At 39.8% G+C, this 144,179-nt stretch overlaps 4 protein-coding genes across 13 annotated transcripts; 1 reads left to right on the top strand and 3 right to left on the bottom strand.

The window, feature by feature from the left end:
• Window positions 1-7,687: 7,687 nt before the first annotated feature.
• Window positions 7,688-13,031, bottom strand: LITAF (lipopolysaccharide induced TNF factor). The gene is made up of 4 exons (XM_082292046.1): window positions 12,932-13,031; window positions 8,772-8,957; window positions 8,219-8,375; window positions 7,688-7,917 (listed from the first exon to the last, which is right to left on the bottom strand). Exons 2-4 carry the CDS (start codon window positions 8,950-8,952, stop codon window positions 7,809-7,811), a joined length of 447 nt encoding a protein of 148 aa, XP_082148172.1. The 5' UTR covers window positions 8,953-8,957; window positions 12,932-13,031; the 3' UTR covers window positions 7,688-7,808.
• A 49,134-nt stretch (window positions 13,032-62,165) lies between these two features.
• On the top strand, window positions 62,166-71,591 carry SNN (stannin). Of its 5 annotated transcripts, none has more exons than XM_082292226.1 (3): window positions 62,166-62,536; window positions 63,954-64,074; window positions 68,885-71,591. In XM_082292226.1, the coding sequence occupies exon 3, from the start codon at window positions 68,963-68,965 to the stop codon at window positions 69,224-69,226; it is 264 nt and encodes an 87-aa protein (XP_082148352.1). In that variant the 5' UTR covers window positions 62,166-62,536; window positions 63,954-64,074; window positions 68,885-68,962; the 3' UTR covers window positions 69,227-71,591. The 5 variants fall into 5 exon arrangements, with proteins under 5 accessions (XP_082148352.1, XP_082148350.1, XP_082148349.1 ...); XM_082292224.1 differs by lacking the exon at window positions 62,166-62,536 and adding an exon at window positions 63,022-63,048; XM_082292223.1 differs by lacking the exon at window positions 62,166-62,536 and adding an exon at window positions 63,034-63,052.
• TXNDC11 (thioredoxin domain containing 11) lies at window positions 70,919-98,019 on the bottom strand. Of its 4 annotated transcripts, XM_082292218.1 has the most exons (14): window positions 97,863-98,019; window positions 94,065-94,139; window positions 93,559-93,775; window positions 92,729-92,826; window positions 90,730-90,859; window positions 84,043-84,136; window positions 82,942-83,054; window positions 81,792-81,992; window positions 79,776-80,559; window positions 77,178-77,323; window positions 76,372-76,481; window positions 74,846-74,926; window positions 71,588-72,248; window positions 70,919-71,000 (listed from the first exon to the last, which is right to left on the bottom strand). In XM_082292218.1, exons 1-13 carry the CDS (start codon window positions 98,006-98,008, stop codon window positions 71,621-71,623), a joined length of 2,823 nt encoding a protein of 940 aa, XP_082148344.1. In that variant the 5' UTR covers window positions 98,009-98,019; the 3' UTR covers window positions 70,919-71,000; window positions 71,588-71,620. The 4 variants fall into 4 exon arrangements, with proteins under 4 accessions (XP_082148344.1, XP_082148346.1, XP_082148345.1 ...); XM_082292220.1 differs by lacking the exons at window positions 70,919-71,000; window positions 74,846-74,926 and having other exon boundaries at window positions 71,620-72,248; XM_082292219.1 differs by lacking the exons at window positions 70,919-71,000; window positions 94,065-94,139 and having other exon boundaries at window positions 71,620-72,248.
• Window positions 98,020-98,445: 426 nt separating this feature from the next.
• ZC3H7A (zinc finger CCCH-type containing 7A) lies at window positions 98,446-126,210 on the bottom strand. Of its 3 annotated transcripts, XM_082292534.1 has the most exons (24): window positions 125,379-125,459; window positions 125,068-125,103; window positions 119,772-119,875; window positions 118,546-118,585; window positions 117,592-117,789; window positions 116,903-117,061; window positions 115,244-115,324; window positions 115,119-115,157; window positions 114,293-114,320; window positions 113,499-113,779; window positions 111,597-111,804; window positions 110,576-110,640; window positions 109,653-109,845; window positions 107,882-108,043; window positions 107,060-107,256; window positions 106,726-106,823; window positions 105,555-105,736; window positions 104,942-105,018; window positions 104,157-104,290; window positions 103,666-103,771; window positions 103,094-103,202; window positions 102,121-102,254; window positions 101,641-101,804; window positions 98,446-100,379 (listed from the first exon to the last, which is right to left on the bottom strand). In XM_082292534.1, the coding sequence occupies exons 3-24, from the start codon at window positions 119,837-119,839 to the stop codon at window positions 100,190-100,192; spliced, it is 2,913 nt and encodes a 970-aa protein (XP_082148660.1). In that variant the 5' UTR covers window positions 119,840-119,875; window positions 125,068-125,103; window positions 125,379-125,459; the 3' UTR covers window positions 98,446-100,189. The 3 variants fall into 3 exon arrangements, with proteins under 3 accessions (XP_082148660.1, XP_082148659.1, XP_082148658.1); XM_082292533.1 differs by lacking the exons at window positions 125,068-125,103; window positions 125,379-125,459 and adding an exon at window positions 126,086-126,210; XM_082292532.1 differs by lacking the exons at window positions 125,068-125,103; window positions 125,379-125,459 and having other exon boundaries at window positions 119,772-119,951.
• Window positions 126,211-144,179: the final 17,969 nt, after the last annotated feature.

The following is a 144,179-nucleotide window of genomic DNA, read 5'->3' as shown; positions in this document are numbered from 1 at the left end:
TTAACCTATTAGAAATCCCACAAAACTGCAAGGATAAGAAATTAGGCATATGGCACCACAAGAGAGGAAGTGCTCAGAACAATCTCATGAAGTGAGTTTAAAACAAATAAATAAATGTACAAGTCACCCTAGTGATCATTCCTTGATGATTAATCAACCAAAAAGCACATAGGATGAAAGCCAAAGCTTTGGGACTAAAGGGAAGGTGTTTCCATTGGGAGCAAGCAAGTTCACAGGAGGCAGCTCATCGCACCAAGTCCCAAATCTCAAATGAGTGAAATTGTGTGTGAATAAGACACTAAAACCACTAAACCACCATCCTTCTGGTACCAACCAGGTTTGTACAACACATCAGACACAGGCCTTCCAGGATTCACCAGACTTACAGACCCCTCATGCAGGCAGGCCCAGGACTCTTCCCACACTTCCCATGCAGACTGAGCCCATGTTTAGAGTCCACATGTAGCAGAATGAATGGATGGTCACTCACAGCACAGAGCCATGGCCACAACTCAGTTGTTCCTGTGTGCCAACACCTCCCAAGGGAAGCTGCGTGGGCAGGCAAATATTTCTTTACTCCCACTGCAAGCCCCCTGGTCTAGCCTGAGCTACTGTTTTCTCAAAACAAGAGTCACAAGTAGAAATTTAGATAACAATCCCAGTCACTGGTACTACTCTCCCCCACTAGGTTTGTGCTGCTCCAGCCTCTTTCCTGAACTTACTTCCTCCATCACATAACATTTGCTCACTAAATGCTTACAAATACTAAAGGGAAAGCAACTTCTCATGTGTGCTTTGCAAACATCAATTACTAAAGAAGATGAGAGAGAGCAATTCCAATCTAAAGAGTTAATAAAATACTCCACGATGTAAACGGACCCCCTCTATCAAAATCCCTGACCTACCAAATGCCCAACTCGGAGTCAGCCCAGGTTTGAAACTGCATTAAAAAAAACCCCCAAAGCCTACATATTTCATACAGCAACTCAAATTTCCTAGAACCAACCCAAAGCAGTAACTGAGAAAGCCTTCTTCTGCCTTCACAGTGATTTTTCATAATATTCTAATTTTGAAACTACTTCAGAGATTTCTTCGTGGAAAATTACTTGCTGAATTTGCCATTTTTACTCTGCTGAGCTACTCAGTCTGGTACTCATTCTAATTTTTCATTTAAGAGTACAGCTCATATGGGCATAGTATGTACTCTATGTAAGAAGTCACTTAGCTCTTGATCTACTATCATCAATATGAATAGAAGCAGGAAAGTCAACAGCTGGGCAGGAACATAAAAACATGATGAATTTACCAGAAAATTAATATATTGTCACAATTCTTTCAATTATTTTCTTCAATCACTACTATTGCCCACACCAGTCTGACTTTTAACTGTTTATATAATAAGATTTTTCAATATATTTCACACAGCTATTGAAAAAAAAACTTAAAGCATAAAATTTACACCAAAGTCAGTAGGAACATGAACTCTGAAATTAGAGAGAATTTCTGCTTTGTCAAGATACTGGTTCAAGTGGACCCGCGTGTAACTTAGACTTCCTAAAAAAATCAAATTTGCATTTTAATCTCAAGTTTTAGCTTTGTGGCTTCCCATTTCTTAGGGAAGAAACTATACTAATAAAAAAAGAGAAAAATATCTTATGGCAGAAATATGAGCATGCTCAAGAATTTATAAATCTGAGCTTGTTTGAATCTTGACAATGTCATAGACCCAAGAACAAAGAAGTTCATGAACAAAACTCTAGGGCTTTTTTCACTAAAAATATTTCAAACAGCTGTTTTCAGTATAGCACAGATGTGGGGCAGTTTTTATTGAAACTTCTAAATATGGAATTAAATGCCTGAATAGCACTTAGGTCTTAAATGCACACTGAAGCCAAACCTTTAAGAGAAAATATGACATAAAGTGTCCTCTGCACTTGACTCATGTGACTTCCCTCATGTAGTGGTTGGCAAGTGCAGGATGGAGCCCAAGACTCAACATATTGTAAGCATTTTTTCCTACCTCACATCAGATGATCTTTTTCTAAAAAATCAAAACACCACTTCCAAAAGAGGGAGAAGAAGAACCTCCTGAAGAGAAATTTCCAGCACATTGCTGTCCTAGATAATCTTAAAATACTGAAGAAAATCTGGCACATGTGTTGCAAACACACTGGTTTAATGACACACAAGAGACCCACACTGCCTGTAAGTCTCAGAAAAGTATTCATCCATTTTAATGGATACTGTACTCAAGTTTGGAAAATGAATTTAATAAAAATGACCATCTGTCACACAACAGGGTAAGCCTGTCCGTGGATACCTGAGAACTGGTCTCCAGTATTGCCAAGAAAGCATGAGCTTTTACAAACTGTTAAAGTCTGCTTTTTATAGGCCCCACAAATAATAAAATTAATATTATCGCGACACTGACGTCTCGCCCTAACAGCCGAAGGCAGGCGGGAAGTGCCCTTGGCCAAGGTTCCACACCCACTTGTGTGCTCGCAGCCATCCCGCATCCGGAGCTCCGCCCGGTCACGGGCCCGAATCGAGCCCGGGGGCCCCTCACAGCACCGAGCATCTCCCACAGCCCGCGGCCGGGGGGCCCCTCACAGCACCGAGCACCTCCCGGAGCGCCCCTCAGAGCACCGGGCACCGCCCGGGGCAGCATTCCGGGCACAGCGGCCCGAACCCGCCGCATCTCTGAGGAAAACGCCGTGAGAGCGCTGCGAGACACCGACGCTTTCCAGGCCTTCTTCCCAGCGGGAATTAAGCTATGGAAGGGCCATCTGTCCGCCTCAGGGCTGTGGCGGCGGCCGCTCCCCGGCGGACCAGCCCCAAACTCGGCCTCCGGGCGCCAAGGGGCAGCCGGGGAACCTGCGGCACGGCCGGGGCGAGGGCGGGTAGAGAGAAAGGGTCAACGATGGCTGCGGTGAAACGGGGTGATGGGGTCTCACCTCCAATCCGGTCTCTAGTCTTGGGCGCCTCGCGACGAGAAGGATATTAACCTGCAGCAGCGTGAGCACAGACATGCAATAGAGCTCCTCATCAAGCCTGATGAGCAACAGCTGAGGGAGCTGGGGGGCCTCAGCCTGGAGAAAAGGACTCTCAGAGGGCCCTTCCCTCTCAACTGCCCGAAAGAGTGGTCAGGCATTGGAACAGGCTGTCCGGGGAAGCGGTGGGATCACCATCCCTGGAAGCATTCAGAAAACACCTACACGTGGTGCTTAGGGACATGGTTGAAAGGTGAACCTAGCAGGTTGAGGGCAATGATCTCAGAGGTCTTTTCCAACCTTAGTGATTCTATGATTCTGTTATCGTAGAGTAAAAAAATATCTTCAGTGCTACTTTGTGAATAATAAAAGCTTTGTACGAGGCATAGGCCTGAGGTAACTTTTTTACTAGTTACCAAGACACAGAGCACTCAGAGTAGCACCAGGAGAAGGTTCTTCAAAGGCTGTGGGGATTAAGAAATGGAAATTGCTTTGGGATTGTCTTCCCCCCCCCCCCCCCCCCCCAATACTTTTGTGAGCTCCTTGCTGTCACATTCAGGTGCACCATGGCTTTAAGTCCTACAGCAGTGTCATACACCCTGTTAATGCAATGGCCTCCTGGAACTCACTGAAGCTGCTTTTTGGGGGTATTTTTTTTGTTACAAAGAAAGAGCTGTAGCATGAAGCAAAACAGCCAACCACAAAAGGACTTTCAAAAAGCTGCCTACTCTCTCTTGGTTTATTCTCAACTTGGGAACAACTACTTTCAGCACCTCCAGACCACAACACCTCCTCTCCAGACATTAAATTTTCAAGTTCTTACAGACAAAAATATTCAATTTTAAGTGGTAATAAGGAGCACTTCCTTTGAAGTCAGTAGGTTTCACATGCACCTTTTGTGTCTTGGTTTGAAAAGTACTAAGATGCTCATGGCAAATTTATTTCTGTACCGGATTCCCATCCAGCATATCATACCTGAGGGTATTCATCTCACAAAAATACATTAGAAGTCATCCTAAAGATAATAAACTTGTATCACATTGCAGGATCTTATGAAGCAAATGGAACACAAAAGTTAATTTGCTATAAAATAAAATCACCTGAACTACAAAAACACACCTTTGTCACAGGACTTATATTTAGCTTTTACTCCTAGGATGACATTATTGTATACTTCATTACTGACCTCCTGCTGCTTAGTTATGAATAATAATTAACTAGGTTTGAATAAACGAATCATTTCTTCAAATAACCCCTTGTGGTTAAACTGACAGAAGTGCTTTCACAAACACTGCAGTAAATAGCAGCTTTTCAAAACCACTCTGAACTTGCTCAACAACTCCCTCTTGTAAGGCTATCAGCTGCCTTTTACCTGTTTTAACAACTTTTATTTTGGATCCTCTTTGCATGACAAAACAAATTTTATTTCCTTCTGGCTCAAGCCTCACCAGAATTTGAAATTGTGCAAGTTCTGTCTATTAAAAACAGAAGCCTAATGAAAATAACACTGTCAGAATGTGACGGAAGGTAAAGTCATCCTGGAAAGCTCATGAAGGTGGAGGTAGGGAAGGTTTTACCTGAACTTGTAATGTGAGGCTGGAGGATTTCAGATGGCCTATGCTCCTTCCTTAGGTGAAAATAGCTTGAGCCCATAAAGTCAGCATTGTTCCTTCTGTACCTACTACCAAGGAAAAACTATTCATACAACACTCACTTACTACCAAAATAACCCTAAGGTGCTTAATAAAAATAATAAATATCAGTGCATTAGAACAAACTTGTTTGAGGTACTAACCTTGCCTTCCTGTTCTTTCTGCACCTCAAAAAACCCAACCATACAAAAATTTAGACATTAAAAGAAAGTAGGGTATTCTCATATGATTAATAGGGATCCTTTCCCACTGAATACAGCGATATTTGATAGCTATTTTCTCTAGTGGTTCCTGGTATGTGAACATGGAGCTATATTTATGTGTTTGTTTAGTTGCATTGCAAGTGAAAGTTTTACCCAACAGTTTTAACTGAAGAAATATTTGTAGCACCCGAGTTGCAGGAAAACAACACATTTTCAGTGTGGCTCTCTGTTTGACAGATGGTCTGCCAGGCAGACAATCCCATTTATCAGACTTGGCCCAGGTGAGACTCTGAAAAATTTCTCCCTGTAATTACTTTTCTTCACTCAACATTTCAGCCATCCATGTATTTGGAAACATTCCAAATGCTATGATTTTCCAATTACAAGCACTAGATAGGAAAGACAAAGTTATTATTTTAAAACTTTTTTTGTCAGTTTTAAAAACAAACAGTAATTTCAACACAATCAAACACAAAGCACTTTCACACAAATCAAGTTATATCCTGCATTTGTTTGTCCAAGGTAGGTTTAACAAAGCAGTTTACTTTGGCAGTCTGTAGATCATTCCATACACAAGAGAACAAGCACAGGCTTTGCGTTTAAGAAAATACAACTATAGAAGAGGCAGCAGAAAGCTTTGCAGAATGGTGAATTAGAAGGAAGAGCTGCCAACATTGTGTGTCCTATTCTTAATCCATACATGGAACTTAAAGAGAATCAATGGACTATGCACATAAATAAAAACAAACACTTTTTTTTTTAGTCACTGTTTTGCATTTTGGTGCCACCACCTCAGATTTTCCAACCATCACTTTGGGGAGAAAAGGGGAGCTAAAGGAATAACAACTGGAAGACTCAGCAAATGAATATATGGCAGGACTATTCAGACCAGACTGACAGGGTACTAAAAGAATTAAAAATCCTCCCCACCATGCAAGCAAATCCCAAGCTTGGAAATGCTGCGAGCTTCATTGCTTCTTTCTGTTTTGCTCTGACAATAAACTGATAAGAAGCACATTTTCTGTGACACTCAGTGGGGGAATTCTGCTTCCCAGTAAGGCACAGGACTTGCTTGTGTCACCAGAACAGAAAACACTGCAGCATCACCCAGGCCCTTGAAGAATAAAGAGAGCACTATGGTGGTGCACCAGCAGACAAAAGCACATGCTGGTACCACGTCATCAGTGTGGAAAGCTATAAAACTACCAGCTTTTTATCTCCATCATTCTCTTGCTAGTTAGTAGCTGCTCATGTAAATTCTTATGGCATGAGAAGACCAGAAACCTTTTCCAAACGCACAAGGAAGCTCTTAAATCACTTGCAGGCTGACTCACAAGCAGCAGCAGTTTACAAAACCTAATCAAGACCAGGCCTAGAGGTTGTACGTGATCTACAAAATTACTGGATTTCAAACATAAAGTGTTGAAAGACTTGAAAAACTAACTTACACCAAATACTTACAGAAGGCACATTTGGTGAGAACAGGAAATGCAGTATTTTTTATTTGTATTTATTTTAGCTTTTTACTTTTACAGACATTAATACAGTGTTACCAACATAGCCCGGCTTAAACACCTGTCTGCCTTTTCTGGACAGGTATCATTTAGGTTGGATATTAGGAAGAAGATTTTTACAGAAAGGGTGATTAGACATTGGAATGGGCTGCCCAGGGAGACGGTGGAGTCACCGCCCCTGGAGGTATTTAAGAAAAGATTGGGTGTGGCACTCAGCGCCATGGTCTGGTTGATAAGGTGGCACTGGGACACAGGTTGGACATGATGATCTCAAAGGTCTTTTCCAACCCAGCTGGTTCTGTGATTCTGATTCTGGGATATGCATCAAGGTGTTGTTTGACCAAGTTGCTTATGACACAGAAATTACTTAAACCTTCAGAGCCTCATTCCCTAATTTTTTGTGATTATCATCCTAAATAAGCATATCCATCTTAAGTTTCTAAAAGCAAAACTCATCTTTCATTTAATTTAGAAAAATCAGAGAAACTCCTTAACAAACATTTTACCTTCTTAGTAAAGAAACAATAATTAACAAGCAGATCAACAACTAAAAGACCAGGTATTTTATTTATGTGTTTCAGGTGGAATTCAAGCTTTAAGATAAGGCTGAGGTTTGTTTATGATCAATCAGATGACTTACGTAAATGTACAACAAAGTTTTCCGATGTTCTAACCAAGGCTCTCTGGGCATTTCCACTGGGGTGAAGAGAACACTTCACAGACTTTCAATCAGCAGTAAGAAAACTCCCAGCAAAACAAAAAACACTAAACAAGTATCTTCTGTATGAACATACTTCAGATTAGAGATATGACTAGACTTGAAACTGTCAGTAAAATTCAGATACTAGATTCAATCAGTATTTTTACACAATAACCTGAGTTGTCCATTTGGAAAAGCTACCTCCAAGAAGGAAGAACCCTTTAGGTTTGGTTATCTTCCAACTAAGAAAGTTTTAAAGTGAATTCTAGTGCTCATAAAAAGATGCCAACAAACCGTTTCTTTTTTCAAAGACGAGCACCTGTCTCTGAGGCAACTCCCTGCCAGTTTGTAAAGAGTGCTGCTGCCAAAGCACGAGCCTAAATAGTTCTCCATACAAATCCTCCTCTTATTCTGTGCTGAGATCTCACAGTCTGAATGCAAGCACAGTGTGCAACATGATTGAGACAAGATTAATTGAAGAACATCACCAAACTGTTATGTATAAAGCAAAAAGGGAAACAGTCCATTGCCCTCCACTGGTGCTGGACTGAGTGGCCCATATGGATTAGGTATGATTTTTACAGACCTAAGTGAAACTCCTCTCAAGCAAATGCATATTCAAACCATCTAGCAATAAACATTACTTTTTATTGGTTTCCAGTGATAGGATGCACAGAAAAAACAGGAAGTCTCCAGAGAGGGCTTGTAGAGGTGCTAACCAACTTCATCCGTCAGTGTTTAAACACTGCCTATAAACGTTTGTAAGAACCAAGAAGAGCATTGCATTTCGGACAGGTGTGATCCACATCCTTTAGGGCATCAATGCAAAAGGGAATTAAGCAGCAGCCTGCTATACACCTGCAAAGGCAAAAAAAGAGAAAAACACTGCTTTACACTTTTTATATACACAAGAAGGTAAAATGTATTTCATCCAAAAGCCATCAGTAAAACTGGTGCCATAAGCTTTAGGATGAACACACATGACTATGGAGTCCATTACTGTATGTTCCAGAACTGCTTTAAGGTCCTGTAGGATCAGATGTAGGCTGATTGAACCACTAAGGCTCAGGTCCCAGACAGAGAAAGCAAAGCTGAGAGCTCCATTACATGTTAGAGCTGTAAAAGGTCAAGGTAAGAGTGCAAACTGGAGTTGACCTACCCCAGCAGGCAGAGGCCACCACATGACAGCCAGGTCAAAGCTCCTGCGTCGTAGGAGAGACGTGTCACTATCACCTGGTTACAGGAAGGGCAGGACATCTGAACCGGGCGGTCATAAAACAGCACTGGCTGCTGCACATACACCGTCTGAACAGTAACTGAGCAGAGAAATAGGCTGTTTACTCAATGAGTACAGAAGGAAAAAAGAGTAGTGGTCAGCTTCCTCTGAACCAGGTATAACTTTGAAATATTCAGGGCTCAGAGGAACAAAATACACGACAACAGAGAGAAATCACCATGGTATTTCCTAATACAGAAATACACTGTCTTAAAAATAAAGCTGCACTAAAAACTGCAGAAAGCCAAATGATGTTATTGACATCAGTACACACTTAGTGATTCACAAGAATTGATTCACCTTGTTCTCTTCAAAAGTATTTTTTGGCAGGTGGTGAACACCTGTGAACCACGATTTTTCATCTTCTGACAGCACCTATTACACAGCCACTTGACACCACCTTAAGGTGAGGTACAGAAGAGTTTTGGAGGCTTACTGGGGTTATTTGCTGGTGGAGGCTGTCCCATGCATGGGGGAGGGTTCATTCCCTTCCCATCTGGCTTCTTCTGTCCAGGGCCAGGGATGGGATAGGGGTGAGGATAGTTCACATTGATTCCTACGGTTTCCTCATAAGAAGGTGGTGCAGATGGGACAGAGTTGCCACTTGGAGCAGACATTATATCTAAAACATAAAAGAGAGAAAATCTTAACAAAAGGCTATATTTATTAAAGGCAAGTGACAAATAATTAGGCTCAATTCAGCAGCAAGAAGATAACTAGATTAAAATGGACTTTTACCAGCATAAAATTAATTCACTAGTATTTGTTTCTGATAGTATGAAATGTTCATCTTGATTTCACTGTTGTTGTTGCGTGCTTCCCACTTCCTTTTCACAGGGTAGCTCTTACAGTTTGTCCCAACACCAATTCTTCCTTTATAAATTAAATATACTAAAGCAGGGAGGTGGGGCATCTTTATTAGTATACTAAAATATCTGGCAGTCTCCTAATTCTCCAAGAACACCATTTCTAATCCCTCTTGTTCACCTGAAAAATTGAACAGTATGATAGGCCACATGGTAGTTGCTAACCAACATGAGCCTGGTTTGTGGTGAAGCTCAAATATTTAAAAAATACTATTTACCTCTGCTGTAATTTGAAATAAGTATTTATATTGAAGGAAAAAGAAACCCAACAATTAAGCATGTCCAACTCAATTCAAAACTTTTACAACTCTCAAATATGTCTAAGGTTGCCGTTTTTGCTTCTTAGAAAAGTTTTAATGAGTTTGTAGTACAACTTTTCCTCCGCCAATTGTTATTTTGTTGCAGAGGATAGGAATGCCGACGACTGCCTTTTCCCAAAGAGGAAAGAAACGACTGCGGTTTCAATGCAGACTTCCTTTCCTCCTCCCCACCTACCCGCTTCAGACTCTACCCTCCATTTTCTTTGTGGAACAAGCTCTCGTGGCATCAGCGCTAACCAAGCATCTCCCTTTTCCCCCTCCTCCTAAGAACCATCAGACAGCTCTCCAAGAGCCACACTCCATTCTGCTGTTGCACATACAATCCCTCTATACATATGCAAGTCTTTTCACACAGTACTATCTGCAAAAGGCAAGCTGTACTTGGAACATTAATTCTATGATGCTATGATAGTTGTATAGGACTACTATGAATAAAAGAGGAGAAATTGCACCGATGCAATTTGCAGGTACAAAAGACAACGCACAAAGTAAAAGAATTTCAGACATAAGTATCTGTTTAGGGCTGGCATCACTCCACTCACACAAAGCTCGGGTGAGACCAGCATACAACTTTCCCAACAATGACACAAGCCTTTCCACTCTCCCAGAGCATGGAAAAGTCCTTGGAATACTGCTGATTATCTTCCTCACGCAACACAGCTTTCATCAAGATTTCAGTGAAGTCTATAAACACTTCCATGAAGAACTTGTCACAAGTCTGTTAACTCTTCCAGGTTACACAGGACTAATCTGCTGCACTGGAGGCATGGGAGATAAACCAGCAAACACCAGTGTTTATACATTCAGGAATCTTCCCAGCTGATTTAGCAGAAATGCAGAAAGGTGTGTTACAAAGGGAACTGTGTACTCAGTCAAGTGTGGGTTTTACAGTAGCCCCATGGCCAGGACAAACACAGGAGCTGGTACAGAAGAACAGACATGGCTACAGGTGCAGGAGCAGTGACTGTGGTAACCCTGGAACAGACATTGCTCCTTCCCACCATTCTCATACTCACACTGCAGCTTTGGCAGAATGAAGAGGGAACAAGACAGCAGTCGAAGATGTTGAAACTCAGTAAGTTTTTGTAGTATCAAGTATTTCACAACTATACTTTAAAAAACCACTGATGTCCTGTTTTCTTTAGAAAATAGAAGTTTTCTCCCTGTGACTAAACTACAAAGCTGAATCACAATCTACTGCTCCCAGTCAGTGTGCTGGTCTTGGCTGGGGGTGCACAAGAAGCCAGGAGGGGGCACTGCCAGAACAGCTGACCCCAGCTGACCAAAGGGGTATTCCAGACCATAAAGCATCATCCTCAGCCATAAAACCAGTAAGAAGGTTGTTGGGAGGGAAATGCTGCTCAGGGACTGGCTGGGCATCGGTTGGTTGGTAGTGAGCAATTAGTCTCATTTGCTTCACTTGCTGGACTGTATTCTCCTCTGTTACTTTCCTTTTCATTACAACTATTTAATTATTGTTTTATTTCAATTATGAAACAGTTCTTATCTCAAGTCATAAGTTTTCTCATGCCCTTCTAGTTTCTTCAGGGGTGCAGTGAGTGAGCAGCTCTGTAGTGTTCAGTTGCCAGGTGGGGTTAAACACACAGCTCCTTCTGCTACTCAGCTCTGCTTCACTGATGAGCAAGTTCTAAGAAATCAACACCCTTTCAGAGATTTCAAAATGATCATAACTTCCAGCATGAACGCTTCTAGTCTTGATATTTACTTATTTTTAAATTATGTTGCTGTTCATTTCTTACCACCAAGTGGTTTTGAACAACCATTTCAATTTAAACATTATCACTACCCTTTTTCTGCACTTTCACTTTTTTTTTCGTTTTCCTGTAGACAAATGCAAACAGGTCTCAAGTCTTTACAGCACTTTGTGACATCCCTTTTCATCTTCTAAAGTTTCAAAACTGTAGCACAAATAACATGTACAAAGTACTACAGTGAATGGTGTAAAACTAAAACTGTGTATGAATTCCTTTAAGTTATCTATCAAAACAAAAATTCCTAATAAACATCAAGATGAGATCAAGACTACAAAAAAGCCTCTTCAAAATCTGAGTATTGTGGATGTAACCACAACTTCAGCTTTTCAATTTCATTTTTCTAATGTCTCTCCTGCTTTAAATGCCAACTTTGAAGAGATATTTGAACCATCACTTCATACAGCCAGTGCGAATGTGTTTCACACTCCAGGTCTGGAATATTAGGCTGGGGACAAGGGAAATACCAGTCTCTGCTTGGTATGTAAAAAACCAAGCAACCAAAAACCCATCCAGTAAAGAACTGCTTACAATTACAGCTATCCTAACCTGGTCTGGCCAAACAAATGTTTTTGCCCTTCCCTTAATCTCTTGCTAAAATTTGACACAACTTAACCCTCAAATTAAACAATTCCTATGCAGTCCTCTTCACTAGAAATCCCAAGTCGCCCTCCAACAACACAGGTGGTTTAGAACGGCTACCTTCACAGCAGAGTCTAAGACAGCTACTGATCAGCAACATCTGGAATGAAACACAGGTTGAAGACTAATTTTTTTTTAACAACCTGTCAGGATATACAGGTTTATCAGAGCACTCAGTGCACAGCAAGCCCTAACACAGCAGCCTCTTGGACCACCAGCTTCATCTGAACTCTGGACAACAACTTTCTTGTTTACCAACCTGCTGAGGAATATTATCTCAAAGTTGTTTAAATTTCTCAGGCGTTTGTGAGAGAATAAAATCCAGTAATCACAACAAAAAAAAGACTTTGACATATTATTATTTCATTAAGAACCAATGGCATTGAGGTCACACTGAATTCTATACTGGCGAAGAATATTACCACGCGGTGTGTTCTGCCGGGCAGGAGACATTTCAGAGGTTACTGTGTTACTTTTACCAAGTAATCAATAGTCTGGGAATAATCCTGAGTGGCCTCCTCTGAGTTACCCACTCCCCGGGGCAGGGCAGGGCCGGTCCGAGGGGAGCTGCTGCCGCGCGGCTCCCGAGCGCATTCCCTAAGGAAAGGGCCACCTTCCGCCTGCCACGCTCGGGGAGGCGAAACTCCGGCCTCGCTCGGCCCCCAGCCGGCATCGCCGAGGGCAGGAGCCGCCGCCCACGGTCTCTCCCGGACCGTCCCGGAACCAGGACTGGGACCGCGCCACTCGGGATACCGCTGGCCCGCCAAGCCCCGACCTGCCCCCGGTGCCCCGCGGGCTCCTGCGGAGAGGGATCGGCCCCCGAGCCGAGGCTGCTCCCCCGCCCCGCAGCCGGGCCGGAGCACCGGGAGCGGCCCAGGGAGGGCAGCGCTCGGGGCCGGGAGCGGACCCGGCGGAGGAACACAGCCTGCCCCCGCCGCCCCACTCTGCTCTGCCCGCGGCACCGCCAGGCTCCGGGCGGCGCGGCACAGCCCTTACCGACTCTCCTCTCCTCTCTGCTCCGCTCCGTTCGCCCGGGCGCAACCACGGTCAGCACGGCTTGTCCCGTCCCGTCCCCACCCGCGTTTCCTCTTGCCCTTCCCCCTAGAACCGTGAGCAAGCGCCGCGGGCGCAGCTCGGGAGGGCGCTCCGCTGGCCTCGGACGGGCCGTGCCCTGGGAGCCGCCTCGGCCGCTCCCCCGGACCCACCGGCTCCCGGCAGCGGCGCGTCTGGGCGGGACGGGAAGGGAAAGGAAGGGGGGAAAGCCTGTGGAAGTACAGGCACTCCTGACGCATTTCGCAGTCCCGGTGATCGGGAACTCCTCGGCTTTCGCCAAGAGCTCACAGCGATTAAACCAGTAATCTTCAACTTTCCCGTCAGCAGCACAGCCAAGCACCGTGTTCTGTAACACTACAGGAAAATTACTTTCCTAATTCTACGATACCCCTTACGTTACCAGATCAGGTATTTCAGACAACATATAAGAACACATAAAATGATCAACAAAACTTTCAAGTTCAAGATTCAGTGATTTTACGTAGTGTCTTTACAAGCAATTGAACTGGATTCAGTCTTTAGAAAACACAAGAGTACATCACTCCTTCCTCTATCCAGCTCCAAGATAACACAAAATGTGAATTATGGCCAGATCCCTAAAAGGGCTTCAAGAGGGACTGCTTCACACGTTGGTTTGTGTGAATCTACCTTGGACTGAAGGGACTTGATAACCCCTGGGGGCTCAGCAGGGACAGTTCATAAGGCCTTTTGGCTGAAAGCATCTAAAATCTGTTAAAGTCCAATTTTTGTATTTAAATCTTTTCTTTTCTTGAACCTTGCCGTAAGGAACACACAAAAAGCCTCAATTCAAACCAATGCTGGAGCAGGGAGTCAGGTTTTATAGGATGAAAGGGGGTCCTACCCCAAGTGATGATAAACCCAGCATGAAGCTCTGCAGTCACAGTAACCTAAATCACCTGCAAGTATGGGTACTTGGGGATGTCATCAGATGTTGAGACTATTGAGGGCATGAATACTCCCAGTCCCCCGATTTGGGGAGAACAGAGAGAGGAGTGTGGAGTGTGATCTATCAGCACTGAGATTAGAACTAAGAGGTGAATAAATTTATACCATTATCAAGAAATCACATTACAGATTATTTTTCTAAGGAGCAGAACATGAGTAATTTGGTTTTTGGTGCCCTGGATTAACTAAAATTGGAGTAATTGTTCTCTTACTAACTAAATCTCCTTCCCCAGATGGCTATGAGCAGCTTAGGAGCCACAGGAGAGAGAAGCCATGACTGAACACATCTCCCAGGGTGAAATAAGGCATGACCTTCAACTGAAAGCCTTCTTACTCTAACTGCCATCTCTCTCATGTGTAGTGTTTTGCATCTAGTCTAGGCTGGCTCATGCTCCTCCTTGGGGACCCCAGTAACATTCCTCCTTTTTGCCCTACTACTGTTTCCACCAAATGTCCAAAGAGGCGGTTGGGATCCATTTACTGGTACATGAGTGTATTTCCTCTCACTATCCATACTCCTTCCCACCTAGCTCACCATTTGCTAGTTCCTGCCTTTCCAGTCCTTTTGCTGGATGGCACTGGGTGAAAGAAGCATCAGCTTCAGCCACTCTGTGGCTGGCCCAGTCACCACAGCACCTGTGAGCTTGTGGAAAATTCCACAGAAGTCACAATTAATGGAATATTATGTAGTGGTCAGTGGAACAAATCGGCCCAAGCCAGTTGAAGGGCTCTGTGGCCACCTTAAGTAACAAACTAACACTTTTCTGAGGAATACATATATCCTTGCTAACAAATACTTTTACCACCTTGAGCCAAGCATGCGCTTTAGGCAGAGTTATCCTGTCCTTAAAAGTAATGCCCTGCTTCTTAATACTACATTGATGTTAAGGAGTTTTATTCCTGATTTTCAGTGACAAGCTTGTGGAAAATTGGCAAGTTTGGTGTGGAGAATTGATGAGGCTGGTTGAGCAAGGACATGAGTTGAGGTGCTTGCTTATCTTACACCTAACTTGAGTGAGGCTTAAGCACTGCATGGTGTCTAGGGTAAAGTGTAGGGCTCACAGCCCAGTGTCTCAGTGAAGTAGAGAGCGTGCTTACACTTTGGTATGGAGACAGGGCCTCAGCCCTCTTGTCCACGCACAGCAGGCCTTATTAGAAGTAGAAATCTGGTCCTGTGAGGAGATGTGTGGCCAGCAGGCCAAGAAAGTGGATTCTGTCTCTCTGGTCCACTCTCATGAAACTCCACCTGCAGGGCTGCATCCAGGTCTGTGGCCCCCAACATAACAAGGGCATGGAGCTGCTGAAGCAAGTCCAGAGGTGGCCATGAAGATGTGCCAAGGGCTGCAGCACCTCTGCTATGGAGACAGGCTGGGAGAGTTGGGGTTGTTCAGGCTGGAGAAGAGAAGGCTCCAGGGTGACCATACTGCTCCTTTCAGTACTTAATGGGGGCCTATAAGAAAAATGGAGACAAACTTTAGCAAGGCCTGTTGCAACAGGAGAAGGTATGATGGTTTTAAACTGACGGAGGGATCAATTTAGACTAGATATAAAAAAGGAGGCTTTTACAATGTTGGTGGTAAACCATTGTCACAGCTTGCCCAGAGAGGTGGTGGATGCCCCTGGAAACATTCAAGGCTGGGTTGGACAGGGCTCTGAGAAATCTGGTCTACTGAAAGATGTCTCTGCTCATTGCAGGGGCCTTGGACTAAATTATATTTAAAGGTCCCTTCCAACCCACACTGTTCTATGATTCTGTGATGATGATGTGCAGTTGTAAAATACTGATGGGCGTAAAGATGATCAAGCAAAGGTCAGATGGCCTGTACTGCTTCCTCAGCCAAGTGGAGGAGGAAGTGAGCCTGAAGTATCATGGTTCTGTTCTGCCTTTGATTCAACCATAAATCCTGACTCAGCCTGACCAAAGGTAACCAAAATCCTCATTATCCCTCATTTACATATGAAACATACACCAATATGCAACTGAGAAAGTGTCTTCCCCCCACTGTCTAAGATGGAAGTGACAGGTAACCAATTATATTTGACTAGTCCCACCTCCATTTATCTGAAAGTATAAAATTGGTATTTTCAATCCTCCATGTAGAGGATGAGAATATGACCCCATTTCAAGGACAAGTGGACTGTTCTGCTCCTCTCTCCTCCCCAAAACAGAGATGCCTCTTTAGTAAGATTTTCACCTCAGTGAAACTACAGTTAATTAACTGTGAAGTTATGTGTAATGAAAAACTGAGTTTTTAATTCAGCTTGAAACCACTGGCTGGTGCTAATGCAGTAACTGCATTTATCAGCAGCAATTCCAAATCTGTATTCCTGTTGCTTCAGTAAGTAGCATTATTTGTGAATCTGTGATTAAGGGCATTCTTATTAAACACAACCAGACTACAGTGCCAAATAGATAATAACCAGAAATTAAGGCCAGCCACATTCAGCCCCTCTGATCTCCAACACAAGTGGGGTTATTTTGTGCCAAATTTCATACTCTAATGAAACAGAGCTGCAGCCCGATAGCCTACCTGGGTTAGGCAGGGTGTTGCCCCAGCAAACCCACAGAGCTGCCCCGAAGCTGCCGCCTGCGCGTTGGCACCCACAGAGGTTCTCTTCCTGCAGCAGACCAGGTGACTGGGTGGGGACACAACCAGCGCCAGCTCGGGGCATGCATGAGGAAACGTGGCTAGAAACCGACACAGCTTTTTATCTCTCCCATCCCCCCAAGAGCTGCGTACCTGAAGATTATAAACATAACTTGTTTTGAAAAAGTCATAAGAAAAAAGGGCCCCATGGCAGATTCAGAAGCTTGGTGTAAGAATGCAGCAGGATGCAACCGGGAGAGCTCCGCTCCATTTCCATCCCGTGGCACGGTGTGCTCAGCAGCCCCAGCTGCTCTATTCACTGTTTGGCTTCTCTCTGCTCTACTGAGTCATCACCAGGGCTGCTAACAGCAGCATGGAAATGTACACAGAGTATAGTGGATGTTTTGACATCACCCTGATTGTACACACAGTATTACAGAACACCAGCAGATGTCAGTTTAGCCCCAAAAATAATTGCATGTTGGCTTTATTAGCTTCTGCTTTTACAGCAGTAGGCTTCTGTCAAAGAAGCTAAATGAAGTTCAAAAGTTGATGCACATTTAAAAGCCTGTTAGCCACATTTTACATACTGTAATATGTTCTCAATGTGTAAAATAAGTAAACCTTAATCTCACCTTAATTTTCTCCTGCCTGAAAATCACAGGACTTGCATGCATACAAATAAATATTTTTTTTGTGCATGTCATTTTGCATATACCGATTTGTTGAAGCTAGGTAAGAATTTCTATGACTTTCAATCATTTCAGCAATACTAGATATGGATATAGATATAATGGGTCATGCCAGAATGCAGTTTCAGACCAATAACCAATGTACAGGGATAGATTTAAAGAGAAAGCAAGGTAGATACGTTAAGCCAAATAATCTGAAAGAATGTTTGCTTTTTTCTTCACTGCTGCAATGGCTGATTCAAGTTGCTAAGCAAACAGAACAAGAACGTCAACACAATTTCAACAGTTAGTACAATGACACAAGTGTTGAGGTTCACATGAGAAGCCTCAAAGATGACAACAAGATCCCACACTCAAGTATAAAAATGCATGTTCACATTGCTGAGGTGTCCTCAAAGCATTGGTGATACTGGTGATACAGGATAAATTAATTTCAACTTCCACATGGTCATCTCCAACCCTGTAGGGCAGAAGAGCAATAGCTAAAGGAACCACTTGAGCCTCAGGGTTTTGTTGAGCTCAGAGTTTAAGGGTTTCATCAGCTTCCAGACCAACCCTCTGGTAACTTCAGCACTTTCCAACAATACAGTTTTATTCTCTAGGCTGCTTCTGAATGAATGCACATAAAACCTACTGCAATAATTAAAACTAAGTACAACCATAATATACTTCCTCTTATGTATTATTACTGCAAAACTCCTGATCACAAAATACTTCAGAGCTAACAACACAATCATTAACAGCTTGCAGAGGCAGGCCTAGGTAACACTGCTGTATTGTTTCTGCTTGGGTGAGCTCTGTTCTATAGAACCAACTCTACCAACATGAGCAGTTATCAAACAGCCTGACATTAGAGATGGCAAATTCATGGGAAAGTGTGGTGCAGTTTCCTTGTGTGAACAAGAGCAGAGCCTGAAGTCAAAGCTGCCAGGAGGTGGGTTACCTTGAATGCTGGTTTCCAAACACTTGGCTTAAAAAATAGAAAAGCTGTGATAGAGGCTTTGCAGCATTCCTTTGGGAGTTAATAACTTCAACTTAGACTATCCTCAAGTAAATTTTGTGATAGAGGGGGAAGAGGAAAAAGGAAAAAAAAAAAAAGAGAGAGAGTAGATAGACAACAAACACACCCTACCTTTCAGAAACTACTTAGTGAAGATAAATACCCTGTGTCTGACTGCATCATTGCTTACGTTTATATATCAAAACAAATCTATTGCTCCATACCAATACAGAAGTGGAAGAGGAAAAAAACCCCAAAAATCCCCTCATGACAGAAAAATGATGACTTCAAGTCAGCTTGCAGACACACGTTATCTTACATTAAACCATCTTCTTTCTCAGCCCCCATTTCCTTCCAGTTTCTTCACCCCACCCCTTCACAACAGCCACTCAGACACATCTGCCCAGTGCTCTCTGGTGAGCCGGGCTTGAAGCTGAGCTTTCCTGACCTATTTATTTCATCTGCAAAGGTTGGTAGTATGTGGGGTAATATGCTTGTGAAAGATTAGAATATTAATGAGTTTATCACATGAAACAGAAGCAGCATATCAAGTCTAAAACTGCAGATGGTCCCCCAGGAATGCAATTGATTGACAGAATTGTGAAATTAATCCAAACCTAAATATTAGTACTTTGCAGTCCTTCTAGTATTGCTTCCTTCTTAATTACCAACTCCCGTAGTGTTATTTGATCATCATAACAACAGCTGCCAGACTGCAACACTGTGTCACACTACAGCAAAGTATTTAAGTATGTAAATCATATTATCTCCCCTTGAGAGTGAGACAGAAGTGTGGTGTCAAAAGAGCTAATGATAGATTTCTTCTTCTCAGAACACTTGGCACTTCACATAAAGAATTACATGGAGAATAACCACTCACTGCCAGTAACGGGTCTCCTAGAATGAACAATCAAAAAGAAATAGTTATGATAGAAAAGCTTCACATTTAAAAACAGCAGATCTGTCCTGATTAAGTCATCCATTATTTGATGGATCTATTAATGCCATAACAAAACATATAGGAAAAATTATGATTCTCCAACCATTTACCCTTCATATTCATCTTCCTATTCCCTTGACAGGGTACAGGAAGGATGTGATTTTAAAAATAAAGCTGCCTGGTTATTTTTCCTGTAGACAGAACTGAAGTAGGATTTCCACTGCTTTGATGTCATTGCTGAATGAAGTGGTGCAAAAACCCCTTCTTCCTACCCTTCCTCCAGAATAATGCCTGACCTGCGTTTGGCCAAGCTGTGGTATAGTCTTGGCATAAATCAGCCTTGCCAGCTCTTGTTGTACCTGACCACTGAAATCACTGATCTGAATCTTGCAGTGAAGCTTCCTGCTATTTTGCTTAAGGCAGCAGCCTTGATCATCAACTTCTAATGAAGTGTTTTGATTCAACTCTGTGGATCTAAAGTGAGTAAGGAATGATTCAGTATTCTCTTGTGCATAATTCTGATAGAATATTCACACAGCTGTCATCTGGACACCAGAATTATTGTAATCTAGTTGGGATATAGGGAAGAAATACAGAAATATGTGTAAAGATTAAGACCATATTACTAAAAATTCATAGTTATCTTATAAGGCTTTCCTTCAGGCCTCAAATAACCACTTCTCTTAAAGACTGTTTCTAGCATCATTCACACATTATGTGCAAAGCTAGATTCCAATAAGCATTTATTTTCTTATGTTCCTCTCACTTTATGAGCTATTGATATTGAATTCTGTATTGGTTTATAATCTCTAGGTTTTTTTACTTAGGTTGCATGATTTAAGAATAGACATAATGTTTAGCATTCCAGTTCCCTACCTCTGGCAGGACTGCCTTAATTGAAGACACTTTAGTGAATCTCTCAAGTCTCAGCTCAGAAGGGGTCAGTTCCTCTTTCAGAACTCAGACATTATATGTCATATCTTGTCACTTGATACTGGTTGTCTGTAGGAAGCAGCAAGCCAGGAAGTTTATCATCTGGGCAAAAGTGTCATGGCTACAGAGCTAAAACAGCAGCAGCAATGTGAGCATTAACAGCCATTTACCAAACTGATGACTAATCATGGTGAAATGCAATCTCATCTGCCATTGCTACACACTAAGAAAACATTTCTCCAAATTTGCATGCAGCCTTGTTACACTGGATGCCAAATGTTTAGGAGACTCCTTGTTTGAAATGAAACCTTTGTCTTTTCAGACTGAGCCTTTGTGATAAGTGCAGCAATCAGTAAACAATTATGAATATGCTTACAAAGACTAGTAATAAAGATAAGTGAACTAGAAAGCCTCACGTGGGCTTGTGAGAACTGACTGATCTGCTGGTTGCATAGATTCTGCAAGTCTTGATTGCATGCACAGCTCCTCCTGAATTTGCCCTGTAGCAAAATCATGTGTTCTGTGACACAATCACAACAGAATCTACCGTAACTAAAAATAAACTGCTTCTCTGCAAATTTATGACTCAGTTAGTCCAGCTCATAAATAACTGTCCAGCAATGGTCAGCAAACGCATTGATTATGTGCTTATGACTATCACATTGTGCACGACCTCATCAATTGTCATTAGAGCCAGCTATTTTAGTATCTTCAAATACCTGCAACACTTGGGTTTAGCCCCAGATGGTTGTTTAGTAAGTCATCAGTTCTCTGAGCAGCTTATGTTACCCTCATTTGTGTATCTGACCCAGCTGCTTTACCACTTCCTTGATAGCTTTCAGCACTCCAGAGTTGCCTCACAAATCTATTTAAGAAGCTGCCACCTCTGTGGCACCAATTCTGCTACTCCTGGATGGTGGGAGAGCTTGGTAATTGGCCACCTTTCCAGTATGTCTGCATGAGCAATTAAGAACACCTGCCCTAAAGCCAGGAGTGGCTCTGCCCCCTGTAGGGCAGACACAGCTACCAGCACAATGAACCCTAATGTTTCTTTAATCAGATGGGAGTGACAATACTTTATTTGTCCACTAAATTTTATTAATTAAATCAAATTTAAATTAGAGTCTTCTTTATTTTAAACAAAAAATTGAGTCCAAATTAGAATTTAAGTCAGACCAACAGCTGAAGCTGTCTCATGTTAGAACTGTACTTTCAATGTAAGAGCAAAAATGTCACCTTTGTAACCATTTGTTTTAAGTTTTATATACTTGGTTTTGGGAACATTTACCATAAACTTTAGAAAAACAGGCAGTGGGCTGTCTCCAAAGGACTTTTACAAAAGGGAAATTATTTGACAAATATTGGGGGATTAAAGCCTTCATCATAAAATGAATCCTTATTGCATTTGGAAAGGATTTTTCACTCACTAAAGAATGACATAAGAGTGGTCACTTGCATTCTACCAAGAAAGAATCAAGCTATTATAGGTCAATAAAGAGTATAAAGAATATATACATCTTAACTTCAAATAAAAATATTTGTACAAGTCAGTTATGTCTGTAATAAGAAGAGTATTTTTGCTTTAAGTCTTGAAGCAAAGGAATTTCTAAAATTATTTTCTCCCTATTGTTGGCATGTAGCAATTATGCTGCTTTGGCAGATTTCTCAGAATTACGTCTGATTTGTACACAGATGAACATTTTGATTTAAACTTAATTAAGGTCATTGATTTAAACTTAATTAAATAGAAAACTGCAGAGAATTTTACATTTGATAGTTTTACAGCTGTTGACAAATGGAACAAAGGAAATCAAGCATCCTCAAAAGTAAGGGAACCAAGCAAACTGAAGTAACTTCAATTTAAAAATAAGTCCCCAAGAAGAAAGACTGTGTGCATTGAGCTACAAATAACTAAGCAATTTTATACAAAAAATATTATGGTCTTTAAATATTTTTCTCAAGGATTCAGACATAGTGTGATTTGTCCACAAGATGGCACACACCGTATCCAGAAGGGACTGACACAGAAATGTCCTTTGTAACATCTGTGGGACAAAAAACTTTCACGGTAATTATCCTTCTTAATTTCCTTATCCTTCTAGGCAAGCACAGAAGAAAACCTGTCTGTAATTATTTTCTTGGTTTGCTTATATAATCCAAAAATCTGCTTGCGTCAGAGATAAGCAGACTTCAGTTCACATGGAAAACAGAAAATGTCTATCATCCAGGGGAACTATTTTTTCTCTTTCAGATTTTAGGTGGCTGGAACCAAGTTAAGTCATACACAAGAGGCAAAGGTATTGCAGGGAGAAATATTATAACCTTACTGAACATCTGGTTTTTACCAGCCTGTTGCCTAGGAGAAGCAGGCAAGAGTGGAAAGGGCTGAGGGTTTAAAGAACTGACCAAACCTGAAAAACTCAGAGTGAAGGCAACAGTGCTTCATAGGAAGATAAAATTAGTAACAGTCTAGAAGAATTTATCCCTACATACTTGATAACTGAAAGACATCAGATTCTCAGAGCCCTCACAGGTCTGTTCAGATTAAAAATAAACCCCTCAGTGTTCATTTTCCCCCCCATTCAGACTGACCTTGTTGTCACTGCCAACTGGAATTAGCCTAAACCAAGACAACCGGGCAGGTTTTCCCACCCGGCTGCTGTCAAGCAGCGTGAAGGAAGCTGTCCCTTGGTGGCTCTTCAGAAAACTGAAATGTGTTTGGTTTCCGTCCTATAGGCAAACTTTTAAGGGAGTGAAAAATTCCTGCTACAATGGGCAACTGAAGTCTCAGAGGCCAACAAGGGTTTGAGATGTCACTCAGGAGGGATTTTCAGCAATGTGTACGTGAAGTGACTAAAATCCCTGGAATTATAAGTGCAGCAAATACAACAGGTGCAATAAGTACACCACTGCTCCCACAAAACAAGGTCCCTTTCTAATGCTGACATCATATTTCTGTTTGCTCTTGACCATTTCACAGAAAAGAGCAGAGAATCACCCACGTGCTGCACGGCAAGGGTTGTTCTGTGTTAGTGCTGAGTCCTCCACCTGCCACAGCTGAAGTTTTGAGCAGAAATCAGCTAAGTGATTGGATTGTTGAGAGTGAAAGGAGAAGGTTTCAAGTAGTGCCAAGAAGGGCATCTCTCAGCTCAGAGACACTCAGAAGTTACAATGCACCAGTGAACAGGCAGTGCTCTGAGCTGTGAACTGGCTGTGAGTGTGAAGTGGAAAGGACACTTGGAAGAAATTTATTTTAAGGTTAACAGCTCTACAGAACTTGTGAAAGTGCTCAGAAGTGCTGTAAGTGAAACAGATACGCACTAGAGGCCTTTTCTTTTTAACATTTAAACTAAAGACACTGTGGAAACTTGGGGCTAAATTTCATTTTACACAAGGTAAAGCAGACTCTTTGTGAAAGTGAAGAAATATAACTGCATACAACTATCACTATTCCAACTCCTACTTTGCACTTTTGTGCTTTATTCCAGCTAGAAAGTGCTCTTAGGTATGCATCAGGTCTGCTTCCAGGCTTGGGGAAAACACCCAAACCCCGCTAAGTACTTGAGAATAAGAAAGCTGGGTGAGGGGACAGCTGATCAGTAGAATTAAACATTGGTAGTCTGAGTACCCAAGTTTCGTTTCCTACTTCCTTTACTGAATTGCTCTGTAAATAATTACAAAAGTAATTCCAATTCCACTGCACAGAGCTGCCACTGACAAAATGAGATTAATTGCTGTTACTCAGAGCCCACAAAGGCGACCTCCAGCAAAGTACATGGGAAAGCCACATCCACAGTGGCAAGATGAGGTGGATCAATAAGAACAGAACATGGAATTTCTTCTGTTGCAGATGATTAATATGGGGTTGTATTTTGAGCAAATTTAATGGACAGTCCATTACTTACTAGTGTTTGATGACAAAACAGAGGGGGAAAAATCAATTTAAAAATCACCCAGGTGCAGAGGTAGAAGTTATACAAATTGTTCATGAAAAATAATAAAACCCAAAAAACTCACCCTGCCACCAATCCTCCCGAAAACCTTATATCACACACACACACATATATATAAAAAATAAAATCTGCATTAATTATTCCAGCTCTAAAGTGGGAGCTACATGTCCATGTAATGTCTCGTCTCCATTTCAAGCCCAGAGAGATTTACACAGTGTGTAATGCAAATCCCCATCAGAAAAATCTTTTATTCAGGCACACAACATTCTCTGTGGTATTCCTTCTTATTTGAAGTTATACTGCTCCATGAAGTTACTGGAGATTGATGGCAGCAGTATCAGTATGCTGCCTATCCTAAGAACTTGAAAAATTAGAGGAGAAGTTGGTCTAGCAAACCAGGCATTTTATCTTCTAATAAATCAGTTGGTGTGGACCACTAACTGTATATGATACTATTAACACATTTGCTATTAGTTTATTTCTGAGTTGGAATATGCCTACTTTGTTCCAGAATGCCCACGCCATTCAATGTCCAGCCATTTCTGATTAGGTCAGACACCGGGTTTGGACACCCAGAGGAAAGACACAAATGTCAGCTGCAAAAGCGGCCTAGAGGAGCAATGTTAAATCAGTGTGAAATCAGCATCTAATTTCCCCATAGAGACGAATGTGACATACCTTTTAATTAAATGTCAGCCTGTCGATATTTTTCAGATTAGTTATGAATGTGAAATAGACCCCAGAAAATGGAATTAAAATGGGCAAATTGGTTAAACTCCTGCTGACACATTAAATTTTTATTCTCAGTGCCCCACAATGAGCATTCTAAGAAATTACAGCTTATCTTTTTATTATAGTTATGAATCAACTTTCAGGTTCTGAATGCAAGGCAGAGAACAAAATAGTGTATTTACTCCAGTTCAAGCCTATTCCCACAAAACATCTTTTGCAGTGGTATATAATAAAGTGTGGATTTAGGTCAGCCTTTATTACAGATTGAATTGTTTGCTTTTCTTGGAGGTAATGGAATGGGTCCCATTTAATGTGGATGAATTAGTTATTGTGGAGGAAAATGGAAATCAATTAAGTGTCTTTTAAACTAAGTCAGTGGGAACTGTGTTTCCTTACCACTATTCTTTGTGCCTTCCCCAAGAAAGAGCTCTGTACACCAGACTGGGATCAGAAATTTGTTTCTACATGGCTTCTGCCAGGTCTTACTGTTGCTACAGATTAAGGGGGTTGCGGTTTTTTCTGATTTTATAGTCTGTGTGCAAGAACTCAGTACATTTAGGATTACTGTTTCAGAAATTGCACAAGATACATTCTTTGGGGGTTATCAGAAAGAATCTCCCAACACTTTGTACACATGGACTTCACTTACAGACATCTCTGAAAGTGGCTGAGTTCAGGAAGTTTCAGACCCGACTCTGTAAAGTGCTCAGAGACACAGACTGACTCCAGGAAACACATAACTGCAGCTCATGGTGCAACACCCCTCTCATGGTCAGCTGGTGTATTCTGGGTCAAGAACAGAGGACAAAAAGGAAAATTCAGGATAGGTATTATGAAATTATTACTTTCCCCCTCCACACTAGAGTTAGATTTTAGAATCCCTAGCAGCGTATTAAAACTGTCAAAGCAAGCAGTCAGCTTGCAGTAACTTTAAGTCTCAGTTTAAAAATCACAGGGAAAAGAAGTATATATCATTTAATAACAGATACGAATTTATTCCAAAGACTTACTAATTTCCCAAATTCAAGCTAATGAGATTGAGGCAGATTTTGAGATGGCCACCAAGCTGAGTTCCACCACATTCAGGGTTTTACAGTAGTAGTCTGTCAAAGGGATGTGATGTTGTAGAGCAGGAGACAGCTGGCACGGATCAGGAAGAATCTATTCATGTGATATCATTTACTTCCCCCCACACTATAGGTAGAAAATGGATACAGATATGAAATATTACAGAGATTGAAACATTTCTCCTTTTTTGAGAAAGCACTGATCAGTTTTGTCTGAGAGTAGGAGGAACTGCATTTATTAATAATCACACCACTGTGTTAATACACTGCTGCTGAACTATTTTAATTGGGTAAAAACAGCCCTGTGTAGAGGCTAGAATTTGTAGTGTTGTAATGTCAAACATTGAAGCTGCAATATCATCCTTCTGGAATTGAGGCCGTGTGTTCAACCATACATTATTATTCTGGAGACCACTGACCTGAAAAAAAGAGAAAAACCTTCTTGTCTTTGCTTCAGTACAAGCACACTGGATGCTTTTAGCTGTGGTTATCTGAAGCACTTACAAAATCTCAGTGCAACTCAAAATCTCCAACTTTCTTCAACAAGAGCTGCACTGGATTCCCAGTAACACAGGGAAAGCTGGATGGGTGATAACAACCCTGCCAGGATTGTAGCTGACAGTGCTGCAGTTGCAATTCTGCTTTTTCAGCAGCTGCGTAAAAGCAAATTGGGAAATACAAATGATTCCCTGGAAAAGGCAGGATATCCTAGTTAAAGCTGCCTTATTTGAATTTGCAGGATAATGCAAATAGGCCTCCCAGTAACAATTAGAAATCACCATACAATCTTTTATTGCTTGAATTAGATAAAATTTGTATCTGACAAATATGATAGTGCAGAAAGATAGAGCTGCAGCACTTCATCAGAACACTCTGTATCAGAATCCTACCAAAAGGACTTGAGCATCAGCTTTTAGGTTTTTCATTCATTTATGTGTGACACAGCATTGGATGTTGTCCTTTTAAGTGAAAGGCCAGAGTGCTGCTAGGGGCTAAACCCCCAGAAGACGACTAAAGCTCACAAGAGAAGTGTGAGATCAGCACTAAGTGGGTGAAAGATCCTGGAGAAAGCATGCTGCTAAAGGTAGGAAGTGCATGAGGCTCCCCATGGCAGGATTTCCCTGGGGCTACTGCCCTGTATGGATGTACCTCCTGGGAGACCTCTAAGTAGCTTCAGACTTCCCAAGAATGTACCTGCACAATCCACAGCAGGATTTTCCTGTGACTTTAGAATGGTCCACAGGCAATGTCTGTGCAGTTGGGAAAGCAGACAAGAGGCCCTTAAACACCTGTGCCACAGTAGCCTTTGACAAGCCTCAGAAATGGTAAAGGTCACTTTTCACCATTTTTTCACATTTCACCATGCAAATACACAAGTCAGCAAGGTATCTATGCTCTCTCTTCTCACAATATGTGTCTACCTTCTATACAAGGGAAATGGAGAAGTAGTAAGTCATTTGCTTACATTGCAGACAAAGAGAGGCTGTACAAAGGATGTTAAGTTATATGTTAAGACATGCTGGTTGAGGGTCATCTTGATTAAAATAGCATCCTGCTACTTTCCTATCTCTCCATATTCCCTCTGAGGTCTCATAAAACAGGACTGCCTCTGTCTATTAAGGAGGGACTCAGAAATAGCTTCTGAGATGTTTGCTGTCATTCTGATCATTTCTTGTACACTCTTGTATGGACTGTGCACCATTTGTTATCTTCCATGGCATATGTCAGAGCATATTCCTGCTGCAACATGCTGGTGCTGAAGGTTTAGTTACTGTGTGCCAGACCACAGGGTGAGGAACAGAAGGAGCCATGTCTGTAAAAAAGCCAAGTGACCACATTGCTGCCAGAAAGCACAACAGTTGAAAAAAGCTGTTTCTGCTGCTTATTCCACAATGAAAAGTGAACTCTGCTCAGCTCAAGAGGCTGGAATGCTGGCTCCCTTGTCCTCTCATTAGACTGGAACCTGTGTCCAGTACACAAGCATACAGTGTCCCTGACGGGCAGGTATACAGGATCTGTGAAGTTTTGCTACTCTGGCTGCAAGGTTACACAGCCCAGAGGAGCCAGTGTGTCCAGTCCTCGTGTATGCAGCAGTAAATATTGTTAGCTCTCTGAAAGACTGCAAGCAGGACAGATGCACCTGCAGCCTGAGCTGGAAAGCTAACTGAGCATTTTTATACCTTCTTCCCCAAAAGAAAAAAATGAAACCAAAACAAAAAACACCACCTTCAAGTCTGTTACATTAGAAGTATTTATTAAGTAATATAAGGTAAACAGATTTCTTGTCTCTGTTGAAGAGAATCACTACTAATGATTATGGACCAGCAGCACATATACAGCTGCAGATTCTCTTGGCTATTTTATTCTGTATGGATTGCCAAACAATAGTAGTGCTGCATGCAGGGCACACATCTCCTTGCTCTGTTTTAAACACAGCTCCACTTTCTAGCAAAGAATTTTCTTAGAACTGATACTTCTGCTTATGTGGAAAATGAGATTCCTTTACCCAAGATCCAGGTTTTTCAGGCTCACAAATAAAAGCACCAGGAAACAGCGAAAAGTTCATTTTATAACAGCAACTTGCAGTTATTTTGCATTTGAAAATGTAACTTCCAAAAGAAAGACAAACAAAATACTACCTATAGACAGCAAAGATTTATTAGGACAGGCAGTATTTCATTGGATTCCTGCAACTATTTCTTTACTACACACATTACTCTTAAAATCAGTTTCTCCATCCTTTCCAAGTTGAATGGGATCTACGTTTTTCCACAGCAGCAAGAGCAATTTACAGGTACATACATAAACTACCTTGCTGCAAAACTTTGCTCTCGTCCATATCACCCATGCTCCTTTTTAATCTTTTTAAACTTTTACAAATAGATTAAATCCAGATTATTAAAGCTATTCCCTATATGTGAACTCAGTTGTGTTTTTCTTCTTTCCATCTGCATCAGGATGGCAGAACTACCATCACCCTCTTTCCCTTTAGCTCCTTTATTAATCAGACACAAGTGTATAACAGCTATTAATAATTAGAGTATAGCAATAAAAGTGAACCTAATTCCACTTCAGTGTTTCACTATCCACGAGATATTATTCCTGCTCCTGACAAGACCTTTCATCAACTCTGGCTCCTCCAGTCATCTTTTTCTTCCACCTTGTGCTTTCATGCCATCCCACCTCTGGAACCACAGCAGCTCTTCCCTGGCCTCCATCCCGCAGGACACAGCCCTGGCTGGCTGCGAGAGAGCCGTGGGACCCATGGCAGGGATGGCCTCTGGCCCTGCAGCCTTGTTCTGCTCCATCTCACAGCACCAATCCTCTGTTTCCATTACACACGGCCTGCCTGGAGCTCCACAAGGTGCTGTTGTTTCTTCAAACCATTAAATGAGTGTTCTGAAGGGAATTTATACTTTTTTTACTTTTTATAATTTTATACTCTTTATACTCCTGCAAAGTAATTACTCTGACAGCTCCTCAATCTTCTTTCAAAGTGACACTAAATACACCAAAGTTCAAGACCTGCTTTAAGACCATGAAATTATATATATGAAATAAAAAAAGTAAACCCATGAAGGCATTCAAGATTGCCTGTAATACAGAATGTTATCCTCCAAAGTGGTTGAAGCTCATCAGATCCTTCTGAGTAATTCAGAATGCTGTTTTACCAATCTAATCTCAGTGCTAATTTATAGCCTTGCTTTTCTCTTGATTAACATATAACTGAACATTAATTCAGTGATTAACCTCCAGTAGACAAGAAGTAAATAGTTTGAAGGGGGATGTAACAGTCACAAGTGGGTTTAAGCATGGTAATGTACAGTTGTTTACCAAGGGCATTCAATCTCAGTTTATTAAGCTTTTACTTAGAGTCTCCTGAAACCACATACAAAAATCTTCTTCCTTCTTCCCCTTTAGAAATCCGTAGGGTAATCTGGACACCACACCCACAGCAATTCGGAGGAACTTCATTGTAAAGAGATACTAAAAATACATATTCTCATAAACCAAACTTTTTGTCCAAAAGAAAAAAAAAAGGTTTTGCCAATGTTTTGAACCTTAAAACTATTATGGATGTCCCAAGTAACGGTAGCAGATGAAAGAGAAATCACCAGTTAAAATGAAGATGAAAAGAGATATTAATAAAAAAAAAAAGCAAGTTTTACCCAAAGAAATACAAAAAAGGATAAAGAAACATAGGGGTCAAAAATACTTAACTTTGCTTCTGCAGATTTTGCAGTTTAGGAAAGAATTTGTGTATCACACACAGATGGGTGTTTACCAAAGCCATTCAACAGTGAACAAAGTGGATGAAGCCCATGTATCAAAAGTAATGGAAGTAACATTTCATCACAGATCTTAACATAAGCCAGCTTTACACTCCAGTGGTGAGTCTTCAAAACAAATGACTGCAGGAGACGTATTCTGAGTCATGAGAACACAGCATTCTACGAGACTTTGGTTATACAGCTATAAAGAATGGCTGCATAAAAACATCTTAGATTCTTAAAGATGTGATATAAATACTTTTCTTCATAGCCACCTTGCCAGCATCACTAACAACTCTGCTTCTCACCTCCAGCTCCAGTGTGAATATGCCACTCACCCAGCATCCCAGTCTATAGTCAAATACTGGAGTCTGTCCAGCCAGCCCCAGGAAAGGCACTCTGAGCTCTCCCAGAGCTGCAGGCCTGGGCAGCTCTTCAGAGGGAATGACATAATGGCTTGCAGCTGAAAGGATCCCTTTGAAACAAGCTGCTTTTTCAGAGCTGTATACAGCCTATTTACTCAGATCCAGCTCATCTGGAAGAGATAACACAAATGTTCCCACTACTCTCCCATGAATTGCTTGAGTTATTGAAGTCCTAGACATCACAAAAAAAAATGGACTGTGTAATTTTAAGTGTTAGGATTGCATATATTAAAATATGTGCTTTTTAATCACAGAAAGAACTAGGTAGAAAATTTAGGAGTTGAAAGCAGATCTCTTTATTAATTTTCTTTCTAGGGCATGTAATTCCCCATCAAACATGCCTAGATAATGCCTTGCAGCCAGCAGCACCAAGACATTCTGAGCTTTGCAGTACATGTAAGGAGAGAACTGGATAGTTTGTATCTAGGACATAATTGCTTGGCATTATTTTAAATAACATTTAAACCCTTCAATAAAGTGAAAACCAGGCTTAATGTATTAAAAGCGTCTTTAAACTTAAAAATTCTAGAGAGCCATAATCTCTTTTAAATTTAACAAAACACTTGCAAATATCTTTCCTCCAAATACCTTATAGTAAGTATGTTAAGTTTCAGACCCATTGCTTTCCTCCCACAGGAAACAACATTGGACGGAATGAGCTGTGCTAGCAAATCCCAGGGCAGCCATCTCCAGGATCTCAAGGCGTGTGGATGAGTCACCCCTACAGCAGAGCTGTCAGATCCTGTCCTTTGTCCCTACCTCACTGAAAGCCACACACCATGAGGAATCTCTGCTGTCATCAGTAGTCATAAAAATGTATACTGGATATATATTAGACTAGAAAAGCAAAATCTGCTACTAGGTTTGCTTGGTAGTAGGAAAACCTGACAAAATTTTTAAAAAGAACTTCGAAGCCTTGAAAAGTTGTCTCTTTTCATACCTATTCGGCTAACACTTTCAAATATGAAACTAGAACACTACAGAGACATCTCATATACATCTCTTTTATGTTCCATACAACTAGGCTGGCTGTATACAGGTTAATACCTTACCCTTTCCAGACATTTAGCCATAAAATGGAAGTTTTCATATGCAGTTTCTGAACACAGGGGTTAGGAAACACTAATACTCCATGAAACAGCCCAACAAAACATTTGAAAGCAAAAGGAAGAGCTACACTTCCAAACCCAGTACCCAAGCCTAAACAGCTAAAATAACCTGTTCTAATAACTTCTCCACTCTACTAAATGCTTGGTGACCATAGGGAATTATTAGCATATCTTTTTCAGTGATGCCCTAATAAAAACAGATGATAGCACTACAGCCCAGACTGTAGATGAATGAAATCAATTTAAGTCTTACAGATTTTTTTTTTTTTAATTATCAGGTTATTTGTATAAACCCACATCTTAGTTATGGCCTGCAAACATCTTTGATTCTGCACAAAATAGCTAGGCAACATGGAATATGATAAAATCACAAGGCTGCATTACTGGCTGAGTGGACTTTTTAGATTAAAGAAATTACTTAAGCTTTTCATAAACTGAGTTGAAACTTTTCTGCTGTCAGTCCCCATTCACACAACCACCACCATTGTATAGATAGAGTTCTGCTATAAGTACATGCACTTGTATAAAGTACTAGTACTTACTTATCTACTGACAAAACTCATGGTAATGGCAGGGCTCGGCTTCCCCTTCTCAGTCAGGTCAAGTACTTGTTCAGTCAGAATTCACTGTTCATTCTCCTTCCACAGCAACTAGCACTGACAGTACAGACCTTGCTGCAGTGCTTACACTGCACCAGCCCTTGGACCTCAGGCAACGATCCAGCATGCAGGGAAAATTATAATAACTGTTTATTTTATATAAACCTTAAACACTGGCTTATTTGTTGAAGACTCTATCTTTGCTACAGTTATTTTTATGCACTGTTAGCTGCAGAAGCCATAGCAAAACAGGTAACTGCCTGAAACTGGTTTAGACCCCTATTCATCCCACCTAACTTCAGGCATCTAAGGCATTTGATCTGTTAATACAGTCACCCACACTGCACAAAACAGGTGCCCAAAGACAGCATCCTTTAGCAAGTGCTCAGCTTTGTAATTTTTGATTTCCTTTAACAAACTCTGTACTTCTGTGTTTTGTTTAATAAAGGAGGGAAGCTACGTTTTTCTACAGCAGTTCCATTACTTGCAGTCGGAACTTAACTGCATCAGTGACTGGCAGGTTTGGAAAGTACTTGAAATCTGTGCTCCAACAAAACACAGATGCAAAGTGCCCTGAAGAGAGCACACCCAGCCTTAAGCTGAGAGCACAGTTTTCTGCTTCAGGGAAAAATCGGAGTGTGTCTGGGAAGAAACAAAGGAAGACAGATGACACGGCCAGTTTAATTCCTGCCAGACTGTAGAGATGACTTAACCACGGGTCTTGTGTTGTGACTTGGCACTTCTTTAGCACCTCCTCATCCTATGAGAAGAAAGACGCAATTTAAAAACAAGTGATGTTGAATGTGCTGGGCTGGGCAAGACCTCATTCTAGTGTACCTTCAGTTCTGAGGCCTTGTTCACAAAAGAAAGCTACAGAGTATAAACTGCAGTTTAAATTAAAACAAAATGAATCATATTCAATCTAGTTAAATCAGTGGAAAACACTTCAAGGATTTAACTAATTTAATTTACAGGTTGTCTCACTGCAGCTCAGCTACTGCAGATACTCATGGTTAAACATTAAAAGCTACTTCAGACTCTTAAGAAATTAATTTCAGTGTGATTTGAGTAATTTCAATATTCTATTTATTCTAAGCTATAGATGTCCATATACCTTCTGGTACTCTAAATGCTCAAAATTACAAGCTGAACAAGTGTAAACAGCTTGTTCCTTGTAATAACTAAAATCATAACTGGTGTTTATTCATTAAAAGATCTTCCAGTTTTTCTGACAACACTGGCTTAAACACATCTAGTGAAGCTGTGTCACTTGACTCACAGACATTCAGTATTTCCATTTACTGTGAAAGTGGAACTTTGCACCTGTAAGTATGGATGACATGAGTACAGAGACTCATGTACAGCATAACTGACAGAAGAATACCTGTTAAAATAGGAGAAGGTATCACAGAAACAGACACAGTCAACAGGAAATTAAAATATATATACAGATGACATAGGTAACTGCAGCTTGAACAGTGGGGACAAAGCTCCTCTGTCTCTCTTTCTCTGCTCCTCTCTCTTTCTCTCTCAATAATATAACCTTGCTTGTTTTCACCATGTTTTTGGTTATTACTTGATTCTGATTTTGTTTCTTTGTAATAATTTCAAACTTGGTGAACTGGCTACAACAGAGGCTAAAAGGGATAGTAAGTACCTCCTTCCTTGCACCAGTGCCTTTGCAATGGTCATAGCAGATTGTGTCAGGATTCTTTTCTCTCCTCCCTTCATTTTGGGAATGAAGAGAAAGATTGTGCCTGATTGCATCAATGTAAATGACATTCTGCTAGTGCTAATGGCATTACTGCAGATTTCCATCAGCAAGGCTCTCAAGACTAAAGTAATGCCAAAAAGACCTGCATCTGTTTCCCTCCTTTGTGTCATTACCCTTGCAGGGCTCATGCACGGCAGCAGCTGCCTGTCCCCCACCATAGGGGAATGAGGGCCAGACTGTCCCAGAGAGCTGCAAGGATTGAGGGAGGGAATGTAAGTTTGTACCTTAAGAATCTGCTGCCACAAACAATAACTTACCCAACTGCACTCTTCTTAGCTTGCATCAAGAAAAAGTGTGACAGAGAAGCCAACAAAGCATTTTTTCCAACTGTAACTGCAGTATACATATAGATATATACACAGAGAACTTGTGCTTTTAGAAAGGATGGCAAAAAAGACTGACTAAAGGAGTGGGAGTAAGTGGGTAGGAATGACATCACACAGAGGTGTAAAACCGGCCTAAAACAGTAACATGGAATAATTCAAGACCAAAGGAATTCAACAGTAACATACTAGGCAGGATTATAAATTGGGAAGTGAGCAAATTGTGCCTTTTTCCAGAATGTGCACAGGATTGATAGGAGGATTGTGCACATTCCTTAAGGCTCAAAGAATTTCACCCCAGAACTGGCAGGAAGTGTGGCATCCTTTATGTGATGTCCAAAATGCCTGGAGACACCTTGGGAATTGAAGGAAAATGTATAAATAAAACTCATTTCCCCTGTTAAGGGAGTTGCCCTTCAGCAACTCTTGCATCATATCTGTAGCACTTAATTTCCTTAAGCACCTTTGGATTCTCTGGCAGAAAGAGGGCAGCACAATAATGTTGGAGATCTAGAAGAAATGAGATCACTTTCAAAAACACTTCAGTGAGAAGTTTAAAGTCTTCTACTTCATACCCAAAAAGCATATGAAAATAGAGGGGGGGGTGGGGGAAAGAGATTACTAAATCCATAATGTACTGGTTTTGCTCCCTATCTGACAATTTATATCTTCTGTTGAGCCACCATGAGATCTGATGTTAGATGACAAGCTTCATTCATGCTCCCGAGATTCTAATGAGCTGCATTCCCAGCTTTCTGAATGAGGAACGAGATTCCTTTCCCATAGCAAATACTGGGGAGCAGAGAGGCAGCAGACACATGGCAGCAGTGGCAGAAGGACTGCATGGATTGACTGCAGCACCGACCAGGGAACTGGGAAGGCAGTGGAAGAGGAACATTGTTCCCCACACAAAAGAGGCCATTATAACGCCAGAAGTCTCACAAGTGAGGATTAGACATCCCTGCACTGCACACACAATGTTCCATTCATTCCTCTGGAAGGAATGAACTACTGTCACCCAAACACAAAACAAAACCTGGATTGCCTACAAGAAAAGCTCAGTGTATGTCAAAGTCTACATCACTGCACTGTGATAACAAGCCTTGAAGTATCAAAAGGCACATACATTTTATTTTGCTGATGGATTGCATAAACATTTCACTTCCTACCTGAAATGGTAAACAGGACTCTGTTTCCACCCACACATATACATTCATAAAGACTGGTATGTTGTGCTACCTCAACTCCACAGGAAACGGGCCAAATGCTATAAGAAAAGTTAAGATGTGTCAATTTATGGTAAAATCTTTTCTTTGTAGAGCTCTTCTTCAACTGAATAGAATACGGCCCTAGAAAGAAAAGTTGAGGAATAACATCCCTAGAAATTACAAATTAAGGAGGTCTCGTCTTACTGGTTTTTATACATAGACCATGGTCTTCCCTTGTCCATGAGCTGTGCCTACATTCCCTGCTTCCATAAAACTGAGCATGGTGGGTTTAGATCTGCAGGGATCTTACACAAGAGCTTGATTCCAGGTGTGTCATGAGTTGAATGTATGTCACATTCTCTGGAGAAGCCTAATGCACAAACTGAACAAATAAAAGCTGACTCCACTAGACATTGGCTAAAATATTCTGTCTCCCTCTGTTTGTCACAGCTTGGCTGGGTAGTTCTGAATGTACAAACAGCTTAAAAACAAACAGGCATGGAATTTATGGAACAGTATTGCACATGATCTCAGAATTTCTTACACCTTCCAAACAGGGACTGTTCCTTAATTCTGCTGGGCAACGTGGAAGGAAAGATACTGGAAATAAACTGTGGACATTTTGTAATATCACTACAGAGAGTGGAAGGGAGGCAGCAATACCTATTGCTATACCTACCCCAGAAAACAAGGGATGCCCATCAATGTGAATGAGTAGCCATCTTCCTTTTTTTTCCTAATGTTCTGTAAGTCATTTCCAACACAGCCCACTGACTAGCAACAACAAATTCACTAGGAATTATTTTAAGGATGGACATTTCTGGTTTAAAAAAAATTTCTTTACCACAGCACTTATGCTAAGAAACAAATTAACTCATATCAGCATTAAATTGTAGGCTGTGGTAGTATTGTAACCCCTGCTGGAAAATCTGTACTGTGCAGTTCAGTTGCTAATCAGATCTTTAGTTTAATAAAATTGTTTCCATTTAAGGTTAATCACATTTGCAATTTGCTGCTGCCAGAGTCTCTAATTGCTGTTAGTAAGGGCTTTCAGGACACTGGGGAACTGCACATTCAGTTCTTGATCTGATCCTATTTTGTGTTCCATCATACAATGGATTGCTCAAATGATTATTTTTAAATAATTCTGTGACTATTCAGCTGGAGTTCTATTTCACAGGCTATAAGGAGACTGGATGCCCTTTGAATACAGATGCAAGACCAAGAACTCTATTTAGCTGCAAAAACATTTATGGGAAGTGAATTTCAAAGCAATTGCAGCATGCTGACAATCTGTGTGCAATCATTTAAATCACTGAAGTACCACCACAAGATGCTCAATTAAGCACTAGAGCCTAAACGTAAAGCTTGTGATTGAAAAATTGGAGAAATAGCTTGGAGCTATTTCAAAATTGCAGAAATTTTGAATATGTACAAAATCATAGAAGTAAATAAATAAACACCAGTTCTGTGCAAGAAAGTTGCTATGCTGGGAACAGTTTTCTCAAATTGCTGTGTTTGGAACTCCACAAAAGTGCAACACGAGTTTTCCCCTTACACAAGAACTGTGTGATGAATAGGACATACACAGCTCTCTTCTGATAGGGGTACTTTTGAATTCAGAAGAATTCCTTACATCTTGCGCTTGAAAATGTATGACAAAAGTAGAAATCAGCCATGGAATGTTGCTACGGGTTTGCTCAAAATACCAAACTCCTCTATACCTTTCTTACTAAAGGGGTGTACTTACAGAAAGTAGATGTTCAGGTTTGGATATACAACTAGTCCTGTGTCAGCAGTGAAATAATCTTCTACTTTATTTTTCCAATTCAGTCTTCAATAGTGGTTTATTACAAACACATAATTGTAGATGACTGATGCCTTGAAACCAGTGAGAATGCTAATATTTCTACAGGATTGCTAGCTCCGCCTATTTACTGCTGTCTTGCATACAAATTTCTGAAGAAGCAGAGTTTATTTATGTTAGGGTCTTAAATTGTGCTATTAAGACAATGAATGTCCTGTAACTAATTCAAAATATTTTTGGTTCCTCATAATTGCCAAATGTACAGCTTTCTCCCTCTCTCCAAATACTGGAATTAATTTTGCCCTCAGCTGTATCTGTTCAGTTTCCATATATTATAACTGCAGTTAGAACTGCAAGGGCCTTGTTTTGCTCCACTGAAATCAGTACTAAAACAGCAGCATTTGCATGAGAAGCACCACTACAGGTGGCATGCCCTGAGAAGTTAACTTTTTAAAAGCCATACGTATGATGATGGATCTATGCACACCATTTAAGAATGAAGGCCTCATTTAAATGAAAAGATACTTTTAAAATGTTTTTAATGGAAAAAATGTTGAAAATGTACCAAAAAAAGTTATTTTGCTGAAGATACAATACATTGGACTCAATTTCCTTCCACATCTCAAAAAATTAGAAACTCATAAAAGAAACTTCAGCAAGCTGAGAAGGTTTTTGTGATCTTTAGAAACAATTTGGCAAGTTGTTTTAAAGGGCTGCCCTCTGTCATGCCATAAATAGAAAGGAGCAGATGAAGATATTGTCCCTTTAGGCACTGACTGAAAGCAAAGTGCAGGGCTGATACTTTCCACAGAAAGCAAACTACACAGTGATAGTACCAAAAATATATTACAAACTTTCTTCTTGCTTTAAAACACTCCAGACTTCTTAGTAGTGTGGCAAAAATAGAACAAATATATTGATTCTACTGCCTAATCCTCTGGCCCTAAACTTCTGATTCCTGTACAAAGCAGGGCCAGTCAAGTTCTCGGCACCTTCTGCAGCCCGAACGCTTTCTTATCAAGTTCTATGGAGCAGAAAATGCTAATCCATTCTGCTGGCTGGGATATTTAAGGCAGTGGATAAGGAGAGGGAAGAGAATAAAAATAGCTGCATTATCCTAGACCTTGAAAGGCAAAAGTGACATACAGCAGGCTTAAAAATGTTCTGTAGATAAATTTTAAAAATTATATCTTTTTTCCTTCCACACCTATATTTTTTTTGTAATTTCTTTTGGGTTTGCTGCATATTTTAAAGTTAGTCTGGCAAGCAATGCCCTTCACAGGAAAGCTAGTTCTCTTACACTGGCCAAGTCCAAATTTTTCAGGTATCTTATGGAAAAATCAGACTTCTTCCTGTGTCACATGGACAACATGTCAGTAGTAGACTCCATGTTCTTCCTTCCCCCTCCTTTCTCCACCCTTCCCTCCCCTCCCATCAAGTTTAAGGGTAGTAATGACTGTCTTCAGTTACAGACTGATTAATAACATTTCAGATCTGCTCTTCCACCATATTAATGCAGATTGTATTTACAGTTCTGACCTGACCTGAATGACCAAGAGCTGTCTCTGCAAATAAATTGCCAGATCCAGTACAGTATTTTAGAAACTTATCATCACGAGACAGTCTTCCTTCCAAATTTATAAACTTCAATATTAAACCTAGAGATGGATGCTCTCTAAAAATACAAATGAATCATTTTTATTTGAAAATATCAGCATCTGTTGAGACTGCAGCATTAAGGTTTAGTTTGGAACTGGTCCAGGAAAAATAAATCTTTACAACTGAAGGATAATATGACAGCAGAGGTAGGTCTAAGCATTAGGAACCAAGTAGTTCTTTTACTGTAAAATACGAAATTTTAGATCTCATGTAAGTTCTTTTTGTTCTGGACTTCTCTGTACATTTGGAATTAAACATTATGTAGAAAAGAGAGGAAAGGGAAAAACAGTTAATCTTCGAGATATGTTGTTCAAAAAGGCAAAGTCATTACCATGTAAAAGATGGAATTAAAATAGATTCTTGACAAAATAACTAATAGAACTATGTTGGAAATTTGCATTTTATTTTACTAGTTTATCTTTGATTGGAATAATTATATGTTTTAATTAAAAACATCTACATTGCCTGAGTGCATGAAGGTCTATTGAACACAGTATCTATACTGGTAGAGCCAATATGGCTTGATCTACCATCTGTGAGTAGGGTAGATGGAATACAACCAGAAAGCATATTAGAACAACACAGCTCAATATTTATTGGATTCCAAGTCCAATCCAGTTCCCTTCTTGCACCAAACAGTCTGAAAAACGAAATGTAATTGGCTTAAAAACAAATGAAATGATGCATTATAAGGCAGAATATTTTACAAGTATGAATCTACTGCACTCAGGACTGAACTATTATCTTCACATCTATTTGGATGACATTTTTCCTCTATTCACCCTGGGTTTTAATTCCTGTAGGCAGGATTATAATAAAGAGCTGATCAATATAATACATTTATTCAGATCTGCTGGTCATTAAGGAATAAGAGTGTTTTGAAGCTTACAATAATTTAGATTATTCACATTTTATATTATGTGGTCATAAAAGCATTTTTCCTCATGATACCTATGAAATCAGCATTTGAGTTTCAAAATATTCTTAACACATACAAGGAATAGCAGACATGTTCACTGGAATTACTGTAAATCAGTAGGAATACACCTTTCACATTTGATGCATCTATTAGTGTTGGTGGATTGACAAGACAAAACCAGTAAACCTATACTTTTGTCTTGGGGTGACTTTATGATGTGTATCCCATATCACTGCCCTATGCCCAGAAATCTGAATACTTTTAAATACTTTTAATCTGAAACTTTAAAAATAAACATTCCTTATATTTTAACACAGTGTTTTGCACATTTCTGATTTCAAATCAAATAAACATACTGGTTTACTAACACCTCATGATAACTCCAGGAAAGGGCAACACTGATGGACAACCTGATTTCAACTAAATTCATGGATGGTCACATAGAGATTGTGTTAGGAGCAAAATCAGAACACCTGTTCTGCCTCAGTGTTAGACAAGAGCCAAGAGCAATGCCTCCAGCAGAAAGGAACGGGGTTTCCTTGCCATTTGTCACACTTATAAGAGAATCAAGCTAAAACATCTCTTGTGTACATCAAAAGGGAGGGGGTTTTGCCAGTTATCTATGAACAAGACCCACTTAGGTCACAATTTCTGGAAATATTTAATAAGAGAATAGTAGGATACTGTGCCAATGAGTATCTATCCAAATCAAGAGAAGTGACCTACTTTCACTTTTATTTCAGGCCCCAAGGAAGGACCATAATGTTCTCCAACATTATGCCAGGAGCAGCTATCTTTTCTGTTCTTGTACTGCCTCACCAGCAAGGAGGCTGGGGGTGCACGAAAACTTGGGAGGGGACTCGGCTGGGATGGCTGATCCCAATGGACCCAGGGGATCTCATGACACACATCCTCAGGAAAGCATCCTCTGAAACACAGGTTAGTATTGACACCTTTGTGGGTCATACAGGCTTCCACAGTGAGCCTGCCTGGGGTTCCCTCTCCCTTGCCACAAGCAGAGATCACAGATGTATCCAAGATGGTCCCTGCTCATTGGCAGCTCTTCAGCAAGGAATTGGGGATGAGACAATACCATAATCTCCAAATGCTTGTGACCAGGGAGTAGGAACACCACGCTGGAAGATGAGCTCCTTTTAAGTATGTCACATTCAGTTCTGGAAACAGAGGTACCCAAATCATTGGTCACTTTGGAATACCATTTTCCACGGACTTCTCAAAACCTGACTCCTGCTGCACATAGGGACTGACCTAAGCAGTTTGAGCTGAGAATTTCTTAGTGGAGCACATGGAATGTAGAGCTAATGCCACATGCTTTTGTATTCTCTGAGTGCGTTTGTGCCTTTGCACAAACACTTTCCCCAGTTCACTGGGGCCAGCAGGCAGCATCCTGCATAACCACACACTTGGATGTGAAGTCTTCATTGCTTCACCCTGTCTGATCCAGGCATGCAGTTTCTACAGTGTCCGTTATAATCCAAACTAAAGAAGGCAAAAACCTAATCCAAGCAGTGAACAGCGTTATTTAAGAGAACCTCTCATTACCCTCCCTTAGTACAGAGGAAGTGTCTAGAGAAATCCTACATTCTTAGAAGACTCAGACCAGAAATAACATTCAGATACTCTGAGACACAGTACATTTTTCTAGACAAGACTTCGCTGCTCATAAGTTCATACAATAAATTTCTGTCTTTCTGATGATGATATACAGATTGCAAAGCAGCTGCTTTCCTTGGCTAAATCTGCTCCCCCTGAAGACGTTCCTATTTTTTTAATAAATTTGCTGTTATTTTAATAAGGACAGAAAAATCCTTCACTATAAGAAGTGTACAGAGGGAAATAAGAAAAGTCTATAAGCGTTTTTGAAGGATACATTAAACAAATTAGATACATAGAGCAGATTTCTGGAAAGAAAAAGTATTTGTTTGCTTCTCTTCATTTTTCATTCTCTTTTTACCCAGAGAGCTTTGATCACGACAAACTGAATCCAGTTGGCTCAGCAGAATGAAAAATGTCAGTAATGAATTTAAATCCTGAGGAAATTCTTCTGGCTTCAAAGAGAATATTATAGTTGTTGGCAGTGAATGCTTTTGTATTGGCCATTATTTGTTCATCATTAAAAATTGCTAATTTTGATACATGTTAATCAGATTGCTTTGGACACATGGTAATCAGATCACCAGGTATTATTCAGCAGGAAATTACGAAGGCACTCCAACTCCTGTGGTGGACTGGCTGTAACAGCCACTGAGAAGAAAGGTCATACTTACACTGACTTACTTCCTGGGGAAAAAAAGGTAATGAAAAGGGAGATGAAACGCTAGTAAACAAATTTTCCTCAATACTCCCCACCACCACAACTGCTTGGACATTCAAGCCCAGATGCTGCCTTTATTCCCTTCAGCAAGCACTGGTACAGCCCCAGAGGAAACTGCAAAATATTTTGTGTGATTTTATGTGTATAACTCAAAGAATGAAATTGATTAATGAGGTCTAGAGGAATGTGTAGATTTTTTTCCCCTCACAACTCAGTCCTCCTTCTGGACTGACTTCTACACATTGATTTTTTTTTTCTGTGCAATCAATTTCATTTTAAATTGCTTCTAGCAGTTATTTTGTTGCTACAGGAGTTTCCACAGTTTCTCTAAGCTATACTGATGTGCAGTTATCTCACTATTCAGCTCCTCCTGATAAACCCATGACACTGAAATCACCTTGCTCCAAGTGTTTTCATTTCTCCCACTTTCTTTACCTGGCCCCTTGTAAGCAGCACTATAAAAACTTCTCATGCACAGTGGTCTTAATACATTCTGGACTTATTGTACTTTATTTATTGAATTTTTCTTTACTTTTGTTTTTCCCCTAATATATTAGGGGTACAATTAAAACTGTTGTTTCAGTCTCCTTATGCTATTGACTTTCTTCAACAACACTTTTTACTCTGGTAGTTTTTAAATGATTCCATCAAAACCTGCTTGAAAGAGCTTTTTTTGATTCTCCTACTTTCATTGCCCAAAACCTTTCCTAATCTACCCCTACCTTATTTTCAGGTCATACTCTCAATTTATGTGCTCCTAGAGCTGGTCTGCTGTTTGTTCATATTCAGCTGTTAGCAAGCTCCACTGTTCACCTCTGCAGCCTGCTGTTTCCTTCCTTATGTTTATCATGAACAGAAAGGATTCTTACAAAATTCTGCAGTGGAATATTGTCAAACATTTATTTAAAATTCTACAATGTGTTTTTTTAAAAACAGCCAGCCTATATAGTTGCTGCTGTTGCACCCATACCACTGGCTATTGTACTAACCTTTCTTTTTGCATCATCCTGTTGCTGCCTGCCTTCAAGAAGAAGTTGGGGGCAGCCATGAGTTTACAGCATTTAAGATTCATACGTGGACCTTCTGAAGCCACTAGAAACACAGCAAATAACACTATTTAGCAGGACAGAATAACCCTGCAATTACCTCTTGGTAGAGAAGAAGTTAATATTAAACAAGTCCTGCTTTTGAACAGAATCTCAAACCAGCTTCTCCTTCTGCCTCCCCACCTGAGTTCAGAGACAGCTGATGGTTTGGACTCTTGTTCAAACCAGCAAGTTATGCACATAAATATGTATTTCACTTCCAAAGAGGGAGCCAAATCAGTTAAATGCTTACTAATAACTGCAGGGTTATTGAGAACATTAGTGATGCATACTTACTGGGGCCTTTTACAGAGGCATGCAAAGGAGGAGGAGTAATAAGCAGCAATATTTACCTAGAACATGTGCCATATTGAACTGCCAGTATGTCAACCTTGACTAATTTCCTGTCAAAGAAAAAGAAAGCACAACTCTCACTTCCTCCCTTGAGGTTGTCAGCACACTATTAACTTGAGAATCTTTAAAAACCAGCAATCAAATGGTTAGTCTAGGACAAAACAAGGAAACATCTGTCAAAATAGTAACTGCAATACTCACTCTTTGAAATGAATTAGCAGACTTCTGGAAACCTACCAAGTCCAGTATTCCCTGCTGTTTTACATTCTTCTAAAGGATTATGATAAGTAAGATTAATAAAAACTTAAGAGTTTGCAGTGGATACATTAACTGGAGATAGGTTGCTTGCTTGCACAGAGCTACTTATGGAGCTCTGATATGCTACTGAGGTAAAACACCTCATGCAACTGTGAGAGTGGCTGAAAAAAACAGATGTACAAGAATTAACAGTCACAAGTTGCAGCAAGGAAAATTTCTGTTAAATCATTTAAAAGAATTCTTTACAGTGAGGGGGAAACACTGGAACATATTGAAACTGAGGCTGTGCAATCTCCAGCCGGGAAGATACTCAAAACTCGACTGGACGAGGCCCTGAGCAATCTTCTCTAATCTTGAAATTTGCCCTGGTTTCAGAGGTGGGTTGGACTAGAGACCTTCCAAGCTACCTCACAGTGTGAATGATTGCCTCTGTATGCCTGTTATTGAGTAAAGAAACTACCTCCTCTGTTTGATTTACGATACTCTTTTAAATGCTCTAGACTGAAATTTGTCTTTATAATCACTTATTGTCTCTTCCCTCAGCTCATGCCAACCTATAGACTACTAACCCATCTTCCTTCTCTGCAGTTCTATTGCGTCTTGAAGTTTCTCATTTGCACATGTTTATAAGCATAGTTTTTAACCTACTGTGCCAGATTATCTTGATTTCTACTATTTACACGAGTGAACAGAAGCTGAATTAATTGTACTGGAATAACAGAGGTAAGGTATCCCAAGGAATGTGACTGTATATTGACAGTCCTACAGGCTATCCACACCCTAAACAAGCACACAAGTATTACAAACCCTGCATTGCATGAGGACTATCTCAGCTGTCTCTGGTGAGACCAGCCTCAGGTATATAATTTAGTCTTTGTTTAGTCTATATATTCTTCACTGACATTATTGACAAGTATGGGAATTAATGACCACTGTGATGCAGTACTTCTTCTCTAATTATAAGTTAGCTCCCTTCAATATCCTCCTAAATGGGGGAATCTCATCCTTCACAGTAACAGGATGCTGTGTGGGCAGCCAGTTCTGCAGATGCTGAGGCCCCTGGCTAGAAGGCACTAAGTCGCTGTGTTCATTTGATTTTAACTTGAAGCCAATCCTGCAGCATTTTTCTTTACACCAGTTAAAACCAAACTGTCTGGATGACACTGAATGTAGCTGCATGAAAACTCCTTCCACCTTGTGCTTTGAACGATCACTCTGAAAATGTCATTGTGTGCAGTGCCACAAGGAAATGATGCCATTTTCCCCTTGTAGGCTAAGGGAGAAGGCAATTGTTTTTCATAAATGTATCTCCCTTCTCAAGCTTTTTATGACATTATTTTTTATTTTAGTATTCTTCAAGACTAAACAGCTGACATTGCTAGGATTTGGGTGACCATTTACACCTGGGCAGTGGAAGACAGTAGCTAAAGTAGCATCATAGCACAGTAACCATATAAACGTCTCTATCATATAGATCAGCCAGTGATTTTCAAGAAGATCTTTCTTGTCTTTCATACATGAAATACCTGAGTAAAACAAAATTTTTAGAAAGTGGCAATTGCAGATGTTTTATGCGGCAGGGAAAGGAGAGTAATAAAGAATTCTTCTCATTAATAGGTTACTAGAAGGATATTAGATATTAAAGGAGGAAGATGTGGAAGGCTGTCACTTCAGAAGGGTTTGGGCAAAGGGAAAGCAGGAATTAGAAGAATGAGAAAAGTACAAAATAGTGAACACTACACAGCTTTATCCCAACTGTTTCCTTTTGGATACGCATTCCATTTTTCAACTGCAACCTTGCACTGAAGAAGCAGGAGCTGAAATTCCCCACTCTTGCCCATCTGTATAAAGTGTTGTCACATTATTCAGAATTCCATCACAAAACACAAACCCACAAAGACTTCACCTCCCAAAGTCCTCCTTAAGCTGGCACCCCAACACACTGCCACTGGTGGAAAGCTCCCAGAGAAGTTAATAGAGTGCACTAGAAATAAGCTCAATGTGTGATAGGATGTTTAACCCTCACTAGAAATAGTGGGGAGGTTCCAAAGCTCACACTGGCCAAAAAGGAAGAACGGATGTCATCATCCTGCCTAACAAGCAGAGTCACTGTCTGTTGAATTTAACAACAAAGAGCTTTGGTTTTCTTTTAAAAATGGTTAGCTTTACAGCCTGCGCTAATAAGTACTTATTTTGCTTAACATCTAGAACTTTTTTTAAGAAAACGAAAAAAGGTTTCAGCCTTAACAATTTATTAAAACATATAAAGGATAGAAATGCCTCTCATTGAATAATCCTTCCACTGATTGTCAGCCTAGACATTTGAAAGTCTTGCAGCTTACATTACCACAGTGAGTTTTGGCATGTTAATTTTTCTGCAAATAAGATCTGACAGCCATCAAAACCACCAGGATATCTGCACCCCCAGTAAAGGACTGAAAAAACCAGCCCTGTTTATTGTGGAGATATTCTAGGGTATCATACAGTGCTGCCACAATGTATCTGCATTGCCCCTTGGCTGGTTGAATTGCACAGCCATTCACTGAATTATCATCCTTCAATTGCCATATTCCACTTCAGAGCCCTGGGAAGAATTTAATCACCATCTCTTCCCACAGAGGGCTCAACATCAATGAAAATGCAAAAGCAAATACGAAAGAATAAAAGGTCAAGTCAGCTAAAGCTGACTCAGACACAGGAAAGGGAATGCTAATCCTTGCTTAGGAATTGTCAGTGTATCTCCCTTTCTGCCAGCAGCAATATTTTAGGCCCTTCTTCAAAAAGGGTATGAAAACCCTGAGTATGAAAATCCTCCGGCTATTCTGAATGTCTTTGACATGAATGGAATGCCTGTTTGAGCAGTTTCTCACAAGCACAGAATCAGACCCTGCACTACAATCACAGGCACATGAAATTGTCTGGCTCACAGCACACTGTTGATCCAACACAGAATAGACACCCTAAACGTTTCTGGAAACATCATGAGACAACGACTATTTTAAACCTAGTTACATTCACTATTCTATGTAGTTACCAGTGCAGTTAGTAAAAGATGAGGATCTTAGTATTTCCTAAAAATAAACAGCCTATTTAAATGTAATTATAATTTGGAATTATGAATCACATTTGGAATTATGAATTACAATCAGCTTCTGTACAACTTTGGGATAAAAAGTGGTATCAGTTTGATTAGTGACAATGCAGAGATCAATGGTTAGGGCTGCCATGCCAACCTCAAAGAGCACTAGCTGCAGAAACATGCAACGTTAAGTTGGTGGATGCCTTTAGAGAAGCTGGCAGGTTGCAATTTTTCTGTTCTTGCATGAATTTCTTCGCTTGATAGATAATAGAACTGTTATTTTAATTTAGAAAGCAGCAGCTTGTGTGCTGAATTGAATGCTATGTAGTCTTTTCCTAGTGCCCATTTAGGTAAGCAGCTGTCCAGGGCAGCCATGGGTCATTGCAGGCGGTGTACGGTTAAGAGACTGAGCAGAACTGAGTACAGAACAGCTGAGAGAAAATCAAGTAAATCCATTTAAAATCAACATTTAAAATGAAAATACCAGTATTGTGTTACTGTGGCAATACTTAAACTCCTCATTAAGTTCAGTTCCTTGCAGTCAGGTCACTCCAGTAACATTTATCTCAGCATTTCTATTCTAACAGCCTCCTATTTTAGAGGTTTTAGAACTCACCTACCTATAAAAATACACTTCAGACTCACAAAGTACAGACTTCTTTTCCTGGTATTACTTATGACTATAGCACAAATTTTATTTTAACCCAATTCCACATTAGTTCACAGGTGAGCAAGAAAAGCAGAAGCCTTTAAGATGGCATTGAAACAGTATTGGTTGTATAGAGAGGAAAAAACAATACATGGAAAAGAGGAATGAAAAAGATAGCAATACCAAATAGGATGGAACTGACAAAAAATAAGCGCAAAGGAAAAATCTAGCAAATGAAATGTTGTTCTCGACATTTTCAAAAGTGTTTTCTTTCCCAATCATTAAGCAGTCTGCCCAATATCCCTGTGCAACAGATCATTATTCCCCAAGGCAGGAGAGAGAAGACTTTCTGTGTGCTAGGAACAGTGTGAGACATCCAGCACTGTCCTGGTAACATGCTTGGTTCCCAGCCCTCGTCATGCACTCAGCGCAGAGCTCAGGGCAAAGAGCAAGGGAAGGTGGCTTTCCAGAGAGAGCAAACACTGGAGGGCAATGAGCCTTCAAACTTCAGATTTCTTTCTGGCAAAGACTTAAACCCACTGATAGTCTGTTACATTTACAGGTCACTCAGGATGCCCTAAAATGCCCTGTTCTGCTGCTTTCATCTGAAAAGACATTCGATCTAAACCAAGCCCAAAAACGATGAATTTTCTGAAATCTGTCCTTTTGTAATGTAGATATCAAATGGTGAGAAAAACTAATTTTGCTTGTCATCACATGGAAGATAAGTGTCTCTGCACTGTTCCACTGTCTAGGTTATTTTAAAATAAGGTGCTTAAGAACTATACACTTAAATTGGACTGGCTGTGCAGGCAAATCCAGACTACTGGGTAGAAGTGAAAAGAAACAATTATTTACATGAAGAGAAGGATAGACTGAAAAGTTTTAATTTAAAGCTCCTGAGTTTGGCTTTTCTTCTTTGGCTTGCCAGGATGAAGAGGTTGCAGAACTGTCTGAAGTGGCACTGTGGCATTTCCCAGGGTGGTACAGACTCTTTAAAAGTTTTACTTCTCTTTTGTCCTCACACCTCCAACCAGATACACATTTCAGGGAAAAGGGAAAGCGCTTCCACACCCTGCTCAGCGCAGAGAGGATAAATAAAAGAGGCACTCTGGAAAGCATTTTGAAAACTGACAGTTCAAAGAGAGTCAGGACATTCAAAGCTGCAGAGTCATAAATTAATCATTTTTCATCTAGCACATAAGTGCTATATTTTTACTGTGTGTTTTCATTTGATGTCAGCAGTCTACCATATCTGTGAGGCACAGCAGCACACAAGTTCATTCCCCATGATAGTAATCTGACACTATTAACTTTGAATCCTATTGCACATTTTAGAAATATACAAATTCCACAGTTTCTTTGTGTTTCTGTTTTGTTTAAACAAGTGGTGAAAAGAAAACAGTAAGTTGCATTTCCCTCCCCTCCACAAAATACTAATCTTGATTTTTACTTTTTTTCCTGTGTATGTTGGTGTTTGCTTTCCTGATTGTGCAAGCATTCAGACCTGTCATGCTGTAAGAATCAAGGCATGCATTTCCTATGGAGCCAATTATTTTCCATAAATTTAATCCTTTCTCTCATTCTTTTTAGTAGCATATGAGAGAGTTCAGTGTTATTTTTATGATCTGTGTTAGAGAAGAAAAATAACTTGCTTTCAAGATGTAAAAAGGGGCAATGGCTGGGACAATTTTATGTGTATTCTTCCACTTGAGGCCAAATAACTGGAATCTTGTGACTGATGCCATGCAGAACAGGGACGTGTTCTGATTTAGAATTATATTGCAGTGGGGTGGATTTCTAGAAGATTTGAGCACACAGAGATCTCAGTGGCTGCCTGGGGAGTTAAGAGAGCTCAGCAGCTCCAGAAATGAAGAGGACTGGGGTCTGTAGAATTATACAAACAAGCCACTTCATTCATATGAATATGTGCAATAATATTGTACTGAGGGTTCTACACTATCACCTGAATCTGAATCTTGAGTTAGTAAATTCATCTTTGAAGTATCTGTTAGACTGTTGTGGGGGTTGTTTTGGGGGGTTTTTTTGAAACTTAGCTGGCATGTGACATACCTAATAGAAGCACTAGAAAATAGTATTTATCTATTCATTAATAATATGCATACAAAGAATTATTTATGCAATTGGCAAGTCTAATTTTTAACTCTGGAAATGTCTGACTTTCTTCCCACGTAATTCTAATTCACTCTTCATACATCTGACAACCATGGCATCAGTCTCATTCTAAACAAAAAGGCATGCATTTCTCATTATTTAAGTTACTGCTTTTGACCCTTTCCATGTTTAATCACACACAGAAGTCATTAGCTGATTTGCTTAACCTAGCAAAGCAAAAGTCTGAATAAACTAACACATGGTATATAAATACAAAGAGATTCATTATGCCTTTAAACACTTTCTATAGCAAGCAGTATCATGGAGCTACAATCCCATTTCCCAGACAAATCAGTTTAGAGATCCTGTAGATCTTTTCTGTCTAGTCTAGAGAGATTAACAATTCATTAGAACATGATCATTTGATTAACATTTTCTTAAACTCTTGTTGAAAAGCTAAGCTGTCAACTAGCCAAAACTGCTGTAAATTTAGCACATTTTTTAAAAAGTGGGGAGGGGGAAGCGTTGTGGTAATCTGTGTCTTCAAGAGATGTTACTGTGCCCCCATAAATTGTGCTGCTGCAACCTATTTTTAGGTAGAAATTTAAGACCTAGAACATTCAATAAAGCTAAAAGACTGTGAATCATTTATATATATAAGATACCTGCCTATAGAGAGGTCAGCAGGAATCAACCCAGAACATTTAACATGGATATTGGAGGCTTCTCCCACTACAGTCGAAACAAAGTGCCTTCTGTTACAGTCACTTCAGCCAGAGGAGACTCAGAAAGTACCTGAAGGGCCATAAAGAGCACACATATCCTGTAGCTTAATTCTACCTAATGATTATGGCCAAGGGCTTGTCACCATTGAAGACATGATTTGGTTTGTTTTGAAAACAAATTTCCACAGATCACACACACCTGGTAAGTGGGGGAACTCTTCCAGTTCCCAGATCATGGTAGTGGTGGATCCCAAAGGGAACTCCAGTCACGGCACTTAGTCCTGTGTATGATATGTTCTCCTCTTACACCTCTTCGTTCTGCATGTGTCACCACTCCAGACTCTGGTGATGCAGACATGGCTGGAAATAGCTGAGTTATTTCAAGTTCCTGCAGCAGCAATTCACTAGAGCCTTTCACAGAGAAGCTTGGACACCTTTAACACTTGGCTCAAGGTAGAGGCAAGCTCACTGTTACAGGACATGGCAGTTGGAAATTTCTGTTATGTCATTTTATGTAAAAAACCCAGTTATCGTCTGTATTTGCATGGGTCACATCATTCACAGTCTTTCATGCTGTGAGGACAAACAAGCATCTGAAGAGCTTTTGAAGAGTTCTGTCAGCACTGCTTTGCAAAGCAGTGATTCCAGGCATTGGTACAGTTCATGTGACTCCTTTAGCTCACAAAAGAACCGTTCATAAAGAACACATCAACAGCAGAAAATGGAGGTGTTGTATAAGGTATTTTCCAGAAGAGATGGGTCTTTGTGAGGGAACACCAACTGAAAAGCCTAACAAAATTTACCATTTATAATAATAAGGTTGCTGATGCAATTTTAAAGCTGTGCCCTAAGCTGATTCAGCAATAACCAAAAAAGCTGAGCCAAGATGGATTTAATGTGCCAAGTTCTTGATCTCTAATTCTGCAGTTAAGTGTATCTAGTCATTTGGTGTCCTAATTACAGCTCTTTCCCTTTTTTTTTATAGGCACTTCTCTGCATATTGGAAGGGAGAGGTGAAGCAAACACTGGGAGGAGGGGCAAATGTAGTTATCTACAAAGAGTGAAAATGGCTTAGGTGCATGGGCATGACAAAGTCCCTTTAGAACTTGGAAATTAAAGAGGGGAAAAAAAAACATTTAGAACATGAATATGTTTAGTCTGCCCTGAAAAGAGTGCAACAGAGTAGGAGCAAGCTTCCTCCTACAAAAGAGCTTAATTTTCACCAGAAAAAAAAGCTAATTGAAATATTTGATAAATGTGGATAAAGTTTCTGTGTACACCAGACTAGGATGGCTGGCTGCATAGTAAGTGCAGCTGAGTGTCCGAAGTTGACTCTTCCATGCTGGTAAGGAATCTCTTTGTTGTACCTTTACTTAAATACAGCTTCAAGGTTCCAGCTGGCAGTTGGGATTTAGAGAGCACTGCACTTGCCATCTGAAGAAGCATTGTGTCACAGCATCTCTACCTGAAGAAAACTGGGCTACAAGCAGTGACCTAGACAGTGCAAAACTGTGAGTAAAAAACCCACTGCTGCTCAGTCAAACAAGCTTTGAATTCTTTCTACTGTTTGCATGGCCACCATTACCTTAGCCTCATAAAGTCAGAGCAAAGCTTTTGGTTAAGGAAAGGGAAAAAGGAGGGGAAAAAAAGAAAGAAAGAGAAAACAGGTTTATACTAGCTAGTTTTAAATGTGATTTTCACTGGAATACCCTCTCATGACTTCCACTCATGGATTTTCCTTTTCAGTACAGTAAACTAGCTAATATGTGAGTGTGGGCCACAGTTTCTGTCACTGGCCGCTGATACGTAGACTGTGACAGGTGGTGGTGTTTATTTTTATTAGGCTATGTCTTATGTCATCAGAATACAAATGTAGATTTGGGTTTGATTAAGTGAAAGGACAGGTCTGGAGGAAAGTAGAAGAAAAAATTCAAATCTCTAAAACTGCATACAGTAATCTAATACAACAGGAAAGGGGATTCTACCAGAATACGTGAAAAGCTATCACAATCTTGCTGTTAATCTTCTGAAAACGTGAAAATATCTGGTTTATTTTAAAATAGTGCAGGCAAGGATTCCACTTTTATCACCCTTCTGCCACACACAAAATTGTATGCAAGGAAAGAAGTCAACTTTTTTGAGGGAACACAACCAGCCTACGCTAAAACAAAAGTATTTCTGCCAGGAACAGACAGGTCTGCAGAGATGGGAACTAAAGGAAAGAAAAGGAACTCCGGCTACACACTGGCACTCCAGCAAACAGAAGTAACTATTACTACATAAAATAGAAATATGAGATCCAAATAATCACACTCATCACATCCCTATCCAGATACCTGGTAAAAAATAAGCTCCAAGAGAAGCCATACACTATATAAAGCTAAACTGCTCACAGTTACAAGTGTGAGCAGATCTAAACTGCCCCCTAGTAATACCATTCATGTTTGAATACCTACACATTTTCCTGATTTTTCTGTTAAAAGAATGTGTACCTAAATCCAGAAGACTATTCCCAGAATCACTTAATGTCTGATATCTTATATCCCACCTGAAGCTACAGTCTTTCCCTACAGTGCTTCAACAAGTAAAATGGAGAGGAGCTATCATGTTTGAGATAATCTCCACCAGTCTCTGGGGTGATACTGACACTACCTCCCAGTGTTCTGTATTCTCCTTTAGCTTTTTAAGCATTTTTCTTGTCCTTCAGATTGCTTGCTCTCTGTTTTTCTTGCTAATATTCTTACCATAGAGTCCTTGACTCTTCAGAAGACTAAAAGAATTAAGGGAATTGCCCCGTATTCATAAGTAACTGCTCTCCCAGCAGCAGCATTCACTGTAAGTCCTGTTACTCAATTTGCAATATCCCACAAGCCCCAATACAGCATGTTCTCCTTGCCAGCACTCAGCCAGTGCCATGGCCAGCTGCCAAAATGGGAACAGCTACAGTGTCTAACTCTGGAGAGTCTAGGTTGTCCAGAATATCCATCATTGGTATAGATGCAGTAATGAGTAATAGCAGAGAAGCTTCACAGCAAAGTCTAGTAGATATGAGACTCTTCAAAAAACAAAGAGGTCTCTAAAATGGAGAGCAGGTAGTCAGAGGGGGTGTAAGAGCATCTACAGAATAGACAGGAAAAAGAAGAATGTCTTCATTGTATTTAAAAGATTATATACTTCTCCATGTAGCACAGTGAATCTGATTTCTTACAGCAATTAATATAAGCTTCAAAGAATATGCATGTCCAGTTTTGGAATTCTGAAATGCAGTGGAAGGAAAAAACTCAAGTATTTCCTACAAAAGTTGTCTTGCAGGGAATAAATGCTGACTGGAGACCTCACCATAAGGAATACCATATAGGTTTTCTTTTACAGAAAAATCCAGTGCTGTTTTGAAGCCCCGTGCACTCACCCTGGGCAATCTCCAGAGGACTTTGTACTGTAGAAAGATATCTTGTCATTAATGACTGGTGGGTAGTCCTGCAGCAGAGTCCCCTTATCTAACAGGGCTGCACACATGGATGACTTGCAGCACAATTACCCTACTGTGGTTGCTAGGTGGCAAATGTAGTGCCTACAAAACATCTGATGCTGACAGCTACTGTAAACTGTTTCATAGGAACAGCTTTACCACTGCACAAATTCTGCAATAAAGGATTTTCTAAACTAGAGCTATTCCAAACAAAAGCACCACAAAAATTACATTTATACTGAACTTTTGACACACACAACTTAACCCACATTTCTCAAGATAAAAATTTATAAAAGCAGAATTTTCTAAAAGCTGAGTCAACAAAACAGCTAGGTCACTAGAGGAAAGGCTGTTCTGATCCTTCCACAGTTTACAGTCACTCATAACTCTGCCCTCCCTGGAGGAAGTTGGCACTGCTCAAATAAGCATTGTAGCTGATGAAACGAGGATATAAAATTTTACTTGCAAAATAGTCAAGCACCAATGCTGACTTCTTGTGCACTGCTCACCATGCGGAGTTAACACCTTGAATTTCTGAGTCTTCAAACTCCCCCTTCCCTAACGATTTGCATATGTTGGTAGCTGTAGTACTCCCCCTAGATTCACACTCTAAACTCAGTGGTCTTTGCAGTTTTGTGGCCTTCTTCAGGAGATGTGATCCTCACATAGTGACCAGTGCATCCTCTACCACTGCAAACTTCCTTTCATACCCTCTTCATCTCTGCTACCCCTGTCTAAACTGGTCACAGATTGCTACCAACAATTAAAATGTAGCAAAAAGCACGTACTCTGACATTTAGGATTTGACACAGCATAATGCAGCTACAGTAGCGGAATCAGCCCAAGTTATGTCCAGCTGCAGATTTTCAGAGGGAGAGTACACCTAATCCTAATAAGGAGAAAAAAATCTTTTCTTGACACTTGAAACAATGGAAGTAAATGGAAGAGGGGAAAGTTACAGACAGATTAAGTTGCAGGAATCTGAAGCAGAGTGAAGGTCTTTGAACAAACAGCATCAGAACAGCTTATGGCTCAGCTTGTAGTATAGTGAGTAATTGCTGGTATTCAGGAAATTAATCTGAAGATCTTAATTGCAACTTAAACAATTACTCATAATCAGAAGACTGTAACAGTCTTCCCTGCTAGTAGATAAAATAGCTCCTTCATATATTAAAAACCTGCCGATGTTAAATGTTCTGATTGCTCTCTGGCACAATATTCCTATCCTGGGTTTCATAGGTTGTGTTTATTCCCAGAGGAGTAAACAACAACATCCAGGCAAAATTTACCAGGACACTTGCAGAAAAAAAATGATGACCAAAGTTATCAAGAGACTAGATGAAGCCATCTGAATTGATTTGTCAGTTTGGGTTTAGGCATCCAGATTATTTCTATCTTCCCTTTTTACATCACTCAAACCCCCATTTTGCCTCTAAACCACCCCTAGCTTCTCTCCTAATACCAGGCAGTTAGTCCTAAAGTGCAGTAGCAAATGTTTCATTAGATTTCTATTCTGGGTAGGTATCAGCCATGTCGTGTTCTCTGGTTTCCATAAGAGCTGACACTTCCAGTTTGAACTGTTTACTGGGATTTGTTTTCAGAAAGGCTCCTAAAATTCAAAGCTAAGTCAGGCAAATTGGCACAAATGTTGAGATAACAAGGGATTTCTTCTCTTTGCTACAGTAGGGAAGGTTCAAACTAGGCTTCATCTGGAGAGATGTTTCACTGCAATGCAATCTGTCACAGTAAATACAATGCACTGGGGGACATCTTGATTTGTGTCACTGCTCTTACACTGTTTCAGGAAGCACTTGCTGTAAAAAGCAGAACTATGGTGATAAAGTCTAGTAAGACTGTCAAGAAGTTACTAAATGTTTGACTACTCAGTCTCAAAACAATTCTACTCCAATCTGAATGTCTACTTCCATGTGAATGTAGCTCAAGTACACTGTGAAGCATATGGGCCAAATTCTACTCTGTATGCTGAAACTGTAAAAAAAAAGTGTTGTAAACACACAAATTTGCAATCTAAACAGAATTTCTTTGGGTTTCCCCAGCTAACACATGCAATACGTATCTTGAAGACCACACAGGAAATATGGCTCAAGCAGGGGAAGCAGTAAACAAGGAGAGGGTTAAAAATCTGGTAGATGTTCAAAGCCACTTTTTGATTATTTGATCAAATGCACTTAAAATGGTAAACTTGAGAAAGAAAACTTCAGTTCCAGTGTACGGGATGGAGCACTTACTCATCCATACCTCCAAATCGGCCAAGGTCTAACAAGATCCATAAATAAACACTGAAGACTTCTTTACAATTGGATTTTTTAATACCCGGAAGAAAGAAGTTACTTAATAACATTTAAGGGCCCACAGTCTAGAGGCTGTGGACTCTCAGAGACAAGTATCTCCTCAGCACTGCTCTCCCTGTAGTGCCCCCCACTTCTGGATTCACTTACAAATGTGAATCCATTGTTTCTTTTCTCCTTCTTGATTTAATTTATAAAAATAAAAGAAAATTTGGGGCCTTCCTTATAATATGTAAGTGAAAAGCTGAAAAAATATGACTGCAGCTCGAGTTTGTTGTTTGCTTGTTTTTTAAAAGCAGGTAGATGGGGGGGGGATGTGTTTGTTTGTTGTTTTGTTTGTTTTGTGAGTTTTGTCTGTTTGCTGGGGTTTTTAAAAGACATTCTGGTATTACTTTAAAATTTTTCCTTGTCAAGCTTATGGTATCTGGAGAACTGGAAGAGGTGTAACCTCAGAAATAGATCAATAAATGAAAATGAAGCAGAGAAGAATGAAAATGGAAGAGATTTACAGCCAAACTACTTTGGCTGAGCTAATACTGTAATTACTTGATTTGAACAGACAAATACTTTTTTAAACCCATACACATGCTTCTCTTCTGGAAAGGATGGGATAGAGAGAACATAACAAGAGAAGTCCTTCCAGAAGATTCCCTTGGAAATATCTACAGTGAAAAGCAAGAACAGAAAGTCTGAAATTCACAAATACCGTAAGTATCTGCAAGCTTTAAAGTGAAAAGAATTCAAGATTCAAGGACTAAGAAGCAAAACCAGAATAAAATGCTTTTTGATTTCTTCAGGGAGGTGGAAAGGGGTGTGGGGAGGTGTGGTCACACTCGCTGATTTTACAGGCCTGACAAACTCAGCATGATGTTAATATTACCTGGTAAAAGGAGAGTAATGTGTTTTTTCTTTGCATATTTCCACACTATCCTATAATAGTTCATGTGACCAACTCTTCCAGAAAGTAGATCAATTACCCCGTTTCATTAAATGTTTCTTTAAAAAAAAAGCAAAAAACCCAACCACACTCATAATGGTTAGCAATGTCATTTTTTAAGACAATTTTTGTATTTTGGTCCCTGATACTCTGGACTATCTGCAGGCTTTTAAGGTTGCTATGCTCATGCTTATTTAATCTTCCATTTTTGGAGTCCTTCAGTTTCCTGCTAAGAAGCCACTGAGAAGCTGATTGCAGACTGTTTGTCCTAAAAAAAACCCAGACTGCTTTGCCAAAGGAAAAGCATATACTGGGCCATGCTACTAATGACAGAAGGAAACAAGAGCATGCTAGGTTCATCCAGAGTAGGAAAAGGCTGCTACGCACAGGAACATAAAATATGTGGGGTTTTATCCATAGATGAGAGAAGGAATGAAAATAAAAACTTTTTGCCTCTGCTTCCAGTCTTGCAACAGGGAATAGCTTTGTTGTAAATCTCTTTGTGGTAAAGTTAAATTGAAGGAAATGCTCTACCAAATGTGCTTACCAAATGTATATCAAGAAATCTGTTTTTCAGCATACCAGAGTTACCTATAGTGCCAAGCAAACACTGTTCCTGCAAAGTGAAGTTTGTCACACTGCCAGATCCTTCAGCTAGGAAACTGCCACCTCTCCTGTCTGCTACACACTGGGCCTGCAGCCTGACTACAGGCCAACATCTGATTTTGCTAAAACCTGTCTGGCGTCAAGTTTTAAAAGAACATGTTTTAAAATGACTGTTGGATGCTAAGTAATATCCTGGAAGGATGAGGAACTGTCTGCACCCAGATGTACAGAGTGAGCCTGAAATGGTGGCACTCTCATCAGATGCTTTTTCTCAGTAGGCTTCACAACTCTGGCAGAGAGCTTTAGAAACAACTGCTGCACAAAGAAAATACTTTGTACCTTGTTCATCAGTTTTCAGGTACAAAAACAGTCTCCAAAGCATGAGATAAAGATGTTTGAACACAGCAAATTCATCTTTTTTCATATTTTGAAGTAGTAGAAGTGAATAGGAGATAGCTGCAGCTCTCTCCTAGTGTTGCAGCAAAATAAAGATTGTACTTTTCATTGTCAATATGACGTATAGCACTGTTTTCACCTTTTATCATCTCTGGTGTTACATATAAAAGCTGTCCTTTCAGGGCAGAAGGCAAGGCATCCAAACAGAAACACCTCTTGTCTCAGTTTAGGTTCTATGCCAAAAAAGGGCTACAGCCTTCAGAATCCTAAATTAAAGCTTATGCTCAAATGGGTTTTAAACAATCCATTTTCCCTGGCCTGAATTCACAGTCTCTCATCATGAAGGACCATTTACAGCACTAATCAGAATTTAAAAATGCATCATTCAATTATGCTGTCATATAAAAACTATCTTTTAAGCGTTTTCTTTTTAAATAGGTATGGTGGGTATTCCTAGCACTAATGCAGAAGTGGATTGATTCTACTATTTAGATGTACAGTGAGTCTATTCTCACACTAATCTTAAAAATGCTTTTACACTTCATGAGTCATACCCATAATTACAAATAGCTGAGTACAAAACCCAACAGATGCTTTCTTAAGCAGAAGGCTAAGGGTAGCTGGTAGGGCTCCACAGCAGAAGAGTGCAAGAAAAGCTTCGGGGTCATGTACAGCATTCCCTGGTAGAGGAAGTAAATCTTGGTTTAGTATTACCCTGAGGTTTTGCAAAACTTTAAAAAAATTAAACTTTGACCTGTACAAACTCTTCATATACTTTCATTCCTCTTCATGCACAGAGCTGGATTAATAATTTCATGAAATATGAAAAGATAAAATCTGCTCAAGTTGCTGGAGAGGGTCAGCTTGGTCCCATTTTCTCTGTATATGTGCTCTCCAGTGACCTGTAAGTAAAGGTACAAGTTGTCATTTAGACCTCCTCAAATAGAGACAGCAGTGTTTTGTCCTCTTTAACAATCCCCCTACAGATCTGCAAAACTGTTCTGTGTGGTCTCTTTCCCTGATAAACTTTCTAGAGTGCACAATGATTACTGCATACATTTTGCACCAAGGAGTTCTACAGAACAACAGAAAATTGAATAGATGTTATAGGTGTAACACACATCTCCTGCATATTCGCTGTCTTTCCAAGTGGAAATGGAGGAAGCACATGGTTTATTTCACTAGCCACCATTTCAGAAATAACACAGCATATGCCCCTAATAAAGGAACAAATATTGGCAGTAACTGTTCAAAATTTAAGGGTAATGAATATACAAAGAATATACTTAGAGGGCATAGGATCTGACAGAAGGAAACTCCAAAAATAAGTACTTTCAAAATAGCCACATTAGCAGACAAGGAGTGTGCAATGTGAATTTGAAACAATGGAAACAATTTATTTCTAACAAAACAAAATACAGGCAAATCATAACCTGGTCATTAATTTTCTCTGACAGTGGTATAGTCCCTGAAGAGAAACCAAAGAATCTCTATAATTAGTAACACTTAAAATCAACACTGCTGGAAACTATGCTGGGGTCAGAGTAACTCCAGCAGAGAGCCAGATGACTGTGACAACGGCAACTACAACTGACCCCAGAATTCTTCTGTGGGTAATTCCCAGTGAAATCCATATGCATATGTAATGGTTTAAACTGCTGAGTGCTTGTGATATGAAAACATCAAAGCAGTAAGTGTATGCTTTAAATTATAGTATAAATTCAGAAAATTGTCAAATCTGTTTATGTAGGTTATGAATATTGAGGAAGAAATCTTACTGATAAACTTGTAATTCTTTTCCAAGGAAGAGAAAACTATCTCCTGTACTAGCATGTTGCATGTTCACAGTTGTACATTGTTTGTGCACAGCTAAGGAGCAACAGTAAAGAAATGAGAGAAAACTCTCATTTTTTCATCCTTCGCACAGCTGAAAAACATATTACTCAATGGCTTTAACTGAGTATGCTTCAGCAGCTCCTGGTGAAAAATATAGTGGGTTCTTTGCTCCCCATGTGTGGATCTGAGATCATGAGACCCTTGTCCCTCCTAAAAGCCTTAAGCATTAACTGGGGATGGGTGAAAGTGGGAAAGTAAGAGGAGGAGATTTTAAGCAATTTTGAAAGATTAACAGCCCTGTACTTTCTCCACAACAGACTGGAAATTTCCCATCCAAGCCTGTGCAGAGCAAGCAGCCCGTTTACAAAGATAAGAAACTGATGTGAATGAACCTCTTTGTTCTCTGTGCCATTGACTAAATATGAGATACAAAATGACTATTAAAACTTTCTCAAAGGCAAAAGTTTTCAAATTATACCAAAAGAGATTGCTGGTCTTCTTCTCTTTTGGCTGTGCTATTATTGGGTGGCTTTTACCAGTCAGCTTTGTCATAATTGCATTCATGATTTTTGTACAAAAGGGCATGACCCTTCTCACTGAAATGGATTGGGACACATATACAGTGGAGACTCCATCCATGGTTATGTAAGTAAAATAGGCATCCCTGTAGAGATTCAAGTATCTAAATGAGATTTAGACATCTTATTAAAGTACTGGCCCAAAGGCTACCTCTGCATCTGCTCACCTGACAGACGGTAACTGCCATGGCCAATACAGACAATCCAGACCACTAGTTACCAACGGTGAAAGTAAGCCAGTGTCTGTGCTTGCTCTTCCACTTCTTTCAAAAAAGATTTTGAGCTTTTAATGTTTAGTAATGTTTTATCATCTCTTCTATGGCAGTTGATGCATAAAGACAGTAGAAACTGGTGTTGCACTATACTTATTAGATCCAAATCTTAAACCATTAATTTTACATTAAACAATGACTTTTATAAAAATGTTCTTAACTGGCTGTGGTATCTCAGATATTCCATGCCACCATACATTTTTGATTAAACAAACTACAGGATGGTGTGCTTAGGGCAGTGTGTACCATGAAACAGCTGCTCCGCTAATGCTGCAAACTGGCTAGATAGGATTCGGGAGCAGTCCAGAGTTACCTGTCATCTTAGGAAGGTCTCCTGACACACAAACATATGTGAAGGGAGCTGTACAGCTCCCAGGCAAAAGATGATTCCTGTCTGGATGGCTTAGAGAGCACATAGAGGAGGTGAAGCATCTATGTGGATACTGGGCCATATTTCACTTTCCACTGAATGAGAATGGAAAGAGACCCTGCACCTTGTTGCATGCTTATGGTGGACACTGCATTTATGGAAGGAAAAGTTATTTTTACTCCATAGAAAATTTTGCAGTTGTGCTAGTTTTGGTTAGAATAGAGCGAGTTTTCTTCATAGTAGCTAGTGTAGGGCTATGTTTTGGATCTGCTCTGAAAGGGGGGTTGATAATTAAAAGTGAATAATAGAATTAAGTCATCTGATTCTCTCTCCCATCCTGCTGATGGAGATCTTGGTTGCTGACTGAGTTTAAACCACAACGAGATAAACTGTGTTGTAAAACAAGTTTTTGTATAAGTCATGGTGACTTCCAAACTTGGTCTTCTGTCACAGTCTACTCCCTCAAAAGTCATTTTGCCAGATTTCAGATGAACCTCAAACAATTTGGAATCCGTGTTACCAGTAACTATACCACATCAGAGGAGTCCCTGATAACTCCAATAACGACCAACTTCAGCCGAATGGTGACAAACCCCTGCACTGGACAATTTCCTAACTGCAGCACCATGGCATGAATTACCAAATATAATGGGTATACTGGGAATGAGACCTTACCGGACGTTTGAAGCAGACGCCCTCAGGGGGGCCGGCGCTGTCTGCTCGGGGCTCACGGAAGGAGAGCTGGGCGGGCTCGGCGGGGCCGTCAGTGCCACCAACACCGCGGCGGCTCAGGCGTGGCCTCCGGTAACGGCGCCCTTGTCCTGTTGCTGCCCAGCGAACCGAGAAGGCGCCTCTTGCGGGGTCACGGAGGTGTCTGAGGGGTTTTACCCCGGCGGAGTTGGCGAGGAGGGTGCTGGGGCTGGGTCAGCGACGTCGGACACCGTCAGTCCCTGGCGGGGACGGCTGTGCCCGCACGCCCTCGCCTCGACGCCGCGCGGGGCTCAGGGCTGAGGCGGCGAGGGGAAGGAGCGCAGCCCTTCATGGGAGCCCTTGAGCACAGCCTCGCCTTCCGCGGGCCGCCAGCGCCGAGACCCGCCAAGCAACGTCTGGAAAACGTGTCCTGTGGAAAGTGCCTGAGGGAGCTGGGCTTGTGTACTCCAGAGGAGGCGCCGGCTGGACCTCATGACTCTCTACAGCTGCCTGAAAGGAGGTCGTTGTGAGCTGGGGCCGGTCTCTTCTGCCGTGCCTACCGTGAGGGGACCAGAGGAAATGGCTTTAAGCTGAGACGGGGGCTGTTCGGGTAGTCAGGCACTGGAATATGTTGCCCGGGGAGGTAGTGGCGGCACTATCCCTGGTGGTGTTTAAGAGGCGTCTGGATGTGGCGTTGTGTGATGTGGTTTAGAGGTTTAGGGATGGTTTTGGTGGTGCTGGGTTGACGGTTCGACTACACGGTATTAAACGTCTCTTCCAGCCTTGATGATTCCACGATTCCATGCCTCTATGATTCTCTGACTCCGTGATTCTGTTCTGTAATTCCATTCTCACCCCGGGCGGGGCGGGGCCCACAGCAGCTGTCACGGAAAGGGAGGGAAGGGCCGAGGGAGCCCCGCCCGTTGGCTGTTGCTGCCCGGGCCGCGATTGGCGCCGCGCGGCGCCGCCCGGCCCCCGGTATAAGGCGGTGGCGCGGGTGGGGAAGGAGCTGCCGTGGCCGTGGGGAGGCTGGTGGGTACGTGGGGTCTGTGCGGGACGGTGACACTGGGCGAGCGATGTGAGGGGAGGCTGAGCTGGGCTCCATGCGGAGCCGGGGTTGGGCTCGCCGTGCTGTGAGCTGGGGCGGGGGTCTGTGAGGCGGGCAGGGACCCGCGCTGGGGTCCGGGCCGCCTGGATTCCCCCCGAGTTCCTCTGCCCTGGGCCGGGGCCGCCCCTCCCCGCTCTTTGTGTCCGCGGCGGCCCGCGGGAGGGTCCGCGCCCGGCCCTGCCGGGCTCCGAGCGGTGCTGGGCGCCCCGCAGGCCTCGCGTGGGCCCCGTGGGTGACTCGGGACTCCCCCGGCCCGGGCGGCCCGTGCTGCTTCGCCGTTTGCCCCGGGGCTCGGCCCCGTCTCCTGGCGGTTTGCAGCCGCCCTGCCGTGCTGCAGTCACAAGGCGATGCCTCACGGCTCGTCGGCGGCTGCTCGCGGTGGGCGCCGGGCTCCTTTCGGCTGGAGAGGCTCGTCCCTGTTCGCCCAATGCGAGGAGTTCGGTACGTGTTGCAGGGTATGTCCAAACCGACCTTTATGACAGTTCGGGAGTTTTCGGTAACGCAAGTTGTTCAAACTGAGTCTTGTTCCTTCCTCTGAGTATCTGCAGTGTACCGTGCCGTCTCGTGCTCTTCCTTTTCCTGACACAAATGCAGGTATAGACATTACATTTGTCAGTAGATGTTGCTTTTGAATAACCCTAAAGAACTTGAAACCACTTGTGAGACTCTTGCCTTGATTAGCAGGTAGGTGAAACAGTAAGGGATCTTTCCGTGACAGCTTGTGCCAGAAGCCAGTAGTTAAACGTGATTATGTAACTGGAAAGCCAAAAGTGAAAGGCACTCAGGATGCAGAGCAGCAGCTAGAGACCAATGTGTTCCCTCTCCACAGGGGAAGAGCGAGAGGGAAGACTTACCAGACAAGATCCAAAACCAGCGTGACCTTTGCCTTTCTAATAAGGTGACTCAGAAACTCTGCATAGAGGACTCCTAGCCAGAGCTGCTTGGTGCAGGTATGTGACTGACTCCTGGAGTACTTGCTGTCTGAAGATTTGGCCTGCGTATAAAAACTGTTTGACTATCAGAAACATCAGGTGCTGTGTAGCTGCTGTTAGACAAAGCCATTAAAAAAAAAAAAACCAACAAACCCGAAACTACACATTTGGAGAGCTACCTTGAATCTAAATAGAAAAACATGTTTTTATCAGCAAACTAAATGTTGGCATCTCAGCAATTTTTCTAATATATCAAGAATTAAGCTATGCCAGGGGATGTGTACAACATGTTACTTCTGGTAATGGAATGTCAGAATTGACTGTTATCATGTCAGGACAGACTTTTCATTAGAGCTCCATGTGGATGTGACACTGACAGATAAAAATCTGGAGTCTGACAGATGTTTTGCAAGCCATGCAATTGCCTCTGAAGCAGACGTGGTCTTAACACTACAAGCCTGTTTCCAGTTCTGCATTGACTGGCTGACTTGCCTGACAGGCAGTTACAGCATAAACCTCTTCCACTTGCTGTGCTGCTGAGAAAGTCTGTCTGCTCTTGAAACTGTCGTCATGTCTGGAAAACATCTTAGACTGCTACTCTCTCATCTCTCCATCTTGCTGTCTTCTGTAAACTATCAACTTCTGTGTGGTTTAGCTTGGTGCAAAGCTTTAAAAGTGAGTCTTGATTAAGTGTAAGGCACCACTACACCTCATGTGGGAACTAACTGCTGGTCCAGCCAATGCTGTTAGGTATTGGCTTTCGCTCTAGAGTTTCTAACAGTTGCTTGAATGCTAAGTTCTTGGAATACTCTCCACAGCTAATTAGCCACAGAAAAGCCCTGTTCTTTTATTCCTCATCAAAACTAATAGGGGTTGGGAAAAGATGATTTGCATTGAAGCCAGAATTCTACTAAACAGCTCCCTGCTTCTAAAATAGCCTGTGGCCAAGCCCCAGCTTGTGCAAGGTAACTTGGCATTATCAGAAAGAGGTGGTATTAACTGGAGTTAATGAAGAATAACAGCGATGCCTTTTTTTTTTTTTTTTTTTTTTTTTTTTTTTTTTTTTTGCAATGGTGAAGCCTGAGCACTCCTGTATTGTAAAGGCCTTGCTTTCTGTGGCTGGGTAGTGTTGGTGCTGTACATGCTTGTGTGCCAGCGGTAAATGTACAGCACTGATCTTCCCAGTGGCTTTTCCCCTTGTCTTCCATTGGCAAAAAGGATGCTATTATGATAGTATGCAGCATTCCTCAAAAGGGATTTTACTAGCAGAAATAGAAGAAAGCATTTTTCACAATTAGAAGCGTGTTGATTACAAGCTGTTGTTGGAGGCTTTTACTGATTTTTTTTTTTTTTTTTTTAAAAGAATTAAGCTAAAGGCCACTCTTGGTAGTTTTATTCTCATTTCCTTTACTGTGCCCCAGTTAATTTAGGTGGAATACTATAAGACAGTAGCTCCCATCTCCTCCCCTCCCTGCCACCCCCCCCCCAAAAAAAAAAAAAAAAGCCCAAAGACTTAATACTTGAACCTTGAACATGACTGCTTGATGAGAACTTTAGTATATATTTGGGTGAACTGTAGTAGATTTGCTTTTGAAGCCTCTTCCTATAGCTTTGGCTTGAATGGTAGCAGTGAAACATACCTGCAGGCATTAATAATAGTGAACTTAGCAGCATAATGCCTGTAATAATGAAAAACTTGGTTTAGAAACTAATTCCAGTCTTGCACTGCATTTGTCCCCTAGCAGCCTTCTGCAATTTAAACTGCCTGTTTGTCCTCTAGTTACAGCTTCTGAATTGGATAATAAAACTTCACAAACGAATTTCTGAGTAGAAGCTGGTATTAGGCAAAAAAGAAAAGCAGCAAGTTATGCATGGAAAAATGATTTCTAGCTGATGTTTTCATGGCTTGATTGCTGTAAGAACTGAAACAGGCTATTTGCAGTTCACGCCAGTGATCTGACTAATCTTGCTTGTGAGTAAATACGCTTAGATGCTTGATTTGATAGCAAGTGTGGTGGGAAGGGACACAGCTTTATAAGTGCCACCAAATGTATATGGATGGTGCTGGCAATCCCTTTGAAGATCAGGAATTTACAGCCTCTAATATCTTACAGCAAAAGTGATAAATGAAGGCATTGCTGTGCCTGGTATGCTCATGGGGGATTTTTAGCTCAGGTAGGCTGTAAGGGGAAAGTGAGTCTGAACTAGAACTAGTTGTGGCCTAAGGCCAGAAAAACAGCAGTGTGAGCTAGCAACACTATAGCTTTGAAACTATGTAAAGCTACTGTCATGCACTGTTAAATAGTTGTTTGTGCCACTGTTAATCTGTACAGATGCTTCATACCAGACTTTATATAGGGTGGTGGCTCTCAGGTACCTGTGTGGGAAGAGGATATGCCTGAAGGAATGATGCCTACACTTTTGTCATTGAGAAGTGAAGTTGTTTGAATTGTAAACCAAATAGAAAACATTTGGATTTTTAAAAACCTATGGATTTGGCCAAGAAAGATCTTCAAGAGGAATCTGTAAGTTGCTATGTTGCACTCGAATTTGGACTCAAAATTTAGTCAGCATAAATCAGTCTCGTGTGTCCTGAAACAAGATTGCCAGAAGATCCTGGTGATGCAGAGGCTGGTGATGTGCAAAGTTTCATAGTTTATATAGTTGATGCTGTCTACTCAGTCAGACTGGCAGAGGGGTAGCATCTGCAATAGTTTCCACTGTGAAAAATTATTTCCTAGGTGATAGTAACTGCTTAATGTAAGGCTATATGCTGCCCCAAACTGCTGTAGAGGAACAGTAGGTTGTCATTGCTGCTTGCAATGGTGCAAGCTGCAGAAGAGGTTTCAATGTAGCCATGCAGTGCCTGCATGAGAAGCAAGGTAAACTATCTTTTATGCTGATGCTGTACTGTTTTGGCTGGATCAAACAGTGCTGCTGTTCAGACATGCCCTGAGGAAAATGAACTACATGAAAGTCACTCTTAATCACCCTCAGCTGATCACCCTGTGTTGAATAAGCATTGCAGAACCAAGGTGATTGTGACAAATCATACACTTCTCTGGCTGCAGTGAGCACACAGCCCTGCTGAGGGTGTGTGGTATGGTCAGGTTTGGTTTTACTACTTAAGCAAAACTGGGTCTGCAGAACTTGGCTGATTGTATCAGATACACTACAAGCTATTGATTGCTGCAGTTTACAGGGCTGGGAATGTAACCAGAGTGTCTGCAAGTTATGTGACACTGGACTCTAATGACACATGCTGAATTCCTTTGTAGTGGAGGTGTCCTTGCTGAAATGGTGATACACATGGGTCTGTCATTCTATGAGACATCAGGGAACAAACTTAGTCTCTGGCTTGAGCTGTCTTGGTAAAGATCCTGCACTGCAATTGCCTTGACTCATGTTGAAATGCAGATGAGACTTCTGGTGCAGTGGGTAACACTCACTGTGTTACACACCCAGTGGTCCTGGCTCAAGGTTGAAGACTGACTTCCCCTGAGGAGTTTTTGTATGAAGATGCTGCACCTGCAGCTGAGACTGCAGCAGTGATGGTGAGGAATAGCCTTTCTTGGATAGGTCTATGTGACCCTCAACAGACTGGCAGCCAGAAGATACTCTGTTACCCCATTGCTAGTCAGTTGGGTACAGGTCAGGAGAAAGGCAGGTGTGCACGTACAGATGGCCTTAGAGCCTTTGGGTACTGCACCTTTTGTACCTGAAATGGCAGTACTGAGCCCTAACCTGATTTTTACAATCGCACAGAGGTAAGAGACTTTCTTGGGTAGGACTGGCTCTGGTCTCTACTGAAGTCTTCCATGAGTTTGTGTTTTGTTGAAGATCTAGGGTAGTAGGAGAGAAAAGCTAATGAATGCATACTTACTTATGTCCTAGCCGAAGGAAGAAAAGTGAAGCTATCAGCTTTGTAAACAGTAACTTGGAAACTGAAGACAAGGCTCACGTGACTTTTTAAATAGGGTTTATAGGGTGACTTTGGAAGGGGAAGTAGCAAAAGACATTACCTGTACATTTTTGTCCTGCTCAAACTACAGCAAACTAAGGAACTCTTGGAGATCTTCCAATTTTCTGCCTGCTGCCTCTCTTCCAATTCCAGCTGTGGTCCTAACAGGCTGCCTTTCTCTTATGGTTTTAAAGCCACTAAGAGGAGCAGAAGCTTAAAATAATGATATTCCCACTGCGCTTCACTAGTCTTAAGTATAGCTCTAACTGCTTTTTATGAAAAAAGCAACAGATGTTTTATATGTGTTTATCAGCTCAGTGAACAAACAATTAATTAGCATGTACTCAGCCCTTGTAAGCAGACCACTGTTAAGGACAGACTTACAGTAATGCATTAGCACTGTAATTACCTTCACAATTAGCTTACCAATCCTGAAATTCTTAGCATATAAGAAGGAGGGTTGTAAATTAAATTTTAAAAAGGGCCAGACACTCAAAAATACTGTAGGATTCCTTGAGGAAGACTAAAGGTAGCTGAATTGCTACCTTGTCATGGATTTGAGATCTGACTTGTGATACAGCATTTGTATCAATAGTCTTAAATCTCCCTATACTGAACTGTATAAATTCCACACAGCTTTGTCTCGCATCTCCACGTAAAAATTGCTACCTCTTAGTATGCTGATGATGTGCTATCTCAACAAGCATGTCAAGAGCCAAAACATGGTTCTGTGATTCTATGACTGAACAGCACAAAGCACTGAGTGCAAGAGAGTCACATGCCCTGGTGGAGGATACCAGCCATGAATATAATCTTGCTGAGTGCAGTAAAACTGTACAACTTCATTACTTATTTTTAACCCTGCAGGAGTTCGAAGATGCATCAAGACTGATAGTGAGGACAGAAAAATCTCCTTGAAGAAGAGTACAGCCTGAACTACTGGCCATGTCTATCATGGATCACAGCCCCACCACCGGAGTGGTGACTGTCATTGTTACCCTGATCGCTATTGCAGCTCTGGGAGCCCTGATCCTGGGCTGCTGGTGCTACCTGCGGCTGCAGAAGATCAGCCAGTCTGAGGATGAGGAAAGCATTGTGGGTGAAGGAGAAACCAAAGAGCCCTTTCTGCTGGTGCAGTACTCTGCTAAAGGACCTTGTGTGGAAAGGAAAGCAAAACTAACTCCGAATGGCCCAGAAGTACACAGCTAACTCGGAGCAACACATGCAGATGGACTATGCTCATGACGTGTAACCAGCAGAAGCATCTCAATACTGTGAAAAACCTGGTCACGTACACACCATTCATCGCAAAACACCCTGATGAGAATTAAATAAGCTTTGTTTGCAACTGCGTGCACTGAGAAGTTGCACTGTGCATTGACTGTGTATCCCAATTCCTCAGTGGCAGGAGCTGACTCGCCTGGCATAATGTCCATTGCCGGCAATGGGCACAGGGATACTCTGGTGTGAAGAGACTACTACTGTTTTTTGTTACTTGAATGTTTAGCTGAGCCTATTTTGATGGAACTACTACTGTAATGTAAACTACTTTACAACTGTGAACTGTAAATAGGCTGCCAGAAACTTCTTGCTTTGTGTTCTGTAGCATATGGGAATATGATGCACTTGTATGTAATACACAAGGGGACTCCAGACCTTCAAAACCAAATCTGCAGTTAAAGCTTGCTTCTGCTATGACATTGAGTGTGCAGCCATTAAGTCAGAACTTTGAACAGTTTATTGGGCTGATGCAGAGTACTTCATTTGAAAAGGGATAAGCATTTAGTCATATGCTGAGGGAGGACACACAGGAGCTACAAGAAGGAAGAGTTCCTTTAGTTGCAGCTATGTTGTTTAAGCTTCAAGCTGCTAGGACTGAGTTCTCTATGTAGCTACTGCAAGGAAACTGCCATTTTGATGGATTCTAACATGGAAACTAATGATGGATACTGAACCCTCAGGGGAAGTCCAGAAGGTTTCCAGGTGTTTGAATGGCAGTAGAGCAGACTTTTTCTCTTCCACAGGTCTGTGTGCTGAAACTGCAGAAGTGATTACTTAGCAAAACTGGCTTAAGTGCAACTAGTATGAATTCTTCCCAGAACCCTAGTTTGTGTACTTAGCAGATAGGGTGTATGTTAACAGCCTGTTATAAAAAGGTATTTTAGTCTACAGTTAGCCAACTCTAGAATTCAGTTAATGTATCTTGTATATAACTTTTGATTGAACTGTACTACAACAGAAGAAGTTTCAGTCTTTTCTACTGTTGATAGGGGCAAGGGTTATTGCTGGTCAGTAGAAGTTTTTAGCTAGCAATGGCCAAGTCCTTCCAGAGAACATACATTTCCTGCTCTGTGCTGTAGTTCAGCTATATGAACTGTAAAAAGGTGTTAAATGGGATGTTCTGGACGGCAAATGTCTAGGGGGAAAAGCCAGAAAGGGGAGGAGAAGAAACAACACTGAGCGACCAATGGCAGCTTACGTATTCTAAAACTCTGTGTAGGCACACATGCTTTAGAGGTCACTGGCCTGTTTTCTATTACTTTATACATGGCCACCTTTGCATACTGGTATTTTTAAACACTTAATTGCCTAGCCTTAATTCAGCTCCAGAGGAAGCATGAGATTTGCTTCTTGTACCTGTACATATGGAATAACTTAAGGCCTAGCAAGCTTGCTTGAGAATTTTAACTATATGCAAGACAAGAATGGCCTAGACAGTAAGTTGTCCCCTTCTTTTACACTAAGAGGGTGAATTGCTTTGTTAGTGCTACATTTGTGGTTTTTAAATTGAAAGCTGTAATTTGAAGCCAAATAAATGCTGTCAGTAGCAAAAAAGTAGCAAAAAGCTCTTGCTGTTGCCTCTTGAGTACAACATACGGGGTACAGCTGATAATGTTCTTACCCTGACACGTGCTTTTTTAAGATGCTACTCTTAAGAGACTTGCATGTATAGTCACACCTGTATACTTGCTGTATTCCAGACCTTTTAAAAGCAAAGAAAAAAGGATTAATTCAGTAAGACTTCCTTTAGTTTTCAGTAGAGAACAGTTCACACATTGCTCTTGTGGTTTCCAGGACAGTCAGAATACCAGTATACAAAAGTGATACAAAGTGCTGGAAGTTATAGAACAGAACAGTTGTAGCAAGATGACTTTGTCCATTCAAGTTTACTGATTACACAGATGAAGTATCTATTTTAATTCAGCAAAGAGAATGCAGTGTAAAGGGCAAACTTCACAAATTATGGAAAAGTATAAATCAAAGGTCTAATTTCCCTTCTAGCAGCTGTAAGAGAAAGCCAGTGAAAACTAACTGGTCCTTAGTCAGAGGTGCTTCACTGTTGCCCCTACAAACCAGCATCTTTAATTTAAATGGATAGGTGTTTGCAAGTTAGTGCAATAGTAAAGTGCAGAAAGTGTTTTCCGTTCTCCTCTTCTCTTAAGATGGGGGTATCTAATAAGTTGTTCAAGTATATAAAAATACTCCATTTGATTTTTCTTTTTCTAGATCATGTGGGGGAAGAAGTCTTTATTTACAATGAATGTCAATAAAATTTGCATAAATACCTACCCAATACTGCATCATTTGACTTGGTATAAGCAATTATTCTGTCCTATTTCCACTACTGTGCTCTGTCTCTATGGTATCAATATTGTCAATCCTTTTTTCCTCTGAAGTGGCAGTAGCTGTTGAAAGTGATAGATCATTATCTTCAGAAAGTGTTTGCTCAGATTGAAGGGGTTCTTTAATTTCATCTTTTCTCTGTAGTTTTTCTCCCCTCGCTGCCACCAGAATTCTCAGTAAAGCATTCTCTTTAAGGAGGTTTTCTGATGCATCAGCTAATTCATGAAGCTTTTCAGCCATTTCTAGCAATTCTTGATTCTTCTGGTCATATGTGGCCTGTAACTGCTCACTGTGGAGCTGCAGAGTTTTGTGCTGCTTTTCCAGTGTGTGTTTTTGCTGCTGTAGTCTCTGCTCCTCTCTCCTGGCTTCAGAAAGCTGTGCTTCAAGCTGGTCATGGGCCTGATGAAGGGCACTGATTTCTGATCTTAACTTCTGAATTTCTCTCTCTAAATGTGAGATGTGTCCTTGCTGCAGAACTGACTCTTTATGTAGGCATTCTTTGGTACAGGGCTCTGATGGAGAAAGACTTGAGTGATGTAAAATAAATTTCAGGAGATTAGGAAGGTTAACTGAGAAGTCTTCAGGGAACTTCACACTTTGCTCCTTCCTAGAAAGACATAAGTTAAGCAATGATAATTTTATCTAAGCAGCTGCTGTTCAACTCCAACTTGGTATCTTATTTTTTATCAAGTATGGTTAGTACAGCAGCTAAGAGAAACCTAAACTTTAATAAAGATAGAGCACACAGATTGATGAACTCTTTTCCCTGTGTTCCAGTCTGGGTGCTGTAATAAGTATCTCTGCATGGGACTAGTATTTGAAGAAAAAATTCTGTTAAATCTCAGAAAACAGATTTCACTCTTAAAGAAGTATCATGGTCATGGGTTATGAGCTTGAAGTACATATAGCAGCAGTGCTGTGTGTGCCATTAATATTTTTAAGTTGAAGGATGACATTTAAATGTTCGTAAGTCTACATACATTATTAGAATTTAAGTCCAGATACATAAAGCTACCTGATGGGAAATGACTATTTTGAACCTCTCTCTTACCCTGGAAGCAGTAGCTTAGTGTGTTCCAGCATGTGAAAGCCACTGCAAGGGAGCAGTTTGCTTTTAAACAGTAAGTCACTTCAGTCAGAAGTAAGGCCCTTTTGCTGTCAATAAAAAAAAAGTCTCTTTACTTGTTCCTCTTATTGCTTTATGTCAGAGGTGATGAAGGAAGCAAACCAAACGATGTTTTTCTGTTGGTTTTTGTTGGTGTTCTCTCCCCCAAAGCTGTGAAGACTAAGCCCAGCATATGGAGCAGGTAAGCCCCCTGCTTTCTGCAACTCCATAACCTGTTACAGCCTAGTAAGAGAGGTCAAGAACAGCAAGTACCAAATTTCTTCCTCAAGACTACCAACTACTAAAAAACACCAGCTCCAGCTGTGACAAATGTTGCAATTACTGCCCTTTGTGGACCCTGTGCACACACATGAGGCTAAACTGTCCACTAAGGACTAGACTGGAACTAACTCTTGCTCTTCTCTTTCTGAACCAGTTCCATCTTCAGCCTTTCACTCAGTATGTTCCCGTATAACACAAGTTCACTCCCTCCTGCAGCACAGCCGCTTCCACCTCAGTATGTGTAACTGGGAAGCCAGCTAATAGTTTATCACTCTGGGTCTCCTCCAGCTTTGCTAGTCAGCAGCGTATTCTCCTTCCTGAGGCAGCCATTGAAACAAGAAAAGCTTAGTTTGCTTCCCTTTGGCTGTCAAATTCATCACTAGAGTAAAGGACATAGAGTAAGTCCAAACAAAAATCATTGCAAAGCAAGAAAGCCAGATTCAAGTATAATGCCAAAGCCTCATGATGCTCCTGTACAACACACACCACACCACGGACAACTCTTGTGTCCCCCTGTGTGTGATATTATGTCCTGAATCACAACACGCATCTGGAACAGGGGAGTTCCTCAGTTACCAATTACAATTCCCTCAACAATGCCTTCTGTGAAATCCAACTCATAAGCATGTGGGATTTAAAAACATTTAATTTCATTTACTGAAAACTACTTATTGTACTTCAGGTAGAAGATAGATAACTGTATTTTATCAATAATTCAAGAACTTCAGTCAGATGAGGCTCCTGCTCACCAAGATTAGGCTATTTCTGGCAGAGTAAGCACCATGAGTTTTCCTCCTCTGCAGACTGCTGGTGATCAACCAAGTTACTCTTGTAATTACCATCAGCAGTTTCTCAGCTGACAATCAGCTCCCATCCCAGATTAATGAATCATAACACAATTTAGGCAAAAAATAGTCTATGCTAAATCAAACTTGACTCATTATACTGTGGTAATGTTTTACTACATCATCATCCATTTTTACTGATCAAAACCACAGCATGTATCAAAGAAGCTAAAAGGCTATGTAAAACAAATAGCAAAGCAAAATATTAACAGCATGTGGTAGAAAGAAATTGAGAACAGAGCTGATTTGCAAAAATTGTCACATAAGGCAAATGGATAAGAAGCTGCATAAAAAGCCTTAATATGAGACACCTTCGTATCCAAAATGAATATATGACTACTCTAGTAGTGCTACAGATACTACAAAATACTATCAGATCCTAATTTTCTTGATTACCTACATGCAGCAAAATATAAAAAAACACTGGAAAGGAAAAGCAGGAGTGAAAGCAATGCCTAGAGGTAAGGTACCTTTATAAAACCAGTGGGAAGATTACAAAAATAATCTTATTAAAACTACTCAGTCTGTCCCTCCAGAGACTGTCTAGAGCATTACAGAGACCAAGACAAAATGAGTACCTATGAAAAGAAATAGGGAGATGGGAGAAGAAATGGGGTGACTCAGAACTGATATAAACAAAACTGTACTGGATTAAAACATGAATGGCAAAACTTAAGGCACAGGTTTAAAGATTTGGTGGTAGGTCACTGCCCAGTACTAACAGTCTGACTTCCCATTTGCTGATAGTAAGAGTCCTTGAGGGAGAAGGGTGGAAATCGGTGACTGTTGGTTGGGTTATTTTGTTGTTTTGCTGGTGGGGTTTTTTTAAATTAGAATATGTATGAAGTAAGAATGCATATATGGAAATGAATTACGCTTTGGCTTTTTCCTCTGCTAAGACACGTAACCAGATAATTACTGCAGCTTAGTAAAATGGAAGTTAAAAATCCACAGGGAAAAGAATTACATTACCTCTGATGAGGAAAAAATAAAATGGTTGGGAGACGGTCTGTCATAAATTCCCAGGGAAGGTCATTTCGAGTTACATCAATTCTGTGAGGAAAAGACATACTGATGACGAGAACAGGCAGATAAACAATCTGCAATTTTTTTCTTGTAAAATGCCATTTTAGGGATTGGGAAGAAGGAAATTTAAGTATCTGTGAAAGTAAGTCTAAATGTGTTATGCCAGAAATACATTGTGCATATGAGTCAGCAGATATAATTACCAATATTCAAGATGATGACTGTCAGTTTAAGAAATATCTGTGGGGTTTTTTCTCTAGAAAAATATGTTCAATATTGCAACTGCTCTCAGCCATCAATTAAACCCCAGTCGCTCACTGTGTACACAGTGCATGCATTGTGTACACACCTTTTTTCTGAGACAGACATGCCAAACATGAGACAAGTTATTCCTATTCATTAATTTGTTCCTCAAGTACATCTCTCTTAATATTGTCCCCTTGAGCAGTTTTGGGAGTAAATTACTTTGCTACTTCCAAGGACAAGCACATTCTTAAAGGCTTTTTCTTTCCTAAAGCTCTGTGTAGAAAGGAACACTTGATGCAACTGTTTGTTACTGGTTTTTTTCTGCATTTTAGGGTTTCTTTTCACAAATAAAATTCTTATTAATTACAAATTATTATAGAACTAAACAGACAATCACATCAGTAATACTGCTGTGAAAACAATGGAGCAAATGAGAGAACTTCAAAGTCGGGCAAGAGAACAGGTGTAGCCTTGGGAATAACATCACATCTGTGGCAATAAAACCAAAATTATAAACAGGGGATGAAAATCCAGATTATTAATTGATTAAGTTTTTCTCTACATCTCATGCTGTCTCCTGGAGTAAGTTTAGTCAGAATCAAAGATGCAATCAGAGCAGATGTTTTAAGTATTTATGCATTATTATCACACACATGAACAAAAATGTTTCAGTGCAACTGAAACATTAAAAACCCTGGAAACACCAAAGAAAAACATGTCTTTTTTACATATAAAAATATGTAAAAATATATTTTAATATATATATTGAAAATATACATTATACACATGCATATATAGATATATTTCTGTACACTGGTTTTGGCTGGGATAGAGTTAATTTTCTTTATAGTAGGATGTAGGTTGTTGTTTTATATTTGTGATGAAAATGGTGTTGCTAACAAAGACATATATACAAATAGCATATTACTATTTGCTACAAATCATCAGAAAGTTATCGATTCACTTCCTGAAATTAGGAAGTTTCAAGGTTAATTCCACAGTTTAAAAATTAATTTTAATGGAAGTGGATAACTATGGCAGTGAGATTGAAAACCACCACATTTATACAAAGGAAAACAAAACAATGCATTCAAAGAAATATTAAGCAGATGACATTCAAATCTATATTGCATGGTTGTAGAGAGAAAAAAAAGTACTTATTTTCTAGGCTGATGACCTCAATGATCTTACATTATTCTGGAAAGATGAAATTAGAATCTTTTTACCTTGCCACGGTGAAACTGTCGGGAGGCAAAAGACGAGCAAGTTGAATAAAAATGTGATTAAGAGAAGCACAGAATCCACACCACTGTGCATAATAGAGCAGCAAGACATTCTGGAAAATGAAATGGAGAAGAGTTTGATTATCTGTTGGAGGAAATCTGCAGAAAGGAGGAGTAGTTTTCACAACATCTAGCATGGGAACTCTTGAAACGTGAAAGCAAATTTTTTCCTAGTATTAATGAACTTTATTATAATAAGTTTTTCACTGCTGCCCTCTGACTACTGAGTCAACACAAAAATTCTTGGGGGATTCTCTTTCCATAAAGTCAAAACAAAAAAATTACTTAGTTTAGCATCATTCCCTTTAAGTGAAAATGCACCAAACTTTACTACACTTCCCAAGATTCTTTTGCAATCTTAAATTCCTATATATCTAACACTGACTGTACATTTCATATGGGGGGGAAAAAAATGATGTCCAGACTTCTGCTTTCTGCCTCTGACTAGCAAAGCAGGGGCAGGAGCTGCTGGAAACCAGCTGGAGATGCAGACATTCACTGCAGAGTTGAATGACAATGGATATTAATTAATCCTCACAATCATGTATTTTAAAAAATCAAGGTAATTTAACTGTACTCAGGATGACATCTGTTTTTATGGCATACAATTGGAAAGGCTTTGAATTTTTACAGAACACCATATTTTATGTTACAAGTAAGAAAAGCATATCAATATTAAACAAGACTGAGACCCCTCCTTAAAATCTGTGCCATTATCTGCAAGAAAGCTGTTGAGTAACGCGGTGTACCTTGGCACTCAGGAACACGGTCTTGTGAAAGGTGTTTGTGGTCACTTCAGTGACCACATGTTGTTCATGAAAATGGACTGAAGGGTCATCAACCAGATGCCTTTTCAAGGGACTGTAGAGAACACTGAAATTTTTAATGAAGTTCTCTGAAATGAAATTGATACATAACAAAGTTATTTCAGTTTTGCAAAGGTGATTTTGGCAGTTTTTGCTTTAGAATCCAGAAGAACGTACAGAGAAAATACAAACTGAAACCTGGTTTCATGTCATTAATTTCTAAGTTTTGGATCAACTCTCGAGTAACCACAACTGATATGAAAACAGGAAAAAGTTTCACTGCTCTTTTTTTTTTAATTTGCTCATTACAGTCTTGTCACTTGCCACACCAGACTTTAATCTTGTATCAATGTGCTATAATAATAATATTCTGTTCTCCTAACCACATACCTGCTAAGTCATAAATAGTAACCTCTCCATTTTTTAACACCTACATTATCTTGAAAGGCTCCACTTAGTTCCACATTTATTTGCATTTTTTCTTCCATTTTTAATTACTTTCTCTGCAATTCCCTTCTTTGGACCTTTAAATATCTGCTATTACCATGCCAATACAACCAACCCCCTTTTGTCTACCAGGGACCACCTTTCTCTTTGTTCTACTTTCTCCTTAATTTTAAGATATGTAACAAGTAGCTGGCCACTGGTAAAAATTTAAAATAAGCTCCAAAGCCCTCAACTACCTTCAGCTAAACTACTCTGAGCCTGAACTACATTCTCTCAATTGCTGCAAGATATCAGCAATATCCTTCTTTTCAACTTGGATAGAGAAGTATTATTCTGTGCATTAAAAAGTAAGATTATTCAATAATCAAGACAAAAGGTAAAATATGAAAAACAATAAAAATAATTGTTTGGTCAAATAGAAACAACCTTGTGCTTGTATTGCCAGCACAAAAACTAAGCCCAAGTAAAACTGTCACTTTTGTACAGATACACAAAATACCAGACCATCAAGTTTATCTCTGAAATGCAAACAGCAGTACACTTAGCTCTTTATTAACTATTCAGCATTTCATTAAATTCTCACACCAGGCCAAAAGAGGTTTTTTTCTTTTTACATCCCCAGATTTGGAGTATCTATGCATGATTAAGTAGCAACTGAAAGGAAGGGGTTAATTACAGACATGTTCCTGATTTTCTAGAAACTATCTGCAAAGAGCGAGATCTGAAAAAGGTATTAAGCACCAATCTGGTTTGATTTTATGAAATATTAAAAGTTAAGATCTTAAGGAGTTAAAAAAAATTAAAATAAAAAGCACAAGCCCCAGGCATAAATCAGACACTCCTTGACAAAATACGTAAAAGCAGAAGTTTTCTGGAAGTTCAAATGATGGAACAGAAATGTACTGAGTCTTGCTCTGCAGAGAAACCCTCACTATGCTCAGGAAATCCTGTGACCTAAGAAATGTTTGAGACAGAAAGTACTGGGAGCACAAAGGGGAAGGAAATTTATATGTCCTCATTCTTATCTTAATATTTCCCAAGTAGCTTTTTATGGTCACTGAGGTTTTTGTTTGTTTTTCCAAAGTCTTGTCCTGAGGGGTTGGGATAGAGACAGGATACAGGGCTGCATGTGATCCTTAAGAATAACATGGCTATTTGTTCTATGTTGTGCATACTTTTGTACTTAGATTGAATGCAAAAAAGAACTGTAATTAGTGCTGTAAGAATTATATTGATGTGTGTTCTTGAGCAATTTAATACCTGAATTTTCTTCCATGTTTGATTACATAGTTAACATTAAGAAACGCAGTATTTTCTGAAGGTAGACTCAGTTTTGCACATCAGCATGACAGGAAAATGCACATGGTTAGGGTTATTTTGTCTTATTCAAGAACTTGCAAATAAATCAGAATTGCAATCCTTGAGTTGTTTTGTCAGATTTTTTTCCCGTTTTTTTCTTCTTCTTTTTTTTTTTGTTTTCTCCTCCAATTCAGACAGGAAATAATAATAATTGGCAGATTTGGCCACAACCACTTCAGAGATCTATGCTGCTACCTTGAGAACAGACACACTTTTCAAAACAAATATAAAACAATTTAAGTTAGTTTCAGAGGACAAGAGGATGGGAAAGTCTCTGCTGATAAGTGGTCAGTATGTCCCAAAATTCTGTGATATTATAGTACAAAAAACAGCTGAGCAAACATCAACACCACCATTAGTATACAAACATCTTCTGTAATATCAAATATTTTAAATGAATAGAAATTTTTTTCCACATGCAAATTAATTTAGCTTTTAAAATTCACCAAGGCATCAGGCAGTCAAGAATCACACATTTTAAGGTTCACTTCTTATAAAATAAATTAATTCTGGTATAAGGAACTTAGTTCTTATGTCACCTACAACATGATTCTGTTCTAGCCAACAGAATCATTCATAAATGCTTGGTTAACTACTAAATAGAACAGAATAAATTATAATTCCCAATGTTAACTTCACAAAGTAGTCTCACTTTTCAAAATGGCAGCAAGTTTTCCATTCCTGCTTGGAAACATAATTGCCTGAATTCAAGAATTTGTATAGTGGATACTGTACCGAGGGTAGGTCCAACAAGTGACTGATTCTGGTCCAGGACATAGTGCACTTCCTCTTTCAGGTCAACAATGGCAGCAAATTCCTTAATATGAGTAGATCTTGATGCTCCTAGTCTCTCTGCATATATCCAAAAGAGATTTGAATCCAGTAGATAGAGATTCAAGGTTTTGTTGGTCCTGCAGCTCAGACCAGTAATGTTCGTGCTACTAATATTAAGGTCAGGAATAAAACAATTCCTATCCTCAATGTGAGGAATAGAAAATTGAGTGTTATCTTTCTTCCCATGGGAAGAAAATGCTACTTTGGGGGTCTGAAAGATGGTCTTTTCAGAACTAATGAAACTTAAAAAATGCCTGTTTACTGTCCTGCAACATGCAGTGTAATAGCTAAAGGGACTATAGAAACTTAAGAAATTGCTGCATTCTATGGTATTTGATATTACTTGAAAAAAGGTATGTTCCTGGAGGTAGAAAGAATCCAAAGCTGCTTCTATCTCTAAAAAGTTACAGTGTGGCACATGGACTTTATTTGGCTTGACACCAAGAGTCTGGTTAACACAGAGCTCACAGACATTGTGAGTTCTGGAGATTGAGTGCCACTGTGGAAGCACCACCGTGTTACAGCATGGGTACTTGGCTATGGGAAATGTTTCGGAGAACTTCAGATGCACATCTGTTACAGAGGAATCAAAAGCTGGCGAATCAGAGTCTCCTAAGTGCTGAAGATCTGGCTCAGCTGCCTGGCTTTTATTACACTTGTGGTATTCCAAGGCCACTTTGGTAATCTATGGGGGGGAAACAAAAGAGAGGAAAAAAAAAAAAATCAGGATTAACTGTACACAGTTCACCCAAATGCAGTTATCTGTTTAACAACATTATATGCAACTAGAGATGGAATTTCAGAAACACGAAGCTGAGTAATCTTTGTTCTTTCAAAAAATTACAGGGGGCTCTCACTTGACAACAAGAAGTTAAATTTTCAAGTATTTCAGCATATAAACATTGAATATGGAGAACAATAAAGTCACTTTAAAATATTATTCCATCCACTAATTGCAAGGTCCTCTATGCATCCGATTTACGACAGTGCAATAACACTACATTCTATGGTTAAACCCCACTACATGAAGTGTTAGTGAGTAGAGGTTCCTGAATTTCCCTCATTTTCCAATAGGAGGAGAAAATAAATTAAAGCATTCCCATATGGAAAGGGAACAGAGGTTTCTTGTGGCATAGGTAGCGCACAGATTTTGTACAATCACTAAGAATGCTGAAGCAATGTTTGTATTCTCCCAACCACAGGCATATAGTTGTAATACTCAAGTGTACTCTGCACAGCAAAATATTGAAAGAAGAAAGAATATAGGAAAAAAACAACCTGTCCCTCCATGCAAACATTCCTATGCTACCATCACCATTTTGCTTTTCATAACCAAGGGTAAAACAAAGCAGAGAAAAGGTATATGTATGGACCATAAAAGGAATTCCCTTTCTTAGTTTCCCTATCTCATTTCTGCACAGCTCCACAAGCTCCTGTCCTAGGCAGTTCAGACAAAGAGAAAATTGGAAGGTGACTAAGGAGCACACGGGATATAAAAATCAGATTGGCTCTGAGTAGTTTGATTGGGCTGTATTTCAAATAACATTGTCCGGTTTTACACCTCTGGAAAGACAGGAGAGGAGAAATAGAATGCGGCAGACAAAACACACAAGTCTTCAGTTCCAGCTGGCAAAGATTTGCATTTCTTACACAGCACCTACCACAAAAAGGAGGAGGTCAAGAAGAGTTAGATGCTTGTTCTAAACAGCTGTTGAGTGAGACAAAGGCACGCTGTGTGAGACGCAAACCAGTGTAAGGGAGTTGTGATAATATGGCTTGAGAAAGTGGTTTTAAACAAAACTGGATACTTAGAATAGTGAAATAAAATGAGGTATCTGTCACAGTCAAGCTCAGACCCCTGACTACAGCTCTCAAGTTTTAGTATTTTTGAAGTTAAAAAAAACTTATTTCACTTACTTCATCTAAAAGAGGATGATTTTCTGCTAGGGGATTGTAAGGTATAAATATAAGAAGTGCTGGTCCTTTCTTCAGCTCATTGTTTAGAAGAAGGCTTTTCCCACCATGTGGTCTCAGCCAACGTATGAGCATCTCCCGATTTTCCAGAGCCCACTTGCAAATGTTCTCAGCAGTGAAGTTCATGATGTCTTTTGGATAGATCTTGAAGGGGGAAAAAAAAATAGTTCTTTGTCCTCACTTGATTTAGTAAAAAATGCAGTTCTTCAGTATGGCATGCTTTGTTACTGTAATGACTAGAACTCTTTTTCTAAATGCAATGAGTGTCAGCAAACTTCAGCATTTCATACACCCTTTTCCTTTGGAAAAGCTTCCCAAATGCTCATCAGATTATAGTAACATCCACAAGCAAAAAGGATTCTACCAGGGAAGCTCCTCTTCCTTTTATTGCATCTTTATATTCTCAATAGTACAAATTTTCTTTGTAAGTGAAAGACCTCTAAGCTGGTATCATCACATATTTTAATTTACAGCGTATAAGAACATTTTTCCCACTACTCAGTAACTCTTTTTAAATTAGCCTTTTAAGAACCAAACATCATGACTGCATTTAAAACTGGTATTTCTTATTCCTGAATGCAGAGAAAAGAAATCTGTAACAAAAAGTGCTCAGAGCTTCTAGAATAAATTTTAATGTATTAAAGCAAGTTTATCCTAAATAATTTGTATAGACAAAAGTAATTTGACGTATTTTATGTTATTTCACCTAAAATATCCCTGTTTTCCCTAGTCTCAATTGAATAAAATACACATCACAATACCTATCCTCACAGAGTTTTCACTCATGGTGCCAGTGTGGGCAGGTAGTGTGTCTATGCCAAAGAGTAAATCTGAAAGTTAGTATTTTCAGCCTTAGCTTTTCAAAAAACAGGGCACATGGATTAAGAGTTATTATAAATTCAAATAACTTAATTTGTGTGATTTTTCAAAACAGTATCATGTTATACCTTTAAGCCAAAATGCAAGTTTTCACTGTTCCTACTATCCCTTCACAAAATCTTTGTCCACATCCTCATTCAAGTAGTCTTCTAATTCTGATCCCTGAGCATCTCTGTACCAAATCAGAGTCCCTACAGCAGAGAGCGATACTCACAAGAGATGTGTTGGCATGTCTGTGCAAATACACACTGCCAGAATGCACCAGGGAGATCTCCTCTGCTACCCGTTTATCTGTGACCACTCCAAAGCGTATCGTCCCAAGGTAATCTGAAAGGGCAGATTCGCAATCTTTGAATACAATTACACACACTGAACTCCCCTGAAAGGCCTAGAATACCACCCTCAAACCAGAACATACAACACTGCTGTGTAAAGGCACAGAAATCTGTGAATAGCAACTGCCAACACTGGTGATTAAGGCAGAAGAAAGATGGCAAGAAGGACAAACGTGTTCCTTTTCTGCACTCCAGGTATAGAGTCCTGCACATGTATAGAGTCCTGTCTATTTAACCTGAATTGTCCAAATCCCCAATTTGCTTATGAAATATAGAATCTGGTATCATAGATGCACCTTGCAATGGTTTATGGCATCTCAAAAGCCAAGATGATACATGTAAGGGAAAGGCATGAACATTGCTTAAGTGATGTACATTTACTGTACATTTAGAGTATATATATATATATAATTTATAAATATTTATTCTACATTTATAAATATGCACAGATAAAGACAGACTGCTTATCTTTAGGTTGCAAAGAACTAATTCAACATATAAATGCGAAAATCACAGAACAAAATATAGAACAGGCTCTTTATCACATCAGTGGCACAGTAAAAAATAAGCAGGGTGGTATGAATATCCTTCATTTGCTGATAGGAAAGAATATTTATACAACATGTTAATCTTAACTTTGAGAAAGTTCCATCCAAAATTCATGACCCAAAAAGGAGGTATTAATCATCACACAGTTTGCATGTGTAAACACAAACAAGAGGTATTGTATTTTAGATTATCGATGCAAAACAAGAGGGGGAGAAAACCCTGCTCAAGCTGCCTTGTAGCAGCTCTGTAACTCCACCCAGGACCACATCACTGAATTCAGCTACTGAGTGCTGACACAGTCAAGTTCATCCCAAAGCCTCTGACACTGAACATGCTGCACAAGACAAAGACTAAATATTACAAAAAACTACTGAAGCATTTAGACATAACTCATTCACAGAGGACTTAAATTATGAAAATGGAGCTTTTACCTTTCTTTAATGAATGTAATGCTGATGTGAAGAATGTCAAATAACCAGGAGGTTGAGGTGAAGCATTGAACTCAAAAAATCCCACAACTCCAGGCTGAAATAGTAAGAATTAGAGTTACTTAAGCTATTTTCAAGTATAAATATATGGAACTACAGTAAAACACAACAGACTCTTAAAAGACAACAATGTTTACTGAAGAACAGTCACTTTATGCTGCAATAAAAATTTTAATATTAAAAGACAATCAAAATCAGTTCTCATTCAAAGAATGAAGCTGTCATTCAAAAGCTTATGTAAGAGAGAGGGGCTTTATGGATGTTACGTTTCTAATGGTGTGTTTCCCATGTTGAAGTTCACCAAGAACAATTAATATTTGCTTTGCAACTGTATTTTGAACCAGTTCCAGCACCAAGATAAAAACCATAAGCATCATAAAGACTTCTTTCAGAACTAGAATATGAAATACAATTTTTCAGAGTATAAAGGGCTTAAGCAGTAATACTTTAATTGTTTATGTTGCACATAATTAGTAATTTACATAAGAATTCACACATTTTGTGTGTGAATACCTGAACTGCTAAGACAAGTGATCATCTTTAAGCTACAGTCACTGTAAATCCTTTCAGTATATCCTGCAAGAGTCAGTGAGACCAACTGCATAAAAATCTTGAGAACTCCATATCCCATCTGCATACACATAAAGCTCTTCAAATTGCCAGATAGACAATTCAAAATTTAAACAACTCATCCCAGAATAGGCCTATTGATTTTTCCAGGTGAATGACTTCCTATTAAAGTCAGGAAGAGAATCTGGGAGAAGCTGACTTGGAACAGAGAGGAAAAAAGTCTAGATTTTTCTGGTTCCAGTATTTCACTTAAGCTTTGATTTTATATTTTTCCAAATATAATCCATTCAAAGTTAGTATTAATTGTGTTTTTAACACATCACTCAAGTGGGCTTAATAAACTTTCAGGACAGAGTAAGTGATGGAATTTTGTTATTTTGTGTATTTGTTTCTCACTTCCACTAGTGCATACAGAAGTCATTTGACACACAAAGCAAGAGCACTCCAGGGACTGCTGTGGAACAGAAGATTCCAGACTCACCAGGCACCCATTTGTGTGGCAAATATATCCTCACATAAGTATTTTCATTCGGTATTTCAGAGGCTGCTTTGTTTGGTTGGTTTTTTTTGAGTTCTACATATAAAATTTTATATTTCTTTTTAAAACAAGTGCATACATTTTACCTGTTATTATTTATATGAATTCAGTTATTCACATCAGCCTTACACACTGACATAATTCAGTACTAATTAGCAATCTGAAGATGTTCACCAATAGCAATATTGCCCATTCCACCTCACGACTTCTCTTTTTAGGCAGGAATTCTCTTACATGGATGAATGCTAAGCATAAACCCCTTGTTCATGAAGATTCCTCGGGAGGTACCCCAAGAAAATTATCAATAATAAAAATGAGTTACAAACAATTAGTGAAATTTCTGCAATAGTAATTACCAAGAAGAAAATACAAATATAAATAAAATACTAGTGAAAAAACACAGCAAAATAATAGCACTCAGTGTTCATTTTTAAACAACATACAGGTTAGTAATTAATCTTCATCTTTTTCTCTTGGTTCCAAACTAAGACAGTAAAAAGAAACAATCTCTTCTAAAAAACTTTTAAAGCATTCAACTGAACCAAAATAAGGAGACAGATAAGATTATCAAAATTTTAGCTTCCCATTTTCTAGGACCATTCTTGAATACTAATCCTGTACCAACTGAATTTAGGACACCAAACAGTGAATGAAAGAAGAGTCAAAAGTGACAGTAAAATGTGGCAAGAAGCCAGAAGTCAGATGCAGAAATATTTATAATGTTATTTAAAAGGTAATTTTCTAATTCAGACTGCCAGTTCTGCTGTACACTAACAGCGGCTTAAGACTTCCAGATTGTGAATAATGTTTCCCAAAGATAATTTTTGGAAAGTGTTTTTTTCAATTAAAAAAAATTGCAGTGGGAGAATATATGCTATTATATACTAATATATACTACACTACTATATATACTGGTATTTACTAATGCTCTATGCCTAATCAGTAATCTGGTTAATTAATGTCCTTTTAATGATCAGCCCAGACCAGTTAAAAATTTCACCCTGTTACACGCTGCAATTGTACATGAGGAAAGGGTACAATGAAAGTACAGTGAAAGTTTCCCTGTCTGTAAGAATGAAGCTTTTTTAACAAGACTGAACACTTCCAGGTATTGCAACTAACAACAATTCTTGCTCTGCACAAGTGAGGTTCAAGTCGCACAGAAGAGGTATCGCAATGTAAACAAGAGGTTCTTATTTTGGAGTACAAGTAGGCCAAGAAGAGCTTGACAGCAACTCCCACGTTCTTTCACATAAGACCCTCCAAAACTCAGTAACAGCTGCCTGCAAACAGTTTATGAGGACATCTACACCCAATCTGTTACAGATGATCAGCTGCTTCCAAGCAACCACCTGTGTGCAGCTCTGGGTGCCCATCCTCATGCAGGCAGTGAGGAGTAATCAGCTGAACAGGGTATGACCTGCTGCTGTCTAAAGTTGGAGGAGTAAATACTGACATGTGACACAGGGGTGCTTAGGGGCATTAGGAGCATGAGCATTGCTAGAGTGGAGCTTGCTGGAGCTTTTCTTTCCATGAAACAATTTTCAGTCCCCGTCTCCAACCAAGTGTCTGTAGGAAGGGCTTTGGAACAAACCCGAGAATGTCATTAGTGAAGATTTCTTAGTGCTATCTCCAAATGAAGCTCATATATGGAAATACAAAATCATTAACTGTAGTGGAGCCTATTTCTTGCTTGGTCTCTACACCACAGGAATGGGAAGTGACGGCATGTAATTAAATCAAGTAACAGACTTACCAAGAATCTCAACAATTACAAAACAGCAAGTATGGAAACTTTCAGAATGAACAGAGATTTTCAGATGAGTAATTTCTACTGGAGAAAAGCCAGCACAATTTTATTACTGAACCATGCCTCAGGCCTATCACAGTTCTTGGAAGGAATAAGCAAGCATGTAGATGACTCCATACAGCATGCTGTAATTCCCTGAAGTCTAGAAGTTGTTACCAATGACTCCGGAAGAAACTAAGGTGATAAGGAATAACACAGAAGGCCCTTTTCCAGATTAGTAGGAAAGACAAAAAACTACAGTTAGAAGTTAATGTTTTTCAGCAGCCAAAGACAGCCAGCCAGGATGTGTACTGATACTCAAGCAGTTCAATATTTCTGTAAGAACTTTAGAAAAGGGAGAAAAGGGTGAGGAACAAAATTTGCATAGGGTGGTGGGAATCACTGAAACTACAGCTGACTGGAAGAGTTGCAGAAATTAGTCGCAGCATTAAATGACTGTGATGAAAGAGCTCTGAAATTCAAAGGCCAAAAATGTGAAATAATGGGAACAGGAGATAGGAAAATCCCACACCTATTGATTAGTTTACAGTTACATAAATGCTTTTAATGCTCCAGTTATTTCTATCCCAGATTGTAATTTTTAAAATGTTTTGGCTATACTGCATTGAGGTCAGGGAGATTACTTTTTTCAGACTCTCAGACTTGTGCAGGCAGGCAATTCCTGCCTCATTTTATCTGTGAACATGGGAAAGAAAACAGCAAGAGCAAAGAAATGTGTCTTCTCTAGGGAACAGAAGAACCAATATTACATACCACTGAATCTGTACTGCAGAAATGCAAAGAAATTGTTGACTGATATGAGATTAAATTTACATTTAACATCATTTTTCAGTGATGTTAAAATCATTGTGCACCCAGACCTGAAAGCAAATTTTCACAGCATCACTTAACACTGGCACCACACAAGACCCAGCTGCGACAGATCTCACACAGCTGGCTGATGCTCAGGAAGCATTCCTACACAAAGAGAGCACAGCAGAAAGCTGACATCATGTTAAGAGACACACCAGCCACCTCCCAGAGAGACCAACTCCTCTCCTACCTCTCCTGAAGCCGGAAAATTATGAGTGCCCTGGGCACATTTAATTTTCATAAAGGAGTGAAGCTTTTTGTCTAACTACAGTGGCTTCCTGTTTCTTCCTCTGTGCCTCAGGAGGCCGAGGCCATTTCTAGCAGCTGGGTCAGTCAGATGAGGGATGAGAGATGCCAGTTTGGATTAAAATCAAACTGCTACATCTCTGCAGTTAAGAAAACAAAAGAAAATCTGATTACAGGTACTCACAGGAACCTTGAATTATGGCAAGAACTGCATCTTTCTTGTCATTTAACTTAGATCTTCCTCAGCGTTCCAAGATTTTAACTGCTTCCCAAATGGCATATTTTCCTTGCTCTCAAAAATTTATTCTTATCCATTTCCAGTTTTGCACTAGCATCATTCCACAACCCCATACAAACCAACCTTAAATAGCATCAGAGAACGCAGGATCCCAAATTTTTTTCACAGGATTTGAGCGCCCTCTAGTGAGAGCAACACGGCATGTCACGTGATCAGGTCGAGGAACGAACTAAAGACCAAGTGACAACCACCACTTGTTCCTACATTAACTGCACTCTGCTCATCAGTATTTCTCCTAGTTTGCAGAACCCATTTGCTATCAGAACACAGGACCGAAAATTAGACACTGATGATGACAAATCTTTCAAATTATTTTGAGCTTGAAATTAATTAGCTTTTCAGTGAAATCACAAAAACATGATCCAGCAGCAGACAGTGGCCAAAGTGCCCAATAGCAATCCTTGACAGCCTTCTGTCCTTTCCCTTCTGCTAAAAATTAGTATTTTTTTATAGAGAGAAGATCAAAAGTCAAAGGAAGACACTAGCCAAGGGTCTCAAAATAGTAATTAGTTTGTGCCACACATGTCCCAGTTTCCCATAATCTACTCTATTCCCCAGACTTCCTCACTTCTTAAACACAGGACTAACCCCTGGATTTTATCTTCTCCTACAAAAGGTATCAATTTCTCAGCTCGCATGGAAAACATTGTAAAACGTTCACATTTCTGACTGTTTGAAGTGATAAAACAACCTGTTTATTTCTAGTTTAAACTAACTTTTCCTTTGTGTCTATGTTTTTCTCTGCATCCATCTTCATAAACAATTCTGCTTCTTTCATCTTATCTGTATCTGTTACTTTTGTAGCCCCTCCTTCCCCTCTTGCTTAACTTTACAGAGGCAAGACACTGAGCACCTGGAGCCACGCCCTGGGACAGAACCTAAGGCATGAATGACTGTGGGGCAACACAGCAGAACAGCCTCTACTCTTGGGCCATTGCAGAAAAAAAAAGAACCAACAGATGCTGAACATAAACAGCAACTCAGCACTTGGAGCCACTGCATTTCAAGCACAGGAAGGGGGGAACTTTGAACACAGAAACAAAATTATCTATTCAACTGCTAAGCAGTATTTTAAAATTATTTGTTGTTCCCCCCTCAATTTGTCTTTCATCTTAGTCTTTTTCCAATGGAAGTGCACCTCTTACTGTTAAGCAAATTTAAGCTTAATGACAATATGCTCATTAGTAACCTTCTGCAGTCTACCAAGAAATGACAGAACACAAACCAAAAACCAAGCATGGCCTTCTTCAAATCTCTGTAAGAGGCAAAAAAATGGTTTAGAATTTTAGAACAGCAAAACTGAAGCAGTGGAAGGACAACAGAACTGCTTGTGATCAACTCACTACTCCTGACTCACAGTGCCCACTTAAAACACTGGAAAACCAAACCCAGTAGCAGTTCCTGGCATGAAGAGTGTCCTACCCAGGGGAACTACCAGTGTGTGTCCCCTATGCTGTGGCAGCTGCCACTGAACAGCACAGCTCATGCTCCATCCTGCAGCAGAACCAGGCACTGCAACATGCACCAGGTGCTCACATGGGATCTTCTTCAGTCCAAGACACTGGAGGGTCCCTCCCATGTTGTGCCCACTGCCACTGCACTGATTTGTGGGTCAGGTTTTCCACACTGATCTAATAGCTTGGGCTTTAGTAACATTATGGTACTTCTCCACTGTGCACTATAAGAATGAACAGTTATAAAGGGATTTTAAATGGCTCTGCTGTAAGCACATTTTGTCTAACTGGAAGTTATTAATCCAACAGTATTGCTACCAATCTTGGCATCCCTGAACACAACAGACTGAAATGAATAAAACATCGTATTCCAGTGGATTAAAATCATCAAGTTATCACATACAAAGTGATTACAAGCCCTCACTTCAACTGGTTTCACATTTGTTTTCACTTAACAGACTTATCCTACTAGAAAAGCTTATTATTCCTTTTAAAATTAAAGTAACGATTATATATTTCACAAATGCTGTCCCAACTTAGACTGCAAGACTTTTGTGAAAAGATTTCTCCCTTCTTTCTTGTTTGTATGTAACAGTTTGGTGAGGTAACAACTTTGACTGTTGTCTCTACATACTAAAGTAATGTAAATTAAGAGCATCACTAAATCATAATAGTAACTGTACAAGGAACCAACATTATGAATTTGTTATTTCATATTTTTATGATTTTAACAAATTTACAGGGCACTGATTTCAGGATCCTGAAAATAAACTAGTACTTTGGAGCAGATCAAATTTAATCCTTAAACAAGTCAAACTCTTTCTGAACCACAGTGGTAAAGCTAGAGAAGAGAGACAAGTACCTCATAATTTGAGAGGAAATCTAGTAATTTTGATCGAGACGAGATGTAGAGTAGTGGTGTCATCACCCGGCGAACAAACTTTTCAATATAAACAGCACTCATAGGGCCTTTGTATTCAATTGGTCCAAAACTAGTACCAAAAAAAATAATAAAACATTAAGACTTAAATTAACAATAGAGAGTCCCTCCTGGGGGTGGCAGATAGGAGTTACATAGACAGCATGCTCAGCCTCTAGGGAATTGCTCTCTGTGTTTTACCAGTGGCTTCTGTAACTGATTAGGGAGTTGTGTTACCAGTGGCAAGAGCCAGAATATCTGTGGAAGGGGCAGTGTCTTGGTGAGCACGGAGGGATGGAGACCACTTCCGAGTTCCATTAAAGAACTTGGTAAAACTCAAGTATGAATTACATGACCATATACATATCTTTCCACTTTGTCCAAAGTAAACACATGTGACTTAAAAATACAGATCTGAAAAATGTCACTCTTTTCCCTTGTTTTTTCAGTGTCTCAAGCAGTATCAATCTGAAAAGGTGCAATATTTTTACACAGGCTTTTATGAGCAGCAATCAGCAAAGCAGGGACAAATTCAGTCGCACTACAGATGAACAGACTCGGCAAAGCTCCCGTTTCCCCCCCCAGCCATCTGATAAAACAGCTCACACCACGTTAGGCAGTGCTAAAACATAAAGTGGGCTGGGGCTTGCAGCTACAATTTCCAGAGGTTCTCCTCCTGATTATCACTGGGCTGGACAAAGCATCATTGTCCCAAATGAAATCAAACACAAAAAGCATAAAGAATTAGTCCATTTCCACTGAAGAATTTAATGTGATGCATTTTTAATATACCTTATACATACAGGCACACTGGAAAATACCCAATTCGCAATGAGATACCTATATTGAGGTGCTTCAAAATGGTCTCCTAGAGCCCACTAGATCATTCTACATCCTGCACTGGTTTATTACAAACCTCTGTCTTCACAGCAATACTCACTGCTCAACACGTCACATGCCCAGGGCACCACATGTGAGGTTTAGTATCTCAGGCATGAGGGATGCATTGTCCTTCAGGATCTTATGAAATATTAACAGCAATTTACACCTCATCTTGTTACAACTGTTTAATGTTACTAATGATACCAAGTGCATCCATCTACTGTGTTGTGATTTCAAGATCAAGTAAGTTTAAGTCAATGTACATCCAAGTGGCATTGTAGGATTCTTTTATTACAGTTTGAATTATGCCAGTGTCTCTTGTGTCTATTACAAGTTCAGCTAACAAAGACCAGGACTGCTCCTCCTCAATGCATAAATTCCCCCCAACAGCAAAATCAGCCTCTGTAATGAAAGAGAGCTGCAGTTCAAAACTAGCAAAATAGAAAGTAAAATACAGGGATAAATGCTTTTATTAGAAACTGTTGGGAACTGTGCTTCCTTACCTTCTGCTCCACACAAAGAGAAAAAAAGGACAATACATACAAATACTAAAAAATAAAAGTGAGGTTACATGAAATTTTATACAATGATCTTAGCTTCTGGGGAACAAAAAAGTGAGCGCAAAGTTCAAAATTAGAACAAGATCTTCAGTACATAGTGCAATTTAAATATGCACTTAAATTCCTTCAACAACCCTTAGGTACATTCTTTAATGCTGTCATAAATTAGGACCAGTTGTTATAATCCATCTACAGAGCAAGCAGACATCTGAAATTAATACGTAACTCTGACTTCTTTTCATTGGAGACAGAACTTCCAGGAGATGCACAGGCAAACCAAAATTTCCATAAGGATGAAGAATTGCCCAGCATGTCATTTAACTGACAGTTACAGCCCTACCCAGCACTTGTGCAGCACACAGGATGAGCTCACCTAGAATCTACCCAGGAACTATTTACTGAAGCCAGAAATGTAACATTTTCAAAATGCAGCACTTTGTATGGTATCTGTTTCCCAAAACAACAATTAAAAAACCCAGACTGTACATACGAAATCTTACCTCCGATGGTACAAGTGTATCACAGGAAAATAAAAGAAATGCTTCTGCTTCCTGCATTTCCCCTGGTTCCACCAGCAATTTACAGCCACAAACAGCACCTGCAAAGCAGGTAAAAATTCACAGCCAACAAAGTACATTACTGTGACCTCGTTTATCCAAGATGTACTTGATGCACTTTTTCCAATCCATTTCATCTGATATTTTCAGGGCCTTTTCAACTCAGTATGCCATATCTGTCACAGACAGACTTTTTTTTTTTATTCTTTTTGTCATTTTGCAACAGTAATCCTTTTGGTCACTGCTCTTTCTAGCTTTTATGCTTCCTAATCTAAATCCTTCAAATTTATTAATTTAGTCATAACCCACATTAATTACTTTTTCTGCAGAGTGGAGCTCAACAAGTGGAGGTTTAGGACAGCTGTACCTGTGAAGTGCTCACAGGCACCCAACTGCTTGAACGCAGTTCTATGGTATATAAAGTACAATCTTTATATGATTACTAGTGTCTCCAAGGATCCCAGAATTGGAAGCAAATTCCATGGAATTTCTGTCTGAAGGCAGGTGAATAAATCTGAGAACACTTCACAAGAAACTTGTAGACCTCCCCATTCAGAAGCAGAAATAACGGACAACTGAGCAGGAATCACAGGCTGTCTCCATTTATTCTAACACTCTGTATGCTAAATTAAAATTAAGGTGACTGATGAGTCACCCTAAAATGTGAGCATTCAAGTCCAACTGTTTCCCATGAGAAGACAGAAATTAGCATCAGCTTGGACATTGAAAAGTTAGCAGGTCATGTTTAAGATTGGTATCTTCTCTGGAGTTACCTGGTCTGACAATCTGCTGGCCACGTGTTCTATTTCTTCTCTTGCTGCAATGGACTGCCCACACCACGGAGCGTAGAAGAAATACAGCACAATTTCTGAATCCTGACGGAGCTGATCTGCATAGTCTAACTGCCCCCGAAAAAGATCAATGACTGGAGATTTTGTGGAGAAAAAATTCACCGGAAGCTTCGCTGGCATTGTTACATCTTTTGCTCGGCTGCAGGAAGAAAATTAAGAGTGGTTATTGAGACTATACAGTAGTAGTTAAAAAACTGTGCCCAAAGCCCTAAGTTTTATTCTTAGCAAAAGTCATGCAATGACGAAACTTTAGAAATTGATGCAAAATTACTACAATTTATGTTATCTGAGTTAGTTTCATGAAATACTATAAAAATCTAAAGATCACCCTTCAGAAGCTTTAGAAAGTCACACTGTGATACCATGCACTGTTTATGGGTACGTTAGCTCACACTCTTATGGTTGGTTGCTGTAGGGCACAAAATTACCAGGAAGAGTGATTTCTTTTGATTTCTTCCCTGGCCTCATCCTCTTTTAACACTTGTACTTTAGGTAACAGCACCCTGATAAGAAAAGAGATACTGGTCATAAAGTTTTGTGATGTGATGTTTATATAAACAGAGCCTATTACCCTGCTTTATGCTTTGTTTTACAGTATTCTATACTTCTGTTATTTTATATCGTATTAGGAAATGATACGGAAAGGTGTGCTAGTTTATTTTACTGATCAGAGCAGGGACTGCAAACTGTTCAGGGCACTGTAAGGACAGTATCAACAACCAGTCTAAATTCAAAGAGATTATGACAGATTAAGTTTTTTAAGAGAAATTAGATTGGCCAGTAAGTAATACGAAGAACATAAACCAAGTACTCAAGAAACCCTTTCTATCCAATCAGCAATCAAACAATCCAGAATTTGACACTTCCAAGGTGTTCAGAAGTTGCTATGGTATAAACTGCCTTAAATGCAAGTGAATGATCCTATTCTCTTTTTATATTTTCTTCATTTTAAAATTTTCCACTAGCTATATTTACACTAGAGTAAGTCAGACTGAAAACTGGACAATACTGTCATACTCAATTTTGCCATGGTTCGTAATGGGACTGGCAGTTTTAGGAAAGATCATGTATTTCTTTATTTTGTGTTGCAATAGAAAGCTAATACAAAAATCTTATTATGGATATTTGATCCTTCTCAGGTTAAAATTTTAGTAATTGTGATAGAATTATTGAGCCCTGAACACTGTCAAACTCATATTAAGCAACCTCCTAACAACTCTGCCACACTTTCAAACTTTACAGTCTTTCTAGTTTTTAAGAAGTACCTTTGTCTTTACAATACAGCAAAAAACTGTATTGGAGCTCTTCTCTCATTTCCAGGCTACTCACTTAAAGCTTAACATTTTAGAATTGCCCCCAGAATATTTTCTGTAAGTAATGGAAATTCTTAATTCACATGTAAGAGAAAATTGCTTCTAAATCCAGACTTTTGAAAATATTAGAGAGTTCCTCATGTTTATAATTCATTAATTCCTTCACTCACAACATTATGGTTTGACACAGAGCATCAAAAATCTTTCTTCTGTGGACTTCTACCTGTGTTCCTTCCCTTCTCCCCCAATCACCAACTCAGCACCTTCTTCCCCACCCTTAAGTTCTTCAGTCACCTCACAAACAACACCTCTGGTTCCCTGCCATTCCTGCACCCCATGATTATCCAAACTGCCAGCTTCTTCCCATGATTTCTGCCTGCCAGCTGGACAGGACACAGCTCCAATGTCAGCTCTGGCACACACAGGCTGATCAGCTGCTGAAAGCACAACACTTCTTCAGAGACATCAGCTAGAATATCTTCTCTTTACCTAGTTTAATGAAAACAGACAATCTCAATACGTTTAAAACCTCTGCTTCCTCTACTGATTAAACCAAAAGAGGATGACTAGTTCAAGAATTACAGCGTAAGACTTAAAAATTAGATAATGAATTGGCTCCAAATTCCAAGAATGAGCAGAACACATCAGCAGAAGTCCCGTGACATGAGTGAGTCAGAAACTACACGACTACCTTCAAATATGAAAAGAACTCCAGTAATTATTAAAAACCAAAACATAATAAATCAATAGCTAACAGCTGCTTCAGGAGATTTGCTAAGTAGTGCCTTCCTCTACAACACCAAACATGTAACAGAATACCTTGACTAATTCCCAGGTTTCCTAAGAAAACCCCTAAAATTTACGCACATATAAACTGAGGATTACATAAGAAACTATTACACAAACATAATAATCACAAACTGTTTATTAAAACACTGATTGCATTATTTACCTGCTGCCAGAGCTTATAAAAACTTAAACTTTCCATGAGAACACCCTGGTAATAAAGGGAAGAAGTACATGCAAATGCCTACAGGACCAGCCCCTTTGACTGCACGGTCCTGAGAGTGGTATCGTCTCAAAGACATTTGCATAGTGCCAGAAATAATTCAGGTTCTAGACCACAGGCTTTCCATAACAACCCATGGTCTCACCTGGCTATTCCTTGAGTCACTATAAACCCGCAACACTTCAAATCCCACTAATGGACTGCCTTGTAGTAAAGGAATTTTTCCTTTTCATACTTTTTATCCATTGATCTTGAAAGTTATATATTGTAAGAGCAGTGGTACTACCTATGCCTTGGTCCTATGTCTTGCTAGTAAATCATACTGACATGTGGTGAGAAACTATGTCCTGTATTTATAGTTAACATGTGCAATTAACTATCCTCCAAATTTCATGAGAAATTTTTACACCTGAATCTTCTATATTTCTGACAGCAACCAAACAGGGAATACCTATCTGATATTAGTTTGTCTATTTAACGACGATCTGAAAAGCTGAACCCCTTTAATCAAACTTCCAGAGTACAGGGTGGTGAGAACCACATTCCAATCACATTCCATCCGTGAGCTTTCAAACACAGCTAGCAGAAAATTGAGAGGAATAAGCAGGTTTTAAATAGAGGAGAGCACGAAGCATCATTGCATTAAAAATTAAAATTAAATCAAAATTAAACCCCACGTGCAGTAGATATTCTTAATATAGTATGACCCGGAGCATGTAACAGTCACCTTGACCTAAAACCCACCCAGAAGATTTAGACCCTGGTTTAGGCTCCAGAACCGAGCAGCCTGTGCCCATCGTTCACTGCCGCCGCTTCCCGCCCCTCCAGTACAAACATCTCCTGCTTCCACGTACACCAGCTCTCGGCAAACAGGAACTGGAGAGCCCTTTGCAAAGAAGGAAGTTCCAGCTCCCAAGAGGAGCACCACCAGAGATTGGCACGGAAACCACGAAACATCTTTCTATCCGAAGCAGGTGCAGGCAAAGGGGGCTGACGACATCTACACATGAGCCAGAAGAGACTCGTTTGGGCCCCGTCGACGCTGAGAGCGCTGAGGGCAGGGCTGCAGCCTAGATCCCCCTCGGCCCTTCTGCGGCAGTGCGAGGTCCCAGTTACCTCTGGAGATGAGCAAAAGCAGCTCCATCTCAACAACGTGCCTGTCACAAGACCACAGAACGGGTCAGGTTGGAAGGGATCACAGTAGGTCCTTTCGTCCCACCTCCCTGCTCAAGCAGGGCCATCCCAGAGCACATGACCCAGGATTGTGTCCAGATGGTTCTGGAATATTTCCAGTGAGGGAGACTCCACAGCCTCCCTGGATAATCTGTCCCAGTGCTCGGTCATTCACAGTGAAGAAGCTCTTCCTCATGTTCAGGTGGAACTTCCTGGGCATCAATCCTGCCCGATGCCTCCTGTCCCATTACTGGGCCCCAGGGAGCAGCCTGGTGCACCCTCAGACACCGCCCTGCATATCCCGATACTGCCCTCACGAGCGGGTGCCCCCGCGAACCTGCCGCCACAGCACGACACCCCCGGTGGGGCAGATATCTCTTAAAACACTCGGCTCCCCCACCCCACGACACGTTCTTATCGCCAGCCCCGCGGCCACCACGCTGAGGGGGACATAGAATCCTCCGGCACGCGACCAATAGCGGGTGCCATGGGGGGAACTACATGAGGTGGGGCCCGGGAGGAGGATCCGTCCCCCACCCCGGGGATGCCCGTGCCCAAGGCGACCCGGCCGCAGAGGGTACACGGCGCCGCGGGGCGACCCCGTCCCGCCGGGCCCCGCCGGCGGCTCTGCCCCAGGCCCCGATGCAGCACCGCCTCTGGGAACAGCGGTGGGCCGGCGGCCTCTCCCCCCCCCGGCCGAGCCCTGGGTCCGCCCGCTCCCCCGCCGGTACCTGCAGGTGACTTTGAGGGCGACAAGGAAGGCGCAGCCCAGCACGATGGCCGCGCCGCACAGCAGCTCGGGCCGCCGTGCCATCAGGGCGGCGCGAGGCCGCAGCCGCGGGGCCGCCGCGTCGCCGGGGCCGGCGCACACCGACATGACCCGGCCGAGGGGGGCAGGGCCGCGGGCCCCCGGCCGCTCCCGCTCGCACACGTCTCCCACCGCCCGCCCGTGAGGCGCGCCGGGCCGGGCGGGACGGCCCCTGCGCCCGCCAACCCGCCGCCGCCACGTCCGCCCGCCCGAGCAGGCGCACAGCCGGCCGGGCGCCCCACGTCCTGCCCGCGGCACCGGGAAAAACGGGGCGGGGAGTGCTGTGCTCGCCTCCTACACTCAGCGCTCGGCATAGGGAAGAACGGGACTGTGTTCGCCTCCTGCGCTCCGCATCGGCACCGTTACCAGTCCCCTGGCCGGGATCAGCGGGTGAATAATCCCCGAGCCCCCCCGGCAGCTATTCCCCCACAGCCCCACCCCGTATCCAGGAAAGATTTCACACCGGCCTTATAGAACAAGGATGTCATGTTTAGTTTTGTCTAGAATTAATTGCAATGATGTACAGAGCACTTACATTAAACAACGAAAGCATAAAATTGAGAAAACAATTCAGAAAGGCACACGATACAATCAGGTTTTGTCACACAAATAACAGTGTCCATAGTACTCTGTCTCACGCTCACTTAATTACAAACGACGTAAAAAGCAGCACTGCAGCAGGTGGCATTTTAAGCACCAAACTAATTTCGTATTCCAATATACTGCAGCCCAGCCTGGGAGCAGCAGTCACTTCCTAAGATCCCCAAGCTATGGCTGAAGCACACATAATGTGTTGGTTTCAAATTTGTTGTGCTTTTGTGAAGTCAAAGGGACACAGCATCCATGTTGTGTATGAGTATCACTGAACTTTGGTTCAACACTTTTTACATACGCAATGTATGCTCAGTGACTACATTCAAACTACTGAGACCATTGTTAAAGCTCTTCTAATTATGTAAGGTCAGCCAGGAACAGAGAAAAAAACTCGGGAGGGAGGGAAGAAGAAGCCTAGTTTTAGTTATTTCGAATGAATGGCTGAAAAAAGCTTTGTTGGGGGAAAAGAAATAAGCAAACACTAAGAAAGCTGAAAGCAGGATCTGCAGAAAAACCAAAACACAACAGAAGCTCCAGTGACTGGAAAGCCCAAAGGCTCAGCAGTCAGGAGTCACCTCAGCCTGCAAATTGTTTTCCACTGCCTGTGCTCTGCAGGAAAGGCAGTGGGAAGCACCATCCACCGTGAGGCTGAGGCAGTGGTTCATGTCTATGTCCAAGGCTGAAAATGTGTCCCAGCACCACATAGCTCCAAACTGCTTGTCTACATCACAACTTCTTGGCCATTTCTGTTAACTTTAGTGATGCCATGAGCTAATGACAATACAGAAAACTGCAAACAAGCTGCTAGCGACACAAATACCAACTCAGTAAATGTTTAGCTACAGGTGCTCAAGCTTTTGCTAACTGGCAAATCATTGTTTTTACAAAATCTCAATCCTGAGAGGCTACATGCAGAAAATAGCTTTGTGTAAAGTTCTCTTTATTACAGGCAACATTAGTCCATACAGTAATACACAATACTGACATACAAGTGTAATCTTTCAAAATCATCATTTAAACAGCAAAGACCAAGAAACAGAATTTTAACTACTTCATTTTCAAAAATTAATACTTTTTTCCTCCCAAGATCCTTTTTCAGTAAATTATATTGAAACATACAAATAGAGAAAAAAATACCCATTCAACATATATTGTAGTTAAATGGTTATTTTGTTTAAAATCTTTAATAAGAAAATCCTTTTTAGCAACCTACATATAGATAAGTAGCAAACTTTGTTTTAAACAAATCCTCTCCATTAAAAGATCTGAAGAATTTTCATCCATCATTTTCTTAGCCCACTAACACTCTCTTTTGCAATACCTTGATGCCTTAAAGTTTTTCAACTGAAGGTCTGAGACTAGGGGGCTTTCTAGATATTATAACCACTCTTCCCCCCTTCTAGTTCCTAACTTTCTGTCCAACAGAAGGTGAGTAAGCACATAATACTTCAGATTTTTTTAATCACCACTCTGTTTCATGAGAGCATAGACAGGTCTGCTCAATCCCCCTAAATCTACCATACTTTGCTGTTCAGGAGGAACAATGTATGCCAATAAAAGCAGAAAACCTGCAGCTTTTCTGTCACATGCTTTTGATTATTGTCAAATTTTCTGGTTTATGCTTCCAGCTGATAACATGTATTTGTCATCTCAGTATTAGTTTAAATCTTTAAACAAAAAACTATATTTTCCAAAGTCATTATCACTGGGAGCAATCAAGTGGTCTTTTCTTGCTTTGCTGAGTTTCATTCTTAAAACTTGTCTTCGTTCTTCCCACTCACGGAGTTCAGCATTTCCATGGGCAAATTTACAGTTGTTTCCTTCAGTGCAAGTACCAGCCATATATCTGTTAAGACAGATTTTAAACAGTGTTTTCATACAATTACCATCATCACTACTGTGTCTATATTTTCTTCAGGTCATGTTTTTCAAATACACTACATAGTAAGGACAAAAAAAAATTGAAGAGTTATTTACTTTAAAATGTAAGATGATAATAGCTCTGTTTAGCATTTGGTTGTATTTTAGTTTCCCAGCTGTCAAATATTTACAGAAGACAAAAGATGGCTCTTTCTTTCTATTCTTCACGTTTCTACTTAGACTGAGACACTTAATGCTTGAAACCTTCAAGTTCATCATGTTAATGAACACCTTATCATTTAACTCACTAAGCTAAGGAACTACTATTGTTAAAAAAATCCAACTAATTGATTGCCCTTGTTAACTAAATTTGAGGTTAGAATACTCAGTACAATTTAACATGCCAGTTTGTATTACTTTATGCTGCATATCCAAGGTCTGTTATGTTCAACACAAATACATTTAGAATACTACTTAAAAATTTAGTAAAGGGACATGTACATTTCCATGCAAAGACTGCAAATGAAAAATAAGTTGCTTTCTCTTCTATGCCATTTCTCAAGATCTCCAAGACACTCAAAATCTTTAACTGGAAATGGAGTAAATAAGGTATCTGTACCAGCAAACTGAACCTTAAACTCCAGAATGCTGATTCCAAAGTTTTTAGCCTTCCAAAAAGATTCCAACAGTGGAAGGAATTTTCAACAGATTTACAAAAGAAATCTATTGCAGTCAGGTAAAACAGGCTGCACTTAAGAATTAAAGGGAGCAGCAAAACATACAACCAGTGCTGGGGAAAACCAAAAGATCTTGGAAGTTCTCTTCCACATGTTCCTAAATAATTTCTAGTAACAAATACGTAATTTTAACAAATTTAGTTGGATGCTAACAACATTTCTACTTTCCAGTATCACTATCCAGCTAAGTACTGTTCTTGGGCTCTAATTAATATGCTGATGCCTAAGTAAACTTGTAATAATACCAACAATATCTACTTCACACAGCTGCAATGAACTTGCAACCCTTCATTAATATCACACAGGCAATTACTTTGGTTCCAAAATTAGGCACCTTGTCACTCCCTGAGTTCTAACATGTTAAAGTACTGTTAATTACTTAATTTCTTGTTGAAAGATGTAGGGAAATCAAGAAATACTAGAAACCTTTTCAAAACTAGTAACTGCCTTAATTATTTAAACTATGAACTGTCATTTTTCAGCATTTTTGCCATCCTAAAAAAGACATACCTATCACAAATGGTAAAATATCCTGTTGGAAAGCGATACTGCCAGCAGTTCTGATCATCCTCAGTGTGGAAAACCTTCTCCTTATGCTTTTCAGAAGAAATGTGACCCTGCCATTGCTTCTCACTATTACAGTTCTTCCCACACATCCAACAATGAAAATCCACCTGTTTTCAAGGAATTTGAAAACAAAACATTGAGAAATGCAATGCTGTAAGCACAGAACTTCTCCTAATACATTCTGAATGTTTTCTTTGTTTACCTAAACAGACACAGTTATTGAAACAATCACATAAAGTTTATGATCTCCACTGGCTTTACAAGAACTGGTATACAGTGTCAGTTACATTTAGTGCAGGTATCTGTGGTCTAAGGAAGCACCAAGAAAATATGGGAAACAACCTAAGTTACTGACTGTGGGGAAAAAAAAGCCCAACAAACCCCCACATGCTTGGATTTAGGATTATACCTATGATTACTTACTGTAACTTCAGCATAGTCAGTTGGCATGTGAATTTGCTTCCCATTTTCTTTGTTTGCCTGAGCAGCTGTATCATCTCCTTTTTCTGGTTTTTGAGTTTTTAGCCATATGTCATACAACTGCTCCAAGTCTTGAACTAATGAGAGCAGAAGCTAAAATAAGTAATTAGCAATTAAGGCAAGAGTTTGAGAACACTAAATAATCGACTGAGTTTGTGAGCATAATTCAGTTCCCACCTATCGTAAGAAGAAAAAGGAAAGGAAACAAATGTAGACAGTTACACAATTCAGAGATTAAGAGCCAAGGGGAACAGGCATCTCTGGCTACTTACCAAGAACCTTCTGTGCCTATTGAGGGGACAGCAAGAGGTTTCTGAACGGGCACCCAAAGTACAGATAACAGCTGTGCTGCTGCATATCAATACCTGAATTTCAAAGAACTAATCTCATGTGTGCTACAGTTTTTGGTAAATTTAGTTTGCTTTCTTGCAGACAACTATCTGATCATTTATGTAATTTATTCCTTCTCATTTTCAGCGCATTCTCCCTAGTAACTCTATGGGGATAGTAAAGTCAACAACAGAAAGTGAATGGCAAGTAAATACACTGGGGAGGAATGTTCTGCAAATAGTTTTCCCCCTGTGTAATTACATGAATCCATGTGTGTGCACGTGGCAATACAAATACCAACTAATATTGCTGCAAGGATCAATATAATATTCCTAAGACATCTAAAAAACCAATACAAACTACTTTATTGTTAAAAATCCCATCAAGCAACGAATACACAATACAGCTATTTTTATTTAATACTGTTTTTGAATGCCCGGTCTGGGTTTGTTTAAATTTAGAGAAAAGGGCACCTGCAAGGTTTACTACAGAAGATAATGAAAGTAGATTAAAAAGTAATTGAAGTACAAGAATGAAAAGCAGAACAGTTACATTTACAACATGTTAGATTTACTCTTCTACTTACTGCTGTTCTCCTTCATATAGGTCCACATCTCTCTCTCCTCAGGACTGTGAGCAAATGAGCAGTTTCCATCATACTGACATTTCTTGCCGGAAGCAATATGATTGCACAACTGGAACATTAATTTAAAAAAAATCCTTAGGAATATAAAGCAGAATGGATGCTAGTAGAATTTTAAATTTTTTTAAGTCTTGGATAGAGTTTCCCCTCCCAGTCAAACATTTATATAATGTGAAAAATAAAAATGTTTATCTTACAAAAAACCTCATTTATTATAGTTAGAAAAAGAGAACTGCTGGAAGCAAGTACTATGAGTATTTTTTGCCACACTACCAGACCACAGATATGTATAAATTATTTCAGAAATATTTACTTCCACTGACGAGTAAGGGCTTCAGTAGTAACATGAGATCAGTGCTTTTCTAAGGCTGAACGTTGTAGAAACACTATGAACATTTTCCTACCAACTCCCATGGGAATTTCTGCAGAAGTGATGAAACCAGCCCAATTACTAATATTTTCCAGTTACTGTTATCTCTCTTCTTAACCAAAATGTTAGTTTTAGGTTAACATACATCAAACTGCAGAGGCACTTGCTTCTTTGCAGGGAGAGGACGAATGGTCATCCACTTCTTACGTTCATTAGACATTACCAGCACCACACGGCGATCTTTGCTCCATCTGGAAACCACAAGCATTCAATGAAAGAAAGCATTACTAAAAAAAGCTACAATTTCTGCACAGAAGCAGAACCAGAAAAGCTCAGAAAGGTTATTTTTAAAGCTTTAGCCATATATTTAAGATTTAATGAAGTCCTGCTGAAACTTGACCAAAACTGTTAATACCAAAAAAAACCTCCAAAACTGAAACACAAACACTTTGGTAGCCACCTAAGTGTTTCTCAGTACCAATTATTAGCACACTACAAAGAGATGACTCTGTCATACTTCAGTATGTTTGGTTTTTTTTAATTCCTTGTATGAGTCTTTCCTAAGAAGCAACAGTTTCCCAGAGGTTTTAAATGGCTGACAGAACAGTAGAATTTCCACTGTTTGGTCTTACTTACGGGTGTCTTGCCTTTGCACTACAGTATTTTTTGTTTCTGTCTGGCTCACTAACTTGACCATTTCTCCAGCACTGCCCACAAACAAACTTCATCTTCAAATTAAGCGATCCATATTTCATTTGGTTCCCAAGAATCTTAAGCCAAAAAAATAACAACAACAATAAAAGTATTTTGTATCTGCAAAGAAATCCATACATAATTATGAATTACTCCCTATGGCAGAAGTTTCAACACATGTTGGGAGGCAGATATTACACTGCATGCCTTGTAATAACTCAGCTTGTCATTTAAAACTAGACATTTCTTAACAAATGCATTTTTTTATTGAACTTATTTCTTATTTAGGTGTATGTACCCTGAAGTTGTGATAGGTAATATGTACAAACGAAACACACAAAAGTGCTACATATTGAAAAGATAATTAATTGCCCTAGAGCAGCTAATTTTGAACTTATATTTACATTTTATGTTTCACCTGGGACAGAACAAGCAAAGCAAAAAAGGAGTTGCACAGCAGCAAAGCAGGCATTTTAGTCTAAGTGAGCAAGCTGAATAAAGCCTACAGTGAAAGAGATTATTTGGAGATCATTACAAAAGTAATTTCTAAAATAAGCTACATTATACACACATAAAAAAAGTATTATCACCAGAATTTTTCTTCAAAGCCATAATAGGAACTTCAAAGACATGTCTGAGAAGGGACACGGAGATTTTACGAAGGCCACAGACACAGCACAAACTAAGCATAAAACCACAGAATTAGTTGAATGGAAAAATGAAAATACCTGTGATCCATGTGCACTAGCTTCCATGTTCTGCCAGTATTTCTTTGATTCTTGAACTATAGTATCATGTGAAATACCTGTGAAGAAAGGGGAACAGTCTTTGAGTACTTAGGACTGTTGCAGCCTTACAGACATGCTCAAACTGGAATGCTACTGAAGCCCCAAAGCTTTTATGTTTTTCTTTTTGTATATTGTGTAAGTATTCACACACTTATACATGATATACATTTACATCATGGATATCCTGTTACATCCATACACACACAAAATACACACTCTTAAGAACATCATGAGGGCATCCAAAACAGAAATATTGTCTGTACCATCCCAATGAAAAGAATACAAGCTTTTTAAATTACAGATTGTTCACTAAGTTAAGGTTCATCTTTGAGTATTTAAACATAATGTACTAGAGCTCAAATGTCAGTCTAATTATAAAAGCTACACTGTCTTATGTACCATGGAAAACCTCTCCAAAATGAAAGCTGAGAGGCACTAGGTTGCTCCTGCTTGCCTCCTGCACTGATCCCAAGTTGCTAATTTCAGAGGGAGTTGGGAAAATGAAGGAGTTGCAATACAATGAAGAGTGAAGTGAGCATTTTACTAAACATACCTGATTCTTTTTGCATTATCCAGACTTTAAGCTCTACCAGACTGTGAGCATAAAAGCATTTATCCTCTCGTAAGCAGCCATAATGCACTTCATGTCTGCACAGATCAAGCTGACAGCGAACTTGGAAAGGGCGGATTTTGGAATACTTCACCATAGTCTCTCGCAAAATGTGGACAAGGCACCTGTTTTGAAAACAGTCAAGTTTACATATTCTTTAAAATAACCATCCTTCATCACAGCTTGTTAAATATCCTTCAATCACTTTTAACTTGAAATCAGAAAGTCAGGAAAGTTCTCAGGAGGAGGTCACATGTAAGCATCGTTTCTAGGCTGAGTAAACACATCAAACAGTACTCCTGAGAATCCAGAATCCCTCTTCTGCAAAGCCTTACTGAATTCAATCCAACCGGATCCCTGGTTTCTGAGAGGGAAAGCAGATCATGTCCACTTTCAAGTATATATCCTGATCTAATTACTAACCCATGTACTACTTCTTTTATAGAGCACCATTTAAGGAAGACGTGAGGCATAACAGTAACAGCCTAGCACTTGTAGCAGCAGTGCTTCCTCAATACAAGAAAACGGAGTACAAACAAAGCAATTCCAATGCTGCCACTTACTTTTAAATCATACAAAGTTTCTTAATTCTCCAAAACTTATACTATTACAACAATAAAAACTTTGTTAACTTTCCAAGAATAATTAAAGACACTACTCACACTGTTTTTTTATCAACTGAATTTATAAGGGGCATGGTCTATTTCATACACTGTAATTAAGGTAAACCTGAGTTAAAACTACAGCAAAATAAGCAAAATGGATCAAAGAAAGAGCAAACTTACGAATTCCTGTTTTAATTTAACATTACACATCTATTTACATCAATACAGCTCACCAGGTAGATAAGCTATTAACAACCTGACACCAAACCCCATAAGATTCAAAGATGATGGTAGACATCACTAATTTTGAATGACTGATAAAGAAATAGCTCACTTTAATTTAGTTACATTTGTCAACCCTTGTTCTTTAAGTCTGTCTTGCCTACACTGCCAAAGTGTAACAGTCAGCAGGGAAGAGAAGTTAACCAACAGGTAAGAAATGTAAGTCAGTATTAAGAACTGCCTTTGCTTTTAAATTTCAACTTATAGAGATGGTATTTCAAACATACTTGTTATCTTCAAAGTCATGCATAGCAGGGTGAGAACAAGATGATGAGTTATCCTTGTTCCTTTTGCTTATTATTCTGGGCTTGTGATCAAAACATTTCTGGAATATAAAAACAAGTAATTAGACAGTATGTATTTTAGACAATTAAAAATATACCTTACCTTAAAGATTTTAACAGATATTTCATCTAGTCTCTAATCTAAAGGCAGCCAGATTATTACTGAAAATCCACTTCAAAAATTACAAAATAGTTAACCACGAACCAAAGCATTTCTTTCCACATAGTTTCACTATCTATTACCATTTTTATTGTGTTACGAGAAATTAAGCAGCACCTCACAAAGAAACATAAATAATCCATGGTATTCTTGAAGAAGTTGCGACACAGTCAAGTTGATCTTTCCAGGTCCTCCAAAAAGAGCTTCTCGACTGAAGGCTCCTTTGCGCTCCAGCGTCCACACGTCGATCTCCTCTTGGCAATAGGCAAACGTGCAATGGCCTGGGTACCTGCATTCCTCCTCAGCAGCAACATCTCAAAGGACAGCATTGAACAGGACATTGCTTTTACACAACTTTCATTGGAAATTCACATTAAAATTTCCACTGTATCTGTTTCATATACTTTTAATAAAGAAGTTATATAGATCTGTTGTAAATGGGTCACTTAAATCTAACAGAAGCAAAACCTTATGCTGAATGACTTGCAAATGTAAAACTCCTCAAAACAGCTAATGAACACCTCCATCAACTATCCTGCACTAATAAGGCAACGATTCTGAGAACCCAGAATACCCTCTGCTCCAGTAAAGCTGCTCATTAATCCATGAATCATCTTGCTTACATCATAAGTAGAGGTTCATACTGCAAAAGTGAAAAAAAAATGCTTCTTTGTTGCTAACAGTTAATCATCCAATACTCAAAAGCAAATTTATTCTTCATGAAGAACGGTACAGAAGTACACTGCATATTCTCTAAATAATCATATTAATGGTCAAAATATGGCTTCTCTTACAGCCTTTGAAATTATACACAACCCAGAACTTCCTTCTCCACCTCCCATAAGCATAAATGAAAATTCCTTCTATACTTCACTATGGAAAAGCTAAACTGTATTACTGTGAGTGTAGGCATCACCATTTACTCTCTGTAACACGTACCTTTACATATATGATATGGTCCCACATACTGTGTCTTTGTTGGTCTTGGACGTATTTTTTTCCATGATTTATCTTCCGAGTTTTTTATTCTGCCAATTAAAATATCCTTCTTACATTTATGTTCTAAATTGGGATGGTAAGCGTAATCCAATAATTTAGGACCTGAAACAATCAGAAAATTGCTTGTATTTGCATAAATTGCATCAAACAATAACATGTCCATACACAGACTGGCACAGAAGCCCAAAAGAAAAGTTCACAAACACTTTTCCTACTTGCACCAGCAGCTCTGAAGAACCAAAAGTCATTAACCACCATGTTGAGCAGCATAGAAAAAAACCCCCAAATACTTACAAAAGGCAGTCTCAGCAAGAAAAACCCACAAGTTATTTTATATTTGGGGAGGGGTGCTGTGTTACAACCTTAAAGTTACTGTGGGTCAGCAAATTGCTGCATTTTTAAAATTCCAAAGTATCCATGCCAATAACACTAGTTTAAAACTTAAATTGCTTATCCATATTAAGTCAATGCAGATGAATTCCAGTAATCAGTAAATGGCTCTCTTCAACATTTATTTTATCAGGAGAGGTACTATGTTCAGAGACAAAACATACTCGGTAAGAAGTTCACATGTGCCAAAAAGATAAATGCCAATCCCAAAACTTTGTGATTTTGGAAACAAAAATACGCCTAGCTTCAAACTCGGTCTTTAGGATGGTACTAAAGGAAGAGCATCTGAAGATGAGCAATGCTCAGTGAATTTTGCTATTTGCAAGACTGAAAAACAAGACCATGACGCAGTTTTCTCTGGACAAGAAGATGATAGAACAGTGTAATTTTCAAAAGGCAGTAAAAGCAGGAGACACTTAAAAGGCTTTGATAGAGATGGAAAGAAACAGAGAAAGTAGATGCATTGACACAAAAAGTGAAGCTAGGAACATGCTAAGTACTTTCACCAATATTTTACAGCTCCAGCTTTAGCAGAACATGTTCTATGGTTTTTCAAACTTCACTTTGTGGATTTTTCTAGTAAAAATAATTTTAAACTAGTATAGAAGTTCTTAAGGGTACAATAGTCATCCCCTAAAGGTCTTGATACAATTCTTTATTAGTATATCAATATCAATGATACCTGTAACTTTAAACACAATGCTTATTTTTAAGATTAGTTTTAATAGAAGCTATTGCCTTTAGAATATGGCTCTGTTTAACAGCAACAGCTCAGGTCTAAAAGATTAGTTATATTAATGACCAATACTGGTTAAGCTCCTTTAAGTCAATACAGTGGAGTTAATTATTACTAAGGTTTGAAAGCCTCATGATTATGATTTAGAATTAGTTTGAAAGAACGATAAAACAGATGGGATGTGAAGGTTACCAGTTACTTTGAACTGCAGTTCAATTCCCCATGGCCAATCAGAGAGAGTACTGCAAGTTTTATTTAGTCTTGAGCAAAGGTGTCATTCTTCACAGTACCCTGGGGTTTGGGAGGAAAGTGGATACAGAATGTGAACGACCTTACACACAGAGAAAGTATTTGGTGATTCATGGTGGGTTTAGAAATCAAGAATCTATTAGGACAAGAAATAAAGACAAGAGGAAAGAAGATACAATAGTGGTTGAAATACTTCACCAATCATAAGATCATGCTACATCTGCAAAGAACAAGTCAGGATTAACATGGTTTAGAAGCCAACAGTGTTAAATTCTGAAAATTTTACATGTATGCTTTTCAATTAAAAAAAAAAAATCAAGTCTAATAGCTCCTTACCTTTTTTGACAAAACATAACTGGCAGGCCTGTCTTAGCTCATGTGTGCCTTCCAGTGGGTTCCTTCCTGCCAGTGCTGGAGATACAGGTATACTAGCAGTTGTACTGCTAAAAACATTGGAGAAGTCATTTCTAGTTTGGCCTGCAATTCCCATGTAATTTTCAGACCCAAACAAACTACTAGGACCATTTATCTGTTGAAAGAAAGCATATTTTAGTTGATACATAGAATTTATTTATCTACAGTTAAAATTTAACCTACTGAAATTTTTCTTCAAAGCCATAATAGGAACTTCAAAGACACGTCTGAGAAGGGATGCGGAGATTTCACAAAGGCCACAGACACAGCACAAACTAAGCATAAAACAAGAGTCAACCAGGTACAGGCAGAACAACAGCCTTTGTCAGGCTGATTATTACTCCCTCCTGGCTCCTAAGGATGCAATCCTTCATGCAATCCATCCTTCCCCACGCAGTCAATGCCAGCAACATGACTGAAAATGCACAACACAACTGCAATACAGAAAGCAGACAGATCCTCAGACACAAGGTGGCATCTGCTCTGTTCCTATACTAGGACAGTTCTCCAGGATGCCTAGTGTTTGGTACTCCGATCATAAGTGATTTTAGATTGGTTGTTTTATAATTCAACAGTATTTTACACCAAGTTCCTCAGAATGGGAAAATGGTTGTGACAGTAGTCAAAATTTGCATACATACAACAACCTCTGTACATTTTTTCTTGTGTTACTGTTCCTGTGAGTCCCCATACAAGTGTTCTCCAAGCCAGAACCCACTTTTAATGGGAGAAGTGCTATTATTTTTTTTAAATAGATACTTCAGCTGTAAAAATTCAGATTTGTGTAAAGCCTCCAAGATGTTAACATATGAACTGATGTGAACAAAAACATTAAAAATACGTACAAACAATGGGGAATTATTGCTGCTAAGTGTTGGTGTTCCATCTCTAGAAGCTGAACTTGCAATGTCTAAAGGAATAAAAAGATATTTTAATTATAAGAGTTCCTCAGAACATCCCATGCAAAAAATAATTTACCATTCCTGAGAAGTATCAGAGGTTTGGGTTTTCTGACAAACACCAAAGGTTTTTTGTTTGCTACAATAATTTTTTTTTTAATTATGTAAATGTCCCTTGTAAACATCTGGGCTGAAAAGTTATTAGGCAATCATCTTCAAAATATACACCTGGTTACCACCAGCAGTAGCTTCACAGGCAGATACTAAAACAATATGAAGATACTTGTACAGAACAAAAAGGGTAGCAAGATAAGCAATATGTGACAATGAAAAAATGAGGAGAAGAAAGAGGGTAAGAGGATACTTCAACTTTTGATTTTATTTTGTAAATTTGGCTTTGTTCTGAAGACAGCACGGTCCTGTAACACTGGTAATTAAAGACAAAACTCTATTTTATCTTTTGTAGTTCATTATTTGTATCTTGTCATTTCACATACCTGACTTCACTACATAATTATAGTCTGTGTAGTTTGAATCCAAGCATGTAATACTGGTATCTTTTCAGAGTACACAGTTATATTACCCTTTTAGAATTCTTGTTTATTGCCAAATCACGACAAATGGCTTAAGGTGTAAGAACAAGTTTGTTTAAAATAAAAAGTTTGAGGGAATACTGTTTCTTCTTTGAACTGATTCACCTGAAACAAATAAATTTACATAATAGATACAGAAAAACTACACAGAGGGAGCTTGGAGCATGCTTATGCAGACCCCAAGGAAACACAGAAGTTTTATTTATGAATTCTTGTACACAACCAACACTCAAAAACTATTAGCACAGATCAAATGTTATGTGTTAAATATTACTGAATAGTTGTGAAAACTAATTTGTCAAAAAGAAAAGCCACTTGGCTCATGCACAACTCTCATCATCATAAAAGGTTAAATATTAAGACTCATTTCTTACCTCTTTTTGGGTCACTGATTGAAAAGGTGCTTAATGGTGAACAAAAGTTTTCCAGCGAAGAAGCCAAAGGCTGTGAAAAGATTTCTGAAAGAGAAGCTGAAGGAACAAATCCTGCAGTAACTGGCAGTGTCCCCAACAAAGAGGCAGAGAAAGGTACACTAGGAGCTACACTTCCTGCAGGAAGAGGTCCTCTGGCTCCTGTAGTTTGCTGGAAAAAAAAAAAATTAAAAAGAATGTCCAGACCAAGAAAGAAAGTCCTCAAGAACATAATCTGCCACAGTATTTCTTTTAGTCAAGTTTCTGTGAAGTTTTTATAAATCCACTGAAAAACATCACTAAAAGGTACACTACAGTCTTGCACAGAGCTGCAGTAACCAAATCCTAAACAATGCCCTAGGTGCAAGGCTTTATCCACTCATCTTAAAGGTTCAGTTACCAGACACTTACTAAGTTTGTAACAGATCTGGATTTTTTTATCGATCGGATCACAGCTGAATTTCCAAATTATGTTAAAAACACAGACAACAGGGAAGAGTAGGAAGAGCCAGGTATCAACAGTATTTGTTTCTAAATAAAGAGAACGTAATTCAAACTGCAGTACAGCAAAGAGGTACGAGTTGGCTTTGAGGTAAATCCTCAGATCCAATCAAATGATAACATCTTCTGCAAAGGCCAGGTCACATTCTTTCCTCCCATGAAAAATAACGTATCCTTCTGTACACTTTTGTTAAGGACATACCAAGTGAGGGAGTTTCCCCTCCCTTCTTCCTGCCATCCCAAGAAGCTCCCTCCCTGCCTGGATGTTGAATGAGTAGGTCTGCACAGAGTCTGCCCAATGGGAAACTCCATGTTCCCCCAGTTATCTGCCTGCAATTCACTCAGGTCAGCTGTACAGCTCACTCAATTCTACACTCCACAAGACTGCAGTCTCTCCTGGAAGGCTGCATTTCCTCCTGGCTTTCACTATGGCAAATGTCCTAGGATCTCTTAAAAATAATTATTTTATCCATTTCCAAAATACTTTCTAAAACACGAAGTGCATAAAATAGAAAATCAGAATGCCAAGGATTTTTGATTTCAAGATTTACAACTGTAAATTAGAGTTGAATGAGGAATTAAAATCACAGCTAACTGAAGAACTGAATGTGCCACAGCCTCATTTAACACTGCAATACTAATGCAAATGACTGGCAGGGCCAGAGCAGGGAGTCAGTAACCTTGGTAATAAGTTCAGACATCTCTGCTCATCGATCAGAGCTCTCATTTTGACTAACAACTGAGGAACTCTGGAGGTTTCACAGTCTACTCTAGGTCTGGCATAACAGTGTTAAGTAGGAACAACACCTCATATAACTAGATTTCTAATAGCTCTTCTAAAAATACAAGAAGTCAGACTCATGATGGATCATTTCTATTCAGCCAGGTGGTGGATCTAGACAAAGCTCTGATTGCAGAGATACCAGGGAGCACCCTTGAAGGCCACAGCCCAAGTACTCCTCTGCTGCAAAGCTTTTTGCTGATGTTTAACTATAGTTGCTACAGCTACAAGGTGAGCATTCCAACACACTCTTCAAGTTCTAAGAGCGTTTATTTGCACAAAAAAAACCCTTAAAAACCACGTTAGTCCAGACTTCAAATGTTCAATTCACTTTTCACAGTACTTCCTGTAAGTAGCATTGGTAGTAGCATAGCAGTATTTCTGAAGTAGTAGTAGTCCTTCTATCTTTACAGCCACATTTACAAGAATCTGCACCCGAAAAAAAACCAACCTGACTATGCACAAAGACAGCTCAACGTAACTAGCAAAGGTAACACACACTTCACCACTCGCCCACTCAAAATAGGGAGATCCCGCTCCTAAGGAGAGTCTTTTGAGAATGAAAACAGACAAAAAAGTCTTACCATTACACCTTCATCTGGATCAGGCACAGAATCAAGTAACTCATCAAGTTCTTCTCCAATAATTATATCTCCATCTCCACAATCTAAACATGCTTCTGGCATAGAGAAAGAAACATTCCCTCCATTTGCCAGCACTGCAGAAGGCAAAGGAACCTTTTCCATCTGAAGAGGCATAACAGTAGGTAAAGGTGGTACAGGTACTGGTGACACTTTAGACACTTCAGAAACAAAGTTTGATGAAGAAGCAGCAGAAACCATCTCTTGTTTCTGGTCAGATAAATCTGAAATAGATAAGATGGGAATGATTGGAACCTCTGTTCAAAGATGTGAGAAGTTCTTGCCTAACTTTTACCCTCACAACATGGAGGGTTTGGTAGTAAAGAAATGTGAGGAATGTTTAAGCAAAACCACATTAAATGTTTTCAGCGTCCAAATGATGTGTACCTTTATCTCAATGTTTAATTATTACTCAAACTAAAACAGACAGAAAAAGTTACCGACCTGATACTTTACTAAATCTTTGGCAGAGTCTCCCCTCCCTATTTTTTCAAGTTAAAAATGACAGTGTGGAGACGATCACTACAGGAGCAGTTACAATCATATCAGGTTAAGGAGAGCAGAAGGAAATTTGCTCAGACATTTAAATATGCAGTTTTAGAGATAAACAGATCAGACTTTTACCCCAGTACTTTCAAATGGCCAGATGAATTTTCTTCTGAATTTTCCTAACACAATGAGATATGTATGGCATACCTAGCTCCCTAGCATTAGTAATGTAACACAACAAAACTCACCTAACTCAATATCTTCTACAGAAGAATTCTGTAAATGAGAAAAAAAATACCTCTCAGCACTTTCCACAAGAGCCATTAAAAATTTTCAAATACGTATTTACAGACTAAGAATGTAAACCCTCTCAAATTCAGGTTTTATAAAATCTCAAACTTATGAAGTCTCATGTAATTTAAAGGTCAAATAATTTTTTAGATAAAGCATCCACTTGCAGACTGAAATCCACTCATAGTATCACTAAAAATTTGCAACCAACCAACAAAAGTGAGAGTGATACTTCAGGGAATGAAAGAGTCTGAATAGTATCTTAAATGAGCCATTCCTACATTTCCTCATTCATTCACAGCTAAATTGTCTATATTCATGTGAAAGAAGTCTGTAAGATAAAGATGAACTCCTCTTCACTACTGCTATTCAGACACATTACAAAGAGCAAGATAAATCCAAGTTCAGCTGCCAATGAGGATCAAATTTGGACAAATGCATGTAAGTAAAAGGGATTTTATCACAGCACCCTTCATTTTGATAACTGTCAACTAAATAAAATAAAAAATAAACCCATTACCTTTGCTCTTGCCTCAGGACGTGAAAAATAAATATATGCATTGCACTGGATTTTACCTTTTAGCTAACATTTATTATGTCCTAGTCTGCCATAAATATACAGCAAAACTGAACATAAAGATCAAAAGAGCCCTAAAGTCCCAAATAACAGCCTCTAATATAAAATGTCAATTGCACCAATGTCCCTTTATCATCATGAAATTATGAAACAATTATTCACCGTAGTTTACAGTCAGCTTGCACTTGGAACATGTAAAACCTTACCTGAGCTGATACATCACTAGAAACTGAATTTGAGGGTGGCTACAAAGAAAAGATACTTCCATTAAATACAAATTTGATATCAAGAGCGGGAAATCTTAATGTTAAATGTTAAAATAAAATCTTACCTTTGCTCTTACATATGCTTTCCTTATTTTTAACCCTAGTTTTTGAGCTAGTTCTTGGGTAAGCTTAATCACACTTTCATCCTAAAAGACATAAATAAAATTTCATAACTTACATGTACTGTCATCAAGCAAAGACATCTGTTTATATCTCAGTCTGTATTCTGCAAGATTCCTATATGCAGGATGTCTCAAAATGCAGCTTTATTCTTTCACAAACACAGGACTGAAACCTAAACCTGAAAAATACAGCTACCCTCAAGTAAAAACTATGTTGACAGAAAATGGACAGTATCCCCCTTTTCCTTTTATCTGGATTTAAAATAATGTAAAGATTTTCCAATACCAGAGAAATTCAGAGAAGTGTTTTGTTGGGGGGGGGGGTTTTTTGTGGGTGGGTGTTTTTTGTTTGTTTACTTGAGGAGGGCATTTGTTCCTTCAGCGGATGGGGGTTTATTTTGTTGATTTGCTTTTACACAAACTGAGGGCCATATTCCTGATTACCATATGAGCTGCTACATGACACTGATGAATATTTAATGAGCACTCTGTATTTTGGGAGGAATTACATCATACAACTACAAAAGCTAAGTTAAAAAGTCATCATATTTCCCTCTGTCCTACACTTATAACTACCCATTTAAATTAAGATTTAGTATTCAGATCATGTCCTACAGCTAGAAGAAGCTATTTATAAAACTTATATAAAGGCATATTAACCTTAAGCAAAAACATTCAGATCTGGAGGTGCAAAGTGAGGATCCAAAGTCAAAAGTTACACATCCAAATAACTGGTTTATGTCTTTGGAAACACAACTGAAACCTTCTCCTTATCAAGAGGCAAACCTATGCCCAACACTTTGTCTAGCGTCTCACTGTAGTTTTGATGCAGAAAGGTGAGGAAGCAGCAAGTCAGTGTTCTACCCTGTGATCAGTCTATTTTGAGCAAAGCATGTTAAGATTCCATCAGCATGTAAGTTCAAATCAGGAATGCATTTCTGAAGTGAAATCTCTTAATCATCCTCACTCACAACATTTTGGTTTGCATTATGAAGGGTCCCAGACAACCAAAATGGTTTTGGATATAATTGAAGCCCTGCATGAATGCACTTGATGCACTCCCGCTCTTAAAAAACCCCAAACAAATAAAAAACCACAACCCAACCACACAAACAGTCACGGAAAGCAGATCCCCAGGACCAGCATTTCAGTCTACAGATCATCTCCTACACCACACACTGCCTGCTAACACAGAGCCCAAGATTAGGGGTGCACAGCAAGTGATTCACATGCACTGGTAAGAACGTTACTTGGAAAGCTAAAATACAGTTATCAAAAGAATTGTACATTATAATTATGGTGGGTTTCTCTTCATGTCATAGAGAATTTTAAGCAATTAATTAAGTGGTCCTAGAGCTTATTGCAAACATTCATGGCACTTGACCCCACCTGCATTTCTGCTGAAAGTTAACACAACAAACTGGGCCTGGGGACTAATCTCTGCCCTCAAGTCTGCACTTCTACAAGAAAAAATAATGCTTAGAGGAATAAAAATAATTTATTGCATTAAAAAAACTCCAAACCAGAAGAAACAACCTTGGTCTTGAAATAAGTAGACGTTTCAAAACTTCAGTAATAATCACCAATATACAATTTACCCACCTGTGGCACAGCAAGAGAACATTTTGCTACAGCATCATAAGCCTTTTTATACCTTCCCAGTTCATTCAAAGCTTTTGCTTTGCGATAGAGAGCTCTGAAATTGTTTTCGTTCAATCTTAATGCTATCTCACAGTCTTCTAGAACTTTTTCATGCAATCCCTAGGAGGAGAAAGAAGAAAAAAAGACACTAATCAGAACTATTATCATGGAAATAGTGAATTCGAACTGTATTAGACAGGTATTGAAACATTATCAAGCATTCACCAAGGCCACTGTACAGTGCATTTGTAAGGTTTGCTAAGTCACCAAATTAGGCAACTAAAAAGAAGCAGGGCCATAATTATGTAAAATCCAGTAACAGTTACAAAGAAAATTTAGCTTTTTCACAAGAGCCATCTTGTTCCATAGAGAAAGCAGCCAAGTCAGTGCAGTCAGCAGTGGAAATGGATAAAAATACTGTTCATCAAATTCCAAGCCTAGTATGACTCTTTTATGCTAATTGTAGTATTAGTAACTAAAACCACCTCAATTATACTTGTAAAAAGCTTTTAAAGAACGTGCCAAAGTGATGATTTGAAACATGTCAGTCCTCAAACTACCATTAAGAGCTTTTCACTCACTAGACTTTGAGTCTTCATACCCTGTTTGCATCCTGTCCTGGAGAAATCCTAGTTTAAACAGAAGCTTACCATATTTGAAAAACACGCGATCCTGTTCACGTGCAGCTTTTCTAAAACATCATCAGAAACATGGATTTCTTCAGAATTAGCATAATCAGCTATGTTTATAGCTTCTGTATAATGACTCAGTGACCCTCTCCAATCACCTTCTCGATACACGTCATTTCCTTCATGAAAAAGATTTCTAACAAGATCTCGTATAAATAACTGGAACAAAGAAAAGAAAAACTCATCAACAACAGTTTCTTGTTTATTGTCCATACTTCCAAAGAAAATTTTAAGTAGAAAATTTATACTTGTAACTTCATGGAATCGGAGTGAAATGCAAAACTTTTGTCTGCACTAGTGTTTTTCTTCTGACATTTTTCCAATACAATCTCAAAGATGTATATATATGTTCCACATATTCTTTCAGCAAGCAGCAGCCATAGCAACTGGGAAAGCAGGAGAACACAAAAACTGCTTTGCAGAAAGGGTTTTTTCATCAAAATGTGAATGACTGTATTTTTATCTAATATGTTCTAAAATCCAATGAAACCACCTATCACTGGAAAAAGAACTAAAAAGACAAATCTCAAAATACAAGCCAAAATTATGCAAAATCATAACACATACCGAAACAAAATATGTTCTGAAGGTTTCTGTGACTGAAGACCTTCTATCTTACTTTTGCTGTGCTACTCTGAACTTTACTCAGAATAGCACATTGCTTCATTCAATTAATGCCCCAAATTTATCCCCAACACCAGTAGAGAAAGACTTCATCTGAACTGCTGTATGAGTAACTTCAGGACACCCAAATACCTGAATAATGTTAGTAGTTGTACAGTTCCAATACTGAGACTTTTAAAATTACCAGTCATACTATATCATTACCTAAATGATGACTCAAACCAACATTAAATATAAGAATATAGGTCCATATTAAAAACACTTCTAGAAATTAGGAAGTCATTTCATTACCTCATATTGTTCTTGTGTCCCTGGATAGGGCAAAGTAGATCTAGAAAAAAAATCACAAACTTCACTTATTATACATATCTGTTAAAAGACAATCGCTCTGAGGAATGAATGATGGTTCTTAGTAATAGCAGCCTTGCTTCTGCAACAGGCAAATCTCTGAATTTTGCTCATAGCCTGCCCTGAACAAGGAAGAGTGCTGTAGATGAGTTTTGATTAAAAAACTGTGCTTTCTCATTACTAATGGCTCATTTTCTTTTAAAGTTACATAATCAGTCTGAGCTCTGCTGTTCAAAATGTATTAAGGTTTTGAATGCTTCGAGAGTTTTAGACATCACTGTTGTTTGTTTAAAAACAACTTCCTTCCTCTCCTCCCCTGTACAGAACCATGTTATAGATGAGGGGAACTGCAATATTCTTGTAAGTACTATAAAATGACAAATTATCTGTCAAAAACCACATCACTTTTAATTAAGTCATACCAATGACACAACAGGAATTTTAAGAGCTCTTTTATATGACATGCAACAGAGATTTTCTCTAGCACAGAAAAGAGGTCTTTACTGCTACATTTTCAGGAAGAAAAGCAGGAATCCTTTCCTTTTGCATACAGGTTAACTGAGAGTCTGTTTTTAAATGGTCAGGGTTTTGGGGGGGGGGGGAAGCTTTTGTTGTTGGTATTTTTGTTGGTTGGTTGATTTTTTGTTTTGTTTTTGTTTTCAAAGAATGCCTTATATGAACAGTGAACTAATATGAAATTTCAAAATTATTTTAAGATAGCCAGGATCTTCAAAAGAATTTGGCATTGACCTAAATGAAAATGAACTACCCAGATGATTTCTCAATAGCTTAAATTTTAGCTCCAGAGTTAAAACATTTAGGTAGTGGTGAACAAACCCATCCCTTTCAGTAGCAACCTAGTCTTAGGTGTAGCTATTCGTAAGGTGGATTTTCAGGCTAGCAACATTTCCTATCCACAAAAAAAAAAAAAAGATTAAATTCTAATTTTTCTCAAAGGCAGGAAAGGAGTAACCTCTCATCTTCAATCTACTCTTTAGGAACAAAGAAGAGTGCTGTCTTTTCTTTAAAGCTGCTCCCTGTTTAACATGTTAGTGCTAGCAAATATTCTGAGGAGAAACACAAAAGGCCTTTCCCAGAGCTATCCATCTCATAGAAACAGATATACACATATGAATGAACATACAAGAATAAAAACCACAAAATCATACTCTATAAACTGGAGTCCTTTCTTAATGTCCTGTTGTCTAGTGCTTCTCTCTTCCGACACATTGGACATGTTATCCTGAACATCCACTTTTCGGATATGCCACTCCTCAAAAAGGAAGAGAGATAAATGGCTGTTATAATACGTTTCAGTGTGCATTTGGACCAGAAGGATCCACTCTCACATCAACACTAAGTCCACTGTACAAAGATGATTCTGCACCAAGCTTCAGAGACCACTGCAGAAACCCCTGACACAAGTGAAGCACTCACAGCGACAGAGGGAGAAGCCCCAGGTCACAACCAGCACCCCCTCTGTCAGCACCCAGTTACACAACATTTCTGCAGAGAACCTTTCTTCCAATTTCTAATTTATCTTTAGTTTCCACTCACTTCCTCCAGATGATGCAGAGTCCTGTTAGTGTAACTGCACCAAGCTACAAGTCCAGCTTCTCAGGTATTACTGCTAAACTGAAGTTCTACACTGGCCCCTTTTAACAGTTTTACACTTTTATTTGCTTGTTAAAGTAGAAATGAACTCAAGATCTTGGTATATTTATTAATAAAACCCCAGCTGATGAGATAGCTACCATGAAGTCTAGTTCTAGAGCATCTCATCATTCCCCAAGCACTAGGGTGAAATTAGAAGCAAACACTACTGCTTTATTAATATCTACCAGTCAGCCAAGGTGAAAACCTTGGACACTTCACCAGTAGCAAAGACTCCCTTCACTTGAAAAACTGAATCACTTCAATGTAATTCCACATCATCGGCTTGACATCTCAATTTAATTTGTCTCAATCAGTGATTTTTTTTTTTAGTTTGTGTCTTTTAATTTACTGGATTTACAAATGCTCAAGTTAAACAAGCTAAAATGAACTGCATAACCTTCAGTATAAGGCTATTTGAAGTATGCTGCCACTGTACATGGTTATGCCCAATTTTGATGTAAGATTACAACTTATTTTTCCAAGAAAAGGACCGATAGGACAAAGTTTTATTCTGAAAATACTCAAGTTCAGAAAAAGGCTTTTAGCTAGTGGAAATGTGCTTGTTTTGTGAAGAAAATGACTTCTTGTAGGAATTCATAGTTAAAAAAATAAATTGAACTGCATGCAGTACATTTCTGTTTGTCCTGAAACTAAGTTTTAAAAAGCCAGTATTTTGTGCCAGCTTGCCATTTCACATCAATGGCAGAAGAATGAAAACAAAGCAAAACGAAAAACAAACTAAACCCCAACAAACTCCACAAAATCCCAACTGTGGACGGAAACAGGCTGCAGAAGATATCCTACTTTCTCTGAATGATTTGGAATAAGGAAACAAAATGAAGAATTTACAGCTCTTACAACGTTTACAAACCTTTTCAAAGCCCCTTAAACAAATGTCTGAAGTCTAGACTACTTCAAGTCATTACGAGTTAGTCCTACTGTAACACATTCCTAAAATGAGCAATTTTCTTAAGGTCACCAAACAAATTATTGGAAGCACTCCAAGGTCCCCATTTCACCTCACTTCCCACTGTGACCTCTAGTCAGAGCAAGCTTTATAAAAAACATGAAAATAAAACTCAGTCTCTAGATAAATATCATGGACAGCTGTGATAGTCCACTAACATGAATTTCTCAGATATTGTTTGCTTGGGTACATAAATAGCCCTCAGTAATCTACTTTCCAGAGAGGAACTGTTTTTCATGTCATTTTACGCATCACCTTTTCTCCCATAAGTTAATAATACATATTGTGCTTTCTGTATCTATATTAAAAGACTTCTACTACATAATAAAGGTTTCAATAAATAACTGCATATCTATGAAGAAATCAAAATACAAATGCCTAAAGGACATTTTATCAGGCATCTGAATAGTTTTTATTTACTCGCTCGTGGATTAGCTTTTGGAGTTCAAAAAAGTCTTGTAAGTATAAGAAACTCTCGCACTAACCAAAGAAAGCAGGAATATTAGCACATGCTTTCCCTCAGAAGTAAGCTTTGAAAAACACATTTCAGTCCCGTGAATTAACAGCTGACAGTGTAATACCTTGCCACACAAGAGTCTGGCATATACCACAATCTGGGCAAATATTAATATCAGCTTTACTAATTTTAAGAAATCCCAGTATTCCACCCCAGCTTGCAAGGAGATGAAGGAAGTCCAACACAGTAACACCTGCATTTATTTATCACCTCTAACATAACATTAAAGAATGATATATTGAACTTGAGGATGTGCAGATCCAGTTTCTCCACAACAATAAAGTTAATGGAAATGTTACAAACTGGCATCACATATATAAGAACAGCTAGCAAGTGATGAACGTATGTGAGTGCTGAAATTGATTATTCAAAGCAGTTTTCTGGTTTTTTCCTATTCATTTGCATCCACAAGATATTCAGGCAAAAATTATCTTTTCTTAGAATACTCTGACAATCAAATTGCCCCAATATTTGATGATTTTGCAGAGTATTTAAAATTGTTTCAGATAGCACCTTTAACAGTATCTCTTCCACCCAAATTTTCCTTATATCCTCTGGAGCAACCAGAAGCATATTAGACTCAGTTATACACAAGGCAAATAACAATCATGTCTTGCCTTTTAATGTCGTCCATCCAAAAGGAAACCCCCACCTACTTAGCAACAATTCTTCTCCATTTGCAGGGACAGCATTTAAAGAAGAATGAACTTAGGCACATACATACATTTAAACAGTATAATGTTGCTTTGTTGCTTGAAAAATTACAAGAAAAGCAAAGCCTGTACTGTTGTTTAACTCTTGGTGCAATTCACTGACAGAAACAACCTAAAGGAAAGAAGAAATAGTATGGGAGCTGAAAAAAACCCCAAACAACACAGACTAATGTATCACTAATTAACATAACAGGCAAAACTAAGTGAGGCATTAAATGCAGTATTTCTACAACTGCTCCTATGATACCAATACAAGCTCAATTTACTAAATGTAGTAAAAAGGAAAAAAAAAAAAAAAAAGGCTGCCTAAACCCAAACATTTTAAAGAACAATTTATCCTGTTTTATCTACATCACAGGCTTTAACTCATCCTGTTTCCCAGAAGCAGAAGCCAAGTGACAGAAAGTACCCTGCCAGAAGCCAGTGACACCTTCTCTGACAGATGCTGGTCCACTTACACGAACAAGAGACATGAAGGACAACAGGTTTGTGCCAGTGCAGGCAGACAGGAATACCTCCACTTCTCTCTTCTACAAAGCCACTTATGCCTCTTTCTGGTTATTTGCCTTCCTCCCAGCACATGGCAAGACAGTTTTCTTCTTTTCTGTATTTTGGCACTTCTAAGGCATTCAAGATACATTTTAAAGGACATTCCCAATGCCTAGCATACGCCATGTGCCATATTCAGGCGCAAGGGCTTTGATTACAATCGCTAGACTATCTTTGCAAAGCAAATCTTTGCAACGCAAGTGAATAAATTCATACAGAATGTAGAAATTGGGTTTTTCTGTAGAAGGAATAAAATCCTTGGCTATTGTAAAAAGGAAGGTCACACTGTGTAAAAATTTAAGAGTCGAGACTTTCCATTTCTAAATTGCAGGACCAGAGAGCAACTATCTACAGTTTACCATGCACACAAGTTCCCCCAGCTGAAAACTCAGTCCCAAAGGACAGGGAACTGGGAAGGACTGATCCTTTCTCCTCTTGCACAGAGTTTTGCACATTGCTTATTTAGAGATGAATAGAGAATGCTGTGAAAAAGCATAACATCATCTGGGCACCAGAAATACTCCCCTGGGAATTAATGACCTTCAGCTGACCAAATAATTCTGTTATTGTTTGTTGTAGATATTTATGGCTCTGGCTATTATAAATACTTCAAGTAAGTATTCTCTGCACCTTTAGGCCTAAATGCTTAAAACTGGAAGTTAGTGATCCTTGCTGCACTTCCCTCTCCACAGAACTAAAACTTACAAAGCAAGGTCAGTGTATAGATGTGTTCTTTTAAATTACAGGAGCATATCCTCTTGCCATGTATCACCGAGTTCACTATTAACACAATTACTAGCTTACAGGAATCTCAAATTAGATCTCTGTATAGTACAAAGCACATTGAAAATTTTATCATTATTGTAGTTGATAGATCTCTACCAGCCTCAGTGATTCAGCTGAATTACTGAGTAAAATCAGCCAGATGAAGAGACCCCTTCTGTATTTTAGCATCAGCCTTCTCCCCCTCAATTCTGTCAGAAATTAATCCATCATCTGCACCATCCTACCTCAAAACTTTGGTCAGAAGGTGTGAAACCAGACCCTGTGTATAAAACAACATTACAAACAGTTCACCAGTATTTCCATATAGGAACACTGGACTCCAGAGGAGAGAAGTAACACCCTAGAGTAAAGGGAATACTGCAGAGAGAAGAGCAAGACTGAAACAGAACAGCAGGAGTGAAGACATGACTAAGAAGACAGGCAGTATAAACCCCTTTCACTACAGAAGCACTACACTCTGCTGCTACCTCCTGCACCACTAACAACAGAAACAAGCATAATACATTCAGGCACTTGGATCCAAAAGCTATATACGTGTAATTCCCACCCCAAGGGCACAGGAAAGCAGAATTCTGCCTCGACAGAGCCAAGTGAGAAAGTGGTACACATGCAGCTACACCCAAACTGCTTCTTCAAGAGATGCCACCAACACAAACATCTCCACCAACGCCAGCTCGAACCCAGCCAAGGACACAACTGGACACAGAGCACATGTCATCATAGAATAAGCCTTGTCAGAAAGCAGACTTGTCAAAGCCGTTTTATTGCCCACCCCAACCATCTAACAGATTAAAAGCATAATTACAGATAATAAACTACAGTGCAAGCCAAAGCATGCCTTACAGAGATTGTAAACTCAGCAGATTTGGACTGGCACCAAAATAATGCAAAACAGAAATCTTAACACAAAATCTGTATAGAACAAATATGTTCCTCAGACAGCAAAAGCACAAAACATTTTATGTTCATGCATCACTGAGTTGTTATACGAGACATTTCAAACACGTAAGATACTGGGGGAGAAACAGGAAAAACATTACACAACACACATTTCGATAGTTCCAAGTTAACTCCTCTGCTTAATCTAACAATTCTGGCCACAATCACAGAATTCTGTTATGTCAGCTCAAAAAAACATCTAACACAGACGTAACTCAGTTCCACTTTTTATGTCTGAGAAGTGACCTTGACTGTAGTCAAAATGAAATATCTGAATAAAAGTAAACAGAATATATAGTAGTAATTTAAGACCTATTCATTTCCCACTCTTTACTTACCTTCGGTATTTAGTTGCATCTCCTCCCACTTGTTCCCTACCCACAAAAGAATAAGATACTGTTCAAGATTTATTTTCTATTTTCACGGCTTTTTTTTTTTAAATCCATGTGAAAAACATGAGAAAACAAAGACGCTTTGTGAAGTCACTTCATTTCCCCAGGAAATTAAGAAGTGGGGCTGGAAGACTTCGGTTTATGGTCCTCTCAGATATTTAAGTAAAGAACAGATCCAAAAACCTAACTAAAGGAGGAGCATTGTACCAATAATCCAGATTTATCAACAGGATTTAAAGCAAGATAAACTTTGATACCCGATTTTGATGACTTCAATAGACAATATTTGAGTTTCCTTGATGGTTTTGGTTCTGGGGTTGGTTTGGGGTTTGTCTCCCACTTCCTCTAAGACAGTTCTGACTTTCCGTAACACTGCCAGGGCTGACGCCCGGAGCTGCCCAAGCACAGCGAAGGCACGGCGCACGGGCACCTTCCCTGGCCCGGAGGAACGACAGAAGTCACCGCGCACTTGTTAGCGCGGAAAGCCCCAAAAACTCGTCCCGGGGGGACGCGGGCAGAGGACGGGCAGCGGCCCGGCCACTGTCAGCGCTCCCCCCGGTTGGTTCCAGTCACGGCGCAACAGGAGAGCTCCTAACCCGCCGGTTGTGCTGCCCGCAGCGCGCCGCGCCCGCCCGCCGCCTTTGTTCGCGCCGAGCGGCTCCGGCAGCCGGGGACAGCCCTCGGGGAGGCCCGGCCCGGCCGCGGCTCCGGCAGGACCGACAGTGGCCGCGGCCGGGAGCGGTCACACGACCCCCCGCGGGAGGGGCGCGGTGGCCCCGCGGCTCCACCTCGGCGGGGAGCGGCGGCCCCGCGGCGTGGGAACGGACGGGCGGGACCGGCTCCCCGCGCCCGGAGCGGGGCGGAACGGCAACGGGGCCGGCCGCGTCAGGGCACTCCTTCCTCAGGCGGAGGGTGCGGCGGGGGCACTGGGATGCGGTGTGTCTGTCCCTCCCCCCGCCCGTACCTGCTGTGAGGCCGCGGGAGCGCAGCGGGAGGCGGGGCCGGCGGGACGGGCGCGACAGCGGCGACGGCGATAACGACACCGAGAGCGGCGGCAGCGCCTCCCCCGCGCCGCCCGCGCAGCGCCGCCGCCCCCGCGCGCCCCCTGCTGCCGGGAGGCCGCGGGCACAGCCCGGGGGCGGCCTGAGCCGAGCTTGAGCAGTGCGGGCTTCCCATTGGCTCGCCACGATTGTTTTGGGAACCGGTGCTTCTGATTGGGGGCGGCTGGGAAGCTCTTAGCTGCTGATTGGGTGCCTGCCTGTGGCCCCGCCCTCACGCGCCTTTCCCGTCAGCGGGCCGGAGCCCGTCCTAGCCGGTGTGCGGGTGGTGCCGTGTGACCGGTTGTACAGACACCGGTACGACCGAGACCGGGGCCGCCACCACCCGGGGCCGCCGCTCCGGGTAGCGAGACGCCGCGGCCCTTTAAGGCTCCTGCTGGTTCTCCCGGAAGCCGCGTGACGTTGGCAGATCGCGGGATTCCTGGCGCCCAGTGGCGTCACGCCTGGCGGAGGCGGCACTGCGCGTGAGCTGGGGGGCGGAGCTGCCGCCGCGCCTCGCGCCGTGCGCGCGCCCAGCGCCCTGAGGGCCGTCAGGCGGCGGGGCCGCGCGTAGCCCAGAGGAGCGCGTGTGAGCCCCGGGGCTTGGGGTGACCTGGGGTTCCTCATGTCGGAACGCACAAAATGGAAACGCCTTTGCCCGATAAAAGCCCCTGAGTGAGCACGAGGCCGAAGGGGTGCTGTGCTGTCCTTAATCGACGGCCGAGGCCAGTCTGACTAGCGGCAGGTGCAGGCGGGGACACTTTCCCTGGGACAGGCAGTAAAACCCCTGGCCGGACGGGGACACCATCCCAGGAACAGGCAGTAGCACCGTCCGTCGGCCGGGCAGGTGGCACACCCCCTGCCCGCGCAATGGCCAGATTGGAGCTCTCTTGAGTGCTCTCTCAAATGAGAGGAATTGGGTTTTCTCTTCTCGGACAGTGGACATAATTGTGTTCTGATAACATCGTGACGATCATGGTGAAGGGTCTTGAGGGGAAGCCGTTTGAGGAGTACGTGAGGTTACTTGGCTTGTTCAGCCTGGAGGAGACTGAAGTCAGACATCGTTGTGGTCTTGCAGCTTCCTCGTGAGGGCCAGTGGAGGGGCTGACACTGATCTCTGCTCTGGTGACCAGTGACAGGACCCGAGGGAATGGCAGAAGTTGTGTTAGCGGAGGTTTAGATTGGATATAAGGAAAAGGTTTCCCAGAGGGTGGTCGGACACTGAACAGGCTCCCCACGGAAGTGATCAAAGCACCAAGCGTGACAGAGCTCAAGGAATGTTTGGACAGGGCTCTCAGGCACGTGGTGGGATTCTTGGGGCTGTCCTGTGTAGGACCAGGAGTTGGACTCAATTATTTTTATGGGTCCTTTACAACTAAGGATTTTCTGATCCTGTTTCTCTTTTTTCAGCAGCATTAGTGATGGCAATGTCAATAGTGCAGTTGATCAGTCTTGCACAGATACCCCCACTAACTGATGTGAGCTGTATGGTAGGAATGCATAAAGAAAAGTTTTAGAAGTTTTAACCAGAACAGTATGAAGATTAAACTACCACTAATCAAGACTGGAAGAAATGCAGTAGTTTATCTGGCGAAGTGATACTGATGGAATGTTTCTTAACCTGGTAAGGCCTAAAACATTAATTATTAATAAATAATGTATTAAACATTGTTCCAGTCTAATTACCCTATAGGGACTGTCTAAATTGTTGAAGCTTTGCCTTGAGGCTTTTCCCAATTCCAAACGGTGAATTACCTCCCCCTGATCTTAGCCCTTGTGATTCTTGAGACTAAGTGTGACAATTCAATCACAGCAGTCAGATATTAACAGTTAGTGCCTAAGTGTATGATATGGCATTTAACAGATCCCTAGGAGTCACTGTGAAATTGGGCCTTTGCTTACCACAGGATCTAAAGGGACATGAGACAAACAGAAAAAAAGATCATGCATAGAGTAACAGTTACATTCATGGATCATAAACCATGAAATAGACCATAAAAATGGTAAGGCAGCTTATCCAATTCCAAACTACAATTGTTCAAACACTAAGCAGCTTAAGAAAGCAAGCAGTATGATCATTCTCATCCAGAACAACAAGCCACTGCTGAGGTAAAACCTTTTGGCTGGTAGTAACACAGTGAAAATATTAATCGTAGCCATTAATCTTTTTGATTTATAGGTATTACATAAATCATGTTGCTGGTTTTTCCAAGCCTGCTGTTAGGATTTGCTGCATGCTGTTCACCTGGAGAGAATGGCCTGTTGGGAATTCCTGACTACTTTGGAAATACTTCAGATGTAATACAGACTGCAAATGTGAGCCTGAAATTCCCATCAGGTAAAGTTAAATTACTAAAATGTCTATACAAATACCCTGCCTTTCAAACTGTTAGAAAAAAAATAATTTTTGGGTTAGAATTAGGAGGTTGTTGAACAAGCTCTTGACTTTAAAAGTTACATTCCTATAAAATCTGGAATAAGTTTATGAAACAAAACAAGCAAAGGGACTTCTCTTGAACTCTAAACAAGCTTTTGGAGAGGAGACAAAACCAGTCTGACTTTTCATAATTCAAATATTATAAAGTAAATTGCTTTGGAACCCATATTTATTATGTGCTCACTGATCAAGAGTGAATGACAGTTCCAGATGAGTGGAAGACAAGTAAGTTTTTCCAATGCAGTCCTTAATCTGCAGTCTCTGAAGTCCTTATCATGCAACACTTTCTGACATGAGGATTACAGCTCACTGGAATTTCTGATGTGAATGAATTATTTCTGTGTGGAGATAATTTGAGGAATGTACTCCCTTCAAAACTGTTTTGATTTTGCTGTTTCAATTTTTTTTTTTCAATTTGAATCAAGTTCTTGATCTTTCCCAGAATTTCTCAGAATTCCATAATAAATATATGGATGATGACGTTGCTCTCTTTCCTCAAACAGTCATTATGGAATATATGGTTATTCCAACACTGCATGTGTCATGGGAAGGAAAAAAAATCTTTCAATCTAAATTGAATAATTTAACCTTGAAATTTAAAATTTTTTCTTTTAAATATCTGTAAAAAAGAGCCAGTTGTAGTCAGACAGGAATTTGTTATAACTACTACCCAAGGAAATACTCCACAAGAAAGAATGCATACATTCTATAAAATTTCACCAAGACAGAGCTTTATACAAAACAAGAGTATGAAAAGGGGAACTTTGATGAAGGCGTGCTTGGGGGTATTGACCTGAATTAATCAAGCTGCAATACTTAAACCGTATTAGAACTTTATGAGAAGAGAAACCTGCAAAATTAAACTAGAAAAAAATTAAATTAGAGTACGAACAATTCTTTTCCAAAGGTGACTTAACCAAAATACTGCTCTTTAGTCAAAGTAATCATGTGTAAATTAAATATAGTCTAATGTAATCCATTCTAAAAGTCAATTTGCAGTTGGTGGCTATTGTTCAATTTGCTGCCACTGCTTGACACAGCTCCGTTGCTTAGGATACCCAGAGGTGAGTGAACGTTTCTCTGGCCACAACAGGAAGATCTAGGGCACATTCTTGCAGCTCGCCAGCGTATGGAGGAGGACTCTCACTGAAGGTATTGCCGGTATTAGGTTTTGTTTCTGCTTTTTTGTTGGTAGTGATGGATTCTTAATCTCTCTGTGATAAAACATTGATTGTTGCATGCAAGTTATTCTCTTTGTGGTATTTTATTTGTTGTCATGTGATACCATGCTTTTGAAAACCCTGACCCACTGCATCACTGAAACAGCAAAAGCTTTTCCTTTTCAAATGCTGATGAAATTGTACATTATAATTTCCACCACCTACTGGTCAAATTATGGGTTTGAGCCATGAAAATAGGATGACTTTTACTTTAGCAGCAACTACACGAGTCTGTACATTTTTTTAAATCCATGCAAGAAAAAATATCCTATAGTAGACAACACTTAGCTCTGTATGAATGAAGAGATTGTGGCTGGGTTTTTTACTTTTTTGCTTATTCTTTCTTAAACATCTATATATTATAACTTGGTTACCCTCAGACCTGAGCTAAATAGTGTATCAGGATCTTCCAACTACACATATGGGATGTTGCAAAGCTCTATTTGTGACTTGTCACTCTAACAACCATTGAAGTTCAGTTGCTTTTTGCATACCATTCTTGCCCTGGCAGAGACGTGATTTCTGCTATCGCTGGGAGACTGACCGTGGTGGAGGGGGAGCAGAGTATTTGACAACAGCCAAAGGGCAAGTTAAACTCTAACTTACATGCTCTGAGCCCGAGGTTACCTATGAACCGTTAGTTTCCTTGAGAAACTATTTAGCAGTTTTAAAATTAAGATTTCTTGCATGTTAAAATTTTATTGGAATTGGTGGGAAGCAGTGAAAATTGTGGGTTTTTACAATAGATAATATTTTGGATTAATTTCAATGTCTCAATTGTAATCTGCGGCAAAAATTAAACCCTCGTAAGCAGCCATTCCGTAGCGCCTCGCCGTGGAGTATCTCGCTCGATCCAAGGGGAATTTCGCTGCCACAAGCCAGCAGGGGGAGCGAGTCCCTCCCGGGGCGTGTCTGACCCGGCCCGCGGCAGGCGAGGAACAAGGATTCCTCTGGCTTGGAAGGTGCGACGTTAGAAAGGATTGCTTGAATTAAAAAAAAAAAAGAGGGAAAAAAAAAAAGTCAAGCCATTTCAGTGCAATGTTTGAGCACACAGACACCAGACATATTAAGCGGGGCTAAACTGGATTGTGGTCCTGCCAGCCACCATCAGGAGCATTAGCTTCAGGCCTCGGGATAGCCTCAGAGGAGAGTCATGAGTAAAATACGTTGCATTGCGACAAAGTCATGGATGACTGCTCTAATGAGGATGTGAACAGAAGAAACACAAAACCAGTTTTCAAATGGTTAGATTGATTAGAGGTATTCTGTTAGCCAGAAGAAGGAAACAAGAAGGGGCATGGGGTAATGCCAGTCTCTGTGTTTAACCTTCTCTAAAGGGTTGTAACAGTTATAATGGGTAGGTGAATCCATGTTTTTTTCCCCAGCTAGCTTTAGTCCCTGAGGTATCTACGTTACTCAAACCTCTCAGTATGTTTGGCAACAAATCAAACTGCACCATCTCACTTTGGCAGGGGGAAGGATAAGAGACAAAATCGTTAGGCTGAGGGTGATGTTACAGCTTAGACTGTCTCCTGATGGTGACACACACACTTTGACAGGAAGAGTGGCAAAACTGAAGCCATTCCTGAAAATGTCTCTAGAGCAAATACCCAAACCCTCTCTTCAAGCATGCTGTTCTAAAAATGCTGTAGTTAATTTTTTAATCGTTACAATCAAGGTGCCTGCCTAAGGTAGCCTTCCTAAGCATTAGTTGTCCAACGTATGTAAAACTTTGCAAATAAAGCTTTTTGCTGGACTATGAAATTCAAAATTCGTTTGCAGAGCCACACACACACAGAGCTTTGAAAATGTGGTTTAAAAATGAAATGGAAGATTCTGTATTAATTCAAACAAGCAATACTAAAGAATAAATTTGAGAGGCTGATACAAATAAAAGGTCTGTTCTGCAGGCTCTTAGTAGATTAAATTCAGTTTTTCACTTTACTGAGCCTTGACACTGCATACTCTTAAGATTTGTACATTTTTTAAGGTGCTTTACTATTTGCATAAGAGAGTTATACATTTGCAAATTTTCTTGCTATTGGAGAAATGCATCTGTGTGGACAAAAAGGCTATATTTCAATAGGAATCATATATACATTGCTTCAATTCTTGATTTAACAATAACTTACCTATCCTAGCTGATTATAGGTAATGAGCAGTCAGAAGTTCAGATAGTTCTGTGAGCAGTTCTCACTTCATGTCCAGTGAGATAAGGACCCTTTCTGAAAGGGCAGGATCTGTCTTGAAAAACGAGATACTGCTTTATTTGTATCAAGATACTTCAGGGATTCAAGGGAAGCACATAATGAAGTTTTTAGTTTGTCAACTCTTCTTTCAGAGACACTTTTCATTTTAATATTATGTTACGTCTTTCCATTTCTCAAAAAAAAAAAAATTAGAATTTTTCCTACCCTTTAAAAATAACCCTTTTTTTCCTTGTTATTTATTATGGTTGGGAATGATTAAATGTAGCAATCTATGTCCTATGCTATTCCGTTTTCTCAGAACTGCTGTTTTATTTGTATGTAATAAACAGGCTTTGGAGATTACGGTGAGGAAAATTACACCTATTTTTCTGACCTGTTTGCTAATATAATATTTACCTCACTGTTGTAACTAGCTAACCCATTATCATGAGCTTCAGCTGTTTACATCACATCTCAATTTTATCATTTGCTTTTCTGTAACTGTGGCTGCACTGACTAATTTAGCAACATAAGGTGTGTCTGAGTACTTCCTTTGGAAGACAGAAACTATCACTGTATCCACTGCTAGTATGAAACCCAGGAAGTGTTTTATTAAATCCATAATGCTCATTGTAGCTGAACTTTAGAGCTATGTATTACCTTCAATATCTTGATTTTTCACCTGACATTGCCCATATTTGCTCTGCTTTCCATTTAGAGGTTGATTACAACAGGTCTTTAATGCTAGAGAACTGTGCTGTAACTGCAGCGATGGAATAGGGGTAAAGTGAATTGATCTTTTTTCTATTACAGGTTATATATGAGGTTTAAATCTGCCCATAAAGAAGATGGGGGAGGGGAAAACAGTGGTTTGTAGTCTAATTCAGTTAAAGATTGGTGCTTTGCCAAGTAACACAGCAGAACTGAGGAATACCTCTCTCCACAGGTAGTTTCCTGCCAGAATAGCAAAAAAACCTTTCTTTGTTTTTTAGCTTTACCAAGATCTAGAAGGTCTCAATCCCTTGATAATGTCAAAGGCAAATTAGTGTGACTTTTAGGAGTGTATATTTAGTACAAGCTGTCTGGGAGAGACCAGAGAGGAAGGTGTGTGCTGGTGCTGCTGACTTTGCACATGCTCATGCCCGTGTGCAAGCAGACTCATCCAAATGAAGCCCTTTTGGAAAGCAAATGTTGTGTAGCTGTTGAATGCTCAGCCCCAGTGCACGTTTCAGGGGTTAACTTTGGAATTGCTTTAGTCCAAACACAGGTTGAATGTCGTGGTTGGAGCACACCTTCCTGTTTTATTCCCCAAAGGAATTCCATGCTCTGAGACAGCTCTATCAAATGAACCAAAGCACAGTACATGGGGGCAATCAGTTTGGGTCACTTTTGAGCCAGAATGGAGTGCTAAATCAAACACACACTTGGTGAGTTAGATTGCTCTGAGCAGTAATGATCTCTCTAAAGCAAGTTTTGCAGGAGACTGCTGAGGGTTGCTAACAATCCTCTTGAAGCTGGCAATCAGATTATCCTTTTTGTAGGTGAGCTAAGTAGGTTAAACATCTTCAAAGCCTCTAAACTGTATCTCTCATATCCTGAAAGCTATTAACACATCAGCACTGAGTCTGCTTCCCTGCAGTCTTAGGTCAAAGGGGCTAAATGTTACACCTTTCTGCCTTGCTTAATCATATCCATGTGGCTAAAACAGAAATTCCCCGATGATCTTATTGGCTCTTATGAATTCTCAACTCCCTCCATGTATTATGGAAGAAGCTCAGGCCCTTCATATAGAGAATGTCACCATGATGCTCAGTTATAGACCAATACCCTAATTCCAGCCAACAGGATAAGCCTTTATTCATTAGCTTATCTTAACTGTCATACTTATTCCAAAAGGTCAAGAAGTCATCCAAAACGCAGGTTTACAAGCACTAGTAAAAATGGCAAAGTGTCTTCAAGCTGTCTGAGTATAAAAACATACTTAAGGAATTCTTCACATTCACCTCTGACACTTTGCAAGCAATTGCAGTTTCAAATCCCTAACAGTAATGTTTGCTTTTGTTTTCTATCACTCTGCTTCATGTTGTGAAAATACTGAAAAAAAAATTAATGTCTCCTGAAATGTAGTGAAACAAAAGCTATGTTACAAAGCTAACAATTTTATATATGCGCTGAATAATTCTTAATTTAAATAAAACTTTAAATAAAGAGTGGCCAGACTTGACTAGGGTCTTTCAAAGAAAATACCTCTGCAGAAACACAAGGAGAATGAAGTTAGCTGACACATTTGATTTACTTACTAATGGTTTTGTATTGCTGAGCATCAAACTGATAAGAGCTGGTTTTGTTTTCTTTAAAATCATTACTGAAATACAGGATTCAAAATACATCTTCTTCAGAGGGCAGGGGAGAAAATAGTCTTCCCATCCTCCTAAACCACTCACACTTTTCCAAATAAGATTTCTTTGTAGAATTCACCCTTCATTCCTTCCTGGCAATCTTCATTTCCATTCTTGACTTTTCTTGGGCAAGTAAGTGTTTTCAAATACAAAAAGGGTAAAGAGTATTTTAATTGTTTTTTGTCAAACTAGAAGGATTAGCATTTTAAGGAAATCATACAAGTAGAGCAGGAAAGCATGAGAATTGTTTGAATGCATCCCTAAAGCAACCTGTGCTAGTGGAATGTGTCCCTGCCTGTGACAGAGGGAGTTGGAACAAGATAATCTTTAAGGTTCCTTCCAACCCAAACCATTCCATGACCCTGTGAATGCTGCCATAGATACCCTAGGAAAGTATTTTCTGTAAAGAATTGTATATTGCACCCCTCTGTCCATTCAAACCAATATGACCCTAAAATTATAAAATCTCAGGCTAAAATTGATTTGCCATATAAGCAACACAATGCGTGGAAATTAGTGATTCCTCAAAGAATTATTCTGAAGAAATTAATATATCTAAAAATAAGGTTAGCACATTTTCTTCTTCCTTGAAAGAGTCAGTATTCCTTAGTAAGCACACTGCTCAAGACTTTTGGGAAGCAAGTGTGAACTACTGTGTTAGCACTGCCTAATTTAGTAGTGCTAACATAACTGCAGCTGTGAGCTGGATTGGAAGCATCCAGGTATAGACAGATTACTCCTACAAACAGGCAATTTCAGAAGTGAAGAGAGTTCCATGACAGTGGACTAACAGACTAACACAGTATCCTTAGTTTCATGGAGTTCTAATTCTGAAGTATGGAAGAGAATCCAGAAGAATAGGAAGTTTACGGTAGCAATTACAAATAATAGCACGGATGGAGCAGCAAGACCTTTCGCAAGTCCACACAGCTATTGCAAGGTAGGACATAGATACATGGAGTAATGTTTTTAGGAAACAATTGCAATTGCAACAGAATTGCACTGCCATTAAGATTGAAGTTGCTACAACAGGCAGAGTCCTGCTGTTTCTCATACTTCACTCTAAACAACTTTTCTTTTTTTTCATGCTTTTAAAATCTGTTTTATAAATCTTTTTTCTACATTGTTAGAAACAACGTAGGCTTCCACAAAATTTGAAGTTTGAGTTTGTGTGCTGTAAGACTCAAAACAAACCTTGGATGGTTGAGGTTTTAACTTGAATGCTGCACTCTCAAATGTGGCATCCCACCACATTGGCTGCATACAAAAGGAGGTTTTTAATTGAAAGGAGAGTTAACATTCTTCCAAACCTCAGTCTGGAGCATGTATAATTATACTAAAGCATTGTTAGAAGATATTTTAAAAGGAAATGTTGCCTGCCTTCTGAGATTTTTCTATATACGTGTAGTCTGGGCATGTCAGCCTTTCCTTAAAACCACAGCATTGTTATTCTTGATCAATAAGCAGCAGTAGCACACTGTAGCACAGAAAATGACAAGCAACTGTGCTCTTCAAATTTGCACCTTACCACTGACTTTGTAGAGAGCTTCAGTTATCCTGGGTCTCACTACTTAAATTTGTAAAATGGCACTTACGCAACTGTGATTACTATTTTCTTTAAAAATGTATTTTCTTCTGTAAACTGCTGAATCTCAGGCATTAGATAATTTTATATATTTTTGTTACCTCTTAGGTATGTACTGGTTTACCTGAAGTCAGAACCTAACCTGTAAGAAATACTGTTTATACTTCGTTTGTATTTTCTGAAGACTAAACCTTCTCTGACGGTTAGTTGAAACATTTTAGTATTGAACTTATTACCATTCCTTCCTTTACTCAAAGGTCCAAATTATTGCTTATAACAAATATTTAATTAGTAGCCCATCTTTTTTCTGAGGGGTTAAAAAAAGTAGTGTTTATTAAATTTTATTTTTACTATAAAAATATGACACACTCCAAATGTGTGTAGTCCCATCTTATTGTAAGTCATTCAGTTTTAAATATATCCTTCCCTATTTAGGCTGTCCCATCTCTACCTCTGGTGCCTACTCCATTCAGCCTTTTTCCAGACATAGGCCCCTTACAAGATGCTCTTGTGATAACAGAACAGGAAGTTCTTTATCTTCTAATGTTGTGTGACTCCAAATTTAATTATATGCTTTAAGCTGGTAGAAAATATGCCTTGCTCAAAGAGAAATTACTTGGGCTGGTACAAGAAATTTCAGGGCCTATGGCATAAAGTCAGATCAGATGATCTGACCTTCAGCTCCTTGAACAAATGACCAGTGACTTAAGAAGCCAGAGATAAAAAGATGATGGACAGAGGTCAGAACAAAGTGATGAAAAACAAAATTCAAAGACCAAAAACTTGAAAGCAGCAGCACAGCAGTAAGCAGTGACACTTGTTTTCAAGGGCGACCCTTCTCCAAGGGATTGTGCTGCTCAGTGTTCTCACATAGGTTTCTAAGTCCAGTATTTCAAGTAAAATTAGGACTGCTGCAGCTCCTCCTCTTCCTTCAACTTGCTGTCATAAGGATCATAAAAGGACCCACCTAATTCCAGTCCTTCCAGTTCTGCAGTAATCAGCTAATTATGCAGATTACAGAAAACTGAGGTGGGGGATGCAATATATGTGCTATGGTAGGAAATGTTTCTCTCCTTACATGAAACAAGTGATCCTTTCATGCTTGTGTTATTTAGATCTTAAGATGTATTCCCTCCCCTAGGAACAGGAATGAAGTAATTTCAGAGAATTAACTACTTTACAGTGCTTTACATTTTAATTCTGCTTTATTGTACGAATATGCAAAACATGTTTGCACACATCCATAGACAAACTGTGTGTTGCTTCAATAAAAACAAGTAAATGAAAAAGACCAGTTGATGGGAAGAAAATGGATGTTCAGCAGCATCTCTGCACACAATTATCCGTGAATGTCAGTGCATTTGGAAGAGTGATGTGCAGTATTGGCCATTGGGTTTTTTGATAAAAACTATTCAGGGTTGGGTTTTTTTTGTGGTTTTCAGAAAGAATCAATCTAAACAAAAATTCAATATAGTATTTTACAGAATAAAAATTAGGCTTGCTTATGTAATTAAGTTGACCCTCCATTCTAAATAACACTTGAACACAAGCAAAGATTATCTATCCCAGGTAAATCCTTCCTAGGGATTACATGGTGCATAAACTAATAAAGCTTTATCTTTTCTTCTTTCTGAGAGAGGAATTAACTAGAGAAATATTAAAACATCAATGCAACATTTAAAAATTGCATACAGAATTGGGAAATTAGGTGGTTGTGAGTCTCCCAGCAGCATCAAATCACCATTAAGTTTAAATATGCAGATCCTATATGCAGACACACAGCATTCAGAATACTCCGTGCATGCAGAACTGTTTTGTTCTGTGAAGTAAAAATGTCAAGTATGCATAAGATGTGTATTTTAAAAGATAATCTGAATATGATCAGCATAAAATTTTGTATGCACCATATTACTCATATTTTTGGGGTATCAGTCACAAAAAGAAGCTAGACAAAATTTTTATCATTCAGCATAATTTAGATGGAGATACTTATGGTAAAGTAACTGAGACACAATTTAAATGTGCTGGTTTACACCCTAAAAAGGAAAAAATATATTTAGTACCTACCAACTGAAAGACTTCCATGAACACTGTGATATGGCTGTTTGGGCAAATGTCTGTTTATTTAAAAGGCTAATCAGTGAAAGTTATAACCTAGACTTGAAACTAGAAAGCTATCAAAGAAGGAGTCAAAGAAATGAACTACTTTATTCCCAGTCACTTTTTGACTGCTGGTTCTGAGATCACCCTTGACTGGATGCTACATATATATATATATAGTAGGATAAGTACTCAGCAGAATTTAAATCCATTTAGTAAGATTCACACCTCTAACAGCTGAAGATAAAACTGTTCATTTTAAAGCTTTACTAGGACTGATTTGTCACTTCCTTTTTATCTTTCTGTCTTGCACATCCTGATGCCAATTAGCAAGGCCTGGTACACACAATACAGCAAACTCCCTCATTCTGTATAGTAAATGCAAAGAGAATGGTGGTTCCATCCCTGCTGGTACAAATGGGGTAGTTCATGGCATTGGGTCTCTTAATTTATGATGGCATTTAATATGCAATTAAAACTTTTTCTCCTTTATATGTAGGAACACTAGTCTTCATACATGTTATTTTAAAGAATGCAGCAGTGTTTAGGATGGTATGAACTTTATTAGTCACAGGATCTGTAGGTAAGAGTTTTTCTAGATGGCTCACTATGAAATTCTGTAAATATAATATCACCATGAGGAATTTGTTTTATATTAAACCAAGGAAGCAATTTATGTATTTGGATTAGGTCAGAGAATCACAAACTCCCCTGCTCAAGCAGGGTCATCCTAGAGCACATGGCACAGGATTGCATCCAGATGGTTCTGGAATATCTCCGGTGAGGGAAACTCAACAACCACCCTGGGCAATGTGTTCCAGTGCTTGGTCACCCACAGATCGTCTTCCTTGTATTAAAATGAAATCAAAAAGAATGACTGTGTCTGAAGACTGCCAAACCCACTGGTGTGCTAGTTTTCCATCTCTACTATGGAAATTATGCAACATTTCTATATGTCTTTGAAGATTCACTGAACTCTGTAAGAGTTAAATATCATCTTCCCTGAGCACTGTCACATGTACAAGGTACTGGGACTTCAATTCAGCAGCTTCCTTCACACTCCACTGTTTCCTTAGCTCTTTATGGCAATGAGCCTACAAGTCTTCTGCTCGTAAGAGTCCTGAATATGTCTTCTTTTGTCCATAGTTGAGCTTTTTAAAGGAAATATAAAGTCTATAGAACTATAAAATCTTTCTTAGTTTTAGGAAAAAGTATTCTTAAGTCAGTAATAGATACTTCAAAGAAACATAAGCTTAAGTCTTTATAATTATAGGTTATATAAATTGTTCTAATTTGTTTATATTGTATAGTAACCATGCCATTTGTTGCCTTCCAGTGCAGTGGAAAATAGGTCTACATAGAAAACATAGTAAGTTTGTCATGTTGGCCCAGATTTGTGAATACATTTAAACTCTTACCTTCTATTGAGTCCCCACTTCTTACTGAAAATCAAACAGCTGCTGGTGCCTAAACAACATTTTATTGAACATCAACCTGCCTGTTGTGCCCTGGCACTGTGCATACTCTCAGCAAATGACTCTTGCATCTTTTGGCTGATTTGAAGTATCTGGTTTAATTCAGGTATAGCAAATCCTGATGTTAGTGCTTACAGTTCTCTGGTTCAATTACTCCTCATCCCAACCACTCTGCAAAAGCAAAGAATAAAAGTAGGAGACCATCCCACAGAGATTTGTAGATGAGAAATTCAGAGCCTACTTGACAAGTGACACATACTCAGTTCTTGAGCACTATTTAGCCCCTTTTTGATCTTACATGTCTTAAGATGCAAATTTTCCTATACTCACTTCTTTCCTACTCTTAAATTCTCTAGCTAATCCCAGTGTGCCCTACCCCTCAGTACTTGCAGGGATTTTTTTGACCTTCAACAATACATTCAGTAACTTCCCAGTTCCCAAAGCAGTCTGGATGGTGTTTAAAGTGTTTAAAGACAGAGGGCTCTTGTGCAGATTAGCCTGGAACAGATGAGGGCTACATTATACTACCTTTCCTTTGATGGACACATTATTTAGTGGGTTTATCCTGACAAGGGTTCAGTTGCCACAAAACTGCACAGCTGAGGAGCAGCAAGAAAGACAGGTCCTGAAAGAAAACTGGAAGACAAGCAGACCACACCAATAGGGTATTCACTCTTGACAGGGTGAAGGACAAAACAACTAAGAGGTGAACAAATAAACAGGTAACAAAAATCTTCATCTTATTTTCAAGCAATTAAAAACATTTAGAGACAACGAAAAGCCAGTAGACATGGTAAAAGGAAAAGTTACACAAAATGCGCATTTCTATTTCTTCTCTCTTAAATGAAATATAGTCTGCAGCGTCTATAAATCCATGTTCTGTCTCCACCCTGGATACTGCATTCAATTCTGCAGCCTCTCCCCCGTCTCAATAAAAATAGAACTGGAAGAAGATTCAGAAATGGTTAACAAGGACAAAGGCAGAGAAATGGGATTTCATAACAGTGAGTTAAAATGGTAGGAAAGTAGTTCTTTATGAAAAGGGCACTCTTTCTGTTTGTGACAAAGCTGTCTAGATAATAAAAGCAGGCAAAATCTCCAGTCTCTTTGAATTCAGGTCAGGTGACTTCTCCGGTGTATTTGCATATTTTACTCGGTGATATATGGAAAAAATTATCAATTAATTTGTTACTGCAGAACAGGCCTTCCCTGCCTACAGGCCATGGTTTCATAAAAACCTTTAGGCAAAAGGAAGTGATATTGGAGCCTCTTTCCCTGGCAGGGTGGAACTGCTAATTTGAATGTATCTACTATCATGTCACATTATCAGAATTGTGTAGGTGGCAAGGGACTTCTTCAAGTTCCGTAGTCCAACTTTCTCCTCATGGCAGATCCCATTAAAGCAGGTTGCTTTTAGTCATGTTCAGTTGAGTTATGTATATCTCTGAGGAGGGAGTTCCCACAGCCTCTCTGGGCAAGTTGTTTCAGTATTTGATCCTTAAAAAAAAAAAGAAAATTGTTTCCTATATTGAACTGTTGTAGGTTATGCTCATTGCTTCTCGAGCATCTCTGGGAAAAATGTGGCTCCATCTCTTCTACACCCTTCCATTAGGAAGTAGTACACAGCATGATGATCTCCACTCACCATCTTCTTTAAACCTGAGCAAATCCAGCTCTCTTTTCATGTATGTCATGAACTGCAGCTGCCTGAGCAGTTTGGAGGCCTTCACTAGCCTTGCTTTAGTGTGTCAAGGGCTTTCTTAAAACGAGACACAGAGCTGCAGATGTAGTGTCACAAGTGTCAGATGGAGGGGAAGAATCAGTTCCCTCCAAACCCACCAGTGGTACTCAGCCCAGTTTGCAGCTGGGCACATTTGCTCCAAGAGCACACAGCTGACTCACATTCAATTTGTCCACCACTACCCTCAGCTCCTTTTCTAGAAAGCTATCCAGTCAGTTCCCAGCCTGTCCCACTGTGTGGGATTATGCCAGCCCAGTTGCAGGGCTTTGCATTTGCCTTTGCTGAACTTCATGAGGTCCCCAAGAGCTCATTTTTCCAGTCCGACTAGGTCTGTCTGAGTAGCAGCCCTGCCTTCCAGTGTATCAGCCACTCCCCCCCATTTAGTATCACCCACAAATGTGCTGAGAGGTCACTCTATCCCATCATCCTGGTCATTACATCAACCATTTCAAGAATCCAAGTTGATGTAACCTATATAAAGAAAGCAATTAAAATATCCTTCCAGACATATGCTGGAGACTTCAAATTTTGTTTTAGAAAAATGCACACATTGCACTGCCAAGTATTTTTTTTCTCAAGATATGAAAATAAGAAGTAGCCCTGGATTCCAGAAGAAGCAGGCCATGGGACTTTTTATGGGTGCAAATGCCAAAAGTAGAACTTGACTTGAAGGGTGCAAATCTTCTGGAAGGCAGAGATGACTGTCAGAGCCCAAGAGCCAAGCAAGCTGGAAGTTTATTTAGAGAGTCCTTCCCCAGCATCTCCAGTGTGTGCCTTTGCTCAAAGACAGACAATATAATTCCATGCCATAAAAATGGACAGAACTGCATCAGTAAATACGTGGTGCTCTGAGGATGTTCTTGCAATCTCATTACTTGCCTGGGTGGTTGTACACATGGAATGGACTCTGTGTTAGCAGCTGTTCTACTTAAGGAGCAGAGGGGAGATTGGGGAACAGGAAAAAAAAACAAAACCAGAAAGAAGAGAGAAGAAAACTGTAGGAGTAATTCAGCTCTTCTGTAGACATTATAGCCAGTTTCAAGAACATTTCTGTAATAACAACCTTTCCAGCACACAACTGTCTGTTATGGACAGTCACACACTAGCACGGTGTTTTTGCAGCGTGGACAGAGTAACATTGCTGCCAAAGGGCATGTAAAGGACAATGTTACAGACATGATCCCCAAATTTCTCTCAGGACATATTGTGCTACTCAGAGACTTACTACTACCAGAGACATTACAGGTTATGCTATAGGCTGGTATAGTCTTAAAGTTCTGTATTTTGTTCTGTATGCTAGAACTGGATTTGAGATAACACATGTACATCACAAAATACTATAAAATGGCTTAGCAGAATGTTTGCTAATCTTCCACATGGAGTTTGTCTCTCCAAACTTTGCTTTATAACTCTTGTGCATTTTGGGACAACATCTCCAACAACATGAGCTGAAGAAAACATTAGTAAAAAGGAAGCATTGGTTGTGAAAAGGAACTAAGAGAAGATGGAAGGACATGAAAGTGAGGAAACCCAGCCAAACCTCAAAAATAAGAACAAAGGCACTGAATGTTTCCAAACAAATAGATAATTAAGGCTGTTTGGTTTGGTATTTTTATGAAGACAGCAATGATAAAGAAGTTGTGTACTACTTGGACACTCAGTATCTGAAGGAACATACACTTGTAATGGATGTATTCCAGGCAGAACCTGTGTCCCAATCTAATGTTTAAGAAAATGTGGGATAACTCAGAGACATTTACCAAGTATAGCAACAAGTAAACACAGTCATTTGACTTAACTGCTGGGAAGAAACTCTTCAGGTTTAATTATTCTGATACCCTCACAGTAAGGCACGTGCTTCTTTTCCTTATTTTCCTCCAGGAGTCAGTGCCACAGAGGAACCCAATGTGGGATTTAACCTGGAATGCAAAACATCAAATTTCTGTTTCCCAGCTCTGCTACAGACATCATAAAGCACCTTAAGCAAATCATCCTGCCTCCATTCCCATCTCTAGCAATAGGAAAATAATTTCTTTCACCATTCTTTATTAGTTCATTAATTCAGTGGGGCAGCAAGTATGTCCTATGGCTTAACTGCCACATGCTTAATCCTGTAGGATCCTAATTTTTTAGGGCTTTGGATCATCAGCGACATTACATTTGTTCACAACAGCTAAATGCAGAGTATATATAAATTTGACCAAGGTAGGTGCCATGCTTTTTCATTTCTCAGGAAAATAACTGCTCTTACTAAAGAAAAATATTTTAATGGAACTATTATTACTCCAAAACCACTGTTTTTCAGCTGTTTAGTCAGCAGTAAATCTACTGTTACACTGGTCTCAAAATCACTACCTTCACCTGATCACAGGGTAGTGGCTAACTTGCACTTACATTAACTTTATTTTAAACCATTCTAGCACTTTCCATAAACATTTTAACATTTGTGTTGTTATAGTCTGTCATTTTCCTGCATGTACATAATCCTGGACACTGAGAAATGAGGCTTTTAGAACTCATTTAACAAGTTGCCAATAACAGTGTAATGCTGTGAGAATGTTCATCAGTACAGCCATGTGTCTCAATTATATTAATCTGTTTCTCAGATTTAAAAACAATTAAAGCAATCATAAGGCACATGCAGCCTTGCTTGAGAAAGTATATTTGAAAAGCAAATGCTTCTCCCCGCCCCTGCACAGCTCCAGTTGACAGACAAAAATAATTCATCAGTAAGAGGGAAATGCCATTTGTCACATATGATTTTGGCCAGTTTCCAAGTGCTTCAAATAGAAGAAAAGAAACACTACAAAAAGAAATATGACACATCTACACTGCCACATAAGTTTTTAATTAAGAAATTTAAAGGGAACTAAAT

The sequence above is a fragment of the Coloeus monedula genome (assembly GCF_965178545.1).
Source record: "Coloeus monedula genome assembly, chromosome: 16".
In the NCBI taxonomy this organism is placed as follows: domain Eukaryota; kingdom Metazoa; phylum Chordata; class Aves; order Passeriformes; family Corvidae; genus Coloeus; species Coloeus monedula.
Note: the sequence above shows the minus strand (reverse complement) of the source record. Positions and strands in the feature narration are given on the sequence as shown.

Bases quoted from the DNA above. Each gene is read 5' to 3' on its own strand.
- ZC3H7A (XM_082292532.1), bottom strand. From the start codon at position 119,926: ATGCACACTGAAACGTATTATAACAGCCATTTATCTCTCTTCCTTTTT. The intron at 109,846-110,575 runs GTACGTATTTTT...TTCTTTCAACAG, and splicing joins GCAATAATTCCCCATTGTTT to ATAAATGGTCCTAGTAGTTT. The intron at 100,380-101,640 runs GTATGTCTTTTT...CTGTCTTAACAG, and splicing joins TATTTTACCATTTGTGATAG to ATATATGGCTGGTACTTGCA.
- TXNDC11 (XM_082292218.1), bottom strand. From the start codon at position 98,008: ATGTCGGTGTGCGCCGGCCCCGGCGACGCGGCGGCCCCGCGGCTGCGG. The intron at 93,776-94,064 runs GTAATTTTGTGC...TTCTTCCTGCAG, and splicing joins AAAAGAAATCACTCTTCCTG to CCGAGCAAAAGATGTAACAA. The intron at 92,827-93,558 runs GTAACTCCAGAG...CCTGCTTTGCAG, and splicing joins CCAGCAGATTGTCAGACCAG to GTGCTGTTTGTGGCTGTAAA.
- SNN (XM_082292226.1), top strand. From the start codon at position 68,963: ATGTCTATCATGGATCACAGCCCCACCACCGGAGTGGTGACTGTCATT.
- LITAF (XM_082292046.1), bottom strand. From the start codon at position 8,952: ATGTCTGCTCCAAGTGGCAACTCTGTCCCATCTGCACCACCTTCTTAT. The intron at 8,376-8,771 runs GTAAGCCTCCAA...TTCTCTGCTCAG, and splicing joins TCCACCAGCAAATAACCCCA to TTACTGTTCAGACGGTGTAT. The intron at 7,918-8,218 runs GTAGGTCAACTC...TTGCCTTTGCAG, and splicing joins GGTGGCCTCTGCCTGCTGGG to GTGTATAGCAGGCTGCTGCT.